At 35.6% G+C, this 144,179-nt stretch overlaps 1 protein-coding gene across 6 annotated transcripts; it reads left to right on the top strand.

The window, feature by feature from the left end:
* The first annotated feature begins 75,373 nt into the window (after positions 1-75,373).
* On the top strand, positions 75,374-137,607 carry LOC131029709 (protein LAZ1). Of its 6 annotated transcripts, XM_057960321.2 has the most exons (10): positions 75,385-75,741; positions 75,862-76,068; positions 99,535-100,371; positions 100,620-100,676; positions 124,338-124,446; positions 127,660-127,844; positions 127,999-128,087; positions 132,352-132,613; positions 136,423-136,674; positions 136,816-137,607. In XM_057960321.2, the coding sequence occupies exons 3-10, from the start codon at positions 100,156-100,158 to the stop codon at positions 137,167-137,169; spliced, it is 1,524 nt and encodes a 507-aa protein (XP_057816304.1). In that variant the 5' UTR covers positions 75,385-75,741; positions 75,862-76,068; positions 99,535-100,155; the 3' UTR covers positions 137,170-137,607. The 6 variants fall into 6 exon arrangements, with proteins under 6 accessions (XP_057816309.1, XP_057816307.1, XP_057816304.1 ...); XM_057960320.2 differs by lacking the exon at positions 75,862-76,068; XM_057960323.2 differs by lacking the exons at positions 75,385-75,741; positions 75,862-76,068 and adding an exon at positions 82,981-83,000.
* Positions 137,608-144,179: the final 6,572 nt, after the last annotated feature.

Below are 144,179 nucleotides of genomic sequence, written 5' to 3'. Positions count from 1 at the left end.
TGGACAATTTATTGTTGAGGATTGATATTTATTAATGTTATTTTGATTAATGTTTATTAAGCTTTGATTTATTGGATTTATTATTATTTGATATTTATTGTTTAATTATTATTGATTTTATGTTATTATGTTTTGTGGCTTTATATTTAATTGGGTATTTATATATTATGCCCATGGTTTATTTTATTATTGGGTTGTTCTTATTATTTAATCTCTTTTTACCCATTTGGGTTATTAAATTATTATTTACTCTACCTACCCTATTTTAAGATCGGTTGAGAGGTTTGGGTAATTTAAATAATATTATTTAATATTTTTCTACCTTGATTTTGGGGTATGGTAGTTATGAAATGTTATATTTCCTATGATTTTTGGCTTGACCAACAAATTTCATAGTTTTGAATGGAATTGTATTTGTTTGGCTTTGTGAGCTTTTTCGTGGGTTGGCTTGCTAGAGAATTTTTATATTATTGAAGATTTTGATTTCTAGGAGCTTCACTTTGATTTGGCTAGATTTTGGATTGGATTTGTGCTTCGCCGAATTCATTTTCCATAACATCAATATTCCAGGTTGGAGATTTTTACTTTCTTGGTATTTTTGCTTTTGAAAAAGATTGTCTATTAAAAGATTGTCTATGGGAATGGGGAGTTTGGAATTGTTAAAAGATTTAATTATAAATTTTTCTAAGAAATATTTGGGAGTATTGTATTCTTATGGCTATATTTCCTGATGCATCATCGTGTATGGCTTTGTCGTATTTCCTGTGATTGTCAAGAGATCCATGTTCTCTATTTGATGTATGCCTGGAATAGTTTGGAGTATTTTTGGCTTATTGTTGATTAATGCATTTTGGATTTATCATCTACCAACTTATTTTTGGATAAGTACCTTGTTGTTTTTTTATAGGGGCTATCGTATTACCTCTTGTATGTGTCAGAGGATAGTTCTGTTGGAATCAATGAACACTGAGAGGGGGGTGAATCAGTGTTCTGTAATATTTAATTTTAACAATATGATCTTTAAACCACTTAATGCATATGAAAAGAAATGCAGAAACATAACAAATATCAGCAACACCATAACACCAAGATTTTTATGTGGAAACTCGGTTAAGGGAAAAACCACGATGGGATTCAAACCCACAATATTAATATACTCTACTAAATGTATAGAAATATTACATGAGAGGAATGCACGTGCATTTAAGCACATTGCCTAGAGCTCACTACTCAATTATAAGTAAGGGATACAACCTTACAAAATGTTTTTAAGAAAATACAATGTACTTTGAACTATGAAATAACATCAACAAATGCCTGAATATAGTTCTAATTAAGCACAAAATACATATTCTTTCATTTATATACAACTCTTCTCTGTTCTGATAATCTGCATTATACCAGAGCTCAAATATTCATCATTCACATGAGAAGCTACACAAAATCGCTCATACACACTTCACACATATCCATTGATCTCAAAAATTATCGTATAAATCTATCTTATATATCTGCATCACCAATTTAGGTCATCACCATGTTGGCTTCAAGAACACGACACAAAATATGAAATATGTTCACAAGTCGGTTCAATTCCATCTCCAATGCATATGCAGACCAAAACAAAATGTCCATGCGCTTCCCACATGATACCTCATCAACCTCGAACACATAATCAATCACCAAAATCAATCTGCAAGATCCACAAATAGAATCACCATGTGTTACCATAGATATGCACTGTTCTTGCCACAAACATGATTACCCGATCTTCTAACTTGCACAAAACTTATTACCGAAGGCCACAATCCTAGAATAAGGAATATTACATATCTACAAACTTTCCCCAAAATCTGCAAAGCACAATACTTAACCAAAATAATCCGCCAACCAAATGTACACTTTGTCGAATACCCTGTTCTTCTCACCGGATCTCACCAAACTCAATCAATCAATTGGAATGAATGAATTATAAACTACAGATACCAAATCTGATATGATTTGCCATCAATGACAACATCTCAACATGCATTCAGTGTCTCTTGCCAATAATCTCCCCCTTTGGCATTGATGGCAACACTTAGTGAAAAATGACTAAGTGTTGAACCAAAACCAAAATATATACACTGCAACTAAAAATATGATCACCGGATTCCAAAGAATCAAATAATTAAGGAACTCCACCTTAGATCAACATTTTTCACTCCTATACACTCCCCCTTTGACATCAATGGTAGAGGTAAGATATCAAAACCCAAAATTTCATCCCAAAGAATATTATACACATATGTATAGACTTAATTCATAAAAACTTAAAGACATCTATATAAAAATTCTTCAATATGTTCAAGTAATTTTCCCAACCCTTTTGCAGATTCTCAATAACCATTATAAATCCTTTGAAAAGGTAAGATTGTGCTTCTACGGTCTTCAAGTCTTCCAGTTCATCTACCTTGAGAGCATTCTGAGCATCTGGAAGAGTGGTAAGCATTATGTCCAATTTAGGAGTAATGAGACTCCTAATCTCTCCAATTATGCCTATTATCTGCTCCTTATCATGATTCAAAATTTTGATTTTATTAAGGAGTGATATCACCTGATTTTCATGACTGCTCAAAGAATTTGTCAAAGGATCAATTGACTAAGACATGCTTTCCAACTGATCCTTGAAAACTTGAGACTACTTCTCAATATCAGCAGTGAATTTATTTAATGAAAGACATGATTTATACAGGTTACCACCTTCAATTAATGTATCCTGCACAATCTTCACACAATTAGCCAATGTGGCTCTATCATTCAAAATCATTTTCTTTAAGGTGCAAATCCTCTTTGCATTCAACTCACTTTGAGCTTTCTCCTCTACAGATTTCTCAAAAGATTCAAAATGAATATTTACAGAATCAATCAAACTTTTCAAATTACTAGATGAGGTATTAGAGGGATCTTTTCAAAATGATGGCATAAGATTCTCCAAAATGTTAGATGCCATAGCTAATAGCAAACTATCCTCGATGTGAGATTTTAATAGATCCTCACTAGCCTTTGTCTGTGCAAAAGATACAAACTGAAGCTTTTGAAAGGGAGACAAGGAGGCAAGATTGATTGGTCCTTAAATAAATTCAGAATCATCTATTTCTTGTTTTCCTTTTGTTTCCTTGGCAATGTCTCTTGCTTTGGTTTCAACTTTAACTTTAATTTTAACCTGCACCTTTTCTGGTTCAACATTCTGTGTAGGTGCCTTCTAATCGTTGATCGGAGGATTTTTTGTTTCTATTCCTGTATCCTTTGTTTCATCCTTAGCTACTTCCTCAACCTTAACTTCTTCCAATTTAACTGACTACACATCTTGTACTTCTGAAATAAAAGTATCATCATGTGCTTGCACTTCCAAATTGGAGTTAACTTGTGCATCTGCTGGATTCACTTCATATTGGTTTTTTGTCAAAATTTTCTTCAAAATTGTCTCAGTGTCCTCTACTAACTCATCAACTTTCCTAAACATGATCTTATTAACTATGTGCTTGCTTTTGAATTCATTATTTGCTAGCTTGAGTATTTTGGCTATCTCTTCTTTAGAAATTCCAGAACATAAGTTAACTAATACATACTCCTTTAGTCTCTCATCTAATTTATTTGTCGTATGTCTTCTAGCATTTAAAATTTCATACAAACTTTTTGAAATTATAGATGATAACTCTATCAATGATTTACTATATACATTCATATGTTCAACTATGGCTTCTTCTAATGATCTCTTCCCATTTTCATAAAAAAATTCATACCATTCAGACAGTGGTTTCAAATTTCCATCCTTAATAGTTGAATTAACAATTTTCTCTAATCTAATAGGAGGCACAATATTGTAATTACCTTGTAGTTTTCCTGACCTCAATGCCTCGTCAAGCTTAGATTTGGATTTCTTGTTGGGCCTTGTTCTGTCGGATGGTTTCTCCTTAGAGACCTTGGTTGCCTTAGGAGATTTTGCCTTTACTTCTCTTACTGCCTCATCTGATTCAATCTCTTCATCATCAACAACTACAAATCCGACTAATTTCTTCTTCTGCACATCACTGAATGGCTTAGTTGATGATTCTAGCTTTAGGCTTAGGGACTTCTATCGGTTCCTTATTCACTCTTATTGATTACTCTTTAGTGGTAATGTTTTTCTCTCTAGCTTTCTGGACAAGCTCTTTTGATATCACCATGCTCTCAGTGAGATCTTCAACTTTTTTTTAGACCTCTCCTATTCATGTTTCTACTTCTGCAATACTTAGCAATGTGACTGGATGTATTGCATGCATAGAAAACAATGTTTCCTTGCATAGGCCTGAATTTCATATGATTTTTTCTCATTCTGCATTGGTTAGCAACATGTCCAAACATTCCACATGCATAACATCTAACATTTCTCCTATTCTAAAAGTTATTCATCATAGTTTTGCATACATTTGACTTATGACCATATTTGTGGCATTTGAAACATTGACCGGTAAAAGATGAACCATTATTGATCATCTTATTTCTGCATTAACTAGCCATATGACCAAATTCATTGCAAACAAAGCAATTACCATTGAATTTATGAGAATTAGGTTGTCTTACCAAAGGCCTTCTTGAATTGTTCTTCTATTGAGCTGACTTGGAGATTTCACCTTTCTCAAAACCAAGACCTTGCGTGTCATTTGGATTCTTCTAACTTGTAACCATTTCATCTAGTTTGGCTAAACTGGTCTTGAACTTATCCTTATATTCATTTGCAGCATGAAGATCAAATTTGAGAAGTAGGATCTACTTACCAAGATCTTCCTCATGTTATCTAGCAACTTGTAGATCATTCTTCAACTGTTCAATTTCATCTACAAGTCTGCAACATTCTTCAGATTTGTCTTTCAGGGATTGAGCAATCTTTTCTTCATTTTCCTTCCTTTCTTCAATCTTCTTTTTCAATTTCATCACAATAGCTTCGATCTCATTTTTCTAGACTATATTAGTTCTGGCAAGTCTCTCACATTCTTTTTTCTTTTCTTTCAAGGCTTCTTCATCAATGCTTTGACTTTCTTTCTCCTTCAGCTTATCAACAAGTTCCTTTCTATTTTCCCTTGACTTGTTCAGCTAGTCTTTTAATGTCTCAATGTATTCCTTAGCATTTTTAAGATTTTCTTTTACTTGTCAATTTTCATCCTATGCATGATCAAGATCCTCAAGAACAACAACCAGCTTCTATCTAAGATTACTGAAGTCCATTGATTCACCTTCCCAGATCAACATGAAGTTGTTAGGCTTCTTCTGAGGAACTAAACTATGATACTAATTATTGGAGTCAATAAACACTAAGAGTGGGGGTGAATTAGTGTTCTACAATTTCTGATTTTAACAATCTGATCTTTAAACCACTTAATGCATATGAAAAGAAGTAAAGTGCAAAAACACAAAGTAAAGATCAACAACACCATAACACTAATATTTTTACATGGAAACCTGGTTAAGGGAAAAACCACAGTAAAATTCAAACCCATAATATTAATAAACTCTGCTAAAAGTATAGAAATATTATATAAGGGGAATTCACATACATTCAGGCACACTGCGTAGAGCTCACTACTCAATTACAAGTAAGGGTTAAAACCCTAGAAGGCTCACTACCTTACAAAATGTTTGTAAGAGATTACAATGTAGTTTGAACTATGAAATAATATCAACAAATTCCCGAGTAGAGTTCTGGTTAAGCACAAAAAACATATTCTTACACTGCTCTGCAACTCTAGTTTGTTTTCATAATTTGCATTATACTGGAGCTCAAATCTTCACCATCCGCATGAGAAGCTACACAAAATCACTCATACACACTTCACATATATCCATTAATCTAAAAAATGATTGTATAAACCTGTCTTATATATCTGCATCATCGATTTAGGTCATCACCATGTCGGCTTCAAGAACACGACACAAAATATGAAACATGTTCACAAGTCAGCTCAATTCCATCTCCAATGCATATACGGACCAAAACAAAATGTCCACATGCTTCCCACATGACAACTCATCAACCTCAACACGTAATCAATCACCAAAATTGTTCCACAAGATCTGCAAACAGAATCACCACACATTACCATAGATATGCACTATTCTTGGGAAAAACATGATTACCGGATCTTTTAACTTGCACAAAACTTATCACCAGAGACCATAATCCTGTAATAAGGCATATTACATATCTACAAACTTTCCCCAAAATCTAGAAAGCACAATACTTAACTAAGATAATCTGCCAACCAAAACTGTACACTCTGTCAAATACCCTGTTCTTGTCACTGAATCTCATCGAACTCAATCAATCTTCCAGAATGAATGAATTATAAACTGTGGATACCAAATTTGATATGAATTTCCATCAATGACAACATCTCAACATGAATTCAATGTCCCTTGCCAATAGGTTCCCATGATTGTTCTGGGATGTTCATATTGTCCTCTATGTTGGATCATTCCTATAAGTTTGTATTTCTTGGTTTTGGTGCCATGACGTGCCCGATCCAGGTTGGTTATTCACATCAATTTCTATACTTAATGTTTTCTGGACTTTATCGTGAATTTTGGTTTCCATTTTCTGAGTCTGTTTATCAAATGTGCTAAACCTCATAGCAAATGTGTTGAATTGATGAATGCACTATTCTTCTAAGCGAATGCGTTGCAGATTTATTTATAAGCTCTATAGAAACATGTATATGCAGTACTCTAATGGGCAAATACACTAGTTTGCAATGTCAAAGAATTGCACAAATGGGTAAATGCGCTACAGTGTTGCGTGCATGCATTGTCAGACTGATTATATGTGTTGTTTTATCTTTCATATGCACTATAGTTTCTGGTACATGTGCTACAAATTTTTTAAATGTGTTGGTTTGTCCAATCTCATTATTTGCTGCCTTTTTCTAGTTTGACATGGTTTTTTTTTTAGTTTGTTCTTCATAACAAAGGTTGCATTTGGTATCCTTGTGATTCCCTGAGTTGTTAAGTTGTTAAAAAGTGATATCTTATTATGATTTTTGTTCCAACAAGATGGTTATTACCTTGTTGTGGAGGAATGCATTGTTATGGCTCCAACAAGATTATTTGTGCCTTGTTGGAGAGGTTGTGTTGATATGGATGAGAAAGAGGGATTATGCCTTGCTCCTAATTTTGATTATTTTATGAGGCTCTTGAATATATCTTATGCTTTGGCATTATGGCTTTTGGCTATTGATTGGATGTGCATAGCTATGTGTATCCTTCAATGGATGTTATTTGTGAAGTATATTTGTATGAGCCTCCTTCTTATCTTTATGTATGTGGTTACCCTAAGGTATTGGAACATGGATAGGGGGAGTGGACTTTCAAGTGATGATCAAGGTCATGAAAGATAGGTTGCTAAGAGGCTCCTTGTAAGGATGGTTAGAGTCTAGAACACTAGGAACACATTGAAAGTTTTCTTGATTTAAATAAGTGATAATCATAGTAATTAATTAGATGGGTTGGGTAAATAGGGTTCATCTAAACAAGATAATAAAATTATCTTTTGGTGCGCCACCTCATATCCCTTGAGTGGCGACTCGAGATGAGCTTGGGAAGACCGTGGAGACGATAAACCAAACTCCCTTGATTCTCTCATAGGTTGATACAGTTCTGCTTGTTTATTAGGGTGACAAAACAAGATCTCGTAGTGTCGGGTGGAGATTTTGTAGTTTATTTCCCTTCTTTGTGAGGATAGCATGTGATGACACTCTTCCCTACATGTGTCCTTGTTCCTTATGCCATGGTTGTTGATTTTCCTCTAAGAGTTTTATGCTTTTTATTTAGCCTCATGATGTGATTTGGATTATTGTTCATGCAGTTGTTTTTGGTTATGGTTATCCTTATGTTGTTATCCTTTGGTTGTTAGGTGTCAGCCTAGGTCTAGAGTGTGTGTGGGACCTTGTGTCATTCTCCATAGCATGGGGGGTGGTTCCGTATTGGTTCTATATAGTCGGGTGGTTTGATGCCTTCTTCCATTGGGATGTTCTTCGCTGGATGCTCATGTGTGAGGATATGGATCCTTTATCTCTTCAGCTTATAGATGGAATTATTGGAGTAGATTGTTGTATACTTTGTTAGAATGTAAGCCAATGTTATAATATGATTCATGTGGCATTTATAATTGTAAGATTCATGAGATAGTTGTATTTGTAGATTGGACACTATGTACCTTGATGTAAATGATAATGTAAACTTACTAGAGGATGACAGATACTCTTGTAGGTTATGTCATGTAAAGAGATTATTACCTTCAATGATAATGATTATGGCATTAGTATCATATCCAAAGGCTTTCTCTTAAAGTTGTTGTCTCTTGGCTATGGTATATGCATTTGGTATTATGATGGAATGTATGGTTGATATTAATGGTGGAAATGAACTATATGTGTTATAAGTGATGTTAGTATTTGAAACAATGACAGTATAGTATGTAGTGTAAATAATGGGATTAGGACCATTTGGAATTGGTGTTTAAAATTAATCTAAAAAGAAGTAAATGGGGAATAGATCATTATGAGATATATTCATGATAACTCAAATAAAGGAGTGATTCCTTTGTTGGAATTGTGTTGTCATTGATGTCAACCGGTATAGAAGGACAACCGGTTTGGGAGTATAATTGATGTGCAGTCATGGATGTCAACTAGTGTTGCAGGTCACCGGTAAGGAAGAGAATGTCATTCAGAGGAATGATCACTGGAGTCACTAGTACACAAGTTAGTGTTTGACTTGTGTGGATGAAATGGACAAGTTATCAGTATAATCTATCACCGATAAGGAAAGGATGTCAACTGGTAAGAGTTGTGTTGATAATGAGTAGTTTCCAACTAGCAAGCTTATGACCAGTATACAAGCAAGATGAGTGAGGTGCTTGAGTTGTTGTTTGTGATGAAGAGGTAGAATGTTACCTAATTCACATCAACATAGGAGGTGAAGGATGTATATGTCACCGATATGTTGTGTAGATGCAAAACAACGGGACTCCCGCCAGATAAAGATGTAGTCACCATGTGAAGAGATGAATGGCAATGAATGTGCCTATAATGGATCACATGTGCCTGTTTGAAGTTATGTTGCACAAACAGGGAAACCACATGAGTGCATTACAAGATGTAGATGACAAGGATTCACTACCACCAGTAAGTGGACCTTATCTCCTATTATGCATAGTGTGCATCATAGTTCTATGAGATAAGGAAGAAGAGGTAAAGGCAAGTGTTTGAAGGCTCACACCGGATCTACCGGTGAATCAAAGGAATGCCTCAAGTGCATGAAATTAGGGATATGCACTGGACCGATAGAGAAGGCATGCTGAGCTGCTGGAACAGATGAATTGTGATGGGTTTTTCAATTTGACAAACTAGTTGAGATATGGTTCGAGCTGATGATGAAGAAGGAAAGGTTAAACAACTGCAGATAGAGAGTGTAACCGGCATACAGATGCCTCAGATGGAAATAGTTGAAGGATGGTGACATTGTGTCATCAAGGTGTTTATTGGTATGTATGTCCACTGGTAATGCAGACAAAGTGCAGATGTAGAAGACTCCCATCTGATGAAGATGTGCATACGATAGGTTAGAAAGAGTGCTGACCGGTTGAGAGTTCCACCAGAAGAGAAGCAGAGTGCAAGATTGAAAGCAGACCGGTTAAGGGTTTAACCGACAGGGTTAGCAAACTGGTAAAAGAACCCAGTAATGGAGTTGGCTGGTGATCTTGTCTAGATCGACATAACCAACCTAGAAAAGGTGGATGCCGACACAGAGGCCGCGTGGAGGTAAAGTGGCATGTATGCATAGGTTGGGATGTTGATTCAATGGAGTATCAAGCAGTGAGGTAGATGGTGACAAATAGACATTTATGTTGATTGCGAGATTCACGGGATGCACTGTAAAGGTTTGCGGCTCGAGGTCAGGAGGACAACAGAGATCCAACTCATTCTGATTGAGGAAATCAAGGCAGGTGAAGGAAACTGTAAACCTATCTTGGTGATCAACCAAGAAATCAGCTAACAGGTCAAAAGCAGACTGCCAAAAATAGAAGGCGTTATCAAGAAGGCACAATAATGGCGGGATTGATTGATTAGTTACAATTCATCAATATAGGTGATTAGATCAGATGAGATCTGATTTGTTTTGGTTTGCCTCGAGGTTGATGAGGAAACCCTAACCGCTTGAAGTTTGAATTGGTTTTTGGCAGGAAAACTAGTTTATAAATATGCAAACCAAAATCGTTGAAGGACGCTGAATGATAGGGTGTTGCTGCATGTGAGAAGAAACCAGGCAAGTGTTCATCAAGAAGAAGGAGAAGAGACTAAGTGTGAGGAAGAACAAGGTTGAAGTGTTCAACTGGTATCAGTGAAGCTACTAACAGTCAGCCATTGAGTCTGATAGAGGAGTGAACCAGCTGAGGTCAAACCGATAGAGAAGAAGTGTAGAAGATTGCAGAGAAGGAAATTTTGAAAACTGTCAGAAGAAAGTATCAGTGGAGAGCAGCGGTGTAGCAGAGAGAAGAGAGAATCGGTAAAGTGCAAAACCAACAAAGAGTAGAACCAGAAGAGAAGGAGAAGAGGCTGAACCGGCAAGAGTGCAGTAGAGAGTAAGGTCATAGCAGTGTGAGGATTAGCAGAGAACCGACAGTGAACTGGATAGACGATCCAGTAGAGAGATTTGCAAATGAGTTACAAAATCCATTTGTAACAAGACTATTACTTTTGTATTTAAATATACTCATTGTAGATCACTGAGTTGTAGCTTGGTGCAGGGGTTGTATCTCCTTGGGTTGGTGCCCTAAATCAGGGTTTGGTGCTCCTTGGGTTAGTGCCCTAAACATTGCAATCAAAGATTCATTGTGAGGCTAGATTGGAGCAGTAGACTCCAGCAACATTTCTCATTGAGGTTTTTTTCATCTTGGTTTTTCCTCATATATGTTGGTGTTATGTGATGTCCCCTTTATGTGTGAGTGCATTTGTGTTAGTCTCCCTTCTAACCGGTAAGTCTGAATTCAGTTAGATCTGTTAATCGGTATACTCACATAGGATAGTTAAAGGGAAAAGTTTGAGAACCACTGATTCTCCCCCCCTCTTAGTGGTGTATTGTGTTTAACAATTGGTATCAAAGCCTTAGGTTCTCATTTGATAAGCTTTCTATAGCTTGGGTAGATTATGGATTAAGGACACAGTGGTCTGTTTAGTGTCAATCCCTACTCCGGTATTTGATGGTTCAAACTATTCCATTTGGAGTTGCAGAATGGAAGTTTACTCGTCCTCCCTAGGGTTTGATGTGTGGATGTTTTTTGTAAATGGCTGCCCTAGTAAAGTCAGTGCTCCCACTGATTCAGATGCAGAGAGAAGAAACCAATGTAATGATATAGCAATGAAGGCTATACTCTATAGTTTATCTGATGATGTTTCCTCATAGGTGGATAGATGCAGATCGACAAAAAATTTATGGGACAGATTGAAGAAGCTCTATGGAAATGAGCCTACTACTGCAAAACCATTTTGTGAAGATAGGATGAGAAATGCATCTCATGTATCTACAAATGATGAAAGAAGATTAGCTAGCTGCCGCAACAATGATGAAGAAGGAACCCACCTCTTCATGGCTCAAGAATCAAAAGATGAGAGATACACACTAAGATTGATCATGCAGATCACTCCTACCGGCAAGATGTGTTTGGCAATGATAGTGAAGGTGAAGAAGAAGAGGATGTAGAAGTTGATCTTGAAGGAGAGCTTGTAAATGCACTTGAAGAACTCAGTAGAGTAAGAAATGAATACAAGCTATTCAAGAATGTTGCTATTGTGGAGCAGAACTGGTTGATCAGATGCCTTGAACAATCTGAGAAATGTATCTCAGAGTTGAAGCCTCAACAAGAAGACACCAAAGTGTGCAGGTGTAATAATCTAGCATCTGAGCTAGAAGTCAAGAATAAAGAATATCAACAGCTGCTTTGAGAAATGGAGGTTCTCTGAAATGACCTTGAGAAGTATCAGGATGAGCTCAAGGTAAGAATTTGATTTGATAGCAGCAGTGATGCCTTGGACAAAATGTTGAAAAAGCAAAAGCATGCCAAGGACACTGAAGTTTTAGGAAGTGGTGTCGGTGAATGCTCCACCAGCAAGAATGTCCCCCACAAAGACACTTTGTTTGTCTCCTCAAATGGAGAAAACAAGGGACAAACCTTCACAATTATAAATGCTCCTCAGAAGAAGGTTGATCTAACTACAACCGGTGAAGACTTGCAAACAAGAATGAAGATCAGTGGTGCCAAAAGGAGGAACAATGCAGATCCCAAAGGAAAATGGAAAATGGGAGAAGACAACTTTACCGGAAGCAAGAACATGAGAAGACAACAAAGAAGAACCCTACCAATAGAGGACAAAGAAATGCTACCACCCACATGTCAAGACAAGTGTGGGAGAAGAAGAGATCAGATGGAGGAAATGCAAATAATGGACAACCCAGGATCCACTCTCAAAAAGGGAGAAATGGAGATGCTAGATCGGTAAGATCTCCTCATGCATGGCAGAATAATTTTGTAAGTCATATGCCATCCTTCTCTGGTTATTGTTTTGCATGTAATGGTCATGGCCATAGGGCAGCAGAATGTAGAAAGAGATCTAGAAGGAATAATCTAGGATCTCATAGATATCATGCAAATAAGAAAAATGTATCAAGGAATAGATACATGCATGTCCCCTCTCCCGGTATGCAAATATTATTTGTTATAACTGCAATAGATTTGGCCATAGAAGTTATGAATGCAGGAAGGAGGACCTGCAGTCATATGGAAGTCGGTATAGAAGCTATGATCAACTTAGAAATGGATACAAAGCATATGGAAGTCAGAGACCTGCATGGAGTCTGTTGGGTCTCAAATCAACAGATTGGATAGGTTCTAAGGAAATGCCAACTCCTATGGTCAAACTTTCCAATTGACTTGGCCAACTTATAGAGTGAACCTATTTAGTTGTTAACTCTCTCACTTCAGGCTCTGCAGGACCTAGGCGGGTATACCTATTCACCAGTTGTCTTTAATGACCGGTGCTTTTATAGCAGATTAATTGTCTTGATCTGGTTTCCTCCTATCTCAGGATGGCATAAATTCCTAGGATGGAGACATAGCAGATGAGTTCAAGATTGTTGTTATAGAAGCTATTCGATTTATGCTCCCTACTTAGTTACTCCTGTTGCTTTAAAATGACATATGATGAATATGGTGATAAGTGTAATCTGTAAATAACCAGTGCCTTCTTCGCTGTTTGGGCTACAGAGTCATTATATTTTCTTTAGGACTTACTGTGCGAACCTGTGAGACAGTTTTTTAACCCACCCCTTTATGGACCTGTCAGTTATTATTTCTTTTGAGATCAATTGAATGCTTATATCATAAGTTGCTTGAATGAATTTAACCCTACCTTTAAGGGACCATTCAAGTAAGTACTATGAAGAACAATTATAATTCGCAAGCAAAACTTTTATTTCAACCTTATAACATACAACATAAATTTCATTCCAAGAATATGAATAACCTTATCTCTTTAGATAATATCACAAGCGATTGCCAAAACAAATGAAATAATCCACAACACATGCGCAAAGAAAAACAACTGATCATAGCATGTATTCCATCAAAATTTGTATAACAGAAAACTTACAGGTTGGCATACATTGCTATCTTGTTCCTATGTGTCTATTGTTACCATATTACAAAAACCTCTCTCACATATATATGAGAGCAAAAGTCATTTATGAAAAGACGTGTCTTTTCAAAATACTAATTGTTAATTTGAATATTCCTAACAAACTTAAGTAAAAAGAGATTAAGAATTCCTAAATGATGAATATAATCATCTTCTTTGAAAATCTTGATCTTAACACTCTGTTTCTTCAATTCTTCTCCTTGTGAAAGGTATTCGAAGATCATCTGGTTGACGGTAGGGGCCATGTCTTTGCTTCGGTCCAATCTTGACAGAGCCCGATCCTTGATGTTTACAAGCTCATTCCGCAAATCTTCCATAGACATTACTCCTCCTTCTTTATAGAACGAGGGCATTCCAATAGGGCTCCCATCATCCAATTCTTTAAGATCTCGCTTTAGCATATCTTCGAATTTAACATGATCTTCTATATATGAAGTCCCTTCAGCCTTCTCCTCTGGCGTCATCATATCAACACTACTTATTACCTCATGCAATCGTGCTTTTAACCTTTCATGCTCTCTTAATGCTTTTATGGTTCCAGTGTACACCCTCCAGTAATGTTCGACATGTATAAGCATGGTGTTGAATCGGTGTTCAATGATGTCGTTAACCAGTTTATCCATCTTTTGCTGGATATTATTTACCTGTTTGGTAGCCTTATCTGCTTGATACTTCCAATATAGAGCATCAGAAACATCATCCAAGCTCTGTCCTGTGGGATATGAGGCATATTCATTCAAGGGAGTCCCTGTCTCAAGTTGTAATATTTTCGTTTGTAACTTTTGGTTCTCCTCTTTAGACTTTTCATACAAGCCTTTATAGGTAATATTTTCCCTAACCAAAAACTATGTCTGATCCATATTTAATTTGGCTACATCCAGGTTCAACTTTGCAGTGACCCTAGGGTCAGTCTTTCCAACCTGATGAATCATGAGGTGTCCAAAGGTTTCTTCGATATCCACAATAATTGGCCTTTTTCCCTTCGGATATAATGCCCATTGTAGGAGAGCCTTTTGATCAGGATCATACCTGGAGCCTAGGAACAATTTATCTACCTCTTGAGGCAACACTTGTTGATTCAAGTCCTGTTTCTTCAAGAATCCGTCAAACAGAAGTGCTGAATTTATGTCCCAACCAAAAAAGATGATAACACCAGCCTCTTTTAATATTTTCCTCCCTTTCTCAGGGGTCATATCTTTCATGAGGGTATCGATTTCATCCTGTAGTCTCTTCATCTGTTCTTCTTCTGGTCTTCCAGCCATGCTTCGTTTCACATGGGCCCCTTTATACTGGTACAAGAATGAAAGGAATTCCCTCAAAGAGGCGAATCCGTCATCAGCAACAAAGTCCTCATGCTCTGTCATCCTTATGTCAACTACATCTTTAATGTTGAATTCACCAGTGTCCACATCCACCTCTGCTTCAAAACCGGGGGGATAATCTTCTCTAGGAGAGTCAGCAGGGATGCTACTAGTAGCTGATTTCGGTGACATGTGAGCCAGTGGTTGACTATCCTTTTCAGTATTGATAAAATGAAGGAACTGTGGGGGCACTCTATGCATAATCTCTACTTCATGTTGAAGTAGCCTTTTAGCTATCTCCAAAGGGTCTTGGAGGTTTCCAAGCAAGTCTCCATCCACCATCCCCCTTGCTCTTTTCCATTTGAAGGCTTCCCAAGTCATTTCGCTTCTTTCTCTCAAAACCCTGGCCTCTTCCCTTTCAAGGTTCTTGATTAAGTCATCTGGCATTTTAGCCACATGTATTCCAGCTTTTAGTTTTTGTGATGCCCTGGCAACTCTTATATATCCCTCAGGATCAAAGTTCTCTCTAGGATCACCGAGAGTCATGCCATAATAATCTAATTTATTTTGAAGTAAATGATATCTTTTTGAACTTTTAACAATAAAATCAGAAAAAACCAATAACCCTGGAACAATGGATTGTTTACCAAAATCCGTAAGATGTTTGGTACTGACAGTAGATAATTGTCTCACAATCTCCAGGCTAGCCACCCTGTTTGGTACGGTAATTGGAAGCATGTATGGCTTTCCTTCATACCCAAATACCCTGATTTCTGTATGATTATTGTGGCAATACCAATCACCCCAGTTGTGATCAATCTGGGACTCTAAAGAGAAGTCTTTTGGCCTGAGGAATCTCTTAATTTCAGGGGACAAAGTATAATCTCTATGTTGTCCAAAGGCCACACTAAGGGGTTTCACAAAATATTCCTGAAAGTGCCAGTATTGGTTGTTCATGAATCTTTGATCCCATGTAGAAACCCATAACTGAACTGGTTTCTTCAAACCATTCTTATCATAAGCTCTGATGCAGAAATCATCTGACCAGAAATTGATTTCTTGTCCACAATAAAGAATAATGTGCATCAATAAAGAGTACAATGAGAAATGGATATTCACATGGTCTCCTTTCAACTTTTCCAACCCATGATTTAGGGCATCTGCAACATAAGTGGCATAATCAAATGACCTAGGGTCTTTCGATTGTAAATCAGCACATAGAACCATAACCCCAATATCCATGAGAGGATGAGCCTCTAAGCCTAACACTTGGGCTGCAGCATAATATGTATACTTAAAATACGGATGGAATTGGTTGACATCAAATGGCACCTTGTCATTTTTGCTGAATGGAACAAAGGACCCGCCCACTTTCGGCTAGTGAATGGGTAATCTCCATGTCCTGTAGATGTTTTCCAAGCTAAAGAATTCTCACGACAGCTTCTGCATATCGATATTCTCTTCTACTTCCCAGTCTAGATCAAATACCATATCAATAGTCTGTTTGTTAATCACCACCAAGGGATTCCCTCGGTAGTCACATATGGTTTTGGTTCTTGGATAATAGCAATCTACCAGAGCTTTCATTAATTCAACATCCACAAATACATTCGGGACTACCAATTTCCCTAAGTTTTTCTTCCATAGGTTACTTATGGGCTCAGGAGCATCCCTTCTCTTGTAACTAAACAAGAACAACTCATGTCCTCTGATTTCTGTCCATATGTCTCCTAGATGTTCAAACCTATCCTCCAATCCTTCTTCTTCACTCTTGATCTTTTTAGACCTCACACTGGATGTCGGGCACTAGTCCAGCAAATCCTGAGTCAAAGCTCTACCTTCCTTTTTCTGCCTTTTGGGCTTCTCTTCAGGGTTTAATTCTTTCCCTTTTCTACTCTTTTCAGAAGAAGAAGAAGGTTCCATAATTTCAGCAAATATGAGAAATCAAACTTACTTGGAGAATTGTCTAACTCTTCTGATTGTCGTTCACGAGCTTCAACAAATTCCTTGCAACTTTCAGTCTCTTGGCATCAATCTGGTTCTTATGAAGATTCAGTCAGTTCATCTATAATTGCATGGGCAACTTGTGCACAGTTAATGTCTCTGCATCTATAACGGCTATTCAAATGTTTAAACTTAATTGCAGATGTGACATTCCTCACTTGGGCTTTTAACTCTTTCGCGGGAAGTATTATTCAACTGAAATGATCGTAAATCGAGTTTTGGATGAAACCCTTGTCTTCGGCCGAATACTTTGATCTTTCATCGAAAGCTCACTTTCCTTGATATCACTTCATCGGTGAATAGCCCATGTCGAAAAACCATTTTCAAGTCTCATCGAAATCATCTTTTCCTCGATGAACTTTCTTTCGATAAGTCATTCGCAAGTTTCATCGAAATCATATTTCGATGAGTTCTATTCTTCGGTGAAAGTTCATGCAAGCTCTTCGAAAGTCTTTTTTCTTCGATATCCCCTTTATCGATAAAACCCCTCTATTTTTGTTCGATAGAATGTTATCGATGAGATTTGCATTTCGATGAATGCTTTTTGAATTTCTTCGGCAATTGTATCTCCTCGAAATCACTTTTTGCTTTTCACTTTTCGATGAAACTTGGAGTATCGATGAGCGGCTTCCTTCATTTATCGAAAGTGATATTCCACCGAAGACATCTTTACGTAGTGCTTTACACATCATGCTCTATTTCGATGAAAGCATTCTTTCGGTGAAACTCCTTTTGAGATGCTCGATATGATATTTTGGTCGATAATCTTTTAGTTTTCACACCTTTGGGAAGATTTTTTTTTTATTTCAAATATAGTGTTCAACAGAGTCAAAGAAGAAATGTCCCTGTAGGAGCAAGAGGTCCATCAGTTCTGGTAGCCGGTTACAGTAACATGACCAGAAGAAGATGGTCAAATCGGCATATTAAAAGGTTCCCTAATCATGAAGTTGGGATGGATATTGTGTGCTACTATGGCAGTGCTTCCGGTTGTGATGCAGAATCCAGAAATGTAAGGACCCATCAGCAAAAGAAGGTGAGACTTGCTCCCAAGACTGAAAATAGGAAGAAGAATGTGACCAAGCAGGTATGGAGAAAGAAGCATGAAGATACAACCATGGACCGGCACTATGCATTCAATGCACAGGTGACATCTCCTAAGGATTAAAGGAGATGCGGGACCTAAGGGGGAGTAGTACACTGAATTTATCATTCATCCCCTCAGTGAAGGACATTTGAAAGAACAAGTTGCTGCCAGTATGAAGAAGGAAATGAGAAGGTAAGTGTGTGTAGAGACTACCTTGGCTACACACCTACAAATCGGTGCTGGATCACTACTGCATGTATCAATGGATGAAGATTATCAATTGAAATCAGATGCACAGTGACACAAAATATCAGGAGTTACAGGAAGGTGCTCCAGTAGTGATGATGGACCGGTACAAGAAATCGATATGTGCAGGATGTTACCGGCATGATTGCTAAATAGTTACTTGCAGGTTATGAAAGACAATGAGGTTGGAGATCATTGCATTAGCCCTCGTAACATGAAATGGGAATTTATGTCTCAGGTGATGTTGTTAAAAACCTGAATGATAAATGTTGGCTCGGTTGTTGATCATGCAGGCATGCATGTTTTGTGCTAAACAGTTTAATTTATGGCATGATGATGACATTGTATGGCATTATGAAGATCCAGGATCATGTCGTAGGTTGTGGTGGATATGATGGAGCTAAAAGATCATCAGATGATCACATATGCACAACTCAACTCAACTGGTATATGGAGTTGATTGGAGCCCTAGTATTGGATCTAACCTGCATTGTGGACCTGAGATGTATGACTCAGGGGGAGTACGAGTGCTTATAAAGCAGATCCGACATGCTTGAACTTGTGAGTGTACTAACTACCTAAACTACAGATGGTGGAAATTTTTGTAGGAATACCTAGGAGAATTTCATGGTTAAGGGTATCTATGCCTCATTTGGCTGGTTGTATTCATAGTACAATCACACTTGATTCTAAAGAAATTTGGGATCAAATGGGAGGTGTGCAGTCTGATTGGCAAGTGAGTAGTATTCATTGACACATCCTTCTGCAAATTGAGTGCTTTAATAATTTGTATTACATTTACATGCACAATTAGTGTCAGTTGATGGTTGAGTCCTCCATCTCAAGAGTTGTAACTTGAGAAATTGAACCAATTGGTATCAAAAGAGGAGATGCATCTGGTAAAGAAAAAGGGGAGACATTTTTTTGTCAATGCTTGGTAGATACAAGGAGGAGTGATATCCTGATGATGCCCTTTGCCATTGTTGTCAAAGGGAGAGAAATATTTTGTAGTATACCACATACTACATGTGTGAGAATTGGATCACACAAAGGGGGAGAGAGATATGTAGTATGTCAGATACTACGTGTGTTGACATCAATATCAAAGGGGGAGATTGTTGGCACTGTGTTGTCATTGATGTCAACTGGTATAGAAGGACAACCAGTATGGGACTATAATTGATGTGTAGTCATGGATGTCAACTAGTGTTGCAGGTCACCGGTAAGGAAGAGAATGTCATTCAGAGGAAGGATCACTAGAGTCACTGGTACACAAGAGTGTTTGACTTGTGTGGATGAAATGGACATGTTACCGATATAGTCTATCACTAGAAAGGAAAGGATGTCAACTGGTAAGAGTTGTGTTGATAGTGAGTAGTTGCCAACTAGCAAGCTTATGACCAGTATACAAGCAGGATGAGCGAGGTGCTTGAGTTGTTGTTTGTGATGAAAAGATAGAATGTTACCTAAATCACATCAACATAGGAGGTGAAGGATGTACATGTCACCGATATGTTGTGTGGGTGAAAAATAATAGGACTCCCACCAGATAAAGATGTAGTCACCATGTGAAGAGATGATTGACAATGAATGTGCCCACACTGGATCACATGTGCCTATTTGAAGTTATGTTGCACAAACAGGGAAACCACATGAGTGCATTACAGGATGCAAATGACAAGGACTCACTACTACTGGTAAGTGGAGCTTATCTCCTATTATGCATAGTGTGCATCATAGTTTTGTGAGATAAGGAAGAAGAGGTAAAGGCAGGTGTTTGAAGGCTCACACCAGATCTATCGGTGAATCAAAGGAATGCCTCAAGTGCAAAAAAATAGGGATATGCACTGGACCGATAGAGAAGGCATGTTGAGCTGCCAGAACAAATGAATTCTAATGGGTTTATCACTTTGACAAACCAGTTGAGATATGGTCTGGGCTGATGATGAAGAAGGAAAGGCTGAGCAACTGTAGATAGAGAGTGTAACAGGCATGGAGATGCCTTAGATGGAAATAGTTGAAGGGTGGTGACATTGTGTCATCAAGGTGTTTACCGGTATGTATGTCCATTGATAATGCAGACAAAGTGCAGATGCAGAAGACTCCCATCTGATGAAGATGTGCATACGGTAGGTTAGCAAGAGTGCTAACTGGTTGAGAGTTCCACTGGAAGAGAAGAAGAGTGCAAGATTGAAAGCAGATCGGTTAAGGGTTTAACCGACAGGATTAGCAAACCAGCAAAACAATCTGGTAATGGAGTTGGTTAGTGTGTTGACTTGATGATGATTGTAATGATTAACTTCATCATATGTTGTCATTGATGAAACACATACACACACATATGTTCATATTGTCTACTGGTGTGACTTCAAATTTGTTTATTCTACAACCAATATACTAGAGGTTTATATCTAACTGGTACATGGTGACAACTAGTATATGCATGGAGACAACCAATGATTATACTTAACTCAGCATCAACATGAAGATCCAGCAGAGATTATCAAAGGAGCATCAAAGGATAAATGATTTATATGTTTAACTCCAACCGGTATTGATTGTTCCAATCGGTATTCATTGATTATGTGATGAGTTATCACTAGTCATGATGATTTATCCTTACTAACAAGTTTTGGCTGTATTTTTGTGATGCGTTATGATTGTTTGACCAGATACACTACATCTAGGTAATTGTGATATGATTACTAGAGGCCGACATGAAATCTAAATGTCTATATATTGACATCACAATGAATTATTTTGCATGAGCGAAGGAGATATGTTATGTGCAAAGGTAGAAGTATTAAGTTGCAGAGTATGATGGTAAAGAAGTGTTGAGTGCGTAGAAAGGGATCTATCCAAGCAAGTTGTGTTATTAATAGATCACACTACCTTTTGTTTTCTAATCATTGCAACAGTCAAATCCCCTAACTGGGTAATCTCTAACAAGCTTTATTGTACAAATCCTCTAACCAGGTGATCCATTAGTTTGGATTCACAAATCCTCCACCGAGGTTACTCTTTACAGGGTATAGCTTTTAACTAATCTTTGGGATCTTTAACAGGATTCACTCCTAGCAGAGTACTTTGTAGACCTTAACTGGTTAGTTATCTATTACTCCAGATAGTTAACTTGTGAGTCCCATCTCACCGTGGTTTTTACCTATTTGGGTTTTCCATGTATAAACATTTGTGTTATGGTGGATGCTATACTTATTGTGGATGTTGTTATATCATTTTGGATTGCATGCATATTGTTTAACAAACTTGTTAAGTATTTCTACCAGTCAGTGTTTAACGTAGTTTTGTTTTTGGTGTCATTGATTCACCCCCCCCCCTCTCAGTGCTTTACAAGTCCATCACTATGATCTTATCTAGATCGACATAACCAACCTAGCAAAGGTGGATGCCGACACATAGGCCACATGGAGGTGAAGTGGCATGTGTGCACAGGTTGGGATGTTGAGTCAGTGAAGTATCAAGCGGTGAGGTAGATGGTGACAGGTCGACATTTATGTCGATTGCGAGATTCACAGGATGCTCTGCAGAGGTTTGTGGCTTGAGGTCAAGAGGACAACAAAGATCCAACTTAGTTTGATTGAGGAAATAGAGGCAGGTGAAGGAAACTGCAAAACCTATCTTAGTGATCGACCAAGAAATCAGCTGACAGGTCAAAAGCAAATTGCCAAAAATAGAAGGTGTGATTAGGAATGCATGACAATGGCGGGATGATTGATGAGTTATAGTTCATCAATCTAGGTGATCAAATCGGATGAGATCTGATTGGTTTTGGTTTGCCTCAAAGTCGATGAGGAAACCCTAACCACCTGAAGTTTGAATTGGTTTTTGGTGGGAAAACCAATTTATAAATATGCAAGCCAAAATCGTTGAAGGTTGTCGCTGAATGAGAGGGTGTTGCTGCATGTGAGAAGAAATCAGGCAAGTGCTCATCAAGAAAAAGGAGAAGAGACTGAGTGTGAGGAAGAACAAGGTTGAAGTGTTCAACCAGTATCAGTGAAGCTACTGACAGTCAGCCATTGAGTCTAATAGAGGAGTGAACCAACTGAGGTCAAACCGGTAGAGAAGAAGTGCAGAATATTATAGAGAAGGAAAATAGAAAATTGGAAGAAGAAAGTACCAGTGGAGAGTAGTGGTGTAGCAAAGAGAAGAGAGAACCAATAAAGTGCAGAACCAACAGAGAGCAGAACCAGAAGAGGAGAAGAGGCTGAACTGACAAGAGTACAATAGAGAGTAAGGTCACAACAATGTGAGGATTAGCAGAGAATTGATAGTGAACTAGATAGAAGATCCAACAAAGAGATTTGCAGATGAGTTACAAAATCCATTTGTAACAAGACTATTACTTTTGTATTTGAATATACTCATTGTATATCACTGAGTTGTAGCTCGGTGCAGGGGTTGTATCTCCTTGGGTTGGTGCCCTAAAATCAGGGGTTGGTGCCCTAAACATTGTAATTAGAGATTCATTATGAGGTTGGATTGGAGCAGTAGACTCTAGCAACATTTCTCACCGAGGTTTTTCCCATCTTGAGTTTTCCTCGTATATGTTGGTGCTATGTGATGTCCCCTTTATGTGTGAGTGCATTTGTGTTAGTCTCCCTTCTAATTAGTAAGTCTAAATTCAGTTAGATCTGTTAACCGATATACTCACATAGGATAGTTAAAGGGAAAAGTTTGAGAACCATTGATTCTCTGCCCCTCTCAGTGGTGCATTGTGTCTAACATCCTTATGTTATAGGAAGGAATAAATGTTAGGAATGGATGTTAGAGTTTAGAAGATGTTAGAATGTGATGATAATCTATGATGTTGGTGTATTGATTTTTAGTAATGGCATTGAGATACCCTAGGGAATGTTAGATGATGAGATGTTATTTATTTCCACTCGTGTATTATATTCTTATGATCATGATTTATGTATATTACATGAATGGTTAGTGAATGATTAAATGAATGTAAATTATTATTGAGTTATATATGTTGCATTGGTTAATGGTTTTTTTTAAGTATCTCCATTTGCATGTTAGTTGATTATATTTCTCTAGGGTATTTTGGTGAGTATTACAAAGGGTTACACCGATAGTAAGATATAGATGAATTATTTGAGATGAAGAGGTTGTTGCCACATTCATTATTAGAGAAGATGAGGTTGTTGTCACATTCATTATAAGAGACCTAATAGAGTTGGTTAATTGATTTCTAACTCTCTTTTTTCTTCAATTAAAATATATTTTAAAAATAAAAATTATAAAAATATGAGAGAGAAAGAACAAGATTATTATATAGAGATCTTGTTGGTTGATTTCTAACTCTCTTTTTTCTCCAATTCAATTTTATTTTAAGAATAAAAATCATAAAAAATAACTTCCAACCAATCAAAATAATTTTCCCATCATAAATTATTCTTAAAAAGAAATAAAAATCTTATCCATAAATAAGGCTAGGAAAAACATTGATTTTTAAAAATTGTAATTCATTTTATTAAATATGAAAATACATTATTCATCATAAAAATTTAACTAAACAATTATTTTAAAAAATTAACATGAAAAGACTCCGGCATAAGCTGAGCATTATGGATAGGGATATCTTGTGTTGGCTAACTATTTTTGTGGTATTATGATGGTATGACGGGTTGGAAATTTCTGGCAGGTATTCCCCCGACTCCATGGTGTGGATACCTGCTGAGAGAATTTGCTAGATAGATATGTCCCAAGCTATTTTCTCCGTTGAGTTTGAAATTATTGTATTTATTCTAACATTGAGCTGGGTTGAAGGTGTAATGAGGTTCTTGTGCAAAATAGGGGATTGGTCATATCCATACCAGGCATTTAAGAATTCAGGTAAAGATTTGAGTTGTCATTTACAATCGAGGTTATCATTATCAGAGTAGGGGTGACTTGCAACACTATGGAAATTGCAGATGTTTCTAAAGTATTCTCTTGTAGATCCTCATGGATGTATTTTCCAGGGATCCTTGTATCATGTCCCTTATTTTAGCTATCTCTAGCATTAGTTCTCTGATCCATTGATGGATCTGGGCTAGACCGGAGGTTTTCTTCCCTCCATTCTTTCCTACCAGTGCCCACACTGAATGGAGTTGTAATTATCTTTTATTAATAAAATCTCTCTGGCCTCGGCCTTTTATCAAGCAAAAAAAAAAATTAACATGAAAAGTGAAAAAATTATCATAAAAAATTAACTAAACAATTATTAAAAATTGACATGAAAAGTAAAAATATTAATGAATTTGATAATTTTTTGAAAGTAAAATAGAATAGTTTTTTAATTAATAAATATTTTTGTTTTCTTTTAGTTTGCTAAAAAAATTAAATTAAGAAATATATAATTAATATTTTTTACAAATTTCAATAAAATATAAATCAATATTATTAGAATTTCTACATGTTAATTTCTATACCAATAATGGTTGGAAATTAACAATATCTCTACATATAGATGATTTTTGGGTTCAATCTTATCTATGAAATATGCTTATCCAAAGTTTATTTTTTCCAATTCAATAATATCACTACCCAAATTTTATTAATATTAACAAGGATTCAATAATAATATAAAATAGTGATACTTTTATTATTTTTTTAATAAGGATATATTGCTGAAAATAGACTAATATATTGTACATCATAATAGATAGCAATTACACTAAAATTAATTTTTGTATTTTTAGAATCATTCAACAATCGCTTATATATTGTTTTTTAGTATCATTAAACATTATAATTTTAGAAATTGTAATAAAAATAAATAAACTAAAAATCATTTTTTATAAGCCAATCCTTCATTTATTCTATGTATTTTGTTAATTTAAAAATGAAAAATATTTTTATCATATTTTAAACCAATTCTTTTTTTTTTGTTAAAAGTGGCAAAGCCACTGAATAATTAAATTAATATATATATATAAAAGTTTACAAAAGCCTAGTTCGGACGGGCATACCAGCAGGAAAGAACCGAGCAAAGAAAACCTCTGGTTGTAGCCCTTGACCAAAAACCCATATGAAAAAACCAGAAGAATAACCCAATACATGATAATAGACCCACCCCTATCCAAAACGAACCAAAAAAAAAGCCCCTCCCCCACATTGACTAGCCCACATAATTACAAATAAGAGGTTAAGCTCATGCCTCAAAAAACATGAACATGGACTTTCCTCCAGAAGTGCAGAAGAAGAAGGATCACATCATCAGCCAAGGAGAAATAGAACCAACCACCCAATTGTCCAAGATAGAGTAAATCCATAGAACACGTCGAGAGCAGCAGCAAAATAAGGAGGAGGAACATGATCGCAGAACAATTGAAGTCGCAAAATTGTACCATCAAAAACAATCACCAAATAGTCTGCACTTGGCTACAAAAACCAACTCTCCAATCCATCTATTAGCAAGAAACTTATTAAAAGACATGAAACTAGTGTAAGAGAGCAAGCCATAATCAAGACTGTAAAAATACATAGCATAGTCCAAATCAAGAGAAGAGTAGGATGTTGAGACCAAGAAGGAATCAGCCAGAGTCTAAACCATATGAGTAGCCATAGAAGAATCCATGTAAACAATAAGAAAACAAGAAACCACTTTAGATATGTTAAAACCTGCATTCTCCACCAGCCAAGATTTACCCACCACCTACCAAACTGCATAACCAACATCTGAAGGAACCAGATAAAAACTCACCCAAGTTTCTCATCATCCAATGCATGAAAAACATGAGCTTCAGTATGAAAAAGTGACAAAAGAAAGAAACACAGAGAATAGCAATGTCGTAGAGCTCATAATCCTGAAACATAAATAGGCCGAACCTCATATCTAATGACATCATAACAAATATTTCCTAACAGAGATGTTCGACCTCCCACACGAGCCGAGAGAATCGACCAACAAAATTTATAATTAAAACACAATACTCTCAAGATACGACCAACCAAGAAGAAGCCAAAGCAAGACACCACGAGATCAGGCAATGTTCCAGCATAATTGCATAGGCACAACTTGGAGAAACAATAAACTTATTCATTATGACAAAAGTTCACTTGCAAATGTACAACCCAAAATACCCAAGTACGGGGGAACAGAAAAGAGACTACCAATATAGATACCAAAAATCCCTACCTAAATGAAACAAATACAAATCTGCATGGAGTAACCATAAGAAAAGTAGGCCAAGCAAAAGCCATTCATAACCATAGAAGACACCACCCCCCAATGATGAGACACACGAATGATACCACCCCCCAATGATGACACACTCAAATGCATAGCATCAGCGAAAATGCAACCACATAATCAATATGTGGACAACACCACCCCTAATGCAATACAAACAAAGTGCTCAACCTCGAAAGGAGTGCCCACATAGATACATTTAGAACCATATAATGCACCACCCCCCAATGATGAGACACTCGAATGCATAGCATCAGCGAAAATTCAATCACATAAATGAATATATGGACAACACCACCCCTAATGCAACACAAAACAAATGATCAACCTCGTGAGTAGTGCCAGCCAAATGTTCTGAAATGAAACCCAACCTTAAGACGAGCAGAGAAAGATCAGTCAGTGATACCATAGAATAAAATGTAACCATGAAGCCAAAAAAATGTTATTCTGCACGCAACATTAAATTTCTTACAATAACAAAAATGAAATCGGATATATAGGATGAAGATAGCAAGCACCCATACGAATGATGTACACATAAAGTGTTCATTGTAGACATGTAAAAATGTCTCATTGATCATGTACTACTTATTCCTCTAATTGATTAAATAATTATTTAATTATTTAAATAAGTTATTTAATCTTATTCTTCTAATCTCATATTTCCTCATAATCTTACTAATTATTCTATTTCTTATTCTATCATCATTTAATCATTTTAATCATTTTCTAAATATTAATTAAATATTATTATTTAATTAATTCTAATTAATTCCCCAAATTTAAATAATCTTTATTATTTAAATTGATTAATTCTCAATTTCTATCTCTAATCATCTAATTATTCAACCCTCTTCTAAATATTAATTAAATATTAATTATTTAATTAATTATGATTTAATCCTTTAATTTAAGTAATCTGTATTATTTAATTAAAGTCCATTTCTAAATAATTAAATAGTTTCTTTAAATTATTTAATTAGTTAATTAATTCTTCCATTTCCAAATCCCTAAATTCTAATTTCATTTAATTTCTTATTTCTTCTAATTTCTTCCAAATTCGATTACATGTGCATGATTTCAAAGATCAAATTGAAAATCAAAGTCAAGTTCTAAAAATATTCAAATACTAAATTGAATTAAAATAAATTCAATTATTTGAATAAATCTCATGCAAAGATTAAATTGATAATCTAAATCTAAATGCAAGCACGTGCTAAATTAATTAATTAAATCATTTATCTCTCCAATCTCTATTTCCATCTTTCAGTTAGCTTTTTCTAAATTAAGTTTTCTTTGTCATCCTCTTTATTTCCTCCAATCATTCTTTTTCTTCCCTCAGTCAGGTTTTTCTCGATCAGTTGACTCAATTAATCTATTCAATCTATTGAGTTTCACTCCTACAATCAGCAGTTCAACTATCAATTTTCATTTGAGCTCACCTGAGTTCCACCTCTTAATCAATCTGTTCCACCTTTCAATCAATCCTCTTCAAAAATCTATAAATTGAGCATTCAATCTCCATTTTCAATAATCATGAACTTCGAATCTTTATGTCACTTGCAGGTTACCAGCGCAATATCTGAGAGCCATCATACCACAGAGAAGAGAAGAGCAATGGAAGCGATATGCAATCTTGGAATAGGGAGTTTCATTGAATGATTTTAATTCCTATTTGTTTGATATTGCATTATTTCATTGTCTGTTTGTTAGAATTCTTTCATTAGATAGGGATTCGTGATTTCCCTTTGATTCTAATTGAATACTTATTTTTAAGATGAATTTTACTTGCACACATTTTGGTGAACCCAATGTGAAACACAGCTAACTTACCTTCTCTGTTCTCTGTGTAATTTTTGCAAGTCGTACGGATTTTTGCATTTTTTTTAACAGATTTTGTACGGATTTTGAGAATAGATATTTCGTCACGCAATCGCGATTACATCATCCTGCAATCGCATATACAACATCACACATTCACCCCTCGGGGTCACGCATTCGCTCTGACAAGGTAAAGCAATTGCTCTGTTCAAATCACGCAATCGCCCTTTCCGGATTATGCATTGCAGGGAAAATTGATGTCTAATCTTTTATTCCGTCTGTTATTTCATCTGTCTAATTCTGTCTCAAATTGGGTTAATTTAGGATCAAATTGCTTCTATTTCATGATTTGATTATAACAGTTTAAGGCAAGAAAAGTACAGTTCGGGATTTCAGGTGCAAGAAGGACGAAACAACAAAGAAGAGAAGCCAAACGCTATCAAAAGGTTCTCCGGGAAGAAAAATTCATACAAGACTCAGAAGAGCAACTGACCTTTGATAGATATAACAGCTTAGTTCTTTCTTATCAAGTTAAATATGATCTAATCAATATTGAATGGATGATGAGAGATTTGGCTAGGGCTTCACAATTGGTTTTGTTGGTTCCTGATCGGGTTTAGTTTTCTTTTATTTTTTATTTTTTAACTTTTGTTGTTGTCTCTTATCTGTCACGCAATCGACCTGTTAGTGCTACGCAATCGATCAGTCATCATCACACATTTGCTCTGTCAGAATTATGCATTCACTCTGTCAGGTTCACGCATTCGATCTGTAAGTATCACGCAATCGCACAGGTAGGATTACGCATTCGTTTCTATCAAATTTTGAGTTTCTATTTTTTGTTAGTTTGATTTTACTACTAATCTCATGTTTACATCCTGTGGTGGATTTGCAGAAAGGATTAGATTAGTATTTTTGCATGCATCACCTCACACTTCATTTTTTGGTGCTTAAAATCAACAACAATTAAAATGGACATGCATGGATAATCTCACACTTCATGGTTGGTGCTTAAAATGAACATGGGCTAAAATTGGCATGCATGTATCTCACACTTGGTCTTTTGGTGCTTAAAATCAACAAATGGTTAAAATTGACATGTATGCCTTCATATTTCAATTTGGTGTTTAAAATGGACATGCACATGCATATCTAACACCTAAATTTGGGCTATAAAACAAACGTGAATCAAGCTGCATTAGATTAAATCATTTTTTCTTTTTTTTAAGGTAAAGAATTTTTATTGTGTCTGGGGTGGACCTATTGTTGCACTAACTGACTTTCCACCCGCCTTCGAGGTCTTGGGAGAAATGAGGAAGGTGACAATGACATCCAAATTTTTATTTTATTCTACGTAGTGAGGGGTATCTTTGACTGGGGATTTCATCACCCCATAGAGGTACTTCAAATTGGGATGTGTTGGGGATATCATCTCTCCCAGTGTACTCTCGAGCAGGTTTTTCAAGCCACTATATAAATATACTGGTCAGGCGGATAGAGTGTTGAGTTAATTCGACGTATGTGGGGGCCTTCCCTGCACCAATAAGCTCAACTAAAGTCTTAAGTGGCTTGCTCTGAGAATCCGTCGTTGGATCGGGACCCCTCAAAACCTAATACTACGAACCAATTTAGTTGCCAAAAATCCTACATTCAGTGATTATGGGAGTGTGGATTGTACCCCATAGATACCCTTCATGTACCTTACACTATGATACAGAAATCCCTCGACTATAAGCTCTTCGGATCTTTGAGGTAAGAGAGGCTGGCATGCCCGAGAAGTGTGTGCCATGGAGTGGAGATAGTCTTGCCAGACTCTCTATCTGTTCGTTTTGTCTTGGTATTTCATAAGGGCCTCATTGAATGGTGTCCACTTTTCAGCCTAAGATTGTATTCCGTGCTTTTTATGTATCCTTGTGTTAGACCAGTATTAAGTCAGTCCCTTGGGCTATTTCAAGCCCTATCCCACGTATCTCTGAATTTTTTGAGATTGTATGAAAATTGAGTCAGTCAGCTATACATACCTACCAGCAATTGTTCTTAGATTTGGAAAACTACAAAACATTGTCCCACACACGAAGTTACAAAAAACAAAGTCCATTGTGACCCTAGGCAGTCTTTTACATAGTCCTTGCATAGTCCCACTTACATGCTCATTATTGTCCTACATCTTTTGCATAGTCCCACTTACATCCTCATTATCATCCTACATCTTTTACATAGTCCCACTTACGTCATCATTATCATTCTATGTCTTTTGCATAGTCCCACTTACGTCCTCATTATCATCCTAAGTCTTTTACGTAGTCCCACTTATGTCCTCATTATCGTCCTAAGTCTTTTGCATTATCATCCATATTAGTTACATTATCATATACGTCGTCATCTAAACCTCATATATGTCTATGTTCATTGTCAGTTATAGATTCATAGCATGTGTCTTCATGGGTCTCCCAGGTGATGGTTTTCTCCCCTTTGACCAACCTAATTTAGTTCCAAATGGCAGTCAACGAGAAATCATTGATGGTCTAGCTAACTTAGCTTGGGACTTAAGAAGAAGTGCACCTCAATATATAGGAGTCATACACGAGATAAACATTGAGTCTAAGATTTCCTATAGAATTGATAGAGAGATTGAGGCTAAACGACTTAGTTAAGAAATGGAAAGACTTGCATTAGAGAAATCTAGAAATGCTCAATGGGTCTCACATCAAAATCCTCAATAGAGAGTCTAGCATAGCCTTGCATACCGCATATTTAAGTCTACAGTCTAGTGTTAAGTTGTCATCTTGCATAGAACCACCCTCATATAAGCAATTTTAGATGCCCATCACAAGGTCACAAAAAGCGAAAGGAATAATGGACCCGAACAAAACACAGTCTGTAAACCCTACTTGCAATATGAAGATGTCAACAGGTCAACACTCAAGTACACAGACAATGTCCACCCTAAATGAATTACAATAGCATTTGACAAAGGAAGAAATTGAGTCCGCTCAACAAGACCCACATGTCCTCATGATCCTAGATGTACTTATACATAGCGATAGGGACAAGTATCTTTCATTGTTAATACAAAATGGGGCAAAACTACCTGAGGATTTTGATGTCACAAAGATTTTACCATCGGGAAAAACTTTAGGTCAAGACAACAGTCAAACAACACCCATGACACAAATACAAGCAATGACCTCCAGTCTTCTTCATAACGTGCCTATCCAAACAAATGTCAATGCAAATGCAAACTTTCAAACAAGTGTGTCATCCTCGGTGATCAATGCTAGTATACCATCACAAAGCATACCGATAATATCAAGTGTCTCGGCACCTATTCAAACACAAGCAACAAGTGCAACCCAACCTCCAGTTTCCTATTCTATGGGATCCACATATAGTCATCAAAATGCAAATCTAGGTCTTGCCAATACCACAAGAACAATTCAACCAAACATGGGTTCACATATCACCTATTTCACAATACCTAGTGGAATGCACAATACACAAAGTTATAATCTTGGTACCTTCCAACAACCTCCTAGTTATGCAACTAGGAATCCTTTTGTGGGACATACACAAACACAAGGTCTACCTTTGACACAAACTGATATTCTGACACAACCAATACAGAATTTGCAACAACAAATGACAACCATGAAAATCGGTAACAATAAGAAAAGCTACACAATGCAGGATCTACGTCCGTATCCATTTGATCACACATTATACATGTCGCCTTTCCCACAATATTTTGAAATGCCCAAATTTGATAGATAGAGGGAAGGGTGATCCTAGAGATCATATCAGATAATTTTTTACGGCATGTATAAAAGTTGCCTTAGAAGATACTTATTTAATGAGACTATTTCCTAAAAGTTTGGGAGGTCCGGCTTTAGAGTGGTTTTCACATTTACCACCAACCATCACATCATGGGGAGAATTAGCCGAATAATTTATTGCAAACTTCTCACACAACATTGACACCCTAGTTACTTTAATGGACTTGTGTGCCGCTAAACAATATGAGAATGAAACATTTGCATCCTTCATACAATGATGGAGGGCTCTCTATAGGAGGTGAAAGATAGTTATCCCAGAAATAGAGCAAGTGGATATGTTCACAAAAAATTTGATTCCTAAGATTAAATATCCGATACAAATGCAATGCTTAACCACATTCAAACAAATCACAGAAAAGGCTCTCAAATGTGAGAAGGGACTAGTAGAACAAGGTCTTATTAAGTATGGCAACACCAACAACAATGACAAATCTAATTTTTGGTCAAAAAACAAAAATGTGACAATGATGGTATTGTAGACGCCAGAACGATAAACAGAACTCAGCCTGTTTTATCTTTGGGAACAAGTCAGTCATCTAATCCACATATAGGGAATAACACAACCTTAGAAAATGTAAATGCTACACAAAACATGAACACAAGATACCCCAAGGTAAATTCTCCAAGAAGAAATTACACACCTCTAGGAGAACCTATTGAGTCAGCGCTCAAAAAGTTAATACAGACAAACATGATCACTTTACCTAAAGTAAGAGTGTATGAACCAGGTCCCTTCAAACCCACATGGTGGAATGATATTGATTTCTACGATTATCATCGAACTAAAGGTCACAAAACAACAAGTTGCTACAAATTGAAAAACTTGGTCCAAGATATGATAGACCAAGGAGACATCACAATTGATACCGATAAAACCTCAGCAAACACAAATCATACAATTTTTAAGGACCCTTTTGCTAAGCATGACAAAGGGAAAGCTACCACATCAGGTACCCAAGACAATACAGCTAACTACACAAAGGTCTCATACGACTACACTATTCATGCCATTAGCTCAGGAGATATAGCAAACAATGATTCACAAGAAACACTTGATCAAGATGAGAAATACCAAGATACTCACACATATGATAACCAAATTTGCATGATATCAGAGGCACCAAAGTATGATGATGATAAAAATCTTTGTCTCAAAGACTGGGGGCATGATCAACCATCTCACTCAGGTTGGTTTGAAGATGAACTCATAGAACACATCATGGATGTCAAACATACACATAAAGACTATGAAGAGGGATTTAACCTAAATCTTGATAAAATAGCCTATGATATAGACAAATCTTGTAAGTCAAATAATACAGTCGCTACAATCACCATAACTCCCAGAGACAGAGAATGTGCAATAGTTACTTGCAGATCAAAGGTGACTTTACAAGGAATACCACAAAATCAACCACCAGCAGTAGGGACTTACAATGTTGTTGAGCAACTTAAGAAAACTCCAACATGGATATCATTATTCGAACTATTGCGTATTTCACCCACTCATAGAGCTATACTAGACAAAGCACTTCAAGATTTGGTAGTGGACAGAGATATAGATGAAAATGCTTTCCAGTCTATGGTAGGAAATCTGACATAAGGCACACGTATTGCATTCACATAACAAGATATTCATAGTGATAGACTGCTTCATAACAACCCACTACATCTGGAAGCTTACATTCATAAGAGAAGAATTAGAAGAGTACTCATAGATGGGGGAGCCGGTCTCAACATTTGTACTTTAAAGCTGGTCAAAGCACTAGGATATTCTGAACTTCACATTGATTCTTCCAAAAGGATAAATATCAAGGCTTGCAATGATGAAGAATGTCCATCAAAAGGCATTGTAACATTACCTATACAAGTAGGACCTATAACAACAGAGGTCTCTTTTCAAGTCTTGGACAGAGAACTAGGATATAACATGTTATTGGGTCGCCCATGGATCCACACCATGCAAGCAATACCATCCACATTTCATAAATGTGTCAAATTCTCATACAATGGTATTGAAATCATCATAAAGGGTGATCCAAACCCATTCCAACATTGCAATTACCTGAAAGACAGTGTGGATAATCAAGTACCTATCAATCAGGCCGCACCTCTCACTACACAATTGGAAACATTAAAGATCACAGAAACAAAAAAGGATATGCCTACAACATCCTCCTTACAAATAAAAGATATGGGTTGTGGAGAGTACTCTATTGCAAATACTTTAAGTGGGAGACAGTTGTCTCTTTCTCCTAATTCCTTTGGGAAACCTCACACTCCAGTGCAAAAACAGGACAAAGGAAAAGAAATTGTCAGATACACAAACTCATGCATGTTCATTAGATGGGGTGACTTACAAGAATAATCCCTAAACGAAGATGTTAACCTTTGGATATATAGAGAAGAAGATCACATGACGATACCCAGAATACCCATAGGATTCAAAATGCTCCAGAGACATGGATATGATGGTACCACGGGCCTTGGGTTGCAAAAACAAGGAAGACTAGAACCTGTTGTTCCTAATGATAATCCAGGGAATCAAGGATTGGGATATAAGCATGTACAACATATCACAGAAGCAAGACAACGTACCCTTGATATTCTAAATTGACCAAGCAAACTATCAGACTACATACCACAAAGGGATTTGTCCACACAGGCACTTCCATCTTCATCTCAAACAAGTAATCAGGTACCCACATCACCTAGTGCAAAATAAGATGGAGAAGACATGAGACAGCTCCTGCAAGAACCTACCACTAAGTTACAAAATGATGCAGTTGTTGACACACCAGTACAGGCTAATGTGGCAATAGATGCAGGTTTACCACCACCATCTGAATCCCATCTGTGGTTATTGTCACTACTTCTACCACGAGAAACAACTCAGGCTCAACCTAACGAAATAGATGAAGAAAGATTACAAAGGCTTATACCAGGCTTAAGAAGGGTAACTAATGTCCAAAGAAGACCAGTCAATCTACAACAGAGTCAGAGGCAAGAACAAGAAGAAATAAGTGATGATAGCTCATATGATGAAACATATATTGAAAGTGAGACAGACTCTCATGACTACAAATTCTTATCACTCCATGATTCTAGTCCACCAGAAAGTGTAATATTAAGGTATCAAATAAAGCCTATACAAGATGAAAATACACAAAGTCATTCAAACAATCAAGTCTTCATATTATCAGAATCTACTATAGAAGGGAGTAATGATTTAGCCCTAGTATATTCACACTTGATTGATTGGGAGCAAGAAGGAAAACCACACTAGACAATTTGAAAATGATGAAGCAATTTCAAAATTTCTCGAAGTCAGAGAGGGAGATCCACTGTCTGACTCTATGAACAACATGCACCTTAAGTGATATTATACCTAAGGGCTGTGTAGTCTAGGTTTTACTTTCTGCATTGCATATCATATCATTTAAAATACTGCATTACATATAGTTTCTTAATTTGTGCATTGCATTCTCAAAAGTTTTGACAATTACATATAACAACATCAATAAAACAAGGCAGTTGTCCAAGTTTATCGTCTATTTGCATTTAAGAGAAGCAAGGGTCATCTCCTTTCTTAGATATTCGGACATGAAGTCTTTGAGGTCCTAAGGTCATTCATTTACAATATTACCCTGTGACGACACTTTACTCATGGTTGGGTAGTGATTTCACTATTTGAGACTTGTTAACCCACAATCTATCAATTGCTATATCTCAAACACAATAAATCTCTAATTCACTCGAGACACCTAGTTGATCATATGACTAGTGAAAAATCTAAAATTCTACTTCAGCGTCATTGTAATTATCGCACCCAAGTAGGTTTCATTACTTACAAGTCAAGGCAAGAAGATAAAAAGAAAAAGAGTTATGCCAAATATCCATCTCAAGGCAAAAAAAAAGAAGCAATGATATATAACTGAAATATCACGCATGCAAGTGCGACAAAAAGCTTGACTATGGGAACATGCAAGTAACTCCATCAGGGCTATGAACCTACTAGCAATGGAGCAATATTTGAGCAATTACAGTCTATAACCTCGTCGGAGCTCTCAAGGCTTGCTGGCAGTGAGGCTCTATTCGGGATGCTTTTGAAGTTGGAATAATCCATGTAGCTAGTCATATAGGATGCTAAGGATCTTTAGTGAACACAAGAGCAGGAATTAACTCATTTGCACACACATGGGCAAAAGAAGATCAAAGTTTCAAGAACCAGTGGGGAAGTTTTCCGCGTCTCCATTTGTAAATCCTAGTCACTAAGTGTGTTGATTTGAATGTTCCAAAGGGCCTTAGGGATCGATTGACCACTTATCTATGAAATGTTTTTCACCTCCATTTCAATTGGTGTATTACAAATGCAAAAACAAACACAGTCAACCTTATTCGAATAGGAAATGTATCTTCATCCTGCATATTGCATTCACATAGGTCATGTCAAAATTCATTTGTCTCCACATACATTATGCAAATCATCATGTCATACATGACTGCACACTGGAGGCATAACTGAAAAAATCCTAAAAATCATATAAAGTCCTGAAAAAATCCTAAAATCATATAAAGTCTTGAAAAAAACCCTAAAAAATCATCATACAAAGTCTTGAAAAAATCCAAAAAATCATATAAAGTCCTGAAAAAATTCAAAAAACACTGAAAAAATCAAAATTCAAAAACATTAAAAAAACCATAAAATCCCCAAAACATCCATATAATGTCCTGAAAAAATCAACCAAAAAACATCTGCAAAATGTCCTAAAAAAATCAATCAAAAACATTCAAGTATCGATCCATATAATCCAAAAACATCGAAAAAGCTCTTAGAAAAGAACTAAAAATCGAAAATCAATCAATCAGAAAAATTTACAATAAAATGTCTTGTGAGAAACAAATACCCTAGCAGATATCCAGCAAACACTTCGCACAAAGTTAACAAAGGATACGACTATCTAGTCAAACATCTGCAAGCAATTGATCAAACTGTCTTATCAATCGTATCATATCCATATCAAAGTGACCATTATCTTGTCTTAAACAGAAGAGGATACACTCGAAATTAGACAGGTCAGTCTTAAACAGGATCCGCAACTTTCTGAGATCAGACATTATCAACCATCACATCAAGCAACTGAGAACGAAGGCACAAGGTCAGTATAGCTGTTGAATTTTGTCTGGGTCAGTCTTTATCTTTTTATCATTTGGCAATAGATATTGTTCCTATGCTACTCAAGGATGTCCACAAGTGACCAGAGGAGCTATGATGGGCATTATCTTTTTCTTTGTTTTTTGTTTGTGGTGTGAACTGATGAAATTCTAGGGAAATTGCTCTAGTGGGTGTATGTGATAGGAGCTTCCAGCTATTGGATGCCACACATACCTCGACCCCTAGCGTAATTCCCAGAATGGAGGGTTCACTCCTTGTCTGCTACGTGTTTGTTTCTACAATGAGATATCTTTGCATCTTGGTTCCTTACACCTTGATGTGCTAAGCTTCATTGTTCAATAATAAGGCTCAGTGATGAATACATATTGACACAATAAAATATGTGACACAGGTTCGTGATTCCTTCAAATTTCATTATCATCTCATTTGCTTATTGATAGTTTGTTGATTTCTCATCTTCTTTCTAAATTGTGTTCTTTCTAACATTCTTTCTATCATCAATTTTTCTTTCTATCATCTAACTAACATTTCTTCAAAGTGTATCTAAGTTAAAATTGGTTCAACCGTTATCATACAAAAAAGCATTCATTATAAGTTCCATTGCATTCATAATAATTTCATAAAACATTCATTATAGATTCCATTCCATTCATAATACATTCCATTGCATTCATTAGCAGCATTAATACATACATGAACTACCATTGCATAGAATCAAATAGATATGCATCACAAAACTCATAGCATCATATAAGCATACATGGAAAACAAAACATAAATAGATCACTATCAAAACCCGTATATTATATATATATATATAACTCAAAAATGATAATGTGTGTGAATACAATAAATAAGCCTGAAGGCTCAGATAACATGATCAACCAACACTGCCTCTGTCAGCAGGTGGATACTATCCACTAGATCCTGCCCCAGGATGTTGAGGTGGTCTCATAATGCCACCACTGCTAGTCCGTCATGAAGTAGATCTACTCGATCTCCTCCCCATAAATGTACTGAAGCTAGGCTCTCTTTGACCCTCAGGGATGGCTCTCTCATATGCCTGTCTATAATAAATAGCCTCCTGCACAGCAGTGAAATACCTATCTGCCTAGTCGTGCGCATCGGTACCTGCTCTAAAAAGTTGATCAAAGGCATCCATAGTAATTTGACATCTCCGCACTGCCTCATCTCTCTCCCTCTGGAGATGATTTCTCTCAGCCTCAAGGGCACCATAATCTGCACAGTAGGTCTCCCACTCGAAATCTCGTCTAGCAACCTCATCCTCCAAACTCTGGACCCACGCTCTAAGAATTTGCAGCTCATCCTCCTCACCACCCTATCCTCTCCCACCCTCTCTAGTAGGCACATCCTCCAGATCTGGCATATCCTCATCATCATCTCCACCCTCATTACTCGATGACTCAGAAGAATCATCACTATCCTCACTGCTAATAGACTCGGTGTCTCCACCAATGTCTATATCCTCATCTCCCTCACCTCCTCCCTCATCATCCTCATCTCCTCTCTCAGCTCCACCCTCTCCTCCTCCTTCGGCTCTCTCCCCTGCATCTATCCTCAACTGCTATCTATGATGGCAAATCTGTTGTGCTGTAATCGGAACAACAAGATCAATCAAAGGCACTGGCCTATGCCTAGCAAACCACGCATCATACTCCACCGTCGTCCCTAGATCCGCTGCACCTCTACCCCAACCCTAGAGTAATGGTTGTAGAGAATCAAACTCAGCAGAAGAAACATGTGGTTGTATACATGCACCCCAATCAGATACCTCTCGTGATACACAAGCAAAGTACGCAGTAACCACAGGTATCACCTGTACCTCTCTGAACTGTCTAAGAACCCGCCCTAGAAGATACATCTCAATGATCCGCTACGTCTCAAAGGTCCTACCAATAAGATATCTCTGTTGTTGGCAGAAAGGCAAATGCACTGCATCATCCTCCCAACCAAAGAAATCTAAGTATGGTCTCCAAATAAAATGCTGCAATATGTCAAACTGATGTCTCTAGTACAAGGTATTACCTGAACCCCTCTGTCTAATACCTGTTGTGTACTTGAAAGCATAAAGGCTCACCATGTTGCAAGTCTACATGAATGATAGGCCTAGATATAGAAATATGCTCCCATGCCCATGTTTGGATCAGAGTCACACCACAACTAATAGAACGGTATCCTAGATACATAATACCATGCATCTGATAATATAACATGGCAAGTAGACAAGGACCCCACGCATACAATCGACGATGAACAATCATATCATGGAACACTCTACCCCATCCAACTGGAAACCCATGACCTCATCTGTCAGGTATCAGTAAACCACCGACAACACCGCATAATATAATAGTCATGTCATCATAGTCTAATCGGGCCCAAGGGATGTCATAACGGCCACTGATCTACAAGTCCTGTATCTCACACTTGAAAAGTGCACACAATCCAGCAATGCCATCGTCATGGTCGTACACAACTCTCTCACCATGAATCAAAATACGCAATATACGCCATACATCCTCTAAGGTAATGGATGCCTCCCCAGTCGAAAGATGGAATGAACACGTCTCAGAATGCCACCGCTCTATCAAAGCTGTAATCATGGCCCTATTGGTCGTAACCTCTGGTAAGTGTAAAACATGATATAGACCAAGCTGTCGGATATGCTAAATCTCCTCATCAAGTAAGTCAGCTCGAAGATCAAGTCCACTAGGTCTGCTTTGTCGGTTGTATAACACTCCAATGTTCTCCTGCAATGAGAAAATGTTGAAAATATCAGATATTGGATCCCGAAAAAACAAAAAATATTTCAAAAAGCATGACAAAAATTACAAATACAATGAATGTGTGATAGTTATGACTAATGCGGTACAATTATGAGTCTTGCGTGATGACTAAAGCTAATGCGTAATGAAATGAGTGCATGCGCTACAATACACACTATTGCGTAAAGAAATGAGTGAATGCGGCATGTTTAAAGCTAATGCGACATGTTTAAAGCTAATGTGGCATGTTTAAAGCTAATGCGTAACACTTAAGACGCATGCCTAACAGTAAAAGCATTTTCGATACATTAACAACGAATGCGTAAACATTGATAAGCGATTGCGTAACACAGTGCAAAAATTGATCATGAAATTTTTTTTTGGAAAACATGCAAAAAAAAAGAAAAAATTGGAAAAATACCATGCCGTCAGTCCCATGAGGTCTCTAATATGAACGTACTTGGTTAGACAGATGCACTCGAGCTCTATAACCAGCCATGATGATCAAATACTTAGAAAAAAACACACAAATTGCAGAGAAAACCAAGGAATTACCAAATTGCAACTGAGCAAATGAAAACCTATAAATCTCTATTTATAGCTCAAAATTAGGGTTTTTTGACACCTCGATGCCCGTGGTCCGCACCAACTTCAAACACCTTGTAGCCTACTCAAATGATCTCGAAATTGCACGAAATTTCACACGCTTTCTCGTTACATTGATATCGAAAACATGGTTTCAATTTTGGAATTTTCCAACCACCTTTTCCGAGGGGGCATATTTACACTATACAGCAGTACCAAGGCATACTGGGACAAAAAATTTCATTTTCTTTGAAACAAATGTCATTTCGACATTGTCTCAAAGAGGGGCAAATGTAGACACCTAAAAATGTCTCATTGATCATGTACTAATTATTCCTCTAATTGATTAAATAATTTTTTAATTATTTAATTAAGTTAATTAATCTTATTCTTCTAATCTCATATTTCCTCATAATCTTACTAATTATTCTATTTCTTATTCTATCATCATTTAATCATTTTAACCATTTTCTAGATATTAATTAAATATTTATTATTTAATTAATTCTGATTAGTTCCCCAAATTTAAATAAACTTTATTATTTAATAAAAATTAATTCTCAATTTCTATCTCTAATCATCTAATTATTCAACCTTCTTCTAAATATTAATTAAATATTTATTATTTAATTAATTGTGATTTAATCCTTTAATTTAAGTAATCTTTATTATTTAATCAAAGTCCATTTCTAAATAATTAAATAGTTTCTTTAAATTATTTAATTAACTAATTAATTCTTCCATTTCCAAATCCTCAAATTCTAATTTCATTTAATTTCTTATTTCTTCTAATTTCTTCCAAATTCAATTACATGTGCATGATTTCAAAGATCAAATTGAAAATCAAAGTCAAGTTCTAAAAATATTCAAATACTAAATTGAATTAAAATAAATTCAATTATTTGAATAAATCTCATGCAAAGATTAAATTGATAATCTAAATCTAAATGCAAGCACATACTAAATTAATTAATTAAATCAATTAATTAATTAAATCATTTATCTCTCCAATCTCTATTTCCATCTTTCAGTTAGCTTTTTCTAAATTAAGCTTTCTTTGTCATCCTCTTTATTTCCTCCAATCATTCTTTTTCTTCCCTCAGTCAGTTTTTTCTCGATCAGTTGACTCAATTAATCTATTCAATCTATTTAGTTTCACTCCTACAATCAGCAGTTCAACTATCAATTTTCATTTGAGCTCACCTGAGTTCTGCCTCTTGATCAATTTGTTCCACCTTTCAATCAATCCTCTCCAAAAATCTATAAATTGAGCATTCAATCTCCATTTTCAATAATCACGAACTTCGAATCTTTGTGTCACTTGCAGGTTACCAGCGCAATATCTGAGAGCCATCATACCACAAAGAAGAGAAGAGCAATGGTTGAGATATGCAATCTTGGAATAGGGAGTTTCATTGAATGATTTTAATTCCTATTTGTTTGATATTGCATTATTTCATTGTCTGTTTGTTAGAATTATTTCATTAGATAGGGATTTGTGATTTCCCTTTGATTCTAATTGAATACTTGTTTTTAAGATGAATTTTACTTGCACACATGCATCATTCACAGGAGTGCAATAGGCTATCAAACCATACCAATACCTGCAATCATCATTATACTCAAAGTAGAAGGTCATCCTTGATTAGCTTAAGGATCTTCCATTATTTAAAAATAGCCACAGGCCGCAGGTCGTAACAGACACCAACCCACACCAAAATATTTACAAGATAGCCCTGAGATAAAAGATCAAACAAATCATATGGAAACACCTCCCTTCACTAAGGAAGGGGGAATGTCTAAAGCAAAAACATCCAAATTATCATCTTGCTCATCAATTGCCTTATTAGCTAAAAAGTTTGCAACTCTATTAACATCTCTACATCAATGAGAAATGGAAAAAGAACCAAAGAACAAAAGTTGCAACAAGATTCGATCTAACAGATACTGAAGATGCCAGGAATGACTTTTCTTATTAATAACAGCTTGAAACGTAACCATGGAATTACCCTCAACAATGATATCTTTAATACCAAGGGAGAATGTCAAATCTAGGCCAAAATACAAAACATGAAACTTAGCATAATTATTAGTCCCAATACCAATATCATGACACCCATCTTTGACAATTTGAGACTTGTGATAAAAAATTACCACTCCAATTGCTGCCCTACCCAGATTTCCCCTAGAAGCACCATCACAATTTAATTTAAACTTAGCATGAGGAGGAGGACACCATTTGGAAATTTTCCTTTTAATAATTGAGGCAATACGAGTAGCAACCAAACCATGAGAAGGAGGGGATTTGAGAGCCTGCCAATATCTGGTAATCCAACTATCCCATTGAGAGAAAGAATTAAGGAAATCAAGATTCTTACAAACATAAGAAAGGAAAACTTTAGAAATTGAAACCTCAATTTTAGTCAACACTTCCTGCAACGAAGAAGACTTCTTCTTAAAAATTCTACTATTTCTTTCTAACCAAATGTTCCACACAATAATAGAAGGAGCCACCACCCATAGACATGAATAAAAGGAAGAAGGGAATAAAAGAGGCCACACCCTAAACTGAGTCAAGAGATCTGGACAAAGAGCGGAGGACCAACCAAGTTTATCAAAAAGCCAATACCAACATACAGATGCAAATTGATAATGCAAAAATAGATCGGAGGAGGATTCCAAAGAAGAGCCACATAAAACACAAGGAAAAATAGTCGTAACCCCAAGCCTATCTAATATCATGCCAGTAAGAATTGTATCCTAGACCGTAAGCCATGAAAAATCCCCAGCCTTGGGAAGACAAGCAATATTCCAAAAGAGTTTGGAAGGGCAGGAATGATCAATTGAGGAAGGCATAAGAGATGTATAGCCTTCTCTAACCGAATATAAACCTGAAGTGTTCTTGGTCCATATCAATTCATCTTCAGCATTAAGAAAGACCAATTGCCTCTTCTGAAGTTCCTCTACATAAGCATTTTTTAAATCTTGATCCACCAGAAGAAAGTCAATTGATTTCCACCGAGCTACTAGATATGGGCCCAATGTATCAATATAAAAATAATCAGCTACATACACACCCCATTCAGATGATAACAAATTAATAATAGGAGACCAATCCCTCACATTTACCAAAGCAGAATGCCCATTCCACACCTCATCCCAAAACCTAGCTTCCCTACCATTATGAATGACCCAAGAGAGATAAGGAAGGATAATAGATCTGCACTTAACCATAAAATTCCAAATGGAAGAACCCTTAGGAAGAGAAGAGGCAGTAAAGATGCTCTCCCTAGTACCCTTTGCTAAGTACTTGGCAAACATAAGGGTGGCCCAAGGACTATTGGGTTCCTTATACAACTTCCAACCCAATTTCGCTCCTAGAGCTTGATTCTATTTGTAAAGGTCTCGAATACCATAACCACCCAAATCCTTCGGGAGACAGACCTTTTCCCAAGCAAGGAGAGGAATTTTTTTCTTTATTTCCCCTATTATCATTCCATAAAAAAGGTCTTAGAATAGATTAAAGCTGAATAATTGAAGCTTTTGAAGTTTTCAAAACTGACATTAAGTAAATAGGAACTACATTCAAAACAAATTTGATCAGAAGAATCTTTCCAGATAAGGTAAGACATTTATGATTCCAAGACAAAATCCTAGAAGATATCGAAGAGATCACTCTATCTCAAAAATTATACTTCTTAGAGCCCACAAAAAAGGGAACACCAAGGTATTTGAAAGGGAAATTCCCTAGTTCATAACCCCAAAATTGTTGCAGCCTCTTCTAAACCAAGGGAGATTGAGAAAGAAAACTTTCAATTTGGCACTATTAACCTTCTGACCCAAAAAAGCAGAATAATCAGAAATTACTTTTCTAATGACCTTAGCTTCCGCCATAGAAGCATAACCAAATAATAGAGTATCATCAGCAAAAAGGCAATGAGAAAATGACTCTGGTAAATTTACAACATGAATTCCCTGTCAAAGGCCAAAAGAAATAACCAACCTAATGACACGACTAAAGGCTTCAGCCAAAATAATGAACAAAAAAGGAGACAAAGGATCCCCTTTCCTGACACCCTGGGAAGAAGAAAAAAAGCCACAAGGGGAACCGTTTATGAGGATTGAAAACCTAGCTGAAGAAATACAAGCATAAATCCATTTGATCCAAGATTTCCCAAAACCAAACTTACTAAGAACTAAAGTCAAAGAATTCCAATCAACCCTGTCATAAGATTTCATCATATCTAATTTAAGGATCATAGCATGGATTTTCTGAGAGACAATGGAATGAAGGATCTCATGAGCCACAATAGCCCCATCTGAAGTTTCCCTACCGAGAACAAAACCCCCCCGTTCTATAGAATTAATCCTTGGAATAAGCTTAGCAAGTCTAATAGATATAACTTTGGTGAAGATTTTATACAAAGCATTACATAAGGCTATAGGATGAAACTCAGCAAAGGATTTGGGGTTGACCATCTTAGGAATAATGGTAATCAGATTAGTATCCAATTCCTTAAGAATAACTCTATTCCTCCGAGATTCTTCTAGAGCTACAAGAAGATCAGAACCCACAAACTCCTAGCATTTTTGATAAAATAGAGTAGTAAACCCATCCAGGCCAGGAACCTTATCCAACCTCATGGAGAAAACCACCTCCTTCACCTCATTAATCATGAAAGGAGCCATGAGCATCTTGTTGTCATCTTCCGAAATAATAGAAGGAATAGTCTCAAGCAAATCATTGTCCAATGTAACAAGTTCAGCTGAGAGTAAAGATTTGAAAAACCTAATAGCCTCTACTGCAATAGCATCCTCTTCTACCAAAAGAGACCCCTTGACATCCTGAATAGAAGAGATTCTATTTCGTTGTCTCTCAAGTTTAGTAGAAGAATGAAAAAGTTTAGTATTTCTATCACCTTTAGAGAGCCAAAGATCCCTAGACTTTTATCTCTGGTAAATTTCCTCTCTAGCTAAGATCTAAGGGATTTGAGCTCATCAAAAGATGTGGAATTTGTGGCATTGCTCAGAACATACTCATTCAAATACTCAATTTCCCTATGTATTCTTCATTTCTCAAGAAGGATGTTCTTAAAATGAGAGAAATTCCATTGTTTAATTTTTCCTTTTAAAAAGACTAATTTTTTTGTGAGCTGAAACATTCTAGAACCTTCAAAAAAAGGAGCAGACAACCACCAATCCCTAAGCAAAGGTAAAAATGTAGGATCACGAAGCCACATGGGCTCAAACTTGAAAGGGGTCTTTTGTGGGGCTCTATCTTCAAGGATGGAAAATAAAATTGGAAAATGATTAGACCCCACATTAGGAAAAACTAAAGAAAAAAAAAACCAAAGTAGAATCTATCCAATTTTCTTAAACAAGAAAACAGTTAAGTCTTTCAGCAATCTGAGAAAAACCTTTTCACATGTTGGTCCAAGTAAAGGGACCATTCTGAGTCTTATAGTCGATCAAACTCATATTTTGAATAAAAGAAGAAAAATCATCAATAATCTTACTGTTAGGCAAAATCCTTCCAGACTTCTCCTCCAAATCCGAAATGGCATTAAAATCTCCACCAAATATTACCAAGATATTTTGCAGGGGAGAAGAAATATGAATCAATTCCTCCCAAATATTTCTTTTCTCCAAGATTCCCATGGGGCCATAAACCTTAAAAAGCCAAAACTTAGTGTTTGAAGATCTACTTTTAATCAAGGCTAACATCCAATTGCTAGAGGAAGCAACCAAAGACAATTAAAGATTAAAATCATTCCAGAGAAAGACAAGCCCCCCCAACGCTCCCAGAGAGGGGGAGGCACAAAATTTCCAAATCTTCCAAGCTGAAAAACATAATTTTGGCAGAAGACATACTTAACTTAGTTTCTTGCAACATGACAACATCACACTTCATTAAATCCAATTGGGACTTAATCAAGTGTCTTTTGTTAGGGGCATTTAAGCCCCTAACATTCCAAGAAATAATCTACATTGGCTTCGAGGGGAGGCTGAGGCTCTCCTCTTTCCTTGATTAGACTCCCGAGAGATCTTTCCCTTATTAAATAAATCCTGCAAACTCCTCTTAATAGCAGTAGCCCTAGTCAAAGGGGGACTATTTTATTTTTCTTTCTCTTCTTGATAGTATTATCAGGAGATGAGAGTAGAGTAATCTAAATACCAACAACAATCTCCTGTTGGATCTTAAAAGACTTTGGCTTATGACCTTGTTTTGAAGGAGAGGTGAAAGAAGATCCCGAGGATAAAGGAGTTTGAACTATTGGAAGCTTAGCTTCCAAAGCCAAAGGCACCTTAAGGACAAAAGAAGACATGTTATGTTTATTAACCCCCTTCTCATTTAATGCAACAAAAGAATTACATGAAGGAGGGACTGACAAATCTTTGTTTAAAACAACAACAATCTGTTGTTGAGCCTTAAAAAGCTTCGGCTTACGACCCTATTTAGAAGGAGAGGTGAAAGGAGATGGGAGCATAGATTCGGTAACCAATGGCACCTCAGGGTCAGAAGTGGGCATATTTTGAATATCATCACCCTTGTCATTTAATAATACATCAAAAGGATTACATGAAGGAGGGATTGACAAATCTTTAGTTAAAACAGTCGGATCATTATCAATGGAATCAATCATTTTGTCAGTAGTGATCGAATCCAAAACAATATTATTCTTATTGACCAAATTTCGCACTTGCACAATTAATTGCTCATCAAGAACAATTGCAAGAATCTTTAAACTAGGGTTATCCAAAGGGGTGTCACCAGGATGAACCTTATAAACCAATTCTTGTTTATTCTATGTAATTTGTTTATTAAAAAATATTAATTTTTTTTCTTAAAGAACTCAACTTATTAATTATTTTTGGGTTTACTAATTTATTTAAAAAGTTAATGTTAAAATAATTTAAAATTTAATTAACTTTAATTAGTAGTATTGGTTTTTTTTTTTTTTAAATACTTTGATTTTGAAGTAGACATTTGTTTTTCAAATGTAAAATTTAAGATAAATGGTGAATACATATAAATGATTTGAAAAATTGAATTTAATTATTGTCAATAGTAAATATCAAAGAAATGCTATTATATTTTAATTTTAAGACTAATATTTTTTTTATTTTTTTTATATATTTTAATATTGAAATATCCATTTAAGATTATATAGAAATAATAAAATTCTCAAAAGTTTACAATTTTTCTAAATAATTATTTCTTACTAAATGATTTTAAAAAGTCAACTTTAAAAATTACTAAATATTTCAAACTCAAATTACATTTTTTAAGTAACCCATAAAGACCATTGTATGAGAGTGATTTTTATGTTTTTTTTTCCAAAAGGTGAAAAGATAGCATATTTTCCATCATTTATAGTAGTGTACTTATGTCACTAAATAGAACCCCTGTATATTGGATGAGTTTATATGCTATTGTATCACTACCCTACGGCTCTGGAATGTGTCCATTGGAATTGCTTGTAGCTTTAAACAAGATGAAGAAATAAACACTTTAAAAAAAGTCTCAAAATTACTAACAATCTATTCCCTAAACAATCTAGTAAAACATGGGTTCATACAATGCTCATGGAGGAACATTTTAAGAATAAACTATTTAACATATAAAATTATATATTTTAATATTGATGAGATATGTAATATATTCATTTTCAAATGAAGCAAATATGCAAGAGTGATTTTGGAAAAGTATTCAATAATTTTTGCATAGAATATTTTTGAAATAAAGGGATAAAAACTTTATTGAAATAAAACCAGAAGAATTACAAAGAGAGTCAGAGCCTAGAGGCCCCAGCCAGAGGCCACAAGACTAGCCCCATCTTAACCAACTTCAAAACCATCCATGTCCTCCGTAAGAATCTTCTGTAAGTCCTGACTGTAATCCCTGGAGAGAAGCTCCCAACCATCAACTTTCCAGTCACTATCAAGATCTGAAGCCCATTTGGCCAAGCAATCTGCAACTCTGTTCCATTCCCGAGGGATGTGGATGAAAGACACCTGTTCCATTAAAGTACTGAATTGGAGAATCTGTTGGACAATCCCAGCCAACTGCCACTGAATCCCACTAAGCTTCTGATCATTCAGCAAGTTAACAACCATTTGTGAGTCTGATTCACAATCACTTTCCTTTGACCCCTCTCCCAAGCCCTCTCTAGTGCATATAGAATCGCCAATCCCTCCATAATGTTATTGGACTGCCACCCTCTGTGCACCGAAAAGAGGAACACAACCTCCCCCCTACTGTTCATGCCAACACCACCAACTCCAGACGGGCCTGGGTTCCCCCTTGAAGAACCATCGGTATTAATCTTGAGAATCCCCTTCGGGGGGGGGAATCCACCTTCCCACCCTTTGCACCTTCTTCAGAGCCCCTCTACCTCTCCTGACATAAGCTGAACCAGAAGACATCTCCTGCAGACCAAGCCTACTCACCAAATCAATCTCCTCTCTACTCAGTGGAAAATTCACCTCACATTTAGCTTCCACTGTCTTCTGGACCATAGCAATGATCCTATTCCAAACTTGTTGAACAAAGAATTTGTCCTCCCGAAAGATCCTCCTATTCCTCTCAAGCCATATCTGCCACAAAATGAAGATGGGCCCAATATACCAGATAGTCTGGAGGAAGGGGGACAAGATAGGAGGTCTTCCCAACCTGTTCCAGAACTCTACCAGAGAATCTGTGTGGACACAAGGCTGCTTCCATGCCCCCCACCAGTAATGCCAAATAAGCTGGGAGAAAGGGCATCTAAAGAACAAATGTGAGGAATATTCTTCCCCATAACCACACAAAGCATAGATAGAGGGTCCCGAAAATCCCCGCTTGCGGATATTGTCCCAAGTTAGACATCTGTTCCAAGCCAAAGTCCAAGTGAAACAATTACACTTCGGCCAAGAAACCTTATTCCACACTTGTTTCCACCAGACCACCTCTCTTCCCTCCAATCTTCATTTCACCAATTCCAGGTAGCCACTAGGCACAATAAAAATGCCCTTAGGATTTGGTAGCCAAGCCAGCCCATCCCTACTCTTAAGGGAGCTACAATGTCTACTCACCAAAATGCCCTGTAGCTCACCGCACTCTTCCTCCATCTCAACAACCAGCCACTCAGTAGGAACCTTCCACCGCTCCAATTCCAGCCGACCACACCTATAAGTAACCTTAAAGTCACTCACCCTTGACCAACCCGCCTCCAAAAACCTCAGGCAAAGATTCCCAAGGTTAGGAAACTGGTCCAGAATGGGATGATAACCATCCCAAGAGTCATACCAGAAAAGGGCCTCTTCCCCCCTTCTGCATATCCAAAAGAGTCCATCCTTAATGAGAGAGGCCCCCCATTTGAGAGTATTCCAGATCGAAGAGCCCTTTCCCTCCAGCGGATATCTAGGGATTTCCTCCCTCGGGATCCTCTGCATATACTTGTTAGCCAGAATCTTGGCCCAACCTCGATCCTGCTCCACACACCACCTCCAATAAAGTTTAGCCGCCTACGCTTCCCCAAAAAGAACTGACTGCCTTAAACCAAGCCCCCCTACCTGCTTCGGGATACACACCAAGTCCCAATTGACCAGACTCCATTTGGAAGAGGAGAGATTGCCTGCCCATAAAAATTGCCTAGCCAGAGAATCCTGTCCCTTCAGGAACCTCTTAGGAGCCACATGAAGCATACAGTGGTAAATCGGAAGGGCCTGAACCACCGACTGAATCAACTGAACCCTTCCAGTGAAGGATAGCCATCTATGAGTCCAATGTTCAACCTTCATGCGAAATTTAGCCAAGAAACCCTACCAGGTCTCCCTAGGAGGGTTGCCAGGAGAAATAGGAATACCCAAACAAATCAGGGGAGCAGCACCAACTTGGAATCTCAAGATAAGGGCAATCCTTCTTTGAATAGCATCAAGAGTGTTGAAAAATAGGATTGAAGATTTATCCTCATTGATCAACTGGCCTGAGGCCGCAAGATAAACATCCAAGACCTTACCTAGATTAGTAGCTTCCCTAATCTGAGCAAGCCCCATCAGGGTCGTATCATCCACAAACTGCAAATGAGATTGCAGTTGCAAGTCATTGCCCCAATTCCATCCCTGAATAACACCTAGCCCCACATTATGATTGATCAGCCTTCCCAAACCCTCAGCCATAAGAATGAATAAATAGGGGGATAGGGGATCCCCTTGGTGAAGACCCCTAGAGGCCCCAAATAACTCCGTATGGTCACCATTGATAAGCACAGAGAATGAGGTCGACGTAACACAACTCATAACCCACTGGACCCACTCATCAGCAAAACCAAAAGCCCTAAGGATCTTCTGAAGAAAGGACCACCGAACTCTATCATACACTTTAGCCATATCCAGCTTGATGAACATAGCTTTTTCCTTGGATGACGCCATAGAGTGAATGGTCTCCGTAGCAATAACCACACCATCCAAAATTTGTCGCCCTTCCACAAAACCACTATGCTCCTTAGAGATAACAATCCCCAGACACTGCTTCAATTTGTCCGCAATCACTTTAGATATGATCTTATACGTCACATTGCAGAGAGAGATAGGTCGGAATTGGCCTAACCGGTCAGCCCCCTCACATGTGGGGCTAAGAGCAATGAAAGTTGCATTCAATGCCCTAAGCATCTGCTTATTCCTTTGAGACTCCTGGACAACCTCCAACAGATCTAATTTGATAATATCCCAGAATTCTTGGAAGAATTCAATTGGGAACCCATCCGGTCCAGGAGCTTTTCCTTTCCTCATGTGAAAGACAACCCTTTCCAGCTCTTCCATCAAAATAGGACACAAAAGCTTCTCATTCATCTCCCTTGTGACCAGAGAGGGAATGCAAGCAAGAACCTGATTCTCCGCCACCACTTCCCTCTGTGAGTCCTCCCTGAAGAGGGTCTGGAAAAAATGTAGCGACTCCCTCGAAATCTCCTGCAGGGATAGGCACTGCTCACCTCTATCGTTAACCAGAATAGGGATGGAGTTTCCATGTCTTCTTGCTTTCACTGAGTTGAAGAAGAAAGCAGTGTTCTTGTCCCCCTCCTTCAGCCAATCAATACGAGCTCTCTGCTTCCAATAAATTTCTTCCCTAAGCTCCCATTCCTCAACCACCTTGAGAGCCCTGTCCTCCTCCCTAAGCAAGTCCCCAGACAACCCATGCTCTCTGATTTCACTGGTGATCCCATTCAGCATGCTCTAAGCAGCTTCCTTAGCATGAAAGATGTTCCCGAAACCCTGACGGTTCCACCGCTTAAGCTGAAGCTTAACAAATTGCAGCTACTTGGTAAAAGAGTACATAGCTGTGCCAAAGGCCGGCCTCCCTTCCTCCAGAATATTTTATTATTAAATTATAAATAAAAAAATAATTGTCTTAATAATGCAGCTAAATGTCGAATACTTGGAATCTCAAGGATCCCTTATAAATTTGAATTGTAATGACTACAACAATATTATAATTTCCCCTTTTTCCTCTTTCCCCTTTTTTGTTTATACTTCTAGCTGAGGCTTTAAGCAGGTCCATTTTTGATGCTAGATCTTCAGGCTTGTGGAATGGTATTAAAATTGATGGATATCCTTCTTCGCAATCCCATTGTCTTTTTGCGGATGATACTCTTCTTTTTGGTTTAGCCTCTTTAGCAGAGGCTAGAGTTATCAAAAAGATCATTGATGACTACTCTTCCTTTTTTGGGCAAAAAGTTAATAGTCTGAAATCAAAGGTGTTCTTTCTAAATGTTTCCCCTCTGGTTAAGAAAAGGCTAACTCAATTTTGGGGTTTTCAAGTGGGTTCCTTCCCTTGTAAGTACTTAGGCATTCCTTTTTTTGTTGGCTTGGATAAGGCTATATTCTGGGTTAAAGTGGTCCATGCGATATCTTCCAGAATCTCTTCCTAGAATCATAAATGGCTCACTTTAGCTAGTAAGATTCTTTGATTAAGTAAATACTTAATGCTATTCCTACATATTTGATGTCTATTTTGAAAACTCCCCCCAAGGTTGTTTAGGATCTCAAGGTGTCTTTAAGATCCTTTCTTTGGAATGATAACACTGGGGGTAAAAAGAAGCTTCCTCTCTTAGCTTGGGATAAGGTTTGTATTCCTAAGGAGTTGGGGGGTTCGGGTATCAGAGATTTAGTTTTTTAGAATCAAGCCTTGGGGGCTAAACTCATCTGGAAACTATATATGGATCCTTCTAGTAAATGGGCTTCCATTATGTTTGCTAAGTATTTGAGGGGGGCTCCTAGAGAAAGGATATTCATAGCCTCATCTCTCCTGAAAGGATCAACTTTTTGGAATTTTATTGTTAGTTGTAGATCGGTTATCCTCCCACATCTCTCTTGGGTAGTCCACAATGGGAAGAAGGCTCGGTTTTGGGATGAAGTTTGGAATGGTCATGCTGCCTTATCTTGCATTCGGGATTGGTCTCCTTTGTCTGATATCCTTTCTGGTCTTTGGGAAATGTTTGTTGCTGACCATGTTGACATTGATACCTCGGGTCCTTACCCTGTGTCTCAATGGAAGTCTATTGATTTTCTGCCCATTAGTAAAGACCTCAGAGTTGCTTTTGAAATAGAGCTTGAGAAATGATTTCTTGTGTTTCAAGATCGAGATGATGTTTTGGTTTGGAATAAGCGTGCCTCGAGTTCTTATTCAGTAAAGGAGGGATACAAGACCTTGTCTCATTCCTCTTCTTCCTCCCCTTGGCCTTCTCAGCTCTTTTGGCACTCGGCTTGTCTTCCTAAAGCTAGTTCTTTTGCTTGGCTTGCAGTGCAAGATAGAGTTCTCACTGGGATGAGATTAGATAGGCTTGGGATTACTGCGGTTTTTCCTTGTGTGTTTTGTGGCTACCATATGGAATCCATGGATCATGTGTTTTTGCATTGCCCGTTTTCTTTGGATTGTTGGTACTGGTTGTTTAGTATGCTTGGTTGGTCTTCTGCCATTGGTCCTGATTTACTATCTCATTTTTTGGCTTGGCCTTTGTTGTACTCATCTTCATTTTATTCCTCTCTCTGGGTTGTGGCTCCTTCTACTATCATTTGGAACATTTGGCTGGAGAGGAACTCTAGGATTTTTAAGCATAAATCAACTTCATTAGGGGATGTGCTTGATAGGATCCAATCCTCCATTTTTGAGGTGGTGCTTTCTTATATTTACAAAAACTTGAATCATTTGTGTTCCTTTTCTCATTGGGATAATTGTGTAACATGGAAATGGATGTCACTTCGAGTCATTCCATCTCACGGGGCTATAGTGTTTGGCTTATCCTCTCTTGCCAAACGTAGGCTAGCTAAATGGACTCCTCCCCCCCAATTCTCATTTAAATTAAATTTTGATGGGGCTGCTAAGGGTAATCTGGGGAAGTCGGGGATTGGGGTTGTCCTCTTTGATCATAATTCTATAATTGTTAAAGTTGTGGGTAAATTTATTGGTGTCGGCTCTAACAATTCTGTTGAATTTCATGCGTTATCTTTTGGTCTTGATCTTGCCATCTCTTTGGGCATTAAGGATATTATCATTGAAGGGGATTCAATGTTGGTCTTTCAGTCGGTCTCTGCTAAGAAATATGTTTCTTGGCACTTACAGTACATGTTAGAACGAATTCTAGCACAATTGAAGTGTTTTTCTACCTTTACTATATCTCATTGTTATAGGGAAATAAATGTTATTATAGACTATCTGGCTAACAGGGTTGTTGTTGAATGTGCTGAGTATCTGGAAGTCTCCCCTCGAGATATTCCCGCTTCTTGCATTAGTATCCTTTATTAAGTTTGATTGATTGTGGTTTGTGGCCTTCATCACACTCCTTGTTGGTTGTGGATTTTCTTTCGTGTATTACATCAGGGAGGGTGTTGTCTGGCCTTGTGGCAATATTTTTATTGGTGGCATACTCAGTAAGTATTTCCTCATTGATCAAGGAGGGTTTTGGTGCTACATCCATTTGGTTTGTACCCTATCTATTGGGTTGGACTAGCTCATGTTATCAGTTGACCCTTGCTTGGTAGGTTGAGTCTTTGAGTTGGTTTTCATGGGGTGAAGCTTCCTTATCCTCAGTGCATTTTGGTGGATGGTAATTTTCTTTGTTGTTGATATTCTTGAACATGCTGGGTGCCTGAACTTTATTTGTGCGATGATTTCTATCTGGTAGATTGAACTTTTTTGGCTAATCATAGTGTGGATACTCGGGCTCTATCTGGTCAATATTTGTTTCCTTGCTCGTTCTCTATTATGAGTTGGCATATTTTTATCATTTGATCTGCAAATTGGTTGTTTTGATTTGGTAATCATGTTGTGATGAGATTGTGTAGGATGATTTCGGTTAATCATTGCTTGGTAGTATCCCAGTTTGTCATCTACTTGCATGATTGTGTAATGATGACTGCTATGAGTTGGCATATTTTTATTATTTGATCTGCAGATTAATTGTTTCGATTTGATAATCATTCGGTGGTGAGCTTCTGTAGGATGGTTTTGGTTAATCATTATTTGGTAGCTTTCATTATCCCATCTTGTTGTCTGCTTGCATGATTGTGTAATGATGTTCGGTTGTGCTTCGTTCACTCCTCTGGCAAGTGGATTTGTTTATCATGTTTTGGTATGTTGGTTCCTGCACATTCTGTGTGGTATCGTGCTTGGCCTTGGATGCATTATGATTATATTTCATTTGGTTTGGCTTATATACAAGCTCTGCTTGTTCTCTTCTCATGTTTTTCTCTCTGTATTCTGGCGGTTGTTCTCATAAGATAAGATGTTCTGCTTCATTCGAAAGGCATTGTTAAGGCTTGGAAGTTGGTGGCTATCTTCGAGGTCTTGGAACTTGCAAATGGTTTGGTATATGTGATGGTTTCTCATCTTCCTGCTATTATCTTGGCTTCTTCTATGGGTTATTCATTGGCTTGGCCTCATTGTGGTTCCTCTGGGTCTACAACATCCCCTCTTGCTTCTTCTTTGGATTATTTTGTGTTTGCTCACGATGTTTGTCTTGGCAGGTTCTCTTGTAGTGATTTCTCTTCTTGTTCTTGGTCTCACATTAATCAGTTGATTGGAGAAATGTGCTTTATAGGCAGGAGTGGCACGTGATCAAATTTTTGGCTGATCCTTCTATTTTTTGGATGGATGTTGTTCTTCCTGATGTTTCACAATGACAATTTACTCTTGTATGCCTCTTATGGCAACTTCTTTTATATCTAATAAAATTTTTATGTAATTTGGGAGGGTTTTGGTGGAATGTGTCCAAGGGGCCTTTGTAATGGGTAGGTAGGCTTGTGTATTTTGAGCAATACTGAAGGATTTTCTTACTGGTTCTTTCCCTTCAGTGCTCCTTGAACCAAACACCTTATAATATATATATATATATATAATCTAGTGGTTTACCCACTTTTATCAAAAATAAATTAAAAAAATTACAATTTAATCATCACATTTTGTCATGAACTACTAATATCTTTTAATTTTAACTTAAATAAAAATCAATTATATATAAATTGAAACTCAATTTTCTAATTTTAACTTGTTTGAACTGTCATAAGAAAACAATCCAAATTCACGAGCACACTAGTCCAACATGAATTCAAATCTACTATGCACAATGAGTGGAGGAATTGATTTATGATAAGTTAAAGCACACCACATTTCTCATTAATGAAACTAATGATGAAGGTTATGGTAATGTTATGAATGATTTAGATTCTAACCATAAGGATAATGTGTAGGAATATATTTCAAATTAAATTTATAGTGAACTTGTCATTGTGAATAAAATTCACAAGTTGATAAGAAAGACCTAACTCTTATCAAGAAAATAAAATAGTTATTTGTTACTTAGATATATGTATCATATTCACATATATAAATTTTTTATTTTCCTATCCATATAATATTTTTATTGTAGAGACTTTTATAAATTTCATTCATACAAATATATATAGATACAATCTATAAAATGTATCATAGTACAAATAATATAATCTTAATGAACTGATTTGTATTCTCTTTTATAATATCTTTCCAAAGATTTTTATATGATACCATTTTCCTAAAAAAAAAATTGACATGATATAATACTATTTTTCTTAAAATTTTGATTATAATAGCTAATGGAATATCATTAGAAATTCGAGCTTATCTTTTATAGGAGCTTACTCTAAGTAATTAAGGGACAAAGAGATTGTTCAACACGTGAAAGAGTTGTACTTGGGTAGATAATAGGTCTATGGTTTGAACCTATTTGCTCTTTACTTGGCTAAAACATGTACTTCTGTCCTAATTACTTCCATATCTTATTTTTTCTATAAGTTTAATCTTGCCTCTATAATTTTATGTGTGGCATCTCTGTTTTTTCCAGAGTATAAAATGACATGTTAACACACAACTTTCCATTTATTTAGAATCTCCACTCGAGATAAATTCATCCAATGTATGTAGATTTCTATTACACTAAAAGATTATGATTATTATAAATATATATTCTATGATGTTGATATGTTTTGATAATGATTAAATATCTTTTAATTTATAACTTTTCAAATCAATTTTATAACTCAATTTTTTGATTTAATCTTTTTAATGATAATAAGAAAATAAATACGTAGAGAAGTTTGCAAACACATATTAAATCCAACTGTCAAGTTATGTCATTCCAAATAAGTTAGTAACTCAAAACTTTTACAGCTGGAAAGAAAGGGAGGCAGGAAGAGTAAAGCTCCTTTAGAGATTGTTTGTAGACTAAGTCTTTAATTTTTTGAAAAGAAAAGGGCAGCCATGACAATTTTGAGTCTATCATTGTCATGGATTTGTTTTTAGGGTGAATACATATTTTAAGATTAGTGGTGCGATTTGTGGAAGGTAGAGGAGAAAGATGATAAATCTTCCAAAGGTATTGCTTCACATTTCACTATTTATTCTCTTCTTACGACGTTCTTTGCAACAAACATTCAAACGAATGAATATTTTATGTGATTTGCTCGTGGAGGGGAAAATTTTGTATATTTGGAAATGGACTGGAACTCATTACTCGTATGATGAATATGAGAAGCTTGTACTTCATAGGTATGTTTTGTTGGCCTTTTCCCCACCATTGCAAAGAGTAGGCGGAGATAATATGAATTACAACAAAGAATTTGAGTTTTGCACCGTAAGTAGTGTTCACCACGGTTGTGATAGACTTGAACAAAACATTGATTTCTGTCGATGAAAGAATACACCATTTCCTTTTTACTTACTGCCAAGAAAGCACCATTTTTTTCACAAAAGCAACTTAACGGGTAAGACAATAAACTATTTCACTGGCTTTCTCAAGTACTAAAGTCTATAGGCTAATTACTTCCTATGCTTTGAATAGATTACCAAAGCCAATAACTAATTATTTGTCAATGGTGAGTGTATATCTATATTTTTTTTAAATTATGTAAACTATGTCGGAGGTTTTCTTCCTAGTTCTTTCCTGCCGGTATACTCTATTGAACCAAGTTTTATGTAATTTTTATAGTTAATGATGGGTTTAGTAGCTTGGCCACTTCTATAATAAAAAAATTAATTATTACCCCTAACAAAATTTTACTCTAAAACCATAGTAATAATAATTTCAAAGAATAATTATAACTGATGTTGAGTTTTAGATACATTATCTAACTGGACTTAATGTCTTGGGCAAGGCCAGAGGTTTTCTCCTCTCTGCTCTTTCCTATCGGCGCCTGCACTGAGCAGAGAATGTAATCTTTGTTTATAATTTAATAAAATATTTTGGCTTCGACATTTTACTGATTAAAAAATAATAATTTCAAAGAATATTTATAATTTAATTAAAACTTTGAATAGATTACCAAAAGACAATAATTGACTATTTGTCAATGGTGAATGTAAATAAGGTACTTATATTTTTTTAAAAATCATATAAACTATGTAGAACTTCAAAGATATCAATAAGAATCAAAGCAATTGAAATAAAAATTGTAAAAATCATCACCCCTAACAAAATTTTACTCTACAACCATAGTAATAATAATTTCAAAGAATATTTATAATTTAATTAACACGATGATTGATATTATACATTATAGTAATGAAAATTTAAAGTATTAAAATATAAAATAAAATAAATTCTATTTCAAAAACAAATTTAATTACTATAATACTTTAAAAATATATTTTTTTAACTTTTCATTGTTAATGTTTTGGAAAAAATATCAAATATTTTTTTAAATATAACTAAAAAATATTACAAACTAAAAAAAGTAAACACAAGCCAATGCTTTTTAATAAAGGCTTAATGTTTTTTTGTTTTCTATTTAAGCCACAAAAACTCTAGAAAATATTAAACACAACCTTTTAGTTAGTTGATCGCAAAATGGAACTCCAAAAAAATAGAGAAATGTGATTAAAATAAGTTACCGCAAAGTTTAAAAAGGGAGTTAATGATTAGAGCAAATTCTATTTACCTTGTCCCTGGCTTCCAAACACCCCGAATTTTGATTATAGCTATGACCTCCAAATCTAAAAAGATAATTAAGAATGGTTTGCATAATTGTGACAATTATATTCCAAAGTGTTTGGAGTTCATACTATTTTAAACATTGTTACGACTGTTAATATGAGATTGATAAATCGTTGATCTCAAATTGTTAAAAATGTTTTCTGAAGAAAAAAATAGTGTTTATTATTAGAAATAAATAATGTTGAACCTTTGCATACTTAATTGTTGAAGAAACCTATTGGAATACAAAATCTAATCCTTAGATAATGTTAAGATGATACAACTGAAAAATGTCATGTCTTGTGAAAATGAACTCCTACGCAGGTTACTCTAAATCCCTACTACATAAATAGGGAATTTGTTAAAAAAATGAATTTTGTGGTGTTGATTAAAATTAATAATACTGTTAATTTTTTCTCCCTTATAAATATTGTTTTCCAATAAGGAAAGGAAAATCATTGATGCCTAGCAATTATTGGTTTTTGGTAATCTCATGAGAATTCAATACATTGTCATTAACCTCCCCTAGTATATCAATGGTTTGATAAATTCCTTGTGTATAATGTCTTTGCATTTCTTTTGTGCTCCCTGATTCTACTCGTTTGAAACTGAATGGTCATCTTCATTTTCACATTTTTCCTGTAAACTCCGCTCTTGTGTCATTTTCTAATGACAAGGCATGAAACACTTTTGACACAACAACTAAATAAAAAATTTCATTTCTATGAAATATTACATCAAATATTTTGACATCTTATACATGTAAATATTATTCTATACTCTATTAAGAAAAATAATGAGGTTCCATGTTCAAACCGTGATTGAGGAAAAATAGATGCAACACTTGATATAGCGTGAATCAGTAACTATTATCCAATTTGTATTTTAAATGACAAATTGTATTACTAGGGGGGTATGTTTAAAAAAAATTAATGTTTGTCTTAAGTTTTGGTCTCATGTCCATAAATGCATGCAAAATCTCATGAAATGAACTTTTAAGAGTTTACTTCATGGCTATGAAGTCTAAAAAGAGGCACTTTGAGTTTTATTGCTAATTTTTTTGAGGAAAATGGAGCCTTTTCCTATTTTTTTTCTTGAAGAAGTTGAAATCAAGAGAGTTTTCATGTGAGCAAAAGAGAAAAATAGGTTTCAAGCTTTTAGGAGGGAAAGAAAGCATTCTTCACACCTCCCTTTATGCATTAAAAAAAATTAAAGGCTAAACTAAAGAAAGCAAGGTTTTCACGGGTTCATTCATGAGTTTGACCCTAATTTGCAGCAAAAGAACAACTCCTACAGTCACCAACAAGGGTTTCATGGATTTTCTTTTTAGGTTTTCAAAGTGTTTGCATGGAAATCCTTAAGTTTTGGAGAAGAAAACATCTTTGGGCTGCATGTAACCAGTTGTTACATGATTACAAAGGCATGAGAAGAATATTTGTGGAGGGATTCATGTTTTACAAAGGCATTTATGAGATTGAGAGAATGAAAGAATGGATCACATTCAAGGGAGTAATCATGTTTTAATCATATCTTGAAAAATACAAACTAGGTTTTCGTAATTTTTGGACAACAAGAAGAAAAAACTAAAATAAGAAAATCCAATAAATTTCATGCAAACTCGGTTCGTTTTTTTGAAGAAAAAATCACTAGTCCTAATAGAGGTGTCATCAGTCTAAAAGGGGTAGTTTCGAGACTTGTAAGGACATTTTGACAAATGTAAGGTGTGCCTATTGGATAGGTATGCATTCAAGCATCTGTTTTAAGCCTTAATGACTCGGTTTATGATAGTTATAAGGGTTTATATGATTTAAAATTGATTCAATCCGGCCCCAAGAAGATTGAGGACAAAAAGGACAGTTGTTTCAACATAAGGAGAGCATCCAGGGGGAGTTAGTGAGTTGTCCAAGTGATGAAGCAGATATAGTAGCTGATTGAAGATATTTTCTAGCCATTTGCAATTATTTAGGAGTAGATTTAGTAATCTAATCAATAGGATAGTGGTTAGGAAAGACTTTTCTAAGTTTCTTCATCAAGATACCTTTTTGGAGCACGTATCAAGCCGAGGAAGTAGGGAAAAGGGAGTTGGACAACCAAGAAGATGGACATCAAGTAAACAACTTCTTCTTTCTTCACATTAAATGCAAAGTAATGATGTAATCGTTGCTTCTATCTATAAAGAACAACTTATTTCATGTCAAAAAGTTAGTTCTTTCTTTCTTTTTGCTCAATATTGTAGCTCTTAACTCTCTCTAGGCCTAAAGTATAGACTTGTAACTCATTTGTAATCACTTAATGATTGTTGTAGCATTGTATTTCAGATTCTCAAAGTAATATAGAATCATTCTCTCGATTTGTACTAATGTAAGAAGTTTCTTTCCCAATAAAAGATCAATATTTTTCCTTCACACGGGATTTTTCATGTTGTGTTGATATTTTTATGAATGCACTCATACGTGGTTTGTGCAACCAAACTACTATTTGTAGTAAAGCAATGGACCCAGACAAAAGGCCTGTAAAACAAACATAGCCAAAGCAAGAAAAAATATTAAAAAGGTAAGTACATTACTTCATTGCCATTCAAATTATAATTGTACCCAATTCCCCAATTAACAACATCTATTTCTATTTTCTACAAATCAAAACTAAAAACTGCACTCTATATCGATTGAAGACCTAAATGCTAGAAAAACAAGAAACAATTTTGAGGGTGAAGTGCTTGTAGTTTATAAAGTGACACTAGAAAAAGTCAACAAAACTTGTGAGGTTCTATGTGCAGACCTCAAGATTCAAAAGTGAAAATGGAAATCACACTAAATGTGCCTACTAATGTGGTCCAACAATATGAAGACAAGATTATCCCAGGATCAAGAATTTTTATAACAGGATTTGAAATTGCTCCAAGGATAGATTACAATCATGGAGACTGCAAGTACATATTGATTTTGAAACCATTAAGTGTAGTAGAAACAACACCAAGTATTTGTCAACAATACAACTTCATTCTGAGTACCACTATCAAACAATTGCTCACAAGCATAAATGAATATCCTATTGGAACAATAGGTGCTCTAGTTGTTGCAACCAAGAAAAAAGTTTCTCAATACACCATTGATATCAAATATGGTCATAGTGACATGGACAAAGCACATGTACAAATTTGTCTTCAAACTATCCCCTAATCTACTTTACACCTCCTTCGCTTCCATCATCCTCTTAATTTTTCATTCTTCTTTTACAAAAATTAATTTTGTCATTGATAAACAGTTAGAACTACATCCAATTTGAGCACAACAATACTTGGCAATTGGCAAACAACTATTAAAGAGAAATTAAATCCCCACATTGCTCAAAAACATTGTTAAAAAGACAGATAAATGAAACACACTCCGCACAAGCCTATCCATAATGATCTGCAAGTTGAATGATAGAAGAACAATAGAAAGACTCAATGCACTCCTATAATCAACATTTCATGCAATGATTTCCAAGCTCTTCTACTCTTAAATTTATAGATAGGTTCCTTTCCATCAATAACACTTTAACATGTTTTGTAGGTTGATGGTGTGTTAAAGGTGGCAAATCCTCTTTCCGGTCCATTTAATGCATACTGACCCAAATGCAACTATGAATTTGATGACTGTGAAATGCTGGTAGAGGAAACTACACATTGCACTATATGTGACAAAGATGCCACTTATAAATATTCTCTTCATCTTAAAACAATCGTCATAACTAATGACAAACAAACAATCCATTGTTCTACTGACAAATCCATCATACAATAAATTTTGCCTAGTCTCCATAACATGGGTTATGAAGACTACATTAAAGACAAATCGAAAAAAAATATTCATGCTACAAGACTTTACGGACATAGGGCACTTCACATTGAACCAAAACAATACCATCACCCATGCTACACGCCTTGACAAATAATCAACAAATGCTACTAAAGGTAAATATGACACTTTTGCAAAGACTTCTTATACTGCACATATTTCAATACATTATCACATATAATATAATACCAATTTTGTTACAACAATCCTAATACAAATTTTGTAGGCACAAGATCATCCAATAAAAAATAATGGTGCATTCATCTCGTTGTATTCAGACTTTGCTCGGATTTTCATTTACAAAATCATATTGTTCAATACTAGTCTACAAAATAGAAATCAAAACTCGTCTCTTTTGTGTTGATGCAACAAACATACATACTTAACTACTCTATGGTGATTGAGCAACTCAGTCAACTATTTTGTTTCAAATGGTACTACTATTGATACATGTGTATGACTTTTGCACTTATGTTTCAAACTTAATTTGATTAATGATGTCCATAACTTATTTCATTATTATTGTTTTGTTGAGTCCACCAAATATCAAATATGATTTTTTAGTTCACTTTCAATAGTGAACCAAAACATCAGTATTTAATAAGAAAGATGGCTATCTGCTCTACTTGCACTTTTTAAGTTCTCCAATTTTGAGTCATGTTCCTAAACTGACATCTGATGTCGAGACACTAAACTAGCTTTATGAATATGGATAGCAATGATAGTGTAAATATATTCCAAACAACACATAATTTTTAGTCTGTTATATGCTCTATTATATTATGAATGAATAATTGTGATGCTAGTAATTGCTAATTAATAATCACGATGCTAGACTGCAAGGCATGCAAGGAGCTTATTGTTGCTAATGTTTACATTGATTATTTAAACATGAATCATAAGAAATAAAGACTATATTGACCATTATTGGGTACTATATGATGACAATTTTAGTGCTTCTATGTAATCCCTCTGATAAAGGTTTTTGGTTTTATATATTTACCTTTTCATCTCTCCATCTTCCTCTCTCATTATCTCCCCCTTTCTATCTCCATTTCTCCATCTCTTTCTCTCTCCCCTCTTCTATTAACACTAGCATACCTATCTTTAGAGAAATATGTGTAAAGTATGTTGAGAAATATCTTTGATTTAAGCTTAAATTTTAAACAAGTGTATGCAATCCTTATTGAATTATAACTCTTTTCAAATAGTAAGCTTAAGTGCAAAATTTTAGATTGTGTATTAATTAAAGTATATTTGATTGAGCAGTTTGCAAATGAAAATATTGGAAGTGTTTCTAGAAATGGTAATTGCATTGAACTCATAACTATGTTTTTTACATTACTAATTTTTTAAGGCTTTGAGTGTTTTTTCTTCTTGCAATTTTTTTTTTCATTCTTCATTGTTAGGGTTAGATTTAGGGTTAGGGTTTAATTGAGTTTCATTTTCAATATACATCAATATAGATCACAATGATGGTGAATCTAAAAATTCATCCAGCATGGGAATATATTTTGGAAAGACAAATACTCTAAACCTTAGATTAGATAAGCTTGATAATGATACTATTATTATATTATTTTTATAAAAACATAATATTAATAAATTCCTCCTCATTAATAATTTAATAATGGTTAGGGTTGAATTAGGTTTGGGTTAGTGTTCACTTTGGTTTATTATTAGGGTTAGGGTTCAATTTGATTTAGTGTTTGGGTTAGGTTTAGGGTTCAATTAGGTTCATGTTTATGGTTAGGGTTCAGTTTGGTTTAGTGATATGGTTAGGAATAGGATTAAAGGGTTTAAGTTAGTTTTATTTTCAATACACAATTATATAATGTTAATATATTTAGTTTAGGGTTAGGGTTCGATTTGCTTTGATGTTAGGATTAGGATTCAATTTGTTGTAGGTTTAAAATTCAATTTGATTTAAGGGTTTATTTTGGTTTAATATCCGGGTAAGAGTTCAAATTAGTCTAATGTCCAATTAGGTTTTGGGTTTAGGTTTAATTTTATTTAAAATTATGACTATGGTTCAATTTGGCTTACTTTATGGTTTAGGGTAGAGTTTGACTTAGGGGTTAGGGTTAGGGTACCATCTAGTTTAATATTCAATTAGAATTAGGATTAGGGTTCAATTTGTTATAGCATTAGGGTTGATTTTGGTATAGGGTTAGGGTTGAATTTGGTATAGCGTTGGGCTTCAATTTGGTTTAGGGTTCAATTAGGTTTAAAATTACCATTCAATTTAATTTAAGGTTATGGTTTATTTTATTTCAGTGTTAAGGGTACACTTCAATTTGGTTTAGGTTTGAACTAGCTTTATGGTTAGGGTTCAATTTTCCTTAGAGTTAGGGTTATGGTTCAATTTTCCTTAGAGTTAGGGTTATGGTTCAATTTAGTTTAGGGTTCAATTAGTTTTTGACTATGGGGTTCAATTTAGTCTATGGTTAGGGTTTATTTTATTTTAATGTACAATTTGGTATAGGTTTTATGGTATAGGTTTAGGGCTCAATTAGGTTTACAATTAGCAATTTGGTTTACTATTAGGGTTCAATTTGGTTTATCACGAGGGTTTATTTCATTTTAGTGTTAGGGATATGGTAAAATTTGGTTTAGGTTTAGGGTTCAATTTTGTTTAGACTTGGAGTTATGGTTCAATTTGATTTAAAGTTCAATTAGTTTTATTTAATTTGGTTGACTATCGGGGTTTAATTTGGTGTATGGCTAGGGCTTATTTTATTTTAATATTAGGGGTGGAGGTCAATTTGGCTTAGGGTTTAGACTTATGGTTTAATTTGGTTTAGTGCTAGGGTTCAATATGATTTAAAATAAGGTTTATTTTCATTTGCTACTAAGGTTAGAGTTCAATTTTGTTTAATGTTCAATCTGATTTAATGTTAGGGTTTAAAGTTTGATTTAGTTTCAGTTTAGGGTTCAATTTGTTTTATTTTTAGGTTTGTAATTCAATTTTGGTCTAGGATTAGGGTTGCAATTCAATTCGGTTTAGTGTCCGGGTTTGATTTGGTTTGGTGTTATAGTTAGGTTTCAACATGGTTTAGGATTTCAATTCGATTTGGTTTATTGTTAGGGTCTAATTTGGTTTAGTTTTATGCTTAGGGTTCAAGTTGGTTTAGGTTTAAGGTTCAATTTTGTTTAAGAGTTTATTTAGGTTTAATATTAAATTAGGTTAAATTTAGGTTTAATTGGATTTAGAATTACGGTTAATGTTAGGGGTTAAGATAACATTTTACATGCAATATTTATTTTTAATTAGTTTTCACATTTAATTATTAAAGCTACTTGTGTTGTACACTTATGCAAATATTTATAATTAATAAATTTTAAGTTTTTAACATATTAAATTGAAGTTTATAAAATAATTTTAAAGAAAGCATACTAAATATCTAAAAATAGTAAAAGCTAAATCTATTTAGAATTCTAAATTCAATTTAAAACAATCCCATTTAAAAAAAAATCAATGCAAGCACATTAAAAGATTAAAAAATAGTAAAAGCAAGAAATATTTAGATTTTAAATTCAATTAAAACAAAAAATGATGTGCATGTCCACAATTTAAGATAGCAATTTACTTGCAATATTTATTTTCAATTAATTTTCACATTTAATACACAAATTATTTATATTGTACAATCATGCAAATATTTATAATTAATTAATTGTAATTTTTTAACACATCAAATTGAAGTTTCTAAAATAATTTTAAAGAAAGCACACTAAAAATTTAAAAATAGTAAAAGCAAAATCTATTTAGACTTTTCAATTCAATTTAAAGCAATTGCATTTTAAAAATTGTTAAAACAAGCACATTAAATATTAAAAAATAATAAAAACAAAAAATATTAAGATTTCAAATTCAACAAAAACAAAATCTCATAATAAAAAATATAGCAATATTTTTTTTTAATTAATTTTCACTTTTAATTAAAGAAATAGTTTTGATTAATTAAAAACAGGTTTTTGAAAGGAACCCTAAACCTTGTTACAAAGCAGGATAAAGATAAAGCATAAAAGAGGCATATAACAATAGTGCCTGATCACCCACACATAGAACAGTTCCCAGTCAAAACAAAAAGGGAACACAAGACAAAGGAAGCAACACTAGACAACCAAAGGAAAGCACAAAGATAGCACAAGGACAATTAAATGTTTCTCATAAGTTCTTCAACATGAACCACCATCTGCTTCATTTGAAACAAATAGTTCTATAATCATTAATGTTGATTTTAAAAAATTATATCAAAACTAAGACTCGTATTTTTGAATTAGATTGCAAAAACCATGCTCCTAATTAAAATCTTATAAATACAATTATCTTTTAAGAAAACATCTTTAATCTAAACTACTATAAAATTAAAAAACCAAAAAAATCTAATCCATCAAAATTATAAATTAAAAAACATATTCGAATTATATACAATTACAACAAATTAGGCCAACAACCTTCTAAAATAAAAAACTAAGGTTAGTTCGAGTTAACACAAAACAATCTATTATTACCTCAACATGATATGCAAATTAGTTGAACAAATATTTTGGAATAATAAAGAGAACTCAAGAGAATAGAATTATTTGATCTAACAATTTTATGACCTTACACAATTGCATGCACACAGAGAAAAAAATTGAGTAAATTTTAATAGTAAGAGTAAAATTTATATTCAACATTTGTGTTTTTACAAATTGTTAAGCATTTTACCTCATAGACTCACATGCACTTAAATGTGTTGGTCTCCAATTTCTTTTTCATATCTAAAATCTCATAATAACGAAAGTATTGTTAAGATCATCGCAAGTGATAATGCAAAAGCCAAAATCATTTTCTTTTTATGACAATAAACGAATAATCACAAAAGCTATAACCCTACCTCAAATCAACATGGTCTCAACAAACAAAGCATAATAACCAATTAATAAAAAACCACAAGTGCTCTAAAGAACAAAAAAATAGAGAAAAGTAAGTTGCTCTTTATACATAGATAAGAGAAAAATCACAAAAAAGTTGCTCTTTATACACATATAAGAGAAAAATCACAAATTAAATTATCACCAAAAAGTAGCACTATAATTTTGTTACTTGGTGGAATGATTATCTCTAAGTTGCCCCTACCAGTGAGTTAAAAATGAGCATATAAACTTAGCTACTTCATGAAGAAGTTGAGAAATACAACTTTAGAGATCCCAAGAACACCTACAAGCAAAATACTTGTCACAAGAGAAGAATGGAGACAACAAAAAAAAATGGCTCTGAAGAAAAAGATTATTATTGAGAGAGGGAATCATGAAAAAGTACAATACAATCCTTATAAAAGGATATTAGCAACCCTAAAGGTGTGCAACCCTAAAGAAACCCTAAAGGGATAATGTGTATTTAATATTTATAGAATAATTATTAAATACCTACAATATTATTAAATGCCTAAGTTTAGCTTAAGTGTAGAGGATAATAGACTAATAATTAAATAAATAATTATTAGCTAATACATGATAACTCTAACAGCCCCCCTTAAGATTAACTTAGGGAGTAGCTAAAAACAACTAAGGACTAAAAAATGCATGAAAGTAACAATGGGTCTCGACAACTAGGCCTAATGAGGTACCCAAGTACAAAAGATCTCTATAAAGAGGAGAAATAGAGAAAACCTCATGGGAAAAAACTTTACTCCAAAAAGAGATGAAGGCTAGTGAAGGATTGAAGAAGCCTCCAAACTAGAGAATGTTCTAGAAAATAGGAACAAAGGATGAACATGAAGAACACCACTGGAGCATGAAGCTAAAAACACTGTCAAGAATAATTGTTGATCTGAAGAACCTCCACTGAAATAGAAGATAATCAGGTAGAGAAGACTGCAATTTGCATGCGTACCCTCAAATAACACTACTCGAATCAGATGACAAACAAAGGCAAACAACTGAACTCGAAGATACAAATGGCAAAAACACCAAAGTCTGAAGAGCTGATCAATCGAAGATGGAAGGTTGCCTCCAAAAATAGGAATGAAAGAGTGTCCATATGGTAAATGATCCATCTCATTGAAATGCATAGGTAACCAGCCACTGCATCCGCCTAGTACATAGGAACAAATACTAAATACATAGCTCACTCCAATGAAACAAGGAAGCATTAGAACCAATAACCAACAGGAGAAACCCCCCATAATGCTGACAAGGGAGAGGTGGCAGGTACATTGAAACTAAATGCCTAGAAAAACTGCATGACGAAGAACCAAGAACATCGAGAGTGCAACAGAAAGTACAAACACATATAAAGACTAATGTCATAGAAGGAACACTCACTTGACACACATCATGAGGATAATGTCGTGGAAGGAACACTCACGTGACAAAGGTAGATGGCAAACAAAGGCAAACATCAAACCCCCCATGGCACTTTATAATGGAGTGTGAGTACAATAAGGCACAAGATGTGCAAGATCCCAAGCATGCAAGGCATAGTGGCACTTTATCTCAATGCGTTTGCAAAAAGGAAAATGCTTACAAAATGATGTATACAATGCTCAAAGAAGACAAAAGGCTGGAAATACATGAAGAATAGCCAAAAACAAGTCATCCCATGCAAACGAGAAGCTTCCACGATGTCATATGTCCAAGTAATTCACCAGAGTGTGAAAACACAAAAAATAAAATAAAATGTGCCTGGAGCAAAATCTGGAAAAAGTGCATGGATGGCTGTGAAGAGCTTTGAAACACCATCCCAAAGCCACTGGAATCGCGAAAAAACAAAGGAACCAGTGAAAAGATATGAGCGCCGAACTGAAAATAGAACCTCTGACTTTAAATGGCTATAGAATGTACCAACAGAAAAACCAGGTGATGAAACTCACAAATCTAGAAAGTAGAAGAAACCAGCTTTCCAACGATATTTCGTTTGCCAAAAAATGATATCGTATGCCCAAGTTATGGCCAAATGAAAAAAAACACCTCTTTAGGGCACAAAGAGGGTTCAAAGGGGCCATGCATAACTGTCTGTATCACTGACGTCATGCTGATGTCAATAGAATATTCTAAGAATATTCCTTTCCCACTGGAAAAAAAAACTGTTGTCTGAAAAAAAAAGTCGAAAAAATTTGGCGGTTGCTGGAAAAACGTCGGTTGGAAAAGTCACCGACATAGGAAAAAGCCGTCGGTTTTGGAATTGGCACCGGTGCCGGGAAAGGGCTGTTGGAGGCATTGACGAAGCGGATGGGAGGCCAGAGGGCGAAGGGCGGAAGGCATGTTGGCGGCAATGGCTGGAAGGGGACCCAAGGCGGTTGGAGGGAGCGTTGGCGGCGGTGGTCGAAAGGGCAGTTTAATGACGTGCCTAGGCCTAATTATTAGCTAATACATGATAACTCTAACACTTCACAATATATTGCATATGCAAACATACACATACAATGATTTATACTCTTATTGTATTAATTTGTTTGATGGAATATGGAAACTCATTAAGGATGGAAACTTTATCTAATGGAATATGAAAACTTGCCAATTTTGCCATGGATAAGCAAGATAATCTAGAATTAAAATGAAAAAAAAAACAAATTAATAATAATAAAATAAAAATTAATTAATAACTTGAGTTGGCCTAGTGGTGGAGAACTTATGCTCTTGAAAGAGAGGTCACAAGTTCAAATCCCACAAGGGGGTAGGGTATGTACACCTTATCGGCTTTGGCCTATTACCTATCAAAAATAATAATATTACTTTTGTTTACGAGTGTCATTGTATGACTCTCAGATTAATTATTTATGATAATTAATATTAAGATTAAATTATTAAAATCATAAATTAAAAATAAATAAAATCTAATGTGAAATTTCAAATCCAATTTTTACTATACATAGTGAAAATTAGAAACAAATCAAATCTAGTATAAATTTTTTAATCCAATATGATATCAAATGTTCTAAATAGAAACATGCCCATATCACTACTTTCTTTATTATTATTTTATTTTTCTTACATGAAATATGAAATTAAAAACAAAACAAAATAAAAATTAATTAAAAGTAATAATATTGCTTTTGTTTACCTATGGTGTACTAATGTAATTATATTATGATAATTAATATTAAGACTAAATTATTAAAACATAAATTAAAAATAAATCCAATCCAATGTGAAATTTAAAATCCAATTTTTTCTATAGTGAAAATTCGAAACAAATCAAAGCCAATATGAAATCAAATGTTCTAAATAGAAACATGTCCATATTTCTACTTTTTTTATTATTATTATTAGATTTTCGTTTTTATTTAACACGCAGTAGAAAAAAAATCAAAAGTGATAGTTATTATAGACGGATGTCAATTTTAATCAAAATAATTTTTATTAACGAACATTCTTCAATCCATTATGTGAGTGTAATATGCCTCCCGCATAATTATTGGCAAGATCTTGATCCATTGTGTCCTTTTTAGTACTTGCCGTAGGCAATACTATTGCATTCACTTAAGCCCAATTAATCGATTTTTTGCACCAATCAAAAGTGATTATTATTTTTGTTTTCAAAATAAACTTAATTTTAATAAAGCTGAGATTTATATTCTTAAACTGGAATTTATTTATGTATAATATGATTGGATGAAAAAATTGGTGTTATAGGAGCAAATTTATAGGAATGATAGATTTTATAGGCCTTTTTAAGATTTCTTTATATTTAAAAAATAAATGTCCATTTTAAATAACTTTTTTAATTTTAATCATAAATTTAAATACTTTTCATCTAGTCATTAAGACATCCTCTAATTCCCCTAAGAAATGACTCCATATCAATTTTTTGCACAATTTCCCCGCCATCTTCTTTGACTCTGCTACATCCAGCACTACAGGTGAGCCTCAGAGGGGTATCCATGTTATTTTGTCACTACAAAAAAGTAATTCCTTACATCTATGTCTCCAATCTTCAAATAAAGTCTCACTATTGCCACCACTAGTCTATTCACACACATTTCTCTCAAAAACACCAAACCAATATTCGTTTCCCATGCACCCTCATCACCTCAAATCTACCCACTATTAAGGAAATGTGATGATGTCCACCTTATGAAATGGAAATGCCACACACATGATGACTAAGCTACCAACACCTATCCTATCGCTAATTTGGCCAGATCATCAATCATTGCATTCCCCTCACAAAAAAATGTGTTAATTTGAAGTCCTTTGTTTTTTGCTCGGTAATAATTGTGATTTTATTGCTCAAAATAAAGTAAGTACATAAGTTTAAAGCTCAAGAACCTCCAATCCACCAAATCAAAATTGCCTTTACGATTTCTACCCAAACCACCCCAACAACAAAACAAATTCATCTGTAGTTACATTCATGATCAACTGCATAAAAAAAATACTCAAAAAACCCCAACATACATTTATCTACAGAGTTAGCCATACCCGTAATAACTGTTATTTCCCATAAACATCAAAAACTAAAGAGATGCGGGTTACATTGCAGAGTTCATACGAAATATAAACTAGACATAAACTAAACACATCACACCTCGATAAACAGACAATCAAAAAAGGAAATTTGTAGTTGAATCATCCCCTGCGAGAGGAGCACGCCACACCATCGAGACTGGAGCCAACCTTAGCCTTCCTCGGATGAAGAACACGCCTTCCTGCTTCTGCCTCCTCTACCTTTGCTTGCTCGATCACCACTTCCAGCTCCTTAATCTCAATCAATAGCTTTAGAGCTTCCTAGCCCCATCATGCCTCCAAATTGTGGTGGTATTTACACTGTCCTCATGCCCATCTCAGAAATGGTTTGATGACCTGCTTTATACCTTCACCTTCATGCTTTATTCCTTCCCTAATGTTGAAACCAACTCTTGAGACTGCCCATTCAAGCAGTAAATCCAATTCACCTAGGTAGGCAACAGGAACTAAGGCTTCCATCACATGCTTCACCATCCCTCTATTGTCACCGCTCTACAATCCCCAAGTCATCACTAACGAATAAACATCCATTCTGGTCTTATAACGGTGCTTGATGCCCTCAAAAGCACTTCCCACAATCAGATAAATATAGGGTACCAACTATTCATCCCCAAAATTAAAAAAAAATCTCCACCCTATGGGCAGTCAACTCTCCATGAAATAGGCAAAGCTGTTTCTGTGTCTTGAGAGTGAAATTTGCTTCCATCTCTCACCCCTGCTCACAAAAACACCACCGCCACCTCTTTGCAATACCACCACCACACTCAGATTATGCTTTAAACCCTTCACTTCCGTTTCCTGCTTTGTTTGCGCATTAATTGGCATGAAGAAAGTAGTTAAATCTCCCTTTAACTCGACTCACACTCCCTCTTTAAGACTCCGTGCGACATTAAAATAGCATCGCCTTCCATACCATCCATCAACCACTTTCATACTCTTCACAATCTCGGGGATCTCAAAGCTGCTTTCAACTGACATCATCACCTTGTCTGTTAATCTTCAAAATTTAGTTGTCTCATGTCTTCAATTATAACTTCACCAATTTCATTAAAACCCAACACCCATTTTGATAAGACATTTGCTTCCATATTACCCATCCTTTTAATATTGCTAATTCTAAAATCTTCAAAATTATTTAAGTCTTCCACAATGTTGAGAATGGAGTTTTGTAGATGCCACACATCAATCGATCCCTTCATGATTGCGTGTATGATCACCAACGGATCACCTTCAAGATGTAATTCCCTCACCCCCATCTGCTGACAAAATCTTTCTGCCATCAACGCTACATGTACTTCCACTACATTATTAGTCCCAGATTCAAGTTTTTTCACCCCTAGAAACAAAACCTCACCAAACCAATCCCTTACAATGAATCCTGCCCCTAACGAACCTAGATTACCCTTTGAGGCATCATCATTGAAGTCCTAAAATTTTATTATCAACTCTCAAATTCGTTTTAGCCACTTATTGAGTTTCCAATTAGGTGTTTGTTTTTGGTAGATCACATTAACAATGATGAGAGAGTTGCCTTCAAGATATAAACGCTTAACTTTAAGATCAAAGTCACATTTTATTCCTAGGAGAGTAACATAAAATTCAACATTGTTATTTATCATCACTTATAAGAATTCAATTTTTTTGCTTAACACTATGCTATTGTGGTCCCTAGCCACACAACTTGACCCACTATTCCTAGGATTGCCCTTTGAGGCACTATCAAAATTAACTTTCACCCATCCTACCTTTGACGTAGACCAAATTACTCCTAACCTTAGACTCAAAGGAATGCCAACCTTTTGAGCCCCATGAACGAGGTAATTTATTATTATAATTATAATTATATAGATTTATTAATTAAATTAAGGCATTTTCTTAAGAAATATGTATATTCTCACTATAATGTGTGATTTATAGTTAATATTACATAAATATAATTTTGAAATAACAATAATTCAAAATTATAATAATTAAGAATTACAATAAATATTTTTATTACAATACTATGAAGACAAATACCGACCACTACGTGACACTTGTTAAGAGTTATACCTAATATTACATAAATATAATTTTAAAATGTTTAAGAAATATCTATTTTAACTTTTATAATTATTAATAGTTATTTTATTAAGATCAATTATAATTAATATTACATAGATAAAATTAATTATTAAAAATTCTAATTAATATTACATAAATATAATTTTAAAATAACAATAATTCAAATAGATATTTTTATTACTATTATGAAGGCAAGTACTCACACTTTCATTTAAATTTAATTTCAAACATTTAATTATGTCGAGTTATGTCAAGAGGCATCTACAATAACATACAAATATCTGTAAACAAAAAAATGATTTTGAATAAATTTGACGTGTAGATAATAGGTAATGCATGCATATTTCAGTTTCTCTATAAGTATTATTTTATTACAATAAAATAGAATCACTGTCTCTAAGTATATGAAACTAATAAACATGCAAGACAATTATGCAATATCTCTACCATATATTTAAAAAAAAATATAGATATACTAATTATATTTGTGTGATAATTATCAAATCCAAATCTAATAAATCTAATAAATGGAAGAACAATTGTGTGCTTATTATTAATTCCGTGGTTGAAGGGAATGAGGAGGCAGAACGTCAGTTTGAGGAGGAAGGGGAGATGGGAGAAAAGCAAGAAGGCGTACAGATACTCATATTGATAACCTATATAATATTATATATATATATATATATATAGATAGGTATGTGTAAGAGAAACTTACCCCACACCCGGCAGCAGGTTTGAGGGGCAGTCACCTTTTTCCAATATCCCACGTGTCAGTTAGGGCTGACCAAGCACCTACAAACATCGATCGAAACTTCTTGTCCATCCGATCCCTCGGGCGTCGGCGAAGGTGCGCCTCTTTTAACACGAGCGCAAATTTATCACAATTAAAGAAATGAGCAGGTATATTTGGTTGTGGGGCGGCATCCGGTAACTGTACGTACATTCGACGGGGATTCCTGGTTCATGTTTTTATTATCATCATCACCATTGCCATTACCATTAGCATTAGCATCGGCATTCATTGGCGGAGGCCCTGGGACTCTTTCCTTGCCGGATGGATGGATGATAAGCATAACTATAAGAAACCAGGTAAGATCATTCCTAAACCGGGAAGGAATCATCAATTACTTGCTCTTTACACTTCCCAAATTTAATACAGATATGCCTGGTTTTTCCATCGTTAAGTTTTAATACAGTTGTGCGTTACAGGTTTCAGAAAAGGCCAGTGTTTTATTGCCAATTGTTGCGTTGATTGCTTATCTGCAAAGAATCCGTTAAATGGCATATTGGTTAAACGAAAACTACGATTCTTAGTTTGTTTGCCTTCTCACGCTAGAGCTGTGAACCCCAGGCGTAAATTAATTTAGCGTCAGCGAAATAAACCGCATGCTTTAATCCTGTGAGGCCATTAAGAAGGTATCATTTAGGGTCATTTGAATTTAGCACTTCTGAATCACTTATTACATAAATAGGGAACATTAGGTTTTCACAGTGCATTTTAGTGATGTGAAACTCTTTTGTCGAAAAAATTGTGTAGCAATTTTTAACATTTAACATTGCGGATCGTCATGATAACTGGTTACGTAGTTTTTCTCCCCTATAGAAGTTGCCCTAGGTGGGAATCGTCGTAACATTGCTATACTAATACAGTTAACTCAAATCTAGGTTTCCTGATTATTAACAAATTGGTAACCCAAATAGGGGGCATTGAGGTTATAGCTTAGGATACCAAATGTGATTTAATTTAAAACAGAAAAAAGATCGACGACAGAAAACATTAAACGATAGCTAACATAAATGCTCTAAACTATAACAATCTTCAATTTTTAACATCTCCATTTTAATTTAATTTAATTCAAAACAAAGTAAACGTCAACGACAAAGAAATTAAACATAGCTAACCTTCATGCTTAAAACTAGAAAAATATCTCTTTAAATAGACCAAATTTTATAATCCTTGAATCATATTGTCATTGCAAGGATTTTGTTTTCCATCAAACAATAATGAATTAGAGAGACTGGTTACTGCATAAATGACAGCTTAAATTGAGAAACATGTTATAGGGGACTTTAATGTCTTTCATTTTTTAATGTGTTCTTGCAAACGTTTACAAGTATTTAAAAAAAAAATTAAATGTATCATAGATTGTAAAATTGCTAAACTTGCATTGCAACTTAGCCAAGTCACAGAAAAAATTGCTTGCTTTAACTTGGTTTAGGACTCTGCGAGTCCAGTAGAGTCTCACAAATTCTTGAATGTCTCTTTTGTATTGGGATTGAGTCCATACTTCAAAGTTGATCTTTGAGAAATTCTTCACATGGTTGGTTAGCGCTGTTTAGACAAGGTCCACCTCCAGCAAATTACTGTGGCTATGCTAGATCAAACATGGGGGCTTGGCTGATTCTTGTCTCCCGTTGTCTTAAAGCGGCAGAGATTTTATAACTTTTATTACCGAAGTGGGAAGTTGATTGTGTATCAATGCATGATATCTATATGATCTCAAATCTCCTTGTTAATGGATCACCTGGAGATGGTACTTTACTTCATCTTACACTTACACCTTGTAGCAGATAGCATGGCCACACGTGTTGGGCTTAGTTTATTTCACTTCAGCTTGCCATTAGATATAGCCTGATTGATATCAATTGCCAACTTTAAGTCTGTCATCGTATCACAAACATCATATAATCTGTGGTTGTTCCAAACTTCCAAAGATTTTGAGAGTTCTGTGGATTTTTGTGTTATGTTTTGTTTTGATTGGTAAATTTCCCTTGAGGGGAAGCCTTTGGCTTAGATGACATGATCAAGGGGTGTCTCTTCCATCAAATTCACTTGGAATTTGTAGCTGGTCTTGAATGCTGTGGTACTTCCCAGATAGGAAGTTAAATGTTTAATTTTCCCCATTTCAATTCTCTATCATGCTTCCTGGAGATCTGGACCTGGTACTCAGCTTTGGTGCAGTTCATTCCTTTATACATTACTTTTTTTCGTATTTAGCAGGTGCGAACTTGGGAAACTTTGAATTTCTAAATGCTTTCATCTGTTTGTCAGGTTTGATATATAATTTGACAGGGTTTAGTAACTATGAAACACTCAACACATCTTTGGAATACCATCCAAATGTGCAAGACATGTATAACAAACCCAATTAAGATATCTGTTTATGTCAGCAAATATATATTTTTTGATAAATTGCCAGTCAAGATATGTACTTTTTGATTTTGATCTATACATACACAATTTTTCTGTCAAATACATACTCTTTGTATTTGCCATCGGTCCTTAGCTCCAGAAATGTAATCTATCCACACAACTTTAATTTAATTTTATGGGCAGGTTGTATGCTTTCTGGAATAAAGGCTTTGCTGCTTATTTGCTTAGGTTGATTTCCTTTGCACCGTGGAAAAATAATTTTTGGTGCTGAACCATTTGTTGGATATGTGTTATAACTTTAACACCTCCTATATATCTTATACTTGTCTAGAGGAATGGGTGCCTCTGAAAATTTTTTTTGGGCCCTTTTCCAAGGTGTTTTTTCAACCCTTGATTTTATACTCATTGTGTTGTATTACTGCTTAATGATTTCCTATAGTAATGTGCTATAAATAATCATTCATGGATCAGAGTTAAAGACAGGTGAGAAATATCTTGTTGTATTTTGAACAGTTGAGTTAATACAATCAGTAACTACTGTTTTTTACTGAAAGGGTTTTCTGGGGTAAATTATCGTATTATTTTGCGAGTGTGCCGTTATTTTTTCTATTATGTTTGAGCTTCTGTTAGCGTTGCTTCTCTTGTATTGGTTTATTGGCATTATTTCTCTTCACAATGCTTATTATCTCATCAGGGTCTCCTTGAGTTTTTATCCTTGTGTTCTAGGTAAAATTAGAGCATGCATGTTGAATCATGCTGGCTACTTGCAAATCAGTCATGCGTCTAATAAACGTGCCATTAATTTTCTTTTGTAATTTTATTGTCTTAGTTATCTTCTTTATCTGTTTTGCTTCTTAATTGAGAATTTTGCCTGCTATTCACATGCTTTGAATTGTAGATTAGTATTTAAAGATAAATCTGCTATCTGATTGCATTGGATATTCTTTTGGTAAACCATTTGAGACAAATATTGTGTGCTAGCTTTCCAAGGAATGCTACACAATATACTGCCCAAGATGTTTCTTCAGCATTCATTTGGTTGGAATTTTGGAAAGTTCTTCTAGCAGAGAATAGTAACTTGTTACAAGAATAATGCTGCCTAAATTTTTTTTTTATGTTATTGTTTCAACCTTCAATCTCTTTTTTTATGATCAGATGCTAGATATATTGGCCTTGGGAAACATGAATACAAATGATTATGCTATTGTATATGTTAAACCTAGAGACAATCATGATTGTTTCTGTTTTTTGTTTCGTATGTGTAGCGTCCTAAAATTGCGACACTTGCAATTTCGACTGCATTTGGGTCTTCACGATGGCGGCGCAACGTTGAACCTGAATGGAGACCTCGAAACCTGTTTATGACACCAAAAACTGCATTTTTCTGCACCTTGGCATGATCCCTCCTTGCACCCTGCTGTCCCGGGAGGTGGGACCATGGCGCCCAGCGCCCTGGTCCCTGGCCCTATTTTGGGCCCGGTCTCTTTTGGGCATCGGGTCTCTAAGTTTGCAATTCGGGAAATAATGTTTCTAGGTCGGCCTAAGGTCGGGAAAATCAGTCTATCAGCCCTAATTGACAAGTATATAAACTACATTTCCTCTCTCAAAAAGGGAGGAGGACATATGTGAGCAAGGCGCGAAAGCGATATTCAAACATTCAAGCATTCAAGCATTCCTTCAAGCAATTGAGCATTCTAAGTCTCCATTCAAGGCTAGGTGTTGCATTCAAGACAAGGACTCAACCATTGAAGAGGAGATCACTTACAACATACAACATACTACATACATTACACCTTCGCATGTAAGAATACAAACATTCTTACAACAAGGTATCAGTACTTGTTTACATTACAAACATTTACATTTACAGCATTCTCATTTCTTGGTTAATTCCAAAACCGGGGTTTGACCTAAAGGCAAACCCCTCATCCCTAACCCCCCAATCGTCCTCTCTTTTCTGTGTAGGTTGCAGGTACGCGGCTGTAATTGAAGATCTGGAATCCTTGTGCAGAGACGAACAGATCCCCCTTCGTTTCGCGGATTTATCGGAGGACCGTGTGCACGTCGGGCGCCATCGTCCCGTCAACTTTCGCTCAAATTTGCAGAACAGCACCGTCTCGACATTTTACTGCTAATTCCAGGTCCGCAGCTTCATCCTGTATCCCCATCTCTGTTTATAAGCGAATCTTTCCTATTTTACATGCATTCCTAGTTCAATCATTCTATCTACATTTCTTTACAAAAGAGGGTATCCTTGATGTCTTAACCCTTGAAACTCATTTAGAATCCAATTTTGCATTACGTGGGATTGGATCTTGTGGGTTTCAACCCCTCTTTTGAATGTAAAGTCTCTCCCAAGTGAAAACCATCAACCCTAGTGACTCTCCCTTCTCTCTCCTTGGAGTTGGGGAGGGGAGAACAACTAGGGTTCGATTTTTCCGCTTTACATTTTGGTGAACCCGACGTGAACATCCTCATTCTGATTATTCATGCTTAGATCTGAAAAATTTGCATCCTTAATTACATTTCCATGTTTGATCTTTTGCAAAATTTTAGAGGCTAATTGCATAAAAAACCCTAAAATTTTCTTTTTAGTAATTGAGCTTGTGAAAGGTTTAATTGTTAATGCTTGTTTCAGATCTACCCTTCTATTGCAAATTACCAATTCATATTTGTGCTTTAATTCTGAAAATTAAGTGGTTAAGTGTCAAAACCCTAATTTTTAAAACCTTCTTGATTCAACCTTTGACTGATAATTTGACTGATCAAAACACCTCCAAATCAGCTGTAACTTTGGATTCCGCAATAAAATCACAATATCTTTCATCCCTGAAAATTTGGAAAAAAGTTGCGAGGACCGTGTGCACCCGAGCGCCATCGTCCCCGACATTTTTTCCGAAATTTCGGGAGCTAGATCTTACTGTATTTTTCTGCTAAAATCCAGAATTTTGGCTGATTTTATCAATTTTAACACTTTCAAAATTAAAGTCAAAGTTGGTCTAGCGATTGCTTGGATTGAGGCTTCTAATCATTCAAAAATTGTTGAAATTAAAATTCATATCAAAATTGTGTTTCTTACAGTCCTAAATTTGAAAAGTGTGTTGGCATTCATTCAAAATTTCAGTGCTTTATTCAAATTTTTACAATTTGTGACTTCTGAAATTAAGTGTTTAATTGCAACAACTCTGATTTCCGCTTTCAAATTTGAATTTTGCATGAAATTGAGTCAACTTTTAAAGTTCAAAGCCTGCATTGCTTTCAGTATTCCCTCTAAAATCATAAAATTCAAAATTTTAGTTTCCCTCTCTTTTTCAAAATTCAAATTTTGCATTTTTCAACAATCTTGGTAGGGTTCAATTTTGAGATTGCAACTTTAATTTGGCCTATCTACAGATCGTAAAATCACTCAATTTTTTCAGATTAGCTTTAAAATCATCATAACTTTCATCCCTGAAAATTTCGAAAAAAGTTGTGAGGACCGTGTGCACTCCGTTCGCCACGGTCCCTGACGTTTTTTCTGAAATTTCGGGAGATTGTCCTGATTGTATTTAACAGCTTAAATCTAGGAGATTGGCTGATTTTATTAAAATTTGCTACCTCTAAAATTCAAAATCTTCTCTCTTTCTTTAGTGCATGAGTTTTACAACAATAAGCCCTACTTACACTATTCCCGTTAGACGAAGCCTTAGAATTAAGTCTGTCCAAGGTTTAATTACTGAGGAGATGGAACCTAATTTGAATGGCTTTTTTAACGAGGACATGGGTAATTCCTCTAATCCTCTTAATGCTGAAGAAGCTCTCCATGAGGTTTCTGTAGAACAACTTTCGAAATTGGATAACCAATTTGATGATTTTCGACAATGGATGTCTCAAGAATACCTCGATAGCGAAGCTCTTTCATTAATTGAGGGTCTAAAACGTATGGTTCAAAGTGATAAGAATGGAATTGATATTTTGCGTGGTATTGCACACATTGTGGATTCGAATGTGATGCCTATGAAAAGTTGTGCCGAAACCTTAGGTTATACACAACCTCCTACTCAAGTCAATCATTCTATTCCTTTGACGACTCCTATTGCTAGTATACCTACTTTTACATCAAACATAATGACTACTTCGATACAAGACATTCCTCCTATGATCAATAGTCATGGGGGCAATCCCTCTTCTTCAATCAACCCTCTGCCTTCACTCAATCCAACTTCTTCATTCATTCCTTCAATGAGTGTTCCTATTATATCACCACAAATGAACATGATGCAAGGGGGCAATTCGTTTAATCATTCCATTCCTCCTTGTAGTGTTCCTCCTTTCCAATCATCTCCTATGACTAACTATCATAGTGTCCCACCACCTTACTCTCTACCTTCTTTCAATAACATAACACCTCCATCACAATCTAACACGTCTAATATGAACTCTTCGACTGAAGCGACCATTAACAATCTTGCACAAACTGTCTCTTCTTTACAGCAACAAATTGCCTCTATTAATCAATCTAAGTTTAGTGTGCTCACATTTGATGTTGCGAGCCCACTTTCTCTTGACATTGTTCGAGCTATCCCCCCTAAACATGTTGAAATCCCGCATTTGGAGCTTTATAATGGTAAGGGTGATCCTCTAACACATGTTAAGACCTTTCAAACGATATGTACCGATTTTGCTTATGACCAAAGGTTGCTTGCAAAACTGTTTACTAGAACATTAAGAGATAAAGCCCTACAATGGTATTGCTCGTTGCCTTCTTATTCTATTTCTTCTTTCGAACAACTTGCAAATGCTTTTATTCAACAATTTCAAAACAATATAAGTCCTAAAGTTACTTTGATTGATTTAATGCATTGTAAACAAGGTGTTAAAGAAAGAGTGACTGATTTCATTGGTAGATATAAGCATTTGTATGCTCAGATTTCTTTTCCAGTACCTGACCATGATATTCAAAGAATCTTTATTTCTAATTTGCAAAAAGATATTAGAGAAAAACTCCTATTTTCTGAGTTTACTTCTTTCCAACAGTTGTGCGCAACTCTTCACAATTATCAACTGACTGTGAGTCAAATGGAACAAGCAAATCCTATGGCTCCGAGTGATAAGGGTGATAGTAGTCAACAACCATTTGGGAAGTTTAAACCGAACAGAGAGTCCATTAAATTCAATGAAAACATCATCAACAACAATGTGAATGCAGCATCAGGTGTGCCTCCTATTTCTAAGTTTTTCAAGAAAGAAAGAAAGTTTACTCCTTTGAATGAATCATTGCATAGTATTATGAATAAGTTATTGGAAAAAAATGTGCTTACTCTTCCTCCTGTAAGGCAAATAGATCCTGCAAAAATTAATTCACCCTATTTTGATAACAAATCTTTTTGTCAATTTCATCGTCATCCTGGGCATGATACTGAAAAATGTTTTGCTTTAAAGGGTAAAATTCAAGATTTGATTGATAATAATACTATCTTTGTTTCTGGTGTGAATGATAAAGGCAACACATCTGTAGCTCCTCCTAACCAAAATCTTCAGATTTTTACTGATCCATTGCCTTCTCATACCTCTAATGCGATTGATACTACTGATTCCTCTGTCTCACCTGATGATCTTGTGTCTATGACTCCTAATGTGATTAACTTTGTGGAGCAGCAGAAAATCCCTGAAGAACCTTCCATCACATTTGATTCCAGTGAAACTATCAGGGCACCTGATGGTCCTTTATATATAGTTGCAAAAGTCAAGAATACACCTTGCCGTGGAGTGCTTATTGATCCTTCTTGTATGGTTAATGTCATTACTGAAGAATTTCTTTTTACTTTGCAATTGAATCAAGTGATCTATGACGAAACAAATGTGGTTGTGAAACTATTTGATGCATTTTCTTCTCCTGCAGTTGGTTCTATTACATTACCTATTGAGGTCCATAACAAATCCCTTGATGTGGACTTTGCTATTATTCCATCATCCGAACAATTTCGTGTGAAGCTAGGCTATCCTTGGCTATCTTCCATGAAAGCTATTGCTTCTCCTATTCACAAGTGCTTGAAATTTCCCCATAATGGTGAAGTTGTTACTGTCAATCATAGTCTCTTTAAACCTGCTGAAAGAACTTTTAGCATTCCTATTGATTACTTTTGGCCTAAACAATTCCAATCTCTTCCACCGCGAAGTGATCATCTTTTCAAATCTTATCAAAAGTGGAAAAAAGATATGATCCTATCTCTAAGTGAACCTAGAACACCCAAACTTGACATTCCTATCGTTCTTGAGAAGGAAGTTCTTCCTTTGAAAGATAAAACTAATGTCTTTCCTCAAGAAGATTCCCAACCCATCCCTATGGATGTGACTATGCCTATATCTAATAAACTTCCCAAAAGTAGACCTATACCTCCTCGTCATGATGGACTTGGTCTCCTTCCTAAACCAAATATTCCTCCCTTATATGGAGCAGTTCCTCCTCCTTCCTCTTATAGAGAGAAGAGACCTTCCTCTTCTCCTATTATTCAACCTAAGAGACCACAACCTAAACACCCAAGTGATAAGGATGAGAACATTCCTCCTCCTCAATCTCCTAATCTCCCTACTAAGACTAGACGAAATCGTTCTGCACGTGAATGCCGACGAAAGCGTCGTCTTAGAGCTCAGGCAGCTGCTTCTCAAACTTTGCAATCCCCAAAAACACCTTCAGCCAGTATTATTCCATTTTCTCCTCAGCCGAAAATTGAGCCAAAATCTCCTAAACATAAGATGTATGATGGTCTTGATCCTGTGCGAGTCAAAGATCCTATTTTTATAAATCTTGATGATGATATAGATGAAAATGTTATTCATGATGAAAATGTTACTCCTGTTCATTCTGATAGTGAATATGAATATGTTGATGTTGATAACCATTTATCTAACGAATTTTCTAAAGCGCTTATCCTAGCTCCTAGACAAGAACAACGTGGCTTGGAACATGAACATAGCCCTTGTTTGGATCTTGTGATAGCTCCATTTGCTGTGTTGGATGTTCCTCCTCTAGCGTGTTTCCTACCTTCCCGAAATATTGATCAGCAAGATCGGGGGGTAGATGACGTGCTTGACTAGTTTCATTAGCATAGCAGACTCTCTCCTCCCCTCTTGATCTCTTTTGTTACTTCTTCTATGTGTTATTCTCATTCTTCTATTTGTTGTCCTTAGTGTTGTCTACTTGAGGACGATGCAAAACATTGAGATCTCTTTTGGTCTCTCTCATGTTGACTCAAAAGACACATGTGTTCCCTTCTTCTAGGTGACCTTCCTTGATTGGGGAATGAAGAACAATTATGCATACATACATATGATATACATGAATTATCACACAGCATATTGACCCCGAGGAAAGCGAAGTCACCTTGTGCTTTGTGTTTTGTGTCTATTATCCTTGGGCTTATCTCACACTTGGGGGCTAAATCCTTGTGATAACGTGCTCATTTCCCTTCTCATTTCCTATATGTATCACTACCTTAAAGCAATCACCCCCGGTGAGGCGTGTGCGATCGCTTTAACGTAGGGGGGCATACATCCCGTTCATATCTTTTCAAGATACTTGAAAATTTCTTGACAAATTTAGCTTTGCCTTGAAAATTTTTGATATCTTTCTTACATGACTCATAGTGAGGGAACCTTACTACTGACAGTCATGGTTCTCCCTCGTGATCTTCCCTTTTACTTTGTCAATCGAAGTCGTAAGATCCTTAGTCCACTGGGGGCTTGGTGTATCTTGCCTCCTTGACGTGGTGAAAGTTTTTCAATGTTGTTTCCTTGTACTTTACCGGAAGTATGAGCGTACGCTTATACTCCCGCTAAAGTGGGGGCTAAATGTAGCGTCCTAAAATTGCGACACTTGCAATTTCGACTGCATTTGGGTCTTCACGATGGCGGCGCAACGTTGAACCTGAATGGAGACCTCGAAACCTGTTTATGACACCAAAAACTGCATTTTTTTGCACCTTGGCATGATCCCTCCTTGCACCCTGCTGTCCCGGGAGGTGGGACCATGGCGCCCAGCGCCCTGGTCCCCCAGGACCATGACGCCTAGCACCTTGGTCCCTGGCCCTATTTTGGGCTCGGTCTCTTTTGGGCATCGGGTCTCTAAGTTTGCAATTCGGGAAATAATGTTTCTAGGTCGGCCTAAGGTCGGGAAAATCAGTCTATCAGCCCTAATTGACAAGTATATAAACTACATTTCCTCTCTCAAAAAGGGAGGAGGACATATGTGAGCAAGGCGCGAAAGCGATATTCAAACATTCAAGCATTCAAGCATTCCTTCAAGCAATTGAGCATTCTAAGTCTCCATTCAAGGCTAGGTGTTGCATTCAAGACAAGGATTCAACCATTGAAGAGGAGATCACTTACAACATACAACATACTACATACATTACACCTTCGCATGTAAGAATACAAACATTCTTACAACAAGGTATCAGTACTTGTTTACGTTACAAACATTTACATTTACAGCATTCTCATTTCTTGGTTAATTCCAAAACCGGGGTTTGACCTAAAGGCAAACCCCTCATCCCTAACCCCCCAATCATCCTCTCTTTTTTGTGTGTAGGTTGCAGGTACGCGGCTGTAATTGAAGATCTGGAATCCTTGTGCAGAGACGAACAGATCCCCCATTCGTTTCGCGGATTTATCGGAGGACCGTGTGCACGCCGGGCGCCATCGTCCCGTCAACTTTCGCTCAAATTTGCAGAACAGCACCGTCTCGACATTTTACTGCTAATTCCAGGTCCGCAACTTCATCTTGTATCCCCATCTCTGTTTATAAGCGAATCTTTCCTATTTTACATGCATTCCTAGTTCAATCATTCTATCTACATTTCTTTACAAAAGAGGGTATCCTTGATGTCTTAACCCTTGAAACTCATTTAGAATCCAATCTTGCATTATGTGGGATTGGATCTTGTGGGTTTCAACCCCTCTTTTGAATGTAAAGTCTCTCCCAAATGAAAACCATCAACCTTAGTGACTCTCCCTTCTCTCTCCTTGGAGTTGGGGAGGGGAGAACAACTAGGGTTCGATTTTTCCGCTTTACAGTATGACTATGATGTCTAATGTTTTCTGGTTAATTCTGTCCATTGGTCCAAGCATGTATACATCATTCTCTTATCACTATTTTTTATAACATGCATTTGTCAGCAAATGTAGAAGCTACAACTTTTTTCGACTTCATTTAATCTTTGTGTTCTGCTCCCTTTCGTCATATCTCATGGCACATTTTTTTATTTGTGATCAAATGTAACTATTGATTGTTGTTTGTAACTAGGGGTATAGGGGTTCGGATTGCCTTAAGGCAACATCCGAACCACCTTTTAGGACCGGGTCCTACCCTAAATAACGTGACCCCATCCTTATGCATCATGCCACACTAAATTCTCTCAAAATAACATTGGCGCCAAAATCAATAAGGAGGCCGACTTACAAGGAAGCTGACCTACAAAAGAATAAATATGCATATAAATAAATGACAATTTGTAAGTCATTTCAATCAAGTAAAAATCATATCAAAGGTGATTTAGCTCTGCTCTGCGAACTTAAGGAAGAGGGCGAATTTATTCTGCTTGGTGTGAAATTGTCCAAAGGGACATAGTAGATTTGATGCAAGTCATTGAAGCATACAAGGACAGATCAGATATGTGAAGATCAGATTCGAGCTAAGTATTGTACTTATATTTTAGAGGAGAATATATAATTTGACCTGTGGGTCTTTCATGCTGGGTTTTTCCTCCTTGGAGGTTTTCCCAGGGTATGCTTGTTTGTCTTATGCTCTATTTCTGATTTATGTTGACTTACTAAATACTGCAAATCTGATTACAATCTAGGGCACAATCTAATATATATTGGTTTCCTAAAACACTACAAATCTGATTACAATCTAGAGCACAATTTAATTTATTTTGGTTCACTAAATCTGAATACAACCTAGGGCATAATCAATTAAATAGATCTGGTTAATATACCTAGTGTTTAAAATAACATGGTATCAGAGCTCTAGGTGTCACTAACTTCTGATTTAGCAGATCCATTGTTGCATATAGCTGTTGTGTGTGTTTAGATTAAAGATGTCAGGTTTGAAGGCTGAAGATAGGCTTGAGGGAGCCATTGATTTTGCTGCTTGGAAAGTTCGTATTCTGTTGATCCTTGAAGAAAATGACCTACTGAAATTTGTAGAAGAAGAAAGGCTGTCTCCTCCAGAAGATGCTGAAGAACTGAAATTGTTCAAGAAAGATTCCCTCAAGGCTCGAAGGATCATAATTGAGTCAGTCAAGAACCATCTTGTCACTGTCATATCAAAGTTTACATCTGCCTTAGAAGATAAGGGTTTGCAAATAGCATTTTCTGAAGGGAAAGTACTCGCTTGGTCTAAGAAATCTAACTTCAAATCTGCTCGCATTATTGGAAATAGATGTGATAGTTTATATAAGCTTTCAGCTAATCCAATTCAAGCTCTCATTCATGAGACCCCTGAATCATGCGAGCTATGGCATAGAAGATTGGGTCATCTTCACTTTCAAGCTCTTCCCAGTCTCGGTAAAATGGTCAAAGGTATGCCTAATCTTAGTTTATCTCATGATGATGCTTGTAAAGGTTGTGCAATGGGTAAGAATGTAAAAAATCCCTTTCATAAAAGCGATAATAGGGCTAAAGAAAGGTTAGAGCTTATTCATTCAGATTTATGTTGTCCTATGTCAGTAGCATCTCCTAGCGGTTTCCTATACTATGTTATCTTCATAGATGATTTCTCTAGGAAAACATGGATCTATTTTCTTAAAACTAAAGAGTCTGAAGAAGTTCTAAACAGATTTAAAGAATTCAAAGCCTTAGTTGAAAATACTACAGGAAATCGAATTAAATGTTTGAGGTCTGATAATGGAGGTGAATACACCTCAGGTAGTTTCTATGACTTTTGTATTAAAGCAGGAATTAAGAGGGAGTTCTGTGTTCCCTACAACCCTCAGCAAAATGGAATTGCTGAAAGAAAGAACAGGACCATTGTTGAAGCTGCAAGAACCATGATACATGATCAGGACTTGCAACCTTTCTTATGGGCAGAAGCATCCAAAACTGCAGTTTATATTCAGAATAGATGTCCTCATCAAGTTCTAAAGAATGTGACACCTGAAAAAGCTTTTTCAGAAATCAAACCAGACATCAGTCGCCTAAGGATATTTGGAAGCCTTGTGTATGTTCATGTACCTAAAGAAAAACGAACCAAGCTGTATCCATCTGGAAAGAAAGGCATCCTAGTAGGATACACCGAATCTTCCAAAGCCTTCACGATCTACATTTCAGGTCAAAGGTATGTTGAGGTAAGTAGAGATGTAACTTTTGAAGAAGATATTGCTTTCAAAAGATCTAAAGGTTCATTAATCAACAATGATGATATGGTGATGGAAAAACAAGATTCAATTGTTGATGCTAACCCTGAGTTACAGGAAGAGTCTACTGATCTTCCAAATCAGGAAGTTCAGAATGACTCATCAGAACCCATGCAATCTACCGATATACCTCAGGATATTGTGGTTTGCAAGAAGAGACCACTTTGGGTTAGAAATACAATTCAAGATGCTGAAGGGTTTGCTGCTCCCAGAGGAACCTTCAGAAATAGCAAGAGTGTCCAAAATCACGCCAACTACATTTCTGTGATGTGCAATATAATTGAGTCTGAACCCCACAATATCGGAGAAGCTATGTCACATCATGCTTGGAAATTAGCCATGTATGAAGAGTATGGGTCTATCATCAAGAATGATGTCTGGGACATCGTACCCAGACCCAAAGGTAAGTCTGTCGTTTCCTCTAAATGGTTGTTTAAATTTAAACATGATGTTGATGGTAGTATTGAAAAATATAAAGCTAGGTTTTTAGCTCGTGGTTTTTCTCAAAAGGAAGGAATAGATTATGAAGAAACCTTTGCCCCTATTGCTAGATATACCTCTATTAGGTCTATAATAGCTATTGCTGCAGCCAAAGGTTGGGAGCTGCATCAAATGGACGTTAAGACAACCTTCCTTAATGGTGTCATTAAGGAGGAAGTCTATATTGAGCAACCAGAAGGTTATGTAATCCATAAAAGAGATTCTCATGTTTGCAGGTTGAAGAAAGCTTTATATGGGCTCAAACAGGCTCCTCGCGCTTGGTATGAAAGAATTGATAAGTACTTACTAAATTTAAGGTTTTCCAAGAATGATGTTGATGCTAACATTTACTTGAAAATTTATAATGATGAGATGCTTATTTTAGTTTTGTATGTAGATGATTTATTTCTCATGGGTGAAAATAAATTAATCGTAAGATGTAAAAAGGAATTAGCCTCAGAATTTGAAATGAAAGATTTAGGTCTAATGCACTATTTCCTAGGGTTAGAAGTATGGCAAAGAGCTAATGAAATCTTTCTAAGTCAGGGAAAATACAATATTGACATTTTGAAAAGATTTAGAATGATAAATTGTAAACCTATGCGTACTCCTATGGAATCTAACTTAAAGAAGTTAAGTGTTTCTGCTGCTAACTTGGATTTTGCAGATCCTTCTGAGTACAGGCAGTTGATTGGCTCTCTAATGTACCTAGTCAATACTAGGCCAAATATCTATTATGCAGTGAATGCTCTCAGTCAGTTCATGAGTTCACCTAAACATGTTCACTTGGTTGCTGCCAAGCACATTCTATGATACCTACGTGGCACGATTGGTTATGGGCTGAAGTATTCACTTAATACCCCAATCCTTCTGAAAGGCTACTCAGATTCAGATTGGGCAGGAAGTGTCAAGGACAGGAAAAGCACTTCAGGCATCTGCTTCAACTTGGGCTTCGCAATGATCTCTTGGGCATGCAGAAAGCAATCTTCGGTAGCATTAAGCACTGTAGAAGCTGAGTACATTGCCGCATCTGTTGCATCCAGAGAAGCAGTGTGGCTTCGTAAGCTCCTTGTTGGATTATTTGGTCAAGTCAATGATCCTACCACCATTCATTGTGATAATCAAAGCTGTATAAAGATGTCAGTAAATCCTGTATTTCATGATCGGTCCAAACATGTGGAAACACACTATCATTACATTCGGGATATGGTGCAGAGAGGCGCCATTCATCTAAAGTACATTAGCACAGATGAACAGATTGCTGACATCCTCACCAAACCCTTATCCAGAGTGAAGTTCGAGTACTTCAGAGATAGACTTGGTGTCATGGAAAACGGAACCCTGATTGAGAGGGAGCTTCAATCTCAGTGACTATTGGTAGCACTTTGAATCATTCTTTGCTTGTGTGCAAGAATGAATTTCATCCAATCTATGCTTGTGTGCTAGATGGATAGTTGTAATAATGTAAAGACCCATTGGTGTATTACACTTTCTATGCTTGTGTGCTAGAACCATCCTATGCTTGTGTGCTAGGTGGAAGATGTAATTCTATGCTTGTGTGCTAGATCCATTCTATGTTTGTGTGCTAGATGGAACTTAAAAGGTTCAGATTATGTATTCTCCTCCTCCCTAGTTAAGAGGGAGTGTTGTTTGTAACTAGGGGTATAGGGGTTCGGATTGCCTTAAGGCAACATCCGAACCACCTTTTAGGACCGGGTCCTACCCTAAATAACGTGACCCCATCCTTATGCATCACACCACACTAAATTCTCCCAAAATAACATTGGTGCCAAAATCAATAAGGAGGCCGACTTACAAGGAAGCCGACCTACAAAAGAATAAATATGCATATAAATAAATGACAATTTGTAAGTCATTTCAATCAAGTAAAAATCATATCAAAGGTGATTTAGCTCTGCTGTGTGAACTTAAGGAAGAGGGCAAATTTATTTTGCTTGGTGTGAAATTGTCCAAAGGGACATAGTAGATTTGATGCAAGTCATTGAAGCATACAAGGACAGATCTGATATGTGAAGATCAGATTCGAGCTAAGTATTGTACTTATATTTTAGAGGAGAATATATAATCTGACCTGTGGGTCTTTCATGCTGGGTTTTTCCTCCTTGGAGGTTTTCCCAGGGTATGCTTGTTTGTCTTCTGCTCTATTTCTGATTTATGTTGACTTACTAAATACTGCAAATCTGATTTCAATCTAGGGCACAATCTAATATATATTGGTTTCCTAAAACACTACAAATCTGATTACAATCTAGAGCACAATTTAATCTATGTTGGTTCACTAAATCTGAATACAACCTAGGGCATAATCAATTAAATAGATCTGGTTAATATACCTAGTGTTTAAAATAACATTGATGGTTCAAACATTGTAGTTGTTGCATATTCTTCTAACCACAAAATTGCTGTTGTGGTTAGTGGCCAGCAATGTTGCTAGCCACTAGGTACTGGTTTGTACCTTAGGCACTGTCTAAGGTGACTTTTCTAATCCTCATGTGTACTGTGGCTCTAGCTCATCAGATCTATCATCTAGTACACTTCTGATTCCTACATGTGCTTATTATTTTGGTTTTCTCATCCTTTTGTTTGTTTATGGTGATGATTATTATATCCTTAAATGTTACCATGGCTTGAAATTGCAAGCTTGCCTGTTGTTGTTGTTGTTGTTGTCTTCTTCAATCCTCCTCTCTTCTATGAGTCTTGTAGAGGTTGCCAGTGCAAGATCTTACAACTTTGGATACCCCAATTTTGTTGAAAAACTTAGTTGGGTTCTTTTATTAAGAGCATAAAAGAGGCTTCAAAGATAACCTGCTGTAATAGATCAGAAATATGACTAAAACAAAACTGAAATATGAATGGAGTAATTGTCAAGTAAACAAGCACATACCCCAAAAAACAATATTTATACTGGGAGAATTTGTTTGGGTAGAAAAATCCCAGACTCAATCCTATCTTACAAATAGAATGAGCTGATCTAAGTTGTTGGATTGGGTTTGGCTAGATGGCAGATTTTTTAATCCAGGTTTGGTACAGCTGTACACACATATAATTACCAATTTATTACATATATGGTAAATAAATTTAATTTTCTTTAAATTGATCTATAAGCTTAAGAAAAGCCCAAATTCTAAATTTGAATTTTTTTTATTCATGTATCTTGGAAGCTTTTCACATGGTGAACATAAAGTTGTAACTAAAATTGGCTGTGTAATGTCAAAACAGTGCATATCAAATACTGTGAACTTTGGAAACAAAGGGCCATAACAAAATAAGTAGTAGTCCCATAAGAAGGTTAATTATAACTTGTCAAAGCACAAAATTTTCCTTGTAAGGCCTTCTGTAAAAAGGTTCATTGAAACTTCCCACAAGGCATGAAATTTTATAATTTCCTTTTACCTACTTTAATCACATTTGTGTTAATTAATTCACGATTTGTAGAGCACAAAAGAAAATCAGTGAACTAGTCAGATGGACAATTCTGCAACTCCACTTTACTATAAGGCACCATATTGTACATAAATTTAGCCCCCCTTAATTTATTTGATACAATAAGAAACAAATTCTAGTGAATCAGTGTCTAGTCTACTGTCCTTGTCTAGCTACACCTATTATTCATGGTGAGTGCTATGTGGCCTTTGCATTTTGTAGGTTTGTGATGCATATGCCAAGGGTTTGGCAGGGTCACCGTAGTTTCCAATGATGGCCTTTGGATCTTGGGTGAACGGCATTGGACCCATGGTGGACCTCGGGCTGTCTTAGCTTCAAACTTGAACCTGAAATGAACTTGTCCAATATGACCTCCAAACCTATTGAACTTGGTATAATAACTCAATACTTGAAGAATCTAGTAGCTAATCTCTACACCTCAAAATGCATCCACAAGGAACATGGGGGTGCTTGGGATGGCTGGTAGACCCTGGGTGAGTCCAAGGCTGTCTTGGCTCTGGACTTGAATGTCATGCCCGTCAGGTTTACATCCTTCATTGTCATGACCCCGGCTATGACACATTCATCATCATTAAATAAACTCAGAAAATTGTCTTACTTTGTAAGTCTTCGCAATTTTCTAGAGTACAATGCTAAACACCGATTAGTATGAGAAGATCAGGTGGTTATTGGGATATGTCAGAAATAAAACATGGCAGATTGAATGAGAATAGCTTAGATCAGTTATTGTTTGTCCATGAAAAATAAATTGAATGAATGATTCAATAATCAGATGATTACATTGAACGATATACACACGTATATATAGAGGTTACATAACGTTAAAGTAAAAGATTAAAGAGCTAAAAGCTAAATTAAGCTTAAAAGCTAATTAACTAAAAAGAAAAAGCTAAATGCTAAATAAAGCTTAAAAGCTAATTAACTAAAAAGCTAAATGACCATTAAACAAGGAACTAAATATAGGTGACTAAAATATAATTAAATATTCTAATACCCTCCCTTAATGGTCATTCTATCTACTAACTACCCTACAGAAGACATTGCAGGTCTTTTGATCACAAATGAAAAGAACACTCTGCTGTGGTGGAGACCCCTCCCTGGATCTGAAAAGTGTTAATGACGAAGAATACCAAAATCCATCCAACTTGACGTTGGGTAACCAAACTGAAACCCGAGACCATGATTTTGAGGAAAAATCGGCAAACCCTTTTGTAGAAGAGTACCAACTCCAAAACTGACTGCAAGATACCAGGGTTGCAGATGTTTGCCCTGGCAGGTGCGATCCAAACTAACTGCAACAAAGCACGATTTTGAGGAAAAAACCGTCAAACCCTGAAATAGGAACCCTCGAAAAGAGAATTTACGATTTTGAGGAGAAAATCGAAAAACCAAGAAATCTGAGGTTACAAATCATCATTTTTGTAGAAAAAAATGGTAAAACCCAGATAACTAAAATCTTACGCAAATATCGCGGATTACAGATGAGATAATTTTTAAGGGAAAATTATAAACTCTGCGAACAATTTTTGAGGAAAAAATCGTGAAAACCCTTCCATGATTTTTTGTGGAAAAAATCAGAAAACCGACAGACAATTTTTCAGGAAAAAATCGTGAAAACCCTGGGACCTGTAAGCCGAGGTCTGGCCTAAATCAATCTGATCAAGGCAACGATATTCAAATATCGTGAACATGCACTGTTTCCAGGTTGTGGTAGCTGTTGAACTTCTGTCTGTGTTCCAACATGATGTTGGTCAAAGATGCCATCACAAAAATGGAGGTTGAACGAGGTCAACCTAGTGAAAGCATGAGACAAAAGAATCTGATTCAAAAATCAGAATAGAAGTAGCTGCACAAAAAATCTGAAACCTTGGAGGAGAAACCTTGGAGGAGAATTCTGGCACGAATTCCAAAGCGTGAATTTTGAGGTTTGGAAGAAACCCAGAAATTAAAATTTTCTGCACACTTAAAACAGCAAAAATCCCAACGTCCAGTAGAAATTGTGAACTGTTTTTAAATTCCAAGGCAAATTTGCTAGCACAAAAATCGAGGCACCCAAAAAAATCTGAGACCAACCCAGAAAAGCTCTCGAAAAACCCACCAAGAATCTGAAAACAGAATGCAGATCCGACGGCTCAAAAATTGAGGCACGGAAAATGATGCACCCAAAAAAATTTGACGACGACCCAGTTGACGTCTCGAAAAACCCACCAAGAATCTACAAGAAAAATAAAATTTCGACTTGAACTGAAGGGTCAAAACCCTAGTCGAAAATTGCAGAAACCCTAGGAAAATTTTCAATCTGCAAAAAAAACTCCAAGTTGCAGGCCCGAATCTCCAGAACGCTAAAAAAAACATGAACTGTTGCCCAACACAAAGAAATTCGCCCACGAACCAGAAACCCTCAAAAAGCCTTCTAAAAAGTAAAATCGTTTTTTAATTAAAAAACAATAAAAAAAAATCTGGAAAATATTATAGAAAGAAGGGCATGAATTTTTATTAAAAAATTCGCCAAACTTTAAAGAGTCCCATCGACCTGCTCTGATACCATGAAAAATAAATTGAGTGAATGATTCAATAATCGGATGATTACATTGAACGATATACACACGTATATATAGAGGTTACAAGACAATGTTCTATAATTAGAACATAACGTTAAAGTAAAAGATTAAAGAGCTAAAAGCTAATTAACTAAAAAGAAAAAGCTAAATGCTAAATAAAGCTTAAAAGCTAATTAACTAAAAAGCTAAATGACCATTAAACAAGGAACTAAATATAGGTGACTAAAATATAATTAAATATTCTAATAGTCCAGTGGTCAGACTGAGCAATGCAACGATCTTTTATAAGAAAGAAGATGCAGTTAGAGCAGTGATTCATATTAGTAAAGCAGTGATTGAGATTGTTTATATTAATTATAAACAATAGACATAAAATAACAGTTTCATTAAGACAATTAAGATAATTAAGACAATGATTGACAATAAAGAGGGACTTCATAAGTACAACTTCATAAAGGGAATGTTATTAAAGCAAACAAATCATTTGTTTGGAAGACAGCAATTTACATAAGACAACAATTGTTTGGAAGAGGTGCAATGTGTATGATGAGGTGCATCCAATAAGACTAGTTTATGTGTAAATGAATAAGTGCAATTTTTTTTACAGATGTTAAGCAGCAATTAATAATGAGGGAATAAAGTGTTTATAAAGGGTGCGATTAGGAAAGGTGAAAATAACTAAAGGTGATGTCCATTCAAAGAAATGCCTTTCTACATGGAGACATAAAGGTTTATATAGAAAATAGAAAGACAATAATAAGGGGAGGACAGATCTAATTGCAGAGACATCAAGATAGGCAGCAGACTTTGTTAATCACAAAGTGCTGGATATGATGTTACAAAATCTTTGTCATGATTCACTCATCATAAACAATGTTTGAATGGATAAATAATTAATATATTACTGCTAATGTTATCAATTCTACATTTATTGTTATTATTAATATATATATATTGAACATAGTTAATTATCATAAAGATTCCTCTAAAGCTTTCATCCAATCTGCTGTCCCATTATGGAGGGGAGAGTACATATGAGGGATGTAGCTAGGGATCCATTCAGGTAGAGACACCCCAAGTGAGGCTGGGAGGCCGAATGGCAGGTGTCATTCCGTGCTACTGGGCTTGATGGAACGGCTCAAGGTGCTATGTAATGATCTCTCAAGGATCTCCATAATGAGGATGGGTTGTTGGGTAAAGCCTTAAAGGAATCCACATGCATATGATGTAATTAGCCCGGGAAGTGAGTTTCTCCTATAATGTTATGGATTTATATGTTGACAATCTTTAATGAATAAATAGCTATTGTGCAGGATCTAAATCAAGGGTTTAGCTGGGCAATTGTGCATTCTTAGATATAATTCATCCTTATCAGATTGTGATTCTAGGGTAAATTAGGAAAGGTCCCAATAGGGGACATTACATTGAACCTGAACTGATCCCATCTAGTATGGCACCTAAATCTGCCAAATGGCCTAAACCTGGTAACAGAGGAATTAACTAAGAATAGAAAACAACAATTTCCTCAATACTTGAATTTTGTAGCTGATCACTACACCTCAAACTTGTGATGATCAAATCACTATTTCATGGCTTGTATATATAGGCAACGCACTGACCAAAACCGTGGATTTCCACATGACACCTGACCAAGTTAGTTGCCATGAGGTGGCACAAATCCCAATGCCTTATTTGCCTATTCTAAGATGTGTCCAAAAGATGCTTTTGCACTTTTTACCAATCGGTTCAAATTAGGCAATTCCTTGTAACTTATAGCTTAACCAATTTGTCCCCATGTAGAATGCAGCGTTGCCTTCCACTCGGGTGTCCTTTTTGTCATTTAGCAACCCCAAATTAAGTCCCAATGTCTTATACAACATGACAAGTGTCCCTAACATGTTGTATCGAAGTGTGGTGTCCTTTTCTACAAGAGGGTCCTTGTTTTCATAATTTTGAAGTTGCCTAATAACTGTGATGTCCCCCATCCCTAGGTGAACCACATGAATGAACAACATTGTTATGCAAGGTGTACAACAAGTCTGTGGTTGGTTTATTCCACTATCATTTTAGCTCACATGTCTAATGAGAAAGGGATTGAGATGGATGTTCCTTTTGATCCAAATTTTGTATTGTTGTTGGGTATGGGAAACAACATGTAGCTGTTGTGTTGAGAGGTGTAACTACAATGGCAGCAGAGTGAGCGGATGGTTTTAATTGAGCGAGTGGATAACAAAAACTCTTTAACATAAATTTAATGACCATTTACATGCCAAACCTCTATTACACCAAATTGTAGGTGGTGATAGTTGATATATATGGGTAGCACAGATGTGGAAAATTAGAAACCTAATAAATGAGGATGGATATCTTAAATACCTCTTCCTAAAAGACACGAAGGGATATCAATCTTGAGGCACCTATCTGACCTATGTCACAATCAAATATAGGCACCTTGTGATTGATATCTCTTGGCATCTTTTATATAGATGTATTGAAGATATCTATGCTAGTTAAACTCCACTACAAATACAAGATATTAGCAATCTTGTTCTCTATTGGATTTGTGACATAGGCTAGATGGGTGCCTTGAGATTGATAACGTGTTGGCATCTTTTAGATAGATGTATTTGAGGTATCTATGCTATTTAAACTCCAGTAAAAATACAAAATACTAGCAATCTTATGCTCATTAACATTGACTTCATATTTGCCATTTCTTTATCTATTGTGATTAATAGGTTGTCTCTGCTTTTAAATTTTGTTGCTTTGCTTTTTTTTTTGCAGAAATTAAAAAATATCTATGAAGCCAAAAAATCTAGAATTTGTAATTCTTTATCTCAAATAGAGAACAGAACTGTCAATGGTAATTTAATTTCTTGAAACAGTTTACAAGACTCATTTTGTTATTTATAATAGGTCATCTGTTATGATGGTACTATATACATGACTAAAATATCCTGCATTAATTTTGTGACAATAAAACTTGGTGTGTCCTGTCTCCACGTCCCATCCCTCCCACCTACAAAGGAGACTGAAAATAATTACCTTTTCTCTTTCCTATGTTATTTCAGTAAAAAATCTTTCTTTTATTTCCTTTATATTTTCAGATTTATGATTGGTATTCACAATTTCTATTTTTAATTGGTAAATTTCTTTGTTGGCCCTCCTTCATCTTAGATTTCATGATCAAGGAGCTTTATTTTGTCAAATTCATCCATGATTTGAACCTGGTCTTGTCTTTTGGTGTATGCCACACCCAGAATTAAATCTGGTAGTTTATTTGGTTAAACATTCAACCCCTATACATATGAAAACGTAGCATGTCTTCTGGGGATTTGAAAACGTATCATCCGCCATGAAAGGCTTGATGATTTACCATTTGAGCTCATTCTATTTGATACAAATTCTGTTTTCTTAATTTTGGTACATAGTAATGTTTGTTTATATTTATATTTGCTGTTGTATGATTGTGTTTGTATCCTAGATTTTTTTTAATCTGCCATATCCTTGACATACACTTGATGTGTAGTAAACAATGCATCTTAATCTAAGAACATAGCCTCCAAAAGTTATCTCTTATTTGTATGGATACACATTTGTCAGATTTTTGTATGTGAATTTTTTGTATTATGTTTATCAAGTCATATTGTAGAAATATACTCTGCAACTTAGTTACATTGATTTTATTTGTCACGACCAAGCAATTTAAAATATGTGCATCTAGTACTTATCATTTGAGGTTTGATAGACGTATTGCATATTAATAAAGTTGATGATTGAGGCATTTAATATAAATTAATTAAATTTTGTTTGCTGACAATGACAGATATTTTTGAGGCATATTGGAGTGACGGGTATTATAAAGGCTCTAATACTTTGAAGTTTTTTAGTTCAGTTGGTTACCTATGCACTGTTAAATATTTTGGTGGTCACTACAAATGGTAATCTGTTATTGAATTGGCATGCAAATGGCAGGGCAGAAATAATTTTGTCAATGTTTAATAGCAGTCTCATGCTGTAGAGTGCAAACTAAAGAGTTCTGTAACAGTAAAGGAACAAGATTGCAATAATTTTGGGCCATTGGTTTTCATGTCACTGACAGTTTTATGTGCTGGAAGTATCCTGCGTAATAATTTCTAGTCAATTGAGAATCAATTCTCAAGTTTGACAGGAAATTTATCTAAACAACAAAAAGGTTGCTATAGCAATATTCAGTGGTTTAAAAATCTATTGATAATTTGATACTGAATTTGCACCTTAATAAAAAGCTTCTGGAATATTTATGATCTTCAGCAGAGGTCAATTTCAACCTTGTGGTGCCGCAGTTCTGGTTTCTGCTTGTAAAATCTTAATTGCATGCTCAATTAGCTGCGGGCTTTTGAGAAATCGAGTTTCAAAAGTTAGTACTCTATCTTGTATTGAGAGGGACTTGTGAGTCATTGGTTCAATGGTAGGGAGGGCTAAATGGAACTTTTTAGCAGACAATGGAAGTATGGCAATATTTACAGGTATAGTGAAGGCCACAAGCTCATTGTTTTTAACTGGAGAAGAAAACACATTCCGTACATGGGCAATAATTGTTGCGGGTACTTTTGTTCTTATTGCCGTTTGCCTGTCAATGTTCCTCATCTTTGAGCACCTGACTGCTTACAAAAATCCTGAGGTTTTTGCTAATAATCTCTTCTATTCATCATTTACTATTACATAGAGCATGCAACCTGTACATATCTGCCTCATGCAATGTCTTAACATTTGGGTGATCTGACTTAGAGCTGTTATGCATTAGATGTTATAAAATCTAATTTTTTCTTTGGATGTTGATTGTATGTTAAGTCTTGTTTCTTCTATCAATTTTCTTTTTGTTCTATTCATGTTACCATTTTGACAAGGATATTATACAAATTTTGGCAGGAACAAAAATTTCTTATTGGAGTTATATTAATGGTTCCTTGCTATGCAGTTGAATCGGTAAGTTTATTGAATTCATTGCTTCAGGATATCTACTATAACCAATGATTGATTATGGTTAAAGATACAGCTGTTTACCTCCATAAAAGATCCTTATTATTCAAAATTTCAATCTCCTTGTGCACTTGTTTTTCTTCAATTGTGCCCTTGAGTTTAATAGGCAATTAAAATTTATTCCATATGTTAAATTTCAATTTATTTCAAATTTATTTTTGCAAAATTTAGAAAAATAAAATTACAAATATTATTAGTTAGAGTATATAGATATTAAATAAATTAGCAAGCAAAATTTTAGATTTAAGTAGAAATAAAATGGAATCTTAATTTTTGATATTTAAAAAGTATTTTAGCACATAGTATTGTTAGATTTTACGTATTTCACATATAGATATATAACATCTATTATTTGAAAAAATAAAGACAAAACAAAAGAAAATATTGATAGTAAAAGTAGTAATTAAAGAAATTATTAAAATTGTCATGTAATTTCAAGTGCTGTTTCTACTGCATAATAAAATAATTTTAAATTGTGCCTAAACATACTCACAAATATTATCTACACTGCATAATAAACGAAATAATGTAATTAAAATAAAATAATTCATAAATATTAAGGAAAATAATATAATTTTTAAATAAATAAAACAATAGATGTATCCTTGCATGTATGAAGTATATAAATATTACTTATAAGTAGATTGATTAATATTTAAATCTCTAAATCTATATAGAAAGTCATAAATATGTTGAAGTGGTTATTATTTATTTGAGAGATAATATATAGTTTGATACATCACCAATACGAAAATTCTAAAAGCTCAAACATTGACTTGTAATCTTTCTTCAACAAAATAGAAACTCTATTTTTTGACGAATCTTGACTAATAATAAATCATTAATACAATAAATTTAATATATTATATTAAAAAATTGTTCTTAAATAAAATTTTGTTGAACTAGCATACCTTTGTCTAGAAAATCTATGTAAAAAATGCTTAGAGCTATCATTCTCGAGGCACCTATTTTTGACTGGATTTGTGATTAAGTGAATAGGTGCCTGAGAATGATGTCTCTCAGTATCTTTTACATAGATTTTTCTAAAGATAAGGTATGCTAGTTAAATTCTAGGTATTAGGGGTTAATTTAATACCTGCTTTATGGTCTTCTTTTTATATTCAAAGTTAATAAAATTGATTTTAGATTTGTCAGATCGAATATTTGTATAATGACTATACACAATCAGGTTGTTGTTGAATTTATGCAATGTTTTCAGGTCTATTAGATACTTACATATTTATTTAGTGGCATAAAGATCCTTATTGTTTGATCCTTGCACACTTGAGGTCGATGAGAGGCTAACATTTTAAATTTCTCACTTATAAATCAATTGATCATACAGTCACAAATGAAACGGATTTGGTGAACAAATTTTTGAAATATGTAGAAGGTTATTTAATTCTAACCTACAAATCAGCGTTCAGTTAAAGGAAGTTATAATGGTCTTTGGAAGAATGCAGATTCTTTACCTCTTGGGGAAAAGGCTTAGTGTCTAGCTTTTCTACCTTTCATAGGATGAGACTTTTTATGTTCCTTTTTTGAGCTCAGCTGTGGTCCCTCTTAAGCTATGTTTCATTATGTTTGTGGGACAGGTATGACAGGGAATAGTGGGATGCATTTTGGGGTTGGCAGTGTTTTTTTGGATATACATATGTATAGATACATATATATACATATGTATAGATACATATATATACATATGTATATATATACGTGTGTTTATATATATACATATATACACATGTATATATATACATATGTACACATGTATATATATACATATGTACACATATACACTTGTATTTATAATTTTATACATATATACATACATATACACACATATATATGCATATATATACACATGTATCTATACATATATACATACATATACACACATATATACATATGTATCTCTATACATATATGTGTGTATATATACATATATATACATGTATGTATACATATAAATTTATAATATATGCATATGTATATTATATGTATATATACATATACATGTGTGTGTGTGTGTATGTATATATATATATGTATATATTATGTATATCTATGTATGTATGTATGTATATGTATATATGTATATACATACATATATATATATGTATAACTACAGTGGCCTCTTATTTTAGCATAAGAAATATAAGTATTGAACATGGATGTGCCCAATCTGTTACCTTGAAGAACCAAACAATAATGAATAATACCGACCGAACAATAGAAATTGTTCTCTTGATGAAAATAGAATCACCATGTTTCCAAGTTTAGAACAAAACGCGAATGAGAGTAAATGAGAGCATATGATCCCAATGGAACATTTTTTGAAGAGTATCGAAATATATCAATCTAACTGTTGTATCCAACCTTCTTAACATGCCTGTGTTTCGAATTGTTTGCCTTCAAGCCATGAGTTTCATTTGTGTGAAAATTCAAGGGTGACTAATTGTTGTAATCATAAACTATGCACTCTGCCTTCCTCTTCAAATCATGTCCGCAAGTGCAAAAAATATTGTGGTAATTATGAGTGGAAATGGGAGAGTGGGTTATATATAGGGTGTGCTTAGGCTTTCATAAGGTTGTAGGAGGTGCTAGTGGACCCCGTATGCTCATTTCTCTGTTTTATTTTAATTAGAAAGGGGACACCCAGTCTCATCAGCTGATGTTTCTACGATGCATCATGATTTTCCTAAGGATAGAGGATGGCCAGGGGGATATCTTTTGATGCTCCTATGTACTGGGGATGGGGTTGCAAGGTGGCGACATGTCCCTGTGTATCCCTGCTTTTATGCCATTTGGTACAGTATAAGATGATTTCACTCCAAGGAAAAATAATGTTGTTGAGGTCTAATTGTAGACTTTATGAAGTTTAGTTTAAATGTCTTTTTTACATTATTTTCTCTTTATTAAATTGTTTATCTTAAAAAATACAGCTAAGTCGGTTTCAGTAGATTATGGTTATCTTACGATGAGTCCATATAACCATGCTGAGTTTGATGGCAGTTGTTTTCAAATTTAGTGGACAAATGTTAAGATGATTAAGCTGTTTATTTTAGTCAAGAAATGTAACACATCCTTGGCTCTGGCAACTTGAATTCTAGAAAGGAATTCAATGATGAATGAATTGGCTTTAATTATATTATTAACTATGAGTAAACTGTCTTGATAGCAATTGAGAGGCAGATCAGTAACTCAACTATCAACTGTCTCATTGATCCCCTTGTAACAATGTGAATCTTCATTATATATGCTGTTGTAATCTTCTTAGTAATTATATGCTGTTGCAATCTCCATGGGTTATGTTTTATAGGAAGATTGAAATTGGATAGAGCATTCTTGGAGGCATTGAAGATCATGACTGATTCTAGTAAAGCTAATCATTAGATGGTGAAGCTTGCAGAAGTGTGCTAGTGGAATGACCTTGATTTTAAGAGGTCGGTCTCCTTATTTTAAATAAATAAATTAGTAAATAAAATTATTTAATAATTACTGGGGGCTGACTATGGTAACGATAATAATTAAAAAATGTGCATTTCTGACTGGGCCTACCTGCCCTAATGTGTTGTGGTGGTTATTTTTTCCTTGGGCCGACTTGAGGAGGGCATTTGGTATATATACAGGCAGCTCACTTGAAGAAGGCATCAAAGATCATTTTGCAAAGAATGGCATTACATGAATGCTCTGACTTCTGAGACGAAAACCTCAGTAGTTTCTTCAGGTGGGACGACAACCCTGCCTGATGCTACTTCTTGCACAGCTGTGAGCCTGTTCGCCATTTAAAGTAGAGAGTTGTTTGCAGGTCTGAGCGCAGCTTACCAGATGGGAAAATCATAAGTGGCTGGGAGAATGAGATATCAGAAATAAGGGCACAACCTATTGGGAGACACCGACCGACTGTCATCCTTTGCTGTGTGTCTCATTGACACCAGCAAAGCAAGGGAATAATGTGATTGTGAAGCTGCCATTGGGAATTTAGTGCGGTAATGTGCATTGTTCTGGGGGCTTCATTGTTGTTCTAAGGACAAATGTACCGTTTGGAATATTGGAGGAATATCGAGCCTTGCAGAGTTGTATCGACCCTTATTCCTTGTGTTTGGCTGGAAGCTGGAGCTGCACCATTTCAAGGCGCACTACATAAATCTAGTTGAATTACTCACCAAAAACAAAAACTCGCCAAGGCCCCCCCAAAAAACTCGGCAACTTAAAAATTTGATTAAATTTAATTAGAAATACATTTTTTTTGCAAAATTCAGGGAGGAGATGCATCCAATGAGTCAATAAATGCAAATTGGGTACAAAATGGCATCCTCTTGTGGAATGCTGATGGCTGATAGATTGAAATAAAATGAAATAGCAAATCGTTTTTGTAAAACTAAAAGTAAATACTACATAAAAACATTTTACATCTTCCTCTTCCCAGCTCTAGTGAAAACTAGGTGAGGGATAGAACTAGAGGGTCTAGTCCTAGGAGTCCGATGTGGCTTCCCCACCTTGCCAAAATTAGGTTGAGGGTAGCACCCCTCGCGGGGGTCTGAGGGTGAGAAAGAGAGGTGTAGAGATAGGTCTAGGTCTTGGGGGAGAGAGGAGAGAGTGGTAGAGAGAGGGTATAGAGGAAGAGTGATAGGAAGATAGATAGGTCTAGAATTCGGGGCAGATAAAGTGAGTGAGATAGAGAGAGCTAGAGAATGCTGATAGGAGCCTATTGATTATTGAAATTTGACTGTCCGAAAATATAGAAGATCTTCTAAAACCTAGAAGGGGTCTCTGAGGGTGAGAAAGAGAGGTGCAGAGATAGGTCTAGGTCTTGGGGGAGAGAGGAGAGAGTGGTAGAGAGAGGGTATAGAGGAAGAGTGATAGGAAGATAGATAGGTCTAGAATTCGGGGCAGATAAAGTGAGTGAGATAGAGAGAGCTAGAGAATGCTGATAGGAGCCTATTGATTATTGAAATTTGACTGTCCGAAAATATAGAAGATCTTCTAAAACCTAGAAGATCTTCTAAAATATAGAAGGGACTTATACTTTCATGTATATATTCTGATGAAGAGAATGAGACTGACTTGAAAATATTTTTTTAGATAATTGTTTTATGTGTTTGGGCCTCCTTTTTTTATGCACATGAGTTTTTGTTGGAGACTTGCCGAGTTTTTGTGAAAATCTCTTTTTGCGGTGAGTTAATGGCGAAATTACTCTCCTGAGCCAAAAACTCGCAAGTTTTTGAAAAGTTGCCTAAGTTTTCGGCGAGTAGTCCATGTATGACATAAATTGATTCATCCACAATGGTGATGAACAGTAATAATGACGAGTTTGCGAGAGAGGACACTTGCTTGACTATAGTAATATGCTTGACAAATTTAAAGTTGCTAGCAGTTGTCACACAGACCTTCATGATGACAGTGAAGATATCTGAGATGTCTGTAACCGGCGAATTCAGGAAAAGTTGATGTCTTGGAATTGAGTTGGTGGCCTTCCTAGAGGATATGAAATAACAAAGTTATATGGTAGGCCACTGATGAGCTTCCTCAATAATAGCTCAAGGAGCTCAAATGTGGCCAATAGTCTTATGTCTCTTTTGAAGCTTTCCTCTCCCTCTGGTCTGAAATTACCACTCCAAATTCTTAGAAAGCACCCATGCCTGATACTGTGGCACCAAGTTAGTCAAATGTATGCCCAATCAAAATTGTTTTGTCCTTAATTTTAGTTTGAACCATCCCGTAACTTATGAAGGGGACGGATGTTGTGCTATAAGAGAGGGGAAATCATCTATAACTAATGTCTATATTCCGCTACCTAATTCATCAACATGAATCTTACTTATTCTCAATTTGCCTTGATTGTCTAAGTTGATGTTCTTTATGCAAAATGTATGACAACCTGACACTGTTTCTCAAATGCAATGTTAAGTGCAAGTGACATAAGGATGGATATATCAGTGAAATATGAGTACAACAACATGCATAAAGAAGGTAGATAACAACAATTGAATCAGAAAAAAATATAGAGATAATTCCAGAAGAATGAGAGATCTTCTTTTGGTGTCATTATCTCATTTTACTATTGACTACCTTTTTAAGGCATTGGTGGACATCTCTTGCACATACAAATACCTTTAAAGCTTTGCAATGGCTGTTAACACTTCTCAGTCACACCCCACTCCTTTTAGGCCCATAAGTTGAAGCAACGCAAGTACAATTCAACCAAAATACAACTACAAAATAACATTATTGGTCTCTTTTTGATGTATTATAGAACAAGAGTCCGTAAAACTTGAATTGATGAAATTCCAAAGACCTCATCTTCCCTTATCCCATAGGCTTTATTATTTTGTTGGATATGGGGCAGGTTTCAGCCCTTGCCAACATAGTAAGATGTGCCTTGTTCCCCTCATGATGTTTTTGGCCCTAGCAAAAATAGTTACATTGTTTCATTCCCATCCAAAATAGTAACAATATTTCATTCCCATCTAACATAGTAACACTATTTTTGCCCCTGCCTTAGCTAACATTGATACAAATTCTTATACCTTGCAAACTTTCACATTTGGACTTGAAATGACGTGTCATATTTTTTTCAAAGTACATAACTTTTGGGAGTAACCTAAATATTTAAAAATATTCTAATTTAGAGATCTCTCTTGTAATATGTTAGATGCTTTGTTGCCAATTGAGTTTTAAGAGAGTTTTCATGAGAACTGATTAATGACCATGTTATCTGATTTCACTAACGTAATTGGTCTACTTTGGAACAGAAAACCTCAAGCAAGCAATCTAATCTCAAAGATCTTCCATAGGGGAGGCAAGATAATCCTTTCATGGTTAAGAAACTGCTAATTGCTCTTTTAGTGTTACTTAGAGAGTAAATGATAGAAAGGAGGAGAGAAGATTTAAATGATTAGTTGATGTAGAAAATCATAAAAGAGATGCATATGAGATCTTCTTGGAAGTTGGATGAGAGAGGTCTTTGGGAAATGAAAGAGACTATAAAGGAGCTCATTTTGCCTGGAAACAAGAAAAGCATGCTTTTGTTAGTAGGCTTAGAAAGGCTACAAACATGAATTTTGAGATCCTCAGTCCATTTATTTTTATTCAAATTTTTCTTGTTACAGCCATTTCAACAAGAAGATGGACCTTTTCTCTTTTGTCCACTTGCACCCATAAGATCTGTTTCTTCCTCTTTTAGTGTCCTTCTATGAGTGCTCATTAGTTAAGTCCTATTAACTGTCTCTTAATTTTGAATTCCATTGATCAGCGATCCGTGGGATGGCATGTGCTTAGTAATCCTTGCTGTGTAACTAAATTTGATCTTTCTTATCAGCAAGAATACTGTCTGTTTCCTGCAATTGTTACTGCAGAATAGTTGATATCACAATCCGTTTCCTATTTCTATCAAGTTTTTAGAGTTAATCTTCAAAGTTTTGTGTGTTAGAATTTGTTGTCTCAACCTTTTAAGATCAAGGGGTTTCAACCTGCTTGGATCAATTAACTTCTATATTGGACGCAGCTTGAACGACAATGCATGTTGAAGATTCTAGGAAATTACAGGAAAAGCATTAGATTTTTTATAAAGTTAGATAGGAATTAGGCCTCATGGAATTCTCAAATTAGTTTGAAATCACTGATAAATTCATCTCATAATGTGGATTGACATGTCATCAAAACCACTTTAATTATAAACTTTCATTTTAGGAGACACCTTTGAGGAGAATGAACAATGAAAAACATTGTTCTTGGGAAAATTATGATTTGTTGCATTAAATGAATAAGTGCTGATATGATAAATTGGAATGCTGGCCTATGAGGACCATATGATCAGTTTTCTATACATGAGGAATAAACCTCAATGACTAGCTTGACAATCAAATATTTTAATAATTTGGTTATAATTTTGTATGTGACCAATCCTCCGAACTTGCCAATATCATGGTTACAAACTTGGAGTATCAATGGGCTGATTTTTAACTTGGACATGGAACTCAGACTGGACAAATTGAAACTATGAAATATAGAGATTTTTTAAGGATTTAAAACTTTTGTCATGCACCCTTCCCCTTCACTAAATCAACTTTAAAGACATAATAAACTAATCAATTAGAAGCTCCTTGATCAGATACACTGTAAAGACACTCCCTAATTTTTCATTTTGTTTTGTGACCAATAAAATCATAATATAAACTTGCAAATACTGAATCTGATTTTTATTGTTAATACTATAACCGTTTTAGATCTGAAACTGATTTTTAATGTTAATGCTACAACTGTTACAAAATCCTTAAAAGATTTTGATTCGATATTGAAATAAACATTACAACAATAGATGACATATGGAAGCCCATTAAGAAATACCTCCAAACCAGGTCAGAGTTGACAGTTACAGGTCTGAACATGGGTCAAAATCATGCTGCTAGAGGCAGGTCAGCCACGAAAATATTCCACATCAAACATTCCAATATGGATTAATGGGGCGATCAGCTCCTAGAAAATTCATTAAATCTCCATAACACATTAATCCTCTTGGAAATTGGTTGCATTTGCTCAGTGGAAGTTAGGTGCCCTCCAATGACCAAGATTTAGCACCAAACCCTAGGGACTTGGACCTAGAAGAGTCATGCCAAGCTGGTAGGAAGCCTTGGGAAGGTACGGCTACCTCAAGAAACTGATATCTGCTGCGAATCCACTGAAATTTGCTCCTATTTGTGTTGCCCAGCAGTGGATAACATTTTCCATTTTCCCTTTTCAATTCAGCCTCTATTAGCAATTCTATCGCTGAGAATAGGGGGTGCAACCTCCTCTTGAAGTGATACAGCCAGGTCCAAGTCCGCTAAAAAATACTCCAGAAAGCTCAACATCAAACACTGCAATTCATTAAAAATCAGTCTTCCAATCTGCCATCAATAAACCATGAAAGTCCTCATTTTTTGAAACTTTGGATTACCAAACTCTATGAAAACATTGGTGATTCTTGTGTGAAATCACACCAACCAGCTAGGTTCACCACCAAACTAGTGATTTGATGAGGGTTTTGTCCTCAATCAATCCTGTTATGTGTGCACTTTCAATAATGTCAAATGAGAGCCAAAATCTCCTTTATATAGAGTTGGAGGGAAAGAGCAATTTAAAATTCAAATTAATTCATTTCTTTCAAAAAGGCTCTTTTACAATTTTAAATTAAGTCGAAGCCCCCCTTTTACCTGGGCATCCAACTTGGGGAAACATAACATCACTTTATTTAAATTAAAACACTTAAAATAAATAATATAATGCTACTTTATAGCTTTAGTGTAATAATTAAAATAATCCCGATTACATTGTAGAAAGCACCGTAAGGCATTGAAAACTGAAATTGATCACGCCATGAAGTTACTAATGCTGAAGAATAATGCCAAGTGCTAAAGTGGGGACTTACTAAAAATAGCAGTGTCCTCCAAGAACCGTGGAAAACAATCCAAAAGGCAAAAAATGTTGCAAAGAAGTGTTGCCACCAACTAGAACACCAACTGATCACCACATTGTTGTTGGAAGCCAAGAAAACTGATATTGAGCCCTCCAAGAATTTTGGAGTCCTTTTAATCACCACCAATTCGCCTATGGCAACCTAGGGATAGGCTAACGAAAATCAATAGCTTACTAGGTTCGAGAAGGGGACATTACATACACTAGTATACATCTATTAAATGAGTACACTATTTAAATTAAATATTCTCAAGTGTTTTAGGTATCCATGGCATAAAAAGCAAAAATCAGAAGTACAACTATGGTTGAGAAGAGCTTGCATCACTTGGCTCAATATCTGTAGCTCTATGGTGGGCCCTACATTTGCATTTTAGATAGGTCCTTGATGCTGATGCAATCATCATATTTGTGTGCCTATCAAGGACAACATCTAAAGGATTTGCTCGCGTTATCCTCATTTATATCTACAGTATTATGTTATTTCTATATATTGTAATCTTTCCTTCAGTAATAGATAACTAAGTATTTTACCAGTTCTTTCCTGAACAAACTCAAATTTTCAAGTTAATGAATATATTTAAAAGACAAATATTGTTTCTATAAGCCCAGTAGCATGTATAACTTCAACATGGGATTAAGGAAGAAGCAATAGGTACAAGAAAAACTTATCAAGAATAGTTAAATATCGGGTATGGGTATTCAAATTTTTGAAATTTGAAGCTCTCCATGGATGAATATATTTTGCATTAAATTTTTTGGGTTGGATATTGTTCTTTGTTACAACAAACATCATTGTGCAAAAGGAGGTCATGAAGCTTTGTTATAGGAGGGAAAAATTACATTACAATACATTACACATAATGAAGTCCAAAAGAAAGTCAAGGTAGAGCAAGTTCAAGAAGCTACTAAGGTGTGCACAATAGAAGAAAACGACAAGCAAGAGGATTTTGATGTAAAGAAGAAAGAGGAAGAGTTTTCCTCCCTTCCTAAGTCAAAATTATGAGCAACAAGCAAGGTTGAAGAATCAAAAGAGTGCTCTGAATTGTGAGGCAAGAATTGGGGACACACAATAATACATGGAGTTAACAAGCCAATCACTATGGATTTTCATGGAATTGAAGGAACAGTTACAACAATCAGTGGCATTATAGAAGTAATGTCTACTCAAGTCAAAAACTGACTTTGATAAGGAGTGTAATTAAATGGGTGTAGAAAATGTGTATCAAGGTAAAAATAAGCTAAAACAAGTGCAAAGATCAATTATGAATGGTTGGATGCTTGGTCATGGTGTCATATTTGTAATGACTTGTGATAGTCATACTATTTGGCTTCTTCTCATGTTTTGTGGATCAAACATGCCAAGGAGGGATGTCACGTTATGCACCTAGTGATATGATATTATAATGTATTTAGGTGGATGGAGATGTTGACATGGTGCAAATGCCTTAAGTTATTTATATTGGGTCATCTCGACAATTGGAGTAATTAATTATATTAGGTGACGAGCATTTGGATTACCCCTTCATTATCTTATTAGGAGGTGATTATCATTGTAAGGATTTGTGTGGAGTATTCTATTGTATTTGGGATCATTTGGAGATGTAGCATGGAATGGCTTATTCCATAATGATATTGTAAGATGTTCGCCCAACTTAAGGGTTTATTTTGTTTTTGCATATATTGGATATTAGGACATCTTGGCCCATAAACATCTCTTGTGTTAAGTGAGATCTATCTTCTACACTATCTTATTGCCATTATTATATGTGTGGATCATATCATTGGGATCCTTTTTTCTTTGTTGTCTTGAGTTCATATGTTGAAACTCTTTCATCTCATTCTCAACCTCTAGACTTGCTTGTGTACATGAATCTAAATCTTGGCAAAGATTTTGTGCAAGGTTATATTTTAGATGATTTTATACCTCCTTTCATATGCTTAGAATAGTTGCAAACAACCTATTCCTTTCTTTATACCTTCTTTCCCATGTTTTGAGCAAGGGTCTTTAGACTTGCTAGTTCTCCTACTCGTTGATGCCATATTCTTTTTGGAAAATGGAAATAAAGCCTGGTAGAAGGGAAATAGTAATAAAAAAATCCTACAACTTAGATGCTAGTAATAATAAAAAAGAAATGTTAATTACAAAAATACAGGCTACATGATAGTCATTCAAATTTCAAAAAATGATGGTAAAAAAAAATTAGAAGCTAGACCTAGCACATACATGATTTGGTGACCCTAAAAGTGAAAGTTGGAAGCTTGAAACTTGAAAAGATCAGCAAACCATTCTTGTAATATGTAGTTGGAAGCTTGAAGTGTGAGAGTGGGAAGCCATGTGCCAACATAAATAACATGCAAACCTGCAAAAATCTAAACACAGTCCACATAATTGGTTGTAAACACAACTCTCAGTCTCACAATTATGCCCTAGTCATTTGTGGCATGAATTGTGCTATATAAACAAAATTCTTGTATGTCTTTTCTACTTCAATCCTGTTTGAGTTTTTTTTTTTAGCAAATTTAGTTACTGTGATTTTTTGGCAATGATGGTGATCTCTCTTGAAAAACTTGCATCAAGTAATTTACAAAAACTTGGTGCTGACTTTTTCCCTTGGTTGCTTGTTTGTTATTTCACTCGTACTCGTATTGTTTTCAACTATGTTACTGGTTCTAGTATGGACCTTAGTTTGGGTTCGTGGATTTGACAAAAAACAATTGGGGCTGGGTTTGTTTTGGGTCCGTTTGTGCAAAAAACATGTAAAAATCATAAAAATATATTTTCATAGACTAAAAAAGGAATTAAGGTTATAATAGCAGATAACGTAATACAATCAACAAAACCACCATAAACTTGAAATGTCATTTAAAATATAAATGATAAATATTTGGAAATTTCATTGCTCAAATTTCAAGTTCAATATTAAAATAGTATTAGTAATATAATAATATTTAAGTTCAATAACAATCAATTTTCAGTCACAAATATTTTCTAAATCATCAACACTTGCATCATTATTGACATTAGGTGATGTAGGAATATTTGAAGTATCACAAGTAGTGCAATTGCCACTCACAATAAAAGTGTGCTTGCTTTATGATCTCATGTGTAACATGTTTGAAAGTGAAAGCATACAAAAGTTAGCTTGCTTTGGCTCCATATCCCATGGCTTCATGGGGGTCTAGGGTAAGTGCCTCCAACAGGGTTGAGGAGCAGTGCTCTTCATGCATTCCTTGTCGTGATATGCGGCGAGGTTGATGGGTTGAGCCCCCGTCACCAAGCCCAAATGAGGGCCTTCCAAACTACATGGATCTTCATGGCACACACTATTTTCATAATTTTTTAAAACACATTGTCCAAGGTGGAAAATTAAAAAAGAAAACAAAAAAAGGAAGAAAAATTGACAGATTTGCCCTAGTCTACTTGGGTTCCCTCAGATTCTGCCCAGGTTTGTCGTAGATGAACCCAATTATACTCTCTAGAATCTAGATTGTATTTGCAGGTGGATAGGATCTGATCATGGATCTGGTACGAAGTGAACCCAGATCTGACTGGTTTGCAGGCAAATTTGGTAACATGGTTTTTAAATATGAAATGAATTAGGGCTTAGCATCCTTCACCAAACAACATTGATTTGCCCTCCTTGCAGAGTTTGGCCCTCCTATTCAAAAGGTAGGTGCTTCAAGCAACACTTCACACATGCGAATAAGTGTCACATTGCAAATAACTTGATTATGAAATTTTCTTCTAATCTAAAATTTGATAAACCGCTGTTTCTCTACTCAATGTTGCGTGCTTAATTTAAGTGTAGTTTGCATTCTAATAGACTCAAAGACCAAATAATGCTAAGAGCCAGCTTCAAAAACTGCTCTTAAATGATTCGTGCCTATTCGTATTTTCACCAAGAACAGCTCCTCCCTCCTCTTTGCCTCCTTTTCTTCTGAATTCTACCTTTCACTGCTTGCAACAAGTTCACCCCTATTACATCAAAGAAAACTAATTGAAGAGTGCATTTTTTTGTTTTTACATTGGTTTGGTTTATCTTTTCTCCTATGGAATCCCTTTCTGGTCATGTACTCATACAAGAGTTCTTTAACTTTTTATTGATCCATTTTTATTCCTATTTTGGATGCAAATGAGGATGGGGTTTCCAACAAAGTTTCTTTTTATTAATATCAATAGTACATTCTTCACAATTTAGAATATATAAAAAGTCGTGCCAATGCAGCTTTTTCCTTATCCATAATCTTGAAGTAGAGATTCGTTCTTGCTTAGATTTGGGATGAGAAAAATAAGTACTGTCATTCTTACTGAATTCCATGATGGAAGTCTTTGAGTGTTGCATCCTCAAATGATGTTGGCTCAAACAATTATATTTGTTGGCATATGTGACTTAGCAATTCACTTGTATACATCTCCATCCCTTCCGTGTCTATGGCACTGTTGTGACCATTTCACACATCGCCCCATTAAAATGGGGGCCCCCTCTTTTTGCTCGTTTTTGCTCGCCTTTCGCTTTGCTCTTTAGGGTTTTGGTTTAGTGTGTCAATTGTTTGGACTAGGGTCAAACCTTAGGGTTTCTGTTACTGTGTTTTCAGGCCAGAGTCCAGTCCAATTTTGAGCTTTTGAGCTTCCTCTCGTGGAATGCAATTTTGAATAAAGTAAATTCGCCAGAGGCTGAGTAAGTTGGTCTAGTTTCAATTGGAATTTTGAATGCAGAGTCCAAATTTGTCTAAGTGTGAATGACGAGATTTTGATTTTTTGTCCGATTGAGTAATTTTCACCAAATTTTGAAAATTTTGATAATTGATCCCGGGCATTGGAAATGACTTGTTTTTGCCTTGTGAAGTGATTAAACTCCCAAAATCTTGATATTTTGGCCTGTAGGACCAAAATCGCTCCTGTCCCTCAGTGAAGGACCGGAGCTTGTTTTTCAAAATCTTACTATCTCTGCAGGATCAAGATGAATTTCGAATTGGAAGTAATAAAGGGAGGCATGTTCTTTCCGTTGAATATAATTTGAAGAATTTCACAAGCATGGAAATGTGCCAGGAGCAAAAATCGCTCCTGTCCCTCAGTGGAGGACCGGAGCTCGGAATCAAACATTGCCTTGTCCTTGCAGGATTTGAACAATTTGACGATTTGAGAAGATCAAAGGAAATACATTTCATCAGTTGAATATAGGTTGGAAGCGCAAACATGAGGAAAACATGACTTTGGAGCTAAATCGCTCCTGTCCCTCAGCCAGGGACCAGGGCGAAATTCAGTGGTAGCTCTCGTCCCTCTCCCAGGGACCAGAGCGATTTTCCTCATGAGGCATGTTTTGGGCAAAGATCAAGTAGGTTTTGAGTTTGAGGCAAACAAAGAAGGTATAACGAACTTATTGAAGACAAATTGAAGATTGCAAGACGCCTGATGAACTCTATATTGGCCTAGGCGCTCCTGTCCCTCAGTTAGGGACCAAAGCGATTTTTGCCTTAGGTCAATTTTTCACCAAGTTAGAACGAATTTCATGCCAAGAATAGGTGAAAGGGTCCACATCGAGTCTATTGAAGATAATTTTGGAAGTTAGCAAAGTGTGATGGAGCCTAGAACATCAAATTCGCTCCTGTCCCTCAGCCAGGGACCAGGGCGAAATGGTATTTATCTTGCCTTCCTCCCAAGTTTAAACCACTCTAAGTCAGGATACAAGCTGGCAAGGACGTTTTGAGGTGTCTCGACGAAGAACGGAGTTACAAGGACCGCCAAAGATGAAGGAATTGCACTATATGCTTAAGTTCGCTCCTGTCCCTCAGTCAGGGACCAGAGCGAAATGTTCAAATGAGGCCAAATTTAAGTTGCCATTCACATTTTAAATGTTTGAAAGGGAGTAAAGAATATCATTTTGCACTTTGAAGACAATTACAAGTTAATATGATGAACGATTTGCACCAAATGCCCAAATTCGCTCCTGTCCCTCAGTCAGGGACCAGAGCGAAATCTCCATGGAGGCTTAAATTTTGAATGTTAATCACATTTCGTACGTTCAGGAGGGATCAAATGACACCGTTTTACATTGTGAAGGCGATTGCAAATTGATGGAAACTAAGATGAGCCTAGGATACCAAAAATCGCTCCTGTCCTTCAGGCAAGGACCAGAGCGATATTCACTATATTGGCCATTTCTTTCAAAAATCACGCTAAGTCAAGGACGTACAAGGTTGCACAAAGTCTAAGGTGTCTTGAGAAGATGATATACGAGGAAGTTAAACGTTAAAAGGTGATCAAGTTGAACCAAAAGGCTAAGTTCGCTCCTGTCCTTCAGGCAAGGACCAGGGCGATTTTCATTAAAACACTCATTTTCCTTCAAAATCATGACAAATCAAGGGTGCACAAGATCAAGGACGTCATTTGGAAGGTGATGAACGAGAAGCCAAGGTTGAAAGATAGCAAATTTGAGCTAGAGCACAAGGTTCGCTCCTGTCCCTCACCAAGGGACCAGGGCGAAAACCGTTCAAACATCAAATGCGCCTCGTAAAAGCCAAGAAAAGCAAGCGTGGAGTGAAGGGATAACGTCATTGCTCGCCACATGATGAAGATTGGTGATTGAAGAAGCAAAGATCAAGGAGGAAACATAAGGTTCGCTCCTGTCCCTCACCAAGGGACCAGGGGGATATCAACCTCAGGAGGCACTCATCCACAAAATCAAGTTGATCAAACTCGAAGTTTCCTAGCAAAAATGCCAGTCTCAACGTGGAGATGGTGATTTTAAACGTCGAAGGCAAGAATCCAAGCTAAAATGACAAATCACTCCTGTCCCTCTCTCAGGGACCAGAGCGATATGGTTTGTATCTTTCCACCTTTCCAGTTTTGGCGCTAAAACACATTTTTTGAATTTTATTAAATGCTAAAATCAATAAATTTAAAAAATCCAATTAAATAGCATTTAAAAATTGCGCATGGACATTTAATTAATTATTTTTTTGCCTTTAAAAATCGAATTAATTAATTGCAAAGGCATTAAATGAATTAATTATTATTTTAAATAAAAAATCAAATTGGAGCGCTTGGATTTAAATATTTACAAAAGTCGGCCATTGGTTTTTATTAAAATTGCTTTTAATTATCTTTGTTTTTACCAAGTCGGCCTTGAGGTAGTTGTAAGGGTAAGCGCCTATAAAGGGAGGTGTTTATTTCGTTTTCAAATCATTATTCAAACATCCTTCACATGCGATTTGGAGAGGTGCGAATTATGTTCAAAGTGGAGCGAATTTCCATTCCAAGCAAGGTGCGAATTTAGCAAAGGAGGTGGTGCGAGTTTGAGTTAAGCGAACTTGTCAAGGACTACTTCAAAGACTCCAAAGGTGGCGAAGTGCTAAGTGGACGTTCATTTGAAGAGGAATCACGTGGAAAAGCTTCAAACATTGATTTTTGCCTTGGCGATTCTCTTTATTTTGCATTTTAGAGTTAGCTCTCAAGTGAGGTATGGCAAAGTCTTGTTTTGTTTTAATTTTTTGATCGTCATAGCTTGAAATTTTGAATTTTGAGATTTTGAATTTCAGTGGCTCAATCGTTTTTTAGGAAATGATAACTCAAGGACTTATCATGAGGTTTCCTAAATTTAATCTAATCTATGTTATACATTGCAAAATCTAGTTCTTATTATGAAATGTTGTGTAGGTATGGCGACCCCGAAGGCGGGAGCATCCACCAGTCGTCCAGCTCTCATGAAGGAAGATCAAAAGACCGAAGAAGTGGAGACCAAGATCGTGTCTAAATGGAGCAACATTGGAGATACCAACTTGGGCAACTTCAGTACGAAGAAGTTTCGAGAGGTCCCTTACATTGGCAAGCCATCACCTGTCGCTCGGAGGATAATTGAAAGCGGCATCATTAAGGCGGCCGGCTTCCCTCCAGCGGTACAGTGCCATGAGTTGATGATCGAGTGTGCTCGTCATTATGATCCTCAATCCAGAACGATCGTGTCCAAGGAAGGAAACACTTTAGCTTATCTTTCAGAGGAAGCTATAAGTGAGGCTTTCCACCTTCCAGAGCATAGGGATATGGTCTACAAGAGCATAGAAGGAGCCAGGTCCATGTACGAAGATGATCCAGATGCTTGCCTAAGCATCATTAACAAGAACTGGTTACTCAAGAGTCGTCCTCGCCTGAGCAAGATACCGAACACACCGCATAGGATTGATTTCCAGGAGGAGTATAGAGATTTGATTACAATGCTCAACCGAGTCACAGGAGCACCTCAAGCCTTTTACTTTGAAAAGTGGATGTTCTACTTTATCCAGGTGATAGTTCAGGGAAAAGGAACAATACATTGGGCTAGAATGATTAGCCATTGCTTGGACGTACAGTTGAGGAGACTCAAGGCTACCAAGTCCTTCCACATGAGTTCATACGTCATCTATGCCTTGATCAGGAGCTTCGAGTACGCAGGACTACCTCACAGAGGAGTGATTGGAAGAGGACCCGGCGAGGTCAGAGTTTGTGATTCCTATGTTCATTTGCATCATCCGCCAGGAAGCAACTACAAGTTAGTTAATGATACCTTCACAATGAACATTACGAGGACGTTGCAAGGCGGGATTCACAACAGATTATCTCAAGATGCACAGGAACTAGTAAAGAGGTACGGTGCTTGGTTTATCCAATTTCCGAAGTTTACTTATATCAGAGTTCATGGATGTCCTTCACCTCCATACATGTTGCCGAGATATCCGACAGATAGAATTGTGTTACTTGAGGTAACAAGACAGTTGGCAGCTTATGCGAAGGCGTTCAGACACAGGCATGGGAATGGAGTTCCGGTACCTATCATATTGGGCAATTCAGTTGAGGTATGTCCTAATGCTTTAGCCATGGATGACGCAGAGAGGGAGTTAGCTTTGTATTCTTTTTCATTCTTTGCCTTGAGAGAAAGCTTTGATCCACATGGATATATAGAGGAGACAGTCGGTAGGAAGTTTAAGCATGAGTTTCAGATAGAAGATGTTATGATGAATCTCTTAGACGATCTTGAAGTGAAAAGAAAGATGCATTCTAGATTGCCTTTGGATTTCATCAGGAAATGCAAGATTTATAGGGTGGCCGACCAAGCTCAGGATAGTGGCAGACATCTCCAGTCATCCTATGATCGAGAAAGCAAATCAGTAAGGTTAGATTGGAATGAGCCCGAGGTTGTGGATCTAGATGCTTTGATGGCTCCAGTCTTGTCTTGTACTCGCAGATGGGTTGATGTGCAGCATCAGAAGTTGAGGGAGCAAGGCATAGCTATGACTTTCACTTTGGAAGAGAAACCAGCCGAAGGTGGAGCTAGTGTAAGTGAGGGTAATCCTAATCCCAGAAATGCAAGCGAAGGCAACCTTCGAAGTGCAAGTGAAGGCAATCTCCATCCAAGAGGCTCAAAGAGAAAAGAGACCTGAGAAGAAAGAGTCTTCCAAGAAGAAACAAGGGGCCAACCGAGATCGCTCATCCGGCACATCTTCTCGACAAGAGAAGAGGACACTTGAAGTAGAAGAGTCTATGGAGTCAATGGTACAGAATGATAAAGAAGGACAGGCATCTCAAGGGTCACCAGGTGGATCTCTCCAAGATTATGAGTTACATGAAGACAAGAACAATGACGAGGTAACATCTCCTCCTAGAGAAGAAGAAGCATTGCATAAGGAGATACAGGTTAAAGAGACCAGATTGGCCATCCCGGATTGGTTGAAGGAAAGATTAACGAAGGTGATTGTGATCGAGGACGAAGACAATGTGATTGATTTAGAGAGCCTTGTTGGACATTCCCAGGAAGTGACAGAGAAGAGGAAGGCTACCAAGATGTCCAAGATGATTAGAGATGAGACTGGATCCAGAAAATTACAGATAGCTACACCGGCCGTGGACAAGTACGAAGGTGAGATCCTAGCAGAGGAATATGATATAGAGACATTTGAGCTAGGTCCATCCACAGCCGAGCAGACACTAGATGATGCCACCGATTCGTTTGAGGCGTTGAAAGATAAGCTTAGGGAAGAAATGGAGAAAAATAGAAAGCTTGAGAGAGAAGTTGGTGCATGGAGAACATATTTCAGTCATCTCAATCAGCCTTTAGGACATCAGGATCTAGCAAGATCACCCATACAGGCACTTCCCCTTCAATCAATTGGTGAGGCAGAGAGATTCAGGAGTATGGTCCAGCGTATGAGTACTTGGATGGATAAATCTCATACAGTCGCCATGGAATTTGCAACAAGGATGATGCAGACCATTCACCGAGCTATTCAGGTTCTTGAGATCATCCACAACTTGATGATAACAGTGGCCGCTTTTGCTCATACCAAAGATGTTATCATCCCTGTCTTGCGAGTAATCAGACAAACATCAAGGAAGGTCTTAGCCCAGGAAAAGATCATGGATGGAGGACCTCACAATTTACTTCAGTGGTCAACCTTACTCCAGATGAAGGAAGTTCTCTTCGAGGACATCAGTACTAGATGTAGCCATGTTGAGGAGGTGATCAACCCGATCCAGGACAGAGTATTTGAGGTACTTCGTACCATTCTTGGCAGGAGGATCGAAGTTGAGACAGATGTGGATTTGCAGGAATTAGAAGATAGAATCAAGGTCATCTTTTGCAAGGACGCTGCTCTTCTCGAGGCATTTGATCAGGTCATCCACTTGGAAGAAAGAATGAAGAATCTTCCCGAGATTCCAATTGCTGAGATCGAAGGAATCGTATCAAGATTCATTGCATATGCTAAAAAGGAGCATTGGAAAGGGAATAAGATTCTAGATGAAAGGTTGTTATAGATGACATGGCATCTTAATTGTCATTGGTCTATGTCTCCTAGGTTTTTGTGCCAAATTTAATATTTGGCTATGCATTTAATATTGTTTAGTAAAAAGGAGGCTATTTGTAACAAACCCTAATTAGGGTTTAGGTGTCATGATCTTGACTGTTGATCTACTTTTTGATCTGGACCGTTCATTGTAATTGAGGATGCTATTTATACCCTCATTTCATTTCATTTTGTAATTAGAAATTAGAGAGAGTTAGAAATTCTTGATGTATTAGAGAGATTAGAGTTTAGAAGCAATTTACTTTTGTAGCAAGATTGAGCTTGGAGAAAGGAATTCAAACAATTGTTGTACATGATGGCTTTGAGATCAATAAAATATTGAAGTTATGGTGTTTTGTTGCAATTCTTTTGGTTATCTTCATGGTTGTTCATTTTCCTTGAATCATTCTCAATCGAAGTAGTGTGTTAATTCGAAGGACAAAGTGTTGGACTTGATCTTTGGTAGGATTCGCTTTCCAAACCACTAGCTTCTTGCTGATCGTAGGAACGCCTTGCGTGGTCGACTGGAGATATTGGAATCACTCAAACCTTCAATCGTTGTTGTATCTTGGATGTGTACCTTCGTGGTAGTGTCCTTGATCCTTGATGTATTCTAAAATCATTTGTTACCTTAGAAGATCGCATCAATTTCAATTGAGTTGTTAATTTATGGCAATATTGAAGTTGGTTGAATCTCACCAAGTCTAGTCCACATCAAGTCATTCTTAGGGTTAGACTAGATTAGACCTCTTGCAAACCCTATCCTTTTGATATTTTTTGAAAAGCTTGTTTAGTTTAGCAAAATCTTCGGCAACGTAAGGCCCCTTGATGACACAGCAATCACAACGACCACTGGTGCTTATCCACACGTAGAGACCCTACCAAAAAGAACATTGGAGTCATCCTAACTGATCCTTCTTGCGAAATCTTCAGCAGTTAGCGACTTTATTCAAGAGAGGATAAGATGCCTTTGGGTATTTTATTCTGTGTATGATTGTGTACAAAATACACGTCAACAGGCACATACCACGACATTGTTGCTAACTTGTGGAACTTGATAGTGTAATCATTTAAACTTGTCCCTTTTGTTGCTGCAAGTAGTTGCTTTTGAGCCTTCTTTCTGTTAAGTAGTTAGGTGGATAGAATATTTGTCTTGGGCAATTCTTCAAGCTTGTCCACTTAGTAACTGGAGGCTGTCCACTAGTCTCAAAAGGTACAAGATATTTATCTCACCAAACTAGTGCTTGGCTACTATCCTTTGTTCTAGCAAAAGTAATTCTTTTCTTACCACTAAACTTTCACATATCGAAGGAAACATTCAATGTCTTGAGCTGGCTGTTCAAAACTTCTGCATTACTATTGTCACCTTTTATGGTACAATGTCCACCTTGGCCACAAGCTCGAAAGGTTTGTAATTTGTAGTGCAATGTTTCCTTTTTAGCTTTGTAGTTTACTCCCTTGAAGGTTATGCAACTTGTTGGGAAGCTTTAGGAGAAGTGCCCCTTCTGGGGTCCGAGGCAGTTTTTTGAAATCACACAAACCTTCATTGGTATGCCTCTTTCATAATTTTTAAAGAGGCAAACATTGTGTATTTTCACTTCAATTTGATTCACAGAAGAAAACTCAAATGCGAGAAAACCTTTTTTTTAAGTGTTTATGCTGTGTTTTTGGAGCATTTTTTGCCATGTTGGGTTACCTGTTCCATGTTAGGTGAGTTGCATGCATGAACTTGCCAAGTTTTGCTACCACAACTTGTCGAAAACTCGGCTCCTCTAACCTACGAGTTTGCTCAAGTCCTTGTTTCAAAAAAAAGCCACGAGTACGTTGTGACTCTCCGAGTTTTTGAACTATGCTTCAAATAATTGAGCTTGGGAATCAGTTACCTGATTGATATTTTTCTACATTCTTGAGTCTTTTATACCATTTCATAGATTCTAGCTTTCCTTTTCTCCATGAGTACTTGTGAAGGTTTCAACCCCTTGAGCGTATTCTGCTATTGAATTCTTCCAAATCTCTTTTTATTTGTGTTTTGGCTTTACTAGTGAGTGGAATGTACACACCTTAACATTCCCAAATTGCAGAAAGAAGTTATCTCTGATACAAAAATGATCCATGATACTGTGCTTTTATAATTGGTATTGAATGAATTATAGACTACATGGAAAGAGTAGTAAATTTACTGCATGGAAAGAGCAGTAATTTGACTGCAAATAATGTAGGAAACATGCCCTACACACAAGTATTCATTTAGGGAACTCCAGTGTGGGGAAAACCAGCCTAAAAGATGGCTTTTGTTGCTTCCTTAAGCTCAATTGAGCAAGTACAAAGTGGCTATTAAACCTCTTGGGCAGGAGAATAAGATCCTTGACCATTAAATTCTTTTCAAACATTTCGTAGTATGCAATCCCTCACTTCTCACTCTCAAGGACAGGAAGAAAAGTGATTCAACACTTCCAATTCTCTTCAAACATTTTCTATCATGCTATCCCTCTCTTCAAACTCTCGCTCTGGATTTACAAATAGTGAAGTGCCTATATATATGCTGCTTACACTATATACAGCATGTTTACAAATTTATGTTTGCTACTTACATTGTTTACATCACATTTACAAACTTACGCATTTACATTGATCCACCTAGATCAACAGCTGAAGGCAGGTATAGAATCTAGATAAAGTGAGTAGGCAGAATGCAAATCACTCTTTCTAATTTATGACACATTGGTTTGCCTCCCCTTGCAATGGCTGCGATAGGCTCAGTGGAAGAGCAGAAGTTTTAAAAATCTGAGACGTGTCAATTGGTTGAACCTCAGTGATGAATTTGAAATTTTGGCTACAAAAAGGTATGGTTACCAGGTTCAAGTCAACAAATTTGATTGGTTGGCGAGGCCGAAAAATTCAGAAATCCAGAATTTAAAAAATAATTAGGTCAATTTTCTATAGGTATTAGGAATTGAAAAGTACCTACTGAATCAGACAAATGTGGCCAGTCTAAAAAATCTGGTTCTGGGCGAGATCTGAACCAGAGTGGCTTGATCTGATAACCATGCTTAAAGGATGGGAACATTATTGATATAGTTTCCTTTAAATGAATATTCTCTTGTTTTTTTATATGCATAGGCTAAACATGTTTTCTACTGCTTTCATGTGAGTGATGCAAGATTCAGATGTCCTTGATCTGAATATAATGCAGTACGTTGTTTTCTCAAAAAATTAACAATAAAGTAGTATTTGAGAATAAGAGAGATTTTGGTTAAGCGTATATGACCTATCTTACATGATATTAACAAATCCATTTTCTTATAATATATTGTTGTATCCGTTGGTTTGCAGTTTGTGTCGCTGGTGAAACCTGCAATTTCGGTTGATTGTGAAATCCTACGGGACTGCTATGAGGCCTTTGCTATGTACTGTTTTGGGAGATACCTTATAGCCTGCTTGGGTATGTCTATTTTATTGTCTCAAATAACATGATTACATTTAATTAACATTGAAATACGTTTTGTTTCTTTTAAGAGTATGCCATTTTAACCTTTAAATTCCTCTTCACGCTCTTGGCTGCTCTGCTGTCATTTACTTTATATTGTTTATAACCAGTTAGAATTGTTGCATGCTTTCTTACATGATAGTTTTGTTGTAGTTTTTGATGAATGGGTTACTGCATTTTTGGTATCTTGTAAGTACTCATAAGTTGCAGCATTATGGGGTTTAAAATCCATAGTAACTCAAATTACCTTTTCCCGATTGGAAAAAAATGCAAGCTATTTATAACATAACTGGCACCTCTTCGAGTTCAGACAAAAGAACCTTCTGCCTTTTACTACTGGGTGAAATGATATCATCAAGTTGTCAACATCCTCTGTTACACGCTTGATCATTTGAAATAAGGTTAGGCTCAACCCATGATAGTTCGGAATTTAAGTTGTATCTTTTCTACTTGACAAACCACTGAATCCAATCTTGGGAAAACACTCACAGTCGAGTGAAATCCAATGGATTCTTATAGGCCATTATATAATTGGCTAGCAGAAACAGTTTTTGTTTGCATATTCAGAGTATTATTATCACTTGCCAGTTTTGAATCTGCAATAGCTGGAAAAACTAAAATAGCTAAAAATCTAAAAAACAGACTATTGAAGAAAACTAAATTTAAACTGCTGTAGTAACGTTCGACAATTGGACAAAACCCTATATTTGCAAATTGTAATTTTGACCTGAAATATGAGATTACTGAGCTCTCTTTTTTATAGAGAGAGACACAGACACAGAAATATGATTTTCGTAAGTTTTCAAAGATCAAATTGTTAATAAGGAACAACAATAGATCTGCAACATGATTATCAGTCTCTGGCATTACACAGCACTCGAGAACAACTTTCCCAAAGAGGTATGGACCACAACTCAGGTCAAATAAGCCTTCAACCACATTATTGTCAAAGACCTTGGTCAAAATTTAAAACACTTACATGCCCCGAGTGTCCATTTATATTACTTTTTCTTGAGGATTTGTTCTTGTATACTTGACTTTTACATAAAACACAGTCAACGATCAAGAAGTACAACTGACTTATATGGAACCTAGTTAACTATAGAAATCTGAAAAGTGAACTGACTGTGACTGACACAGAATTTTGTGGAACATTAGAATGACCCACAAAACACCCTATAAATGAAATGCATTATTCTTTAATCTTTATAGTTACTTTTCCTTTGGGACTTGTAGCCTATGTGCATATAGGATAGTGGTTTTATAGTTAAGATAAAATCTAGTTGAAAGAACAATTTTATGACACAAAATTTCGTTATTAGCAGAAAAATAGACTTGACATACAATGCTGGCAACTAACAGATTGAAAAATTACCATAAAATTTTTAAAAAATGTTTGACCAACTACTATACATGGCGATTAATTTTTGATACTGGCACAGAATTCTTTTCTCATTTGGACTTATGATTTGTTGAGTTTCTTAGCCTGCCAAACTTTGTTATTGAGCACCTGGTTTGATACATCTATTATTAACTCTGTGGACTTTGCCTAAGATTTAGTTTGTTGGCCACATTTTCATCCAAAATGTCATTTGCATGTGATTGTCCTGAATATCTACTTCAGGCTTTGAAGACATGTTATGGGGTATTCCTTCAGTAACCTCACAGGCATTGAAACATTCAATTTAATAGATGAGAAAATTGCCTACAGTAGAAACATTGATTTGAGAAAAAGCTTGAATAAAAAGATACAGTGGGAAGTGTAGAAACAACATTCACTTTAATTGACATGATATTTTCATGGCCCATGTAAATGATTGAGAATGCTTCTGGTAATAACTGTGTAGGTGTTTTTGCATCAATGGTTCGGATCACTTTCTGTGAGCCAGTCATCATCATTTTGGATGATATTCCATGATTCAGGATGTGGTGATGCTCATTCTGGAACAAAGTGAATGTTAGAGAATCCTTCGGATTATAACTATGTAGGTATTTTTTGCATCAATGTTTTGGATGACTCTCCATTAGCCATCATGACCGTTTTGGATGACATTCCATGATCCATGACGTGATGATGACTCATGGAGATTGATCTGAAACATTGATGCAAAAAACACCTATACAGTTATTACCAGAAGGATTCTCTAACATTCATTTTGTTCCAGAATGAAGCTATTATTGCAAAATGCTACAGAGGTCTGGTGGAGCTGTTACGGTCCAGAGTTGCACTATTTTCCTTTTGATTGACTCTATCCCCACATTGAGCTTCAGTATCTTCTATCTTATTCTGTTCTCTATATGCATGCCTGCAGGAGATTTAAGTGAACTTTTGATTCTGTGAATATACTGCAGGTTGAAGCAATATCAAAAACAGGTGTTAGAAACCATGCAAAAAATACATTGATGATGAAGGATATTGCGTCTTCTTATATTGAAGCTTTATACATTAAAATTTAAATGTGATTCGATTTTGTACATGTGAATCACGATTCATTACATTAGTCATGCAGCCTGAGTTATGATAGCTGAAAAAACATAGGGTAAGACATTGAACTAGACATCGATGCCTCAGCAAGTAGGAGCTGTTTGTGTCATATGTGGGGAACCTATTTGGTGGGCATGTACTTCGTCATATGTGGGGAATCTATTTGGTGGGCATGTACTTCTCGTGCTGGATAGTGTTGGTTTTTATAATCCAATTTTTAAATTTGTAAATGCCCTATAGAGCTACTTTTGTAGTTGAAACTTGAATCATATTCTGATACATGTCATATATGTTACAAACTTGAATTTTGAATATATAAACATCAACATTTGGAATTTGACATATTGATATGTACTCCTGAGATTTGATGCATATCTCTTTGTCCGTACTGTCAGGCCATCTTGTATGAAGTCAATAAATGTATTAGATGTTTTTTAACTACACTTGTTTTCTGTGCCTTATGTTTGTTAATTGTTCCTTGATGTCAGTTATTGTTCATTCTAGTAAAGTTGTTGTATCTACAGCAATAAAAATGATTTATTATTTTTTTCAAATTAGGATAAATGCTAAGTAAAGTACATATAATTAATATATAGGATGGGTTTTTATAAATGCAAATGTAAATAGGGTGTGTACAAAGTTTGTATATTTTCTCTCATCTCAAATAATGTTATCTTTTGAAGGTGGAGAGGAAAGAACTATTGAGTTCATGAAGAGGCAGGGTCGTTCAAATGCCAAAACACCCCTGTTAGAACCTTCCTCTGAGAAGGGATGTGTGAAGCACCCTTTCCCACTGAAATATTTCTTTAAGCCATGGAAACTTGGACAGTGGTTTTTCCAAGTTGTTAAATTCGGTATTGTTCAGTATGTACGTCCTTTAATTTCCCCGACAATGTTTGTTAAGTTTTCAAGGGTGCTGTAGTAAGTTATTATAGTTCTAAGTTCTTAAATGAATTTTTTTATTGTGTTTGTGGCTCTTCTGTTCTGACTATTTTGGCTGCTGCAATATCTGTTTTCCTCAGATGATAATAAAGACATTTTGTGCGCTTTTAGCAGTGGTGCTTGAAACATTTGGGGTTTATTGTGAAGGAGAGTTCAAGGTAAATTGTGGGTAAGTTGTCACCTCTATGCACTATATTTCTTAGATAACGTGAAGTAGCAACAGAAATTTTAATGCTATATTACCATTTAGTAGGGGCATGTCCTTTTAAAACCAAGGACTACTTTTTGAGAATAAAAAGGTATATTATTATTACAAGAGTTTTGAAATGAGCATAAATGCTCTGATAGTAATTAGGTGGTAGGAAATTAAAATTTGAAAACACTATAACCTGAATTTCAAATAAATTCTCAATAAAAACAATAAACTGATAAAGTAATAAGCCAAGGCCCTGTTTTCATTCACTTCTAACTGTGTAGGCATCGAATCTTCTGAATATTAAACTGTTAATCCAGTTTGATTGCACAACGTTTGCATAAGAAAATATTCTTTACTATAACTATTGTTGTACTTAAAAGACAAGGAAATCCTCTCCTTTATTTATCCTATCCTTTCTTTATCCTCCTATAGCCACTGTGTGGCTTTGTTTTCTTTATTATACTAAAACATTTATAGCTCTTAATTGAATTACTTTGCATTATTTAATTTTTCAATAATATTATTTTGTCTCATTCTCTTCCTGTTTCATAGAGAAAATTAATGCTTCATTATTATCCCTTATGCTTGTTAATATTATACATTCTTTTATGTCGAGTTCTATTTAATGCAGTGGGCTCATTACAGTAATGCATCAGACTTGAACAGCTCAGCTTAGCTACTTTATGATAAAATATGAAGATTCAATCAGAGGAGGACTGCTTTTACAAAATTAAAACAAGATTGTGCAAAAATTCATGGTCTCGAAGAGATGAACTAATGATATTTCACCTAGTGTTTTTTTGATTTGCTCTTTTTGTTTTCCACAAATCAAGTAAATGAGATGCTCCTATGTGTTGATGGGTGTTTTGTGACACACTTAAACACAAAATAAAATACATTAAGTATTCTATCCTCTTGAATAAGGAAATCTCAAATGCTAAATATATGATTAAATAAGGTTACCCCAAGGTTCCTATTGTCAGGTCTTGACAATGAATAGACTCAGTGAAATGATGTGATATGCTGTTCTCACAAAGGGACTTACGCTTTTCACTTGTACAAAGCAATTGGAACTTGAACATCCGATATAGCAATTTAGGTGATACTTTCTTCCTAAACTAACTTAAACTTCTACCAAACAAAGATCAAATGGATAAGGGTTAGAGAATCTAATCTAAGACCTATGAAGAATGAGGATAATGGATAGTGCTTAGATAGATTGATTCATTAATCAAGCTTTGCTTCACCATGATAACAACAACTACACAAAGCTAATGCGATCTCCAAAGGAAATTGAAAGATTTTTCATATTGTAAATATCCATCCAAATACCCATTGTTGGCACAATCCAAATGAACAGCCACAATCGAACAATTATTAAAATGAGGTTCAGACTGTAACCATACACTGCAATTTGCAATCAACAAACTACAAACTGTATGAACCAAGGAATTCATCAAATATTTTCACATTTCTCCATTAAAATCAATGATTTTCAACTAAATATTGAGAAGTAAAAACCATGCAAAATTTTGAAACAACACACAAAGATCCACCATATTTTCAATGAAAATTATGTATTGATTCTAGTATAATCTTGGCAACAATTTCTAATCTCCTCCTCCTACTACTACTATTTCTACTACTTATTCCACTATTATTACTGCTCTTAACCTTTACAAATGAAAAGACCAAGCGTTATATAGACTTCTCAATTACAAAATCAAGGGCCCAGATTGATTCTAAATCAATGGCCAAGATTTAACAATGAAACCCTAAGGTGGAGTTAGTACTAACACCCTAACTATGTAATTTCCCCTTGTTGAAATAGGATTTATTAATAAATAATAATAATAAATTAAAATATGAAAGAATAAAAAAAATTAATATAATTAAAATTTAGTTAAGTTTAATGAATGGTCAAAAGGGATGAAATGAAAAGTGGAGACTCCCTCAAACACGAAATATAAAAGGGAGAGGAGAACTTCATTTGGGGGAAAAAGGAAAAAAAGGAAGAAAGAAGGGAGCAAAGGAACTAAGGAAGCATTAATGGGGAGAAGATAAGGAAGTGGCTCTTTCAAAGGGGTAGCGATGAAAGGTTGTGAACCTTCTGAAGGATGGTAATTGTGAAAGGTGTGACCATTAAGAAGAGGTGTGACTCTCCTTCACATTGGAGGATATAAAGTGGAGAAGTTTTCATTTGAGAAGGAAGGATCCATGGAATAGAACAAAATATCTGTAGCATTAGAAGCAGATTTTGGAGCAGACCTAAATCAGAATTATGAGAAAATCTGGAAGAATGATATGAACATTTATCAAAGAGATCAAAACACAAATACTAATCTACAAACAATAATAAAGCAGGCATTGAAGGAAAAGAAGAGGAAACATTAAATCAATAACCAGAGAATCAGACCTGATGGAATAGAAAGGATTCACACACACACACACATATATCTGAGTATAGGCAGCAGATCAGATTGATATAATAGCAGACCTGTGCATGTAAAGAGGGAAACAACATCGAATTGAATCTGTCCAAATTATCACAGCAGACTGAAAATACATAACCTGCTATAATTCTACAAGTATATTGGGCAAGATTTAGTGTCCTCCTAAAATGTGACATTACAAACTACTACCTCATACACTTAATGCCATCCAATGAGGAAATTACACAACTTTGAATGCACGTCCTTTTAGAGAAAGGACCAATGAAAAAATGAGTTATAACATTTTATGAAATGTAATTCAACATGCAAATTTGCTTCTTTGTAGGAGTCAGGTTCAATGAATCTGAACATGTTGACTTTGAACTATTTGGCTGGTGGAGATGAGTGCGCACCATCTCAGCTTGCATGTTTCACAAAGTTTCTGCTTTCTTTTTTCTTGCTCTTTTGTTTTGACTCCACTTTATATCATCATAAAGAAGTCTTTGCATCTTTGCCTCATGAGTTTCTAACTTTGATTAACTCTTCTGAAACTTCAAAATGCATTTGTTGGTCATCATTATGCATTTCATCTTCATCTTTGCATTTCCTATGACGAGGAAGTCAATATCTTGGACCTTGACTTCCTCGTCATGGTTGTATCCTCCATGTTGTTAAGTCCTTTTCCATCTGCCTCCTTGCATCAATCCTGAAAAAGAAGGAAAATTCCTTGGATTAAAGTCATGGATAAACAATTCTGTCAACTAGATTTTGGAATCTCTTAAGTGAATTGCAAGAATTTAATGATAAGGATATGATAATTTAAAACTTGCATTCCTAAATTGATTGAGGAACTTAAAATTTTCATGGCAGTCAATCTTCAAAGAAATTGTGAAACAAATTGTATCCTAATGGGCTAAACTTATTTGGGTTTGTAAAGTATCATCAAAATTGCTTCACAAAAGGACGCACAAACCCTTGTTCTTTGCTCTTGCATACAATTTTCCAAAAAAATGAACTTGAAAGTCTGATTACCCTTGACAATCTGGAATACTTGGAAATTCTTCGGAAATGAGGCTACAAATCTGGAAAATACTCGAAATGATGAAGGAAAACACTCAGATCTGGATATAAAAAATTTGTTTTCCCTTTATGGATTGCACAAAGATCAAATACTCACCTTTTTTGCACCCAATTGGTTGTACTTAATTGAGTGTGTACTCCAATTCCGCACAGCTGAAAAAGTACTCGCAATCTATTGAATTTGCTTACAACTTTTATAATTACAAAATATTTATTATAACTTTGAATGAAAAATGATGAAGTTAAAAAATAAAAAGATGCATGGTTGAGAGAGAACTTTTATTGCAAGAGGTTGCAAGTAAATAGAACCTTGGTGATGTATGTACCACCATTCATGAGCATCTTTTTTGTAGATCCCTGAAACGCAGGCTTTCTGGGACCCTTGTCTGCTGTGTTCTTCGCCTTTATGATTTTATCCTTAGGAATGATGGGCTTTCACTTTTCAGCTGTACACAAGTCAATATAGGTTACAACCCCTGGTTACGGCACAGAGCAGGTTTGTGCCTGTGGGGCATCCTCATCAGCTTATTTAGATATGCAAAATCGCAAAACAGATGGTTATTGTTATTGTATTATAAATCTTATGTACATCCTCAACGATCTCTTGCATTTTCTTTTTTTCTTTATGCTTTTCAGTTTTTGAACTTTGATATCTTGGATGTCATTCGTTTGTTTCTATTGTTTGGTTTTGAATTTTTGATTGTTTTTTCCATTATCATTTGCAGGTATCCTTACCTGGCAGTTGTGCTCAACTTTAGTCAGTCATGGGCATTGTACTGTCTGGTCCAATTTTACACAGTTACGAAGGATGAGCTGGAGCCAATCAAGCCTTTGGCAAAGTTTCTTATGTTTAAGTCCATTGTATTTTTGACATGGTGGCAGGGTGTTGCAATAGCAGTTCTGTATTCGTTGGGCTTATTTAAAGGCGCTATAGCACAAGGTCTGCAATCCAAAGCAAGTGTTCAAGACTTCATTATATGCATAGAGGTGTGGACATATAACTTTGGTTTTATATTCTAAATTCATAACTTATCAAAATTGTGACAAATTAAAAATTCAATTATACATCTAAATGTGAGCTGCTGACATTTATTCAATGCAATTTTTAGCTACAGTTTGTTACATCTGATCAATCATTAGAACTATGCAAATTAAAAACAGTAGCCCTTACAAGTATTATGGCACTTGTGATAGTGTAGATTGAGAGTTAATGACATTCTGCAATGTTGCTAGATGGTAATGAGTTGTTCACCATCTGTGCGGCTCTATAATGTTGATACCACAGCTGAAACTTTGTTTGATCTTTCTCTCTCTTGACTCAACTGTTTGGTTGAGTTTAATTGTTTTACATTTTCTTTTTGCTGGCTGAATTGAAATTCTTAACATGCCTGTATGAATCCAAGTTGTCATCTTGCAGAGCCTTGAATGTATGTCTTAAAGGCCATCCATTTCTACATTGTTACAATAAATTTGAAAAAGACTACTCATTTTACGACTATGCATATGCTACAGTTGTGACAAGATTTTGGTACCTGATGCAGTACTGAGGTCCAACATTATTATGCTAACTTACTGAATCAGCCTGAAACCCAAACAATTCCGGGAATTAGATCTTTTGGAATTGGAATCGGAACTAATTTGTTTGTAACTTTGTGGAGTTGGGTAGGGCACGAGATTTAGTTGGAATAGTTTGGAATTGTTTATAGGCATACTTAGGTGATTCTAGGTGCATTGAGGTGATTCCAAAACAATTTTAGTGCATTTTCAGGTAGCAGATATCAGCAGTTCTACTGCTTCAATGCAAATGTGATCTTGGGCTGGATAATTTTTGTTCTGCCTTGCATCATTGGTGTTTTGTTTCGACTGCTGAGGAATATTTTTAGTAGGATTTGTAGGTTTCAAAGGGAATTGTATTTGATACACTGTCTGAGGAGAAAATATACAGAATCAGGCCTTATCAGAAGCCAGGAAAATACTACATCATGAGTGTATTCAAATGATTATAATCACCTCCCCCATACAGAAAAATGTCCATAGCACCATAGGGTTCACAAGTCAAGTTAATCAGGCTATGTGAATTCACTTATTTCTATGTTCCACCACATTTTGGGGATGGGGACAGCAGAGGATGTGTTTCAGGGATGCCAGTGTGTCTAAAGGGAGAGAGAGAGAGAGAGAGAGAGAGAGAGAGAGAGAGAGAGAGAGAGAGAGAGAGAGAGAGCAGTGGCAACAGCGACAGTAGTATCTGAAACACCTTTGGGAATGGGGATGAGGGTTTGAGGGTAGGGGAGGTGTCCCCTATGAACAAAACTTATTTTAAATGTTGCATATTGGATATGTAAGTTTTAATTATATATCTTATTTCACCAATTTAAGTAAATGGTTTAGTAGGTAGCATAATTAGCTTCACAATAATTTAAAATAATGTAATCAATCACACAATGACTAGCAATCAACTTAAATTATGACTTGGGATTGAAATACAGACATAGTTTTAATTTGGATCCTTACATCCATCTAAATTGGCCCCAATAGCTTGCTAGTCTGTCTTGGGATGAAGATCAAAAAGTGTCTCCAAGAAGCTCGGGCACCCCTCTTTTTTGATTTAAAGGTCAAATGTCACATGCAAAAACATGCCAAAAGTGCATCATACCCTCTAGGGCTGCTTAAATTCACTTGAGTTGCAACATGTCAAAGTGAGATAATTAAAAAGTGCTCCTGAGTGCTCAAGTGTGCCCCTAGGATGTTGGATAACAAGTTGTCGATAAGAAATTAGAATGAAAAAGTGACCTTTGATAGTTAAGTGAAAAACGATACTTTGGATGACTTACGTATCCTAGTGTTAAAGTGAAATTAGATCAAAAAGTGATTTCAAGAAGTGTTGATGCTCATCTCATGACTTAAATGTCAGATGCCAAATATCACTTGCAAAACATGACAGAAGCGCATCATGCACTCTAGGGCTACCTAAATTCAGCTGTCCTATAGTAGTGAATGACCATTTGTGGCTCAAATGGTCATATGTTGTAGCCTTGAATTGAATAGGATCAAGCACACATCTCGAACAGTGTCAAGCAACAATGATCCTTCTATCCTTGCCATGGGGAGACAATATTGGTCCTTTTATCACTTACGATATCATGATCTTCCTTTTGAACCAAGAAGGTTTTTCCCAAAGTTCTCTGGTGACAATACTAAACATTTAGACAAGATATTTTAACATTCATGACAATGTAGGATTTTGATTTTTGTTTTGCATGAAGATGTTACAATCCTTCCTATTTGTAGAGAATTCGGAGGGAAACAGAATTGATTATTTACATCTTTTTGCTATAAGTTAAATTGTTGATTGGAATTCTGGATGTGAAAATTTTCTAATGCATCTCAAGCCAATTTAAGATGGCCATATTTCATTAGCCTAATTATCTAGTTACTGAAATCAATTCTACTTTGAAGTCATTTTTTGAGATTCTTCTTATTTGTTTTATAAATGTCCTCTCCCTAAATATTTCTTTATAGTCAAAACAAGTTGGGACATTGATTTAGTAGATGCTCAAGAGCATGCACTTGAGTTAGAAGATGATATGATCATTATTGGGAAGAGAAAAAAGGACTAAGGACAAAGAGTTCAAAAGTTCCAGTCTGGTGGTGGGTTTTCTATAGACATATTGGGATTAGGTTTTGCTTTGTTCAGATGCTTTATACAACTAGCTACACTAATGAAAGAGGGAGTGGAGATAATTTAGGGATGACAAATATCTTTGGCCTCATTTAGGGATTTTTTTTTGTTTGGTTAGCAAAATGATTTTACAAGGTCTGTTTCTTGTTCCTAATAATATCTTTAATGTTGAATTCTTTGTGGATTTGGTCATGGTTGTTTCTTTTCAACTTGCACACGTTGAGATTAATTTACAAAAATGGTTATAATTTGTCTTAATAAAATTTCCTTGCAAGCCTGAAAAAACTTGTTGCTCTGATACCCAATCGATCCATAATTTCTGTTTGTACATCCAAATGTTAGTGTTAATATGGAGAGATCAAAGAGCCGCTCATAAGAAATGGTAAAATGAAAATAAGCAACACATACAAATTTTTTTAATCATGGGAGAACTTTTTTGGGGATTAAAAACCTATTTGGTACTGGCAATTGTATCTAGAGTGTATTTGCCCAGATGGACGACTACAGGTGTGTTGCATTCTCTGTCAAGCCCTTCTACATCAGCATCTGTACTTAGATGATATTCTCTTTTGATTCTCCATTTTGTGGATTAACATGGATAAAGAAACCAATACTCTCCATCTTTCTTTATTGCTGCTGCTGTTTAAGAATCTTTGCCAGATTGAAAGACTCTGGATTGGAATTGGAAGTGGAAGAGTTGGTCTTTCATTTTCACATTTTGTTTTCTTCCAGGGGTTAAATCTGCAGGCGTGGGTCCAATCCTGCAGGTGTTGATTCATCCCACATTTTCTGATTATCTTTTTCCCGGTTTTGCTGAAGTGTCTGTTGTGTGACTGAGTTTTGCTACTCCCAGATCTATTACAGATATTTACAGAATGAAAGAATACTTTATGTTTTTACACTTGTTAGTAAACCATCTGAATTTATATTTTGCAAAAATAACATAGTAGTATTACTAGAAATTGTATGGACTGATACTTTCATTGTTTGAGCCTTGAGGAATAATTGATTTGTAAGTTTCAAATATGTTCTTATTGCACCTAAAGTAAAAGGTACCTTTGAGCTTAATATTTTATTACTCTGCAATTTGACAGATTTGTGAAATTGTTCAGCACAGATGGGTGTTGCTTCGATTTTTCATCTCTATGTATTCCCCTCAAAACCGTACGAACTTATGGGAGAAAGGTGTATTGGAAGCGTTGCTGTTATGGCAGATTATGCCTCTATAGATTCTCCTTTAGATCCAGAAGAGGTGAAAGACAGTGAACGTCCAACAAAGATGCGACTTCCACAGCCAGACATTGAGGGAGGAGGGACAATGACATTCAGAGAAAGTGTCCGTGATGTGGTTTTCGGAGGTGGTGAATATGTGAGTAGTCATAAATTTCAGATAGTTAACTTCTCATGATTAGAATCCTCGTTGTATAATGCTTTCTAATTTGCTGAGCCTTGCTGGTTAAATTGTTAAAGAGAGCTGTACTCACTCATAGGTACCGTATTGTGTTTGCAGATTGTGAATGATGTAAAATTTACTGTACACCATGCAGTAGAACCTGTTGAAAAAGGATTTACACGGATTAATGAAACATTTCATCAGATCTCACAAAATATCAAACGCCATGAGAGAGAGAGAAGACATACTAAGGATGATAGTTTTGTTTTGTCCTCAAATTCAGCCAACAGAGTAATACGTGGAATAGATGATCCATTGTTGACAGGAAGCATCAGTGATAGTGGAATAACCAGAAGCAAGAAACATAGAAGTACTTCTGGGAACGCAAGTGCCGAAAGTGGGGGAGAGAACAGTGACACTGGTGGTGGTCGATATGAGATTCATGGTAGAAGATGGATTTCGAAGGACTAATGGTGGAGATTTATTTTAGGCTGCAAGATTTTTCTCCGTGAAGTTTTGAACATACTATATATTGCTCTGCTGTCATTCCACGTGATGTATATGGGACTGAAAAACACTTAAAACAATCACACTGGGCTTTTATCCTCAAAAGATAGAGGATCTGTCCATGAGGAGGCTCCATTCATTTGATGTGTCAGTACATGGTTACATGTATTTCAGCTGCTAGTCAGAAGTATGGTTCACATGTCTTCAATCGTTGGACCTTTACCTGTAGATAACAGAGAAACTGATTTGAAAATGTTTTAAGGGGCAAATTCAGGAAATATTCTGCCATTGCGATATACATTCAATCATTCTTTTTCATTTGGATGAATGATCCTGGGCATCTGTAATATTTCACATAATGCAATTGAGTATCATCCCTGCAGGCATATCCCCTTTTCAAAATTTAATCTCTTGATCATTGTAGCCAATATGATTGTTATCTTAATGTACTGTAGCAATGCATGGATTGTAGCTGGAATATGAGTCAATGAATAGTTCTTTGCCAATTAATGTATGAAACAAAACAAGGTCAGTTTTAACAGCTGAACATGTTTGGAAATATCGTTTCTCTTGGAAGTGGGATGCTTTGCTCTTGGTAGTTTTTCACTACTGCAAAATAGAGATCATCCTCGAAAATGTCTGAATATTCAAAGCTGTCAATGAAATTGCGAATAGGGATGCAGAAGAAAATGTGCAAAGCAAAAGTCACACGAAGAACATTCAGAAATAAAAGCTCTACTATCATACAGCAGTAGCAGCATTTTATAGAGGATTTAATCGAGAACTGGAGTCCTTCATTTTGCGTTTAGTACTTAAGTTTTTACTATATTAATTTGATCTCTACAATGCAATGGTCTCAATCTAACTAATTATAATCACATTCTCTCAATTTCATGTGTATGCGTGACAACATATATATTTCTACGCGTGATATGCATGACATCCGGCTGTTTGAAGATTTGGGGCAAGACTGGCAGATGACATCATTAATAAATTGTTGAATGTATAAACAAGACTGGAAACATCAAATCAAAGTAAAAGCTACACGTTGACTGAAAAATGAGTGCAATTTATAGCAAGAAGTAAATGTAACTTGAGTGTTACAGGGGCTTTGCTTATATTATTTCAATGGTTGATATGTTGACCAGCAAGACTGCAATCTTCATAAAACATACTAAGATGAAGACTTTGCACTTTGTACAAACGGGTTAGAATGAGTTAAAAATATGGAGGTTACAGTTTTGCATGTTGCACGGTGGCTTGCCTTGAATGTGGTTCAATATATCCCCAATTTTATTTTTGTATCGACAGATTGTACATATAGAATAAATGTCTTAAAGTTTTGCTTCAAAAGTAATGTAGACGGTACTGTAATTACTAATTACCTGAATTTGCATGGGTCATGATTTGTAGGCTGATGATGGTTGATGCCGCTTAAAGCACCATCATAGCACAAAACTCGAAGCCCAGTTTTGGATTCTCCCCTAGCCTCCTTTGCCTCTTCTCTGTGCATTTTAGTCCCTTGTTGCTACTTGTTTCTTTTCATTTGTTTCGGTACTTAAGAATTTAAGTCGGCATGGTACAAGAGGTGGCATCAAAACCTCCACAATGATTTCGATTCTTCTTAGCCAGTTTTGATATTGCCACGGCCCTTTCGTTTCAATTTTCGACCACACGGTCTAGAAGTGCTATGCTAGTTTTGAAACCATCGTCTATAGAAAGTGGTGATTTTCCCAAGCTTACGAAACTGGATTTTGAGAGGTCATTGTGATGTTCTCTTTTCCAGTTCCTTCTAGAAGTGTTTGTTGGACTCCAAATTGACCTCAAGTCTGCATAATCTATTCAAGAGCACCCCTGGCAAGTCAGAGGAAGGCAACCAACTCAACCTCATTCTATTGCTCACTTCTTTTTCCTTTCCATCTCAACTTCAGTTTTCTGAATCCTGTTAGTTATCACCCAATGAAACCTTCTCAATTAGTTTTCCTGGCACGCTTTCGTAATTAGTTATCTATATATTTGTAGCTACTCTATCTGTCTTATACATTCTTAGCTTTGTCGAAACACCTTTCAACAGGTATCAACATGACCTGGAGGCCAAATAAACTAGTTTCACATGGATTGAATTCAGAATATGCCAAATCCTTGTGAGGACAAACATCATTGGAAGTTCTTTGCCCAGCTTCTTTGGTATTAATAAGTTTCAAGTTACACTCGATCCAAATCATACAATTGAAGATTATGATTTCTTTTATATTTCAGTTTGTTGATGAGCTGTAGATTTTGTTAAGAGATTTATAATAGTAGTTAGTTTCAGTTAGAGATTGGTTCTACTGTAAGATATATCTGTTGCACTTCAATTTTTTAACAAATCAACCAACTTACATTGCAAATCCAATCTTTTGCAAACATTCAAATCAACCAAAAATAAAGAGAACACCCTTAGGTTTGTGTATCTATATATAGAAAGATTCAAATAGATGGTCTCACCTTCACATTTCTTTGTTAAACATCTATACAACATGGAGAGTAGTTAATTAAATTTGCAAGCTTAAATATTGAAAACAATTAAACAACCTACTGTCAAACAATTAATTAGATCTTTGCAAAACAAGTAAATCCAACAATCTTTTCCAAACGGTCGTAGCAAACTTCCTATCTTTGCATTCAAGTCAACAAGTTCAGGAATACAGTATTGTGATCCAAAAACCTAAGCAATAATCTAACTTGCAAGCTTAAATCAAAGCGATATCATCAACTAAGCAAAACAACACTTAAATTAAAATATTAATCCAAGTAAATGAAATATATAAACAATGATTACTCCAAGAAAAGCAATTCAAGGAAGGCCATGCTGAACAACACAAATAACTTAATTTTGTAATTTAAGCAAGGCTATGTTGAACCACACAAATAACTTAATTTTTTTCGAATGAATTCGATTATTGCTAATCAAGTTAACGAATTTAAAAAATATCCAAATAGTGAGATTCCAAACTCAACAAATTAGACAAGACATCATTCCTTGCAAGTCTAACAATATTAACTTTTTGAAACTTCAAACAAGCTACTTATCAAACACGTCAATCAACTATTGTCCTTTTACGAAGCAAATTCCTTGGCCAACATTTGAGTCACTTTAATTTTTCTTTATTAGGTCTCCTTTTCTATCTCTCGAGTCTTGATATGAGCCTCTTTTTCAGTCCTTAGTCAAGTCTAGACGACTTGCTTTGGCGTATCATCTAGAAGTAATTGAAGCTAGCCTGATATTTTATGTAAATAATTGCAAAAATCTATAAAACAACAGATCACATTAAGGGTTAACTTCTAATAATCACATAATAATGTATGGATTCAATATTTGATGATATGATGATTTGAGAGAAAGATCTACACCCTTAATTAATAACTTGACCATGTAGGGACATAACCCCTCATCCTTATTAAAAGTATTGGAGACACTAACTATAACAAATGTTAAGATTAAGCATGTCACAAGTGCTTAACTTATTATACTTAGGAATATATAATATAGATTAAGCATGCCACAAGTGCTTAACTTATTATACTTAGGAATATATAATATATGCTTAGGGATATATGATATTAGTGTCATAATACTAGATATAATAGTAGGGACCTAACATGCTCTCCCCTTTAAAAAACATTGTTCTCAATGCTCAACAATTTTGGATGTTTTAGTATAAATTGATCATTTTTTCATGTTGCATCTTCAATTATTCTCCCACTTGATTATGAACCGAATGATATCTCTATTTCACAACTGTTGAAGTCTTCTCTCAATAAATTACCTAGGTACTAAAATAAAAATGCCTTCTTTGTCCAAGTCTAGCAATTCTAACTAAATTACAATATCGTTACCCATTACTTAATTTAGACAAGAGACATGGAGGATATAATGAATTTTGGAATATGGTGGAAGTTCTAACTTATAAGCTACACTTCCTATTTGATGAGAACCTTATAAGGACCATAAAATTTAGGTGTGAGCTTCATTTTATGTTTCTCAAGGGAAATTTGTTTATAAGGTTGTAGACAAAGAAATACCTAATCTTCCTCTTCAAAATGCCTCTCACTACAATGTTGATTTTCTTGTTATTTCATTATAATTTGAGCCATAACTAAATTATCCTTAAGGATTCGTAGAATTTCTTGTTGGTGTTGAATATATCCTCTACCACGTGAGCTTTAAGATGAGATTGTAAATAAGTAGAAGATGTGGGGGGGGGGGGGGGGGGGTGGCCATAAAGAGCCTCAAATAGAGTCATTTTAATGGATATGTGAAATGATGTGTTGTACCACCACTCTACTAGTCGTAGCCATTTAGACCATTATGTTTGTTTATCAGAGACAACAATGTAAATATCCTTCCAAAAATTTATTCATAATTTTTGTTTGGCCATCTAATTGTGGATGATAAGAGGAACACTGTGCTAGTTTTGTACCCCATTCTATGAATAAGTTTGTCCAAAATATGCTAGTGAAGATAGGGTCACGATCACTCTATGATTTTAAGAATTTCATGAAGCTTTTTCTACATTTTCAATGGATAATTTAGCCATGATACTAGCATGAAATGGATGAGACAATCCACAAAAATGTGCATACTTGGTGAGTCTATATAAAAAAATCAAAATTACATCAAAATTATTAGACTTGGTTAGCTCCATAATGAAGTCCATTGATATTTTCTCCCAATGTCATGTTGGAATTCTTAATGGTTGAAAGAGGCTTGGAGCCTTTATTATATCACCTTCATTTCTTTCGCATATCAAAATCCAACAACAAATTTCTTGACATCTACTCTTAGACCTTCCCCAAAGAAATATTTCTTTATATGATTATAGGTCTTTAATGTTTTTGAATGTCCTATTTGTGAATCATGCATTTGAGATAGTATGTCTTCTTTCAATTGAGATTTTTTACATAAAAATAATCTATCTTTGTGCCAAAATGAATCTTCTTTCGAAACATACTTATCAAAAGAAGATGGGTCATGTTGATGTTTTAGAATGAGATGATGTATTTGAGGATCATTCTGCCACTCTTCTTGTGCAACTTCTAACCATTTATATTTTAATAAAGAAATAGCACAAATATTTGCTTCGTCTACTTCTTGTTGAGAAAGGGCAATAACTATAGTATTTTGTTTACCCTTTTTATAATTCAAAGTCACATCCTAACATCTTGGTCACACACTTTTGTTGTATAGATGAGGATAGTTGTTGTTCCAAAAAATATTTTTTACTCTCATGATTTGTCTTGACTTTGAAATGCCTTCCCATTAAATATTGACACCATTGTTGAATTGCATGAATAATGGCTACCATTTCCTTCTCATATGTGGGCCTACTTGAGTTGTCGAATTTCAAATGTTAATGGATACCATTCTTGCATTAGTATTGCCCGAATCCCATGCCCACAATCATCACATTCTACCACAAATGTCCTAGAGAAGTTTGGGGTGGCTAGCATTGGAGTTGAAGTAAGAGCTTCTTTTAGTTGTTCAAAGGCATGGGTGGCTAGGTCTGACCATGAAGATTAATCTTTCTTTAATAACGTTGTTAATGGTGTTGCAATATGAGCATTATTACAAACAAATTTCTATAGTATCCCACCAGACCCAAAAATGCTCTCAAACCTTTGCTATTTTTATGTTTTGGTCATTCTTTTACCACAACAATCTTCTTGAGGTCTACCTTAACACTTTCATGTGACACCACATGTCCCAACTGTTTTACTTCTTTCACCCCAAAGATAGATTTGAATTGCTTGGCATATAGCTGATTCTCTTCCAATACTTGTAACATCTTCTCTACATGTAGATTTTCTTCCCATTATTTACTATAGATATCATCGAAGAATACCAAAACAAATTTGCGAATAAATGGGTGGAACATTGATTCACAAGGCTTTGAAAAGTTGATGGGACATTAGTTAGACCAAAGGGAATTAATAATGTCCCTCATGTGTCCTAAAGGTAGTTTTATGATATCCCCTTCCTTTGTACAAATTTGATGATAGCCAAAACATAAATCTAACTTAGTAAAGAAAATTTGACCATTTATTTCATCTAATAATTCATTAATAACATGGGTAGAAAATTTATCCATAAGAATGATCTTATTGAGTTCCCTATAATCAAGACACATTCTCCATGACTCAATTTTCTTTTTAACCATAATCACTAGAGATGAATAAGAAATTTTACTAGGACAAATAGTTCCTAAATCTAACATTCTTAACTAATTTTTTAAATTTTTTCTTTTTGTTCATAAAGATAACAATAACGTCCAATGTTAGGAGGAACGATTCTAGGTATTAATTTAATGGTATGATCATTGCCTCTACGTGGGGGTAGAACCTTGGATTATGGAAAAATTTGTCGGTGGTTGTGAATGTTCTTTTGAAGTTCTAGTGGATGGTGAGTTTTCACATCTTGTGTTTCTACAAAATTTAGTTGTGCTACTAGACCATAAGAACCTTTCTTAAGTAATTTTTCTAACCTATAGGAACTAATAATTTGATTTTAAGGTGATTTTATTCCTATAATTTTATAATTTTGTTAATTAGAGTTGAAAGATAATTAATTCTTGAAAATTGAAGGACATTGTCCCAACTATTTAAGCCATTACACTTCTAAAATTACATCTACTCCTATTGGAATAGAATTTTTTTTTGAATATCGATGGTTATTTCCCATTGAAATTTTTATGTGATTTCACTTACCATCATAAGATAGTTGTTTTCCACCAGGTACCATGAATTGGGAGGAAGAGACTAGATGCACATAATAATTAAGCTGGTGAGCTAATCTTTTATCAATAACATTATGTTTACTATCTATATCAATCAACACTATTGGCCTTTACCTTTTTTATACAACCAAACATTATAAGTGTTTTTGGTGTTCTTGTTCCAAAATGCATGTAAGGAGATAGTAGCATTGTCTTCTT

This window comes from Cryptomeria japonica, chromosome 9, assembly GCF_030272615.1.
Source record: "Cryptomeria japonica chromosome 9, Sugi_1.0, whole genome shotgun sequence".
Classification (NCBI taxonomy): domain Eukaryota; kingdom Viridiplantae; phylum Streptophyta; class Pinopsida; order Cupressales; family Cupressaceae; genus Cryptomeria; species Cryptomeria japonica.
Note: the sequence above shows the minus strand (reverse complement) of the source record. Positions and strands in the feature narration are given on the sequence as shown.

Excerpts from the sequence above, each read along its gene's own strand:
- LOC131029709 (XM_057960320.2), top strand. The coding sequence starts at position 100,156 with ATGGTAGGGAGGGCTAAATGGAACTTTTTAGCAGACAATGGAAGTATG. Across the intron at positions 128,088-132,351 it reads GAGTTCAAGGTAAATTGTGG|GTATCCTTACCTGGCAGTTG; the intron begins GTAAGTTGTCAC and ends TATCATTTGCAG. Across the intron at positions 136,675-136,815 it reads TTTTCGGAGGTGGTGAATAT|ATTGTGAATGATGTAAAATT; the intron begins GTGAGTAGTCAT and ends TTGTGTTTGCAG.